We start from the raw sequence: 144,179 nt of genomic DNA, 5'->3' as shown, positions 1-144,179 counted from the left end.
TTTGCTGTTTATGTGGCTCAGTGTCAATGTTTGTTTGATATTCGCTCCTGTGAAGTGCCATTGTATGTTCTATTAACCTTAAAGGTGCTTTATAAACACAGGTTATTCCTTCTTCGAAAGATAGCATTGATACTTTCGTCACCCATGGCACTGGAGGGACCTTAAAACTGGGGAGTTGTGTAGCTTAAGGTGGAAGAGGTTATACATATGTCACAAAAGACCTACTTCTTTCTCCCTTACCTAGTACTGCAGCCTCACAGCTCCAGCAACCCGGGTTCGATTCTGGGTACTGCCTGCACGGAGTTTGCAAGTTCTCCCTGTGACCGCGTGGGTTTTCGCCGGATGCTCTGGTTTCCTCCCACAGCCAAAGACTTTCCGGTTGATAGGTAAATTGGCCATTATAAATTGCCCCTAGTGTAGGTAGGTGGTAGGCGAATGGTGGGGATGTGATAGGGAATATGGGATTAATGTAGGATTAGTTAAATGGGTGGTTGATGGTCGGCACAGACTCGGTGGGCCGAAGGGCCTGTTTCAGTGCTGTATTTCTAAATAAAATTAAATAAAAAAAAAATAAATAAATAAAAATAAATAAATAAATAAGTACATTAAATAAAAATATAATAAAATAAAAAAATAAATATAATAAAAATTTAAAAAATAAATAAAATAAAAAAAGAATAAAATAAAATAAATAAAATTACCACCTGAGACAATGAGAAAAATCATTGTAAGGAAGTATACCCTAAATGTTAAGATGGTTAACAGAGTGTGTGAACATAGAGATCTGAGGGGTGTAGCTATATAGATCTTTAAAGGTGGGAGTGCAGACAGAAAAAGTAATAAAAAGGCATAGCATATACACAGTGGCACTGAATGTAAAAGCACATGTACTGTTGAATTTTCACAAGATATTGGTCAGGCCACAGTTAAAGAGTATCGTGTGCAGTTCTAGACACTTATTACAGAAAGAACATTAGAACAATGGAAAGGTACAGTGAATGATAACTGAGGGGTCACATATATGAAGAAAGGCTTTTTTTAGTTGGAAGAGAGGAGAGACTAGTAGAGGTTTTCAAAATAATGTCAAGTTTTAAGAAGGTAAATATCTACTGGCTGGCAAATCACAAAAAAGAGAGCACAGATTTAGGATTAGCAGAAGAGCAAAATGTATTTTATTTTTATACTCGAATATTTTACCAGTGGCTATTAAGGCAGACACTGCAGAGGGAATTTTAACTTCCTCTGTCTGGCAGGAACTGGGAGGAATAGGAGTTAAAATCAAGCAGATATACTTGCTGCTGCAATCACACCCAATGATTTTGGCTAGAGGCTGAGGCTCCTGTCTGACAATTGGTAAATGATGAAGTAATTGGACCTCAATAGCATTGTACCAGTACTGGTGCCCCTCTCAGTCAAACGTGTTGGGGAAGAAACAGAGGCCTGAAAAGGTACATTTTAAACATAACTTTGCAGAGCCAGCAAGAGTAGAAATAATCCTCCAGGCCCCACAAGGAATGCCTGGGTGCGTGAAGCATCTGGGTCACCTGATCTTCATTTGCTTTATGCCCAATTCAGGCAGGCAAAGCTGAGCATGTGTCAACCAGACAAAAGTACCAGCCAATGTGACATGAACTTTGCCTGGACAAATGATGACATGATACAAGTAGAGCTGTTCCAGGGTCAGGAGCTAACACCATTGGACAACCAAAAAAATATAAAACAAACAATGCATTGTCTTCCAAACTCTCTGAAAACTTTGCAAAATTAAAACTGTAAAAAGGATACAGCTGAAAATAAAACAATCAGTAAAATTGGTGCGATGGTGAACTTATTTTTCCCTGGTAACCTGCAAATAGCAACAGAAGAGAAAGAGCTGAGATGCATTTCCAAAATGAGGGCATTATCCACAAAGACAGTATGGGAAAACCAGATGATAAGTGGCCTCTTTCTGGTGCCAAACTCTGAAGAGGACAGTGTTCCACTGCTTGACTTATATCAATGAGGGCCTATTCATGATGATAATGAACCAAACAAAACCTTGACATTGCTTTCGAAGAAAAAGATTGTAAGAATAATGCATGTCCCGTCCTCACAATTTTTTATGGATAGTGGCTATGTCAATGTGCCTTGGAAGATCCAGTAATCTCAGCAGGAAGGCTTGCAAAGCTTTGCAGAACTGAAGTGAAGTCCTGCTGTGAAACAATGGGGCTCAAAACTTCCAGGAGAGTACCTAGCACACATGGTTGTCACAGAAACTGAGACTTGTTTTGAGGCAACTCATAATGATCTCTGGATACAGTGTTTTGGTGGGTCATCTTGGCTCTTTCGAGAAGTAGTATCCTTAAACAACCCTGAGATCAACTAAAAGAAAATGTGTCCTGACCTCTCCAAGTGCATCATGACACTATATTGAGATATTGTGAAACAAGCCAACCATATCATGATATTGGTTTTCAAGTTCTTAAACTAACATGCCTTTTTAGCTTGACTTGAATTAAAAGGTTGTAAATAAATGGGCATTGTGTTCTAAAATACAAAACAAAAATAGTCCCAAAATAGGTTGCACATAGTGACACCACTATCCCTGGCCAGAATGGAGATGATTGGGAATTCTCCCTGGAGGTCACACTGCTATAAATGACTGGGATTGATTTTACCTGCATAATTTGTATTGCATAAATATCCTCCACTCATTGCATTTTGCTGGAGAAATAATCCTGCTTTTATCAAGAGTCGTTGCTGTAGTTTTGATCATGAGTTCTGTTGGCTGTATTTCGTAGAGATTCTTTTTAACTAGACTTTGTGTACTGTTTGCTGTCGTGCACTGCTAAAATAGACTCTGCTGTACAACAGACAATTTGCTATGAGTCCTCCTGTAAGTCCTGCCCAACCTCCATCTTACTGGCTGACAAAGTGGTGTCGATAGGCCAAGGTATAATTAGACAATTTGGAGGTTTTGTCCAAAAATTGTGTTTTCAAGTATGGCACTTGATGTGGATAGTGCATAATGCAGTTAGTGTGAATCATAACTTTGAACTTTTACTGTAATAAATTATCATGTGTGGTGATACTGACATTATCAATAGAAAATGAAGTGAATTATATTTCAAAACACGATACCAGCACATCAGCTTTGGCCATCAAAAATTAAGTTTTTTTTTTCCCATGCAACGTGGACACTTTGATATAGCTTGATCTGTTACACTACAAAACAGCAGCATCCTTCCCTACTGTTCAATTGTTCTGACATTTAGAAAGATTGCAAATTACTATCAAATTTACTCCAGACTGTCTAACAGAAATAGTCAGCTAGTCTTAGCTGCTTTCTTCCCCCTTTTTATGTGTTTGTAGATAGTTACTTGGCTCATAACATATCTTATGGCATCAGTCTTGCTCAGTAGTTGCAGCCTTACTTGACTTGTATACCCTTGTATTTGGAAGGCTGACATGATATAACTGAGGTGTTTAAAATGATAAAAGGATTCAACAGGGTAGAAAGAGAAGTAATTTCCTCTCTTGGGGGCAATCTAGAACATGGACGCACAAAAGGTGAGGCGAGATTGACTACCCCTGATATCAAGGCAGCATTTGACTGAGTGCGGCACCAAGGAACCCTAATAAACTGAATTCCTTGAGAAGCAGGAAGGGGGGGGGGGGGGGGGAAGCTCTCCAATGGCTGGAGTCATACCTGGCATGAAGGACAGTGGTTATAGCTTTTGGAGGCCAATTATCTCAGCCCCAGGACATTGCTGCAGGAGTTTCTCAGGCAGCGTCCTTGGGAAAACTATCTTTAGTTGCTTCATCAATAACCTTCCCTCTATCATAAGGTCAGAAGTGGGGATGTTCGCTGATGATTGTAGAGCGTTCGGTCCCATTCACAATTTATTAGATAATGAAGCGGTCCACGTCCACATGCAACAAGACCTGGGCAACATTCTGGCTTGGTTTGTGAAATGGCAATTAACATTCGCGCCATAAAAGTATCAGGCAATAACCATCTCCAACAAGAGAGAATCTAACCATCTCCCCACGACATTTAATGGCATTACCATTTTCAAATCTCCTACCATCAACAGGTTGGAAGTTACCATTGAGCAGAGACTCAATTGGAAAAGTCACATAAATGCCTGGCTACAGGAGCCGGTCAGAGGCTGGGAATTCTGCACCTCCTGACTCTCCAAAGCCTATCCACCATTTAAAAGGCACAAGTTAGGAGTGTGATGAAATGCTGTCCAGCTGCTTTAACCAGTGTAGCTGCAACAACAATCAAGAAGCTCAATGTTATCCTAGATGAGCAGTCTGCTTGCTTGGCAACCCATCCATCTGCTGTTTGTGAGATATTGCTGTGAGCAAAATAGGTGGTACAATACAACAGTAATTAGACTTCAAAGTTACTGGGTATGAAGCACTTTGAGTCATGCTGACTTTCTAAAAGGTGCCATATAAATGCAAATTCTTTATTTTTTTTTACTAAACTGCTACATGCAAAAAAGAACAGAGCGGGAAAATTGCGAACATTAATTCAAAGAGGCCCAGTAGAAAAGAACAATCAACACATCATTCAGCACCAAAAATCAGCACCAACCATTAACCACCATCCCTATTGACACTATTCAACAGAAACTCGACGTCTTATATGACTGAGCTGAATGTTGACTTCATGGGCTGAATATTCCTGAGGCCTTTGGGACCCCGACGTCAGGACCAAATGGACATCCTAAGCCTGCACTTGTCGGCAGCGAGACTGGCACATGGATATTCCTGGAGGCGGCCTCCTAATTGACCTTATCCAAGCTCGCCGTCCAATTAAGGACAGCAGGCGGGCTGCCTATGCTGCTGACCCAATCAGAGGGCCAGCAGCTCTGAAGCCTCGGCAGCCCCACCAGGAGAGGTGGACACTGCTGAGGCAGGTAGGAGACCTCGCAGGTGCCTGAAAATCCAGGCATCCTTGGAGGGTAAAATTAGATTAATAAATCAGAGGGGGGGGGAGATGGTAAGGCCCTTGGATCGGAGGGGAAACCCCTCCAGATGCATCATTGGGCCCATGGGTGCTGGCTTTCATGCCCGCAGCCAGCTCTCTGGGGTGTGGAGCCTTCAGCTCCGATGGCCCCTGGCCGGCAACAGCGATCCCCCCCACCCCCCCCTCCATGCTGGTGGTCTTTGTATGTAGCGGAGGTTGGGGGAGGGGGTGCGGCTCCACTGCTGGCAAAATGCCAGCACGTGCTCTAAATCACCCCTAATTGGGGCCTTGAGCATTAAATTGACTGCCTGCCTCCATGTTAGGGACAGCTGATCTCTGGACAGTTGGCCCCCATCTGCCTCGGCAGCAGGAATGTATCAAGGGGCCATCCCGACAGGGTTCCCCGGTATTTTCCCACAACCCTGGGACCAGGAACATTCTGCCCCATGTCTCTCCTTTACAAAGACTGTCTATGTAAAATGGCTATCCTTTACCGCTACCCAAACCTTCCATCAACACCCTCATCAATGACCTTCATCACCTCTAAATTCAACTATTTAAAAGCTCTCCTGGCCGGCCTTCCATCCTTTATAGATTTCAGCTCATCCAAAGTTCGTACTCACAAACTATCCCATATCAGGCCCACTAATCTATCACTCCTGTTCTTGCTAAGCTAAACCCTGATACCCCAAAGCCTTAAATTTAAAATGATCATTCTCATGTTTAAATATGTTCATGGCCTGTCCGTCTCTTTGGAATCTCCTCCAAACCTACAAATTCCTGAAATCTGACTTCCTCCAACTCTGGCCTATTTTGCACTGCCCTCCATCACCCCAGTGAACTCCCCCCACCCCCCAAGCCCAGCCCTTCCACATTGATCGTAGTCTCTCTTTAAATCCACCCTGCCGCCATCCTCACTAGACACCTCCCATACTCCTCAAAATTCAGCTTTTTGACAAAGATTTTGGTCACTTCCCCAACTATCTCCATCTTTGGCTTGATATCCATTTATCAATCACACTGCTGGAGCTTCAGGATGTTTCTCTTAAATAAAAATGCTGTTGTTAAACTCTCATTGTCCAATCCAGGTACCTGGATACCTGGCACTATTCGCGGAAGCCAAGGCAAAATACTAGGCCACGAAATTCACTCCCCTAGCATTGCTGAGTACAAGATCATGATGTTATAGGCCTCAATAGGCTGATGCAACACACAAATAGTAAACCTGGCCAACAAATGTGCAGAGAATGTCTTCTTTATTCAATCCTGAAACAAGAAGTGTTAGGAAGCAAGATGGACCCTATTCTGGGGCTCTTTAAAAGGCCATTCAGCAAGTTGCAGCTGAGGTACTTTGACTTGCTTGTGCTCAGGCAAAGTTGGTGGAAGCATTGTGGTCTGTTGCTGGAAGAGTTTGAAGGTTTCTGCTGACCACTGAAGGGCAGCCCGCTTCTACCTCCTTCCCAAAATCCACAAACAGGACTGTCCTGGCAGACCCATTGTTTCAGCCTGTTCCTGCCCCACTGAACTTATTTCTTCCTATCTTGACTGGATCTTTTCTCCGCTGGTCCAGTCTCTTCCCACCTACATCCGTGACTCTTCTGACGCCGTACGTCATTTTGACAATTTCCAGTTTCCTGGCCCCAACCGCCTCCTCTTCACTATGGACGTCCAATCGCTCTACACCTCCATCCCCCACAAGGATGGTTTGAGGGCTCTCTGCTTCTTCCTTGAACAGAGGCCCAACCAATCCCCATCCACCACCACCCTCCTCCGCCTGGCTGAACTTGTTCTCGCATTGAACAACTTCTCCTTCAACTCCACTCACTTCCTTCAAGTAAAAGGTGTTGCTATGGGTACCTGCATGGGCTCTAGTTATGCCTGTCTTTTTGTGGGATATGTCGAACATTCTTTGTTCCAGTCTTACTCAGGCCCCCTCCCCAACTCTTTTTCCGGTACATTGATGACTGTATCGGTGCCGTTTCCTGCTTCCGCCCCGAACTGGAAAACTTTATCAACTTTGCTTCTGATTTCCACCCTTCTCTCACCTTTACCTGGTCCATCTCCGACACTTCCCTTCCCTTCCTCGACTTCTCTGTTTCCATCTCTGGGGATAGGCTGTCTACTAATATTCATTATAAGCCCACCGATTCCCACAGCTACCTCGACTATACTTCTTCACACTCTGCCTCCTGTAAGGACTCCATTCCATTCTCCCAGTTTCTCCGTCTCCGATGCATCTGCTCTGATGATGCTACCTTCCACAACAGCACTTCTGAGATGACCTCCTTTTTCCTCAACTGAGGATTCCCCCCCACTGTAGTTGACAGGGCCCTAAACCATGTACGACCTATTTCCCTCACCTCTACTCTCACCCCTTCCCCTCCCTCTCAGAACCATGACAGGTTTCCCTTGTCCTCACTTTCCACCCCATCAGCCTCCATATCCAAAGGATCATCCTCCGCCATTTCCACCACCTCCAGCGTGATGCCACTACCAAAGGCATCTTCCCCTCCCTTTCCCTGTCAGCATTCCGAGGGAATCATTCCCTCCGCGACACCCTGGTCCACTCCTCCATTACCCCCACCACCTCATCCCCTTCCCATGGCACTTTCCCCTGTAAGCGCAGGAGGTGTAATACCTGCCCACTTACCTCCTCTCTCCTCACTATCCAAGGCCCCAAACACTCCTTTCAGGTGAAGCAGCGATTTACTTGTACTTCTTTCAATGTAGTATACTGTATTCACTGCTCACAATGTGATCTCCACTACATTGGGGAGACCAAACGGAGACTGGGTGACCACTTCGCGGAACACCTCCGCTCAGTCCGAAAGCATGACCCCGAGCTTCCGGTTGCTTGCCATTTCAACACACACCCGCCTGCTCTCATGCTCACATCTCTGTCCTGGGCTTGCTGCTGTGTTCCAGTGACATCAACACAAGCTTGAGGAACAGCATCTCATTTACTGAATAGGCACACTACAGCCTGCCGGACTGAACATTGAGTTCAATAATTTCAGAGCATGGCAAGCCCCCCATTTTACTTTCATCTTCAGTTATTTTTTCTTTTTTCTTTTATTTTTTGTGTTTATTTTAGTTTAGTTTGTTCTGTTTGTTTCTACTGTGCCTACCCACTTTTTTTCATGCTTGTGCTTGTGCTGAGAGGGTCTTCTGGGAGATTGAGTCCGATGTTGGGATGAGACAGGAGCAATGCCTCTGGAGGTTTTACTTTACTAAGGAGGTAGTGATAGAGCCGTGTCACCTGCTTCACAAAGACCTGGAGCCTCAAATGTGGGTGAGGATGGCCCTCCCAGTGCTAGTGAAGATCACCCTTTCGTACTTCATAACCGGTTCCTTCCAGGTGGCAGCTGGCAACATTAGCAATGTCTCACAGTTCGCCATCCATAGAAATATCAGGGAGGAGACAGAGGAGGACAGGGGATTCCATTCACTTCTCTCCGAGGAGGGAAGATCAGGATGAAAGGGCATATGGGTTCACCAGGATTGTGGCTCTGCAGGACCTCCCATGTCAACAGGGAGCAATTCCACAACCACAGGATTATCACTCTGTCAACGTAGTGTTAGTGTGTCACCACACTAAGAAATACATCACGGTGAAAGCCAGCTATCTTGGCAGTGCACAAGAGCTTTTATCCTGCGACAGTCAGCAATTCGCACTGTCTTCAGGCCTCTGAGACAGGCAACAGGATGGCTGCTTGGCGATAAGGGTCACCCCCGCGCCCCCCACACACACACACAGACACCTGGTTCATGACCCCTTCCACCAACACGAGGTCAGAGGGCCTTCAATGAGAGTCATAGAACAACAAGTAACACTGTGGAGCAAGCTGTCGGGCTCCGAAAGCAACAGGGGGATCTCTGCAGTATATCCCTGATAGGGTGTCTATGTTTGTAGAGGTGTACTCGCAATTATGAGGTCTCAACCACTTATGGAGGAGGAGGAGGAGTCAAACGAGGAAGAGGAAGAAGAGGAGGAGGAAGAGGCACAGAGTAGGAAGGGAGGAGACCCCCATGCACTACATACAACTGGAAGGAGTGTTAAAAGGAACTTCTCCTGTCCCAACATGGACCCAGCATTCCCTAACAGTATATCCATTTCACACTCTCCATCACAAGTTCCCTTGGCCAACATCACTCAATAAAGGCCAACAGCAAACAACTTCACTCAACAATTTTATCCAGCGTTACATCAATAATACAAAAAACAACTGAACTATTCACCCTTGTGCATTCCCTTCGTGCCTGTCTTTCATGTGCCTCTGACTGTCCTAGTGCTCGTACACAGTGCTACTGCAGCAGTTGATGGAAGGGCGCAGACTTTCACTGGCCGAGACTGCAGATGTCCTTGCAGGATGACCTCGGGTAGCTCTGGGCCTTGAGGGCCTGACTTTGGACTGCACCGCCTCAGGATGGCAGCAGCAGTCTGGGCTGTCTGGCTGAGAGGCAACAGCAAGGGCACTGATGGAGCAGCAGTGGTGGGAGCACGAATGCTGTCATCTTGAGAGAGGACTTGCAGGTGGTGGTGTTCCCATGCGCCTGCTGCCCTTGTTCTTCTAGATGTCAGAGGTCATGAGTTTGGAAGGTGCTGTTGAAGGATCCTTGGCGAATTGCTGCAGTGATCAGTGGTGCCATACTCTGGGCATTTACGACCCTTACCACCTACTCCCATTCCCTCAGAGGCTTACTTTTGAGGGCTTCCTGCACCCTACCCCCAACAAACATGGCCCCCTTCCTCTTGTCGACATGGTGTGTCCAGGGAGGCAGTACAAAATCTGGGAGCCCTCTCTTTTCCCTGTTGTGCCATTGCTTCTCCCTGAATTGCAAAAACTATTATCTAGCAGCCTGCAGTGCATTTCTGCAAGTTCACTTTTGTAGCTCGGACAGTGCTGTTAAAAAGGGAAAGCTGTTTGGAGCACGTGGTTTATTGCGAATGCTACTTGTCCCCCTGGAGTGTACAAAGAGAGAGGATGACTGCACTGAAATGGATACTGGGGCTGTGCAGGAGCTGCCCATGACCACATCAATACCAGGGAAAAGAGGTGGGTCGTTGAAATTTGTGTCTTACCCCCTCTTGTTTCCAACGGGCACGGGTACACTACGAATCACAGCCCTCTGCACCCAAATATCGGGGCAAATGAATTTCACATCCCTAATGTTTTCCTAAATGGTCTGTTGTATGGTTTGCTTGCAGTTAGGTACTTGCATTTGTGTATTGTCTTTTACATCCTCAAAGTGTTTTACAGACAATGAATTATTTAGAAGGGCAGTCAATGTTGTTATGTCGACAAAACATTGTCAGGTGATCAAAACTGTTCAAACACTTCCCAAAAAACAACAGTCAATATAACAATAGGAGCATGAGCAGCTTGTTCGGATTCCAAACCTGCTCCGCCAATCACTAAGATCATGGCTGATCATCTTTCTCAACTCCACCTTCCCAAACTAATTCCCAAAGAAGAAAAATGGTGACTTCCATTCTTAATATTTGGATAAAAATGGCAAATAATCCCAGTAGGTTGCACAAGCTGGAGGAGAACTAAGATGTTTATTTGCAAGACAAGGACTTATTTAAGAAAATAAGATGTGAATGAATCCCTAAGAGCTGTATTCTCATCAACTGTAACATTTGAAAGCAGTGGGTTGTATTCATTTATTGTTTCCATGGGAACTATTATGCTTTATTCGAGATGATAATTCTTCAAATTAAAATCCAGAATTCAGAAGTATTTAGCATTAATATTGCAGTAGCAGCAGTGTGCGCCATCTACAAGATGCACTGCAGCAACTTGCCAAGTCTCCTCCGATAGCACCTTCCAAACTCACGGCCTCTACCACCTAGAAGGAGCTGGTAAAAGGAAAAAAAAATTCTTGATCATTCTTTTAAAAGGAAAAAAAAGCATCAGAAAAAGTGCATTTATATAGCGTCTCAGGACATCCCAAACACTTCACAACCAGTCAACAAACATTTCACAACCAGTCAAGTATTTTCTAAGTTTTTTTTTATTCGTTTGTGGGATGTGGGCATCGCTGGCTCGGCCAGCATTTATTGCCCATCCTTAATTGCCCACGAGAAGGTGGTGGTGAACTGTCTTCTTGAACCGCTGCAGTCCTTGGGGTGTAGGTACACCCACAGTGCTGTTAGGAAGGGAGTTCCAGGATTTTGACACAGCAACAGTGAAGGAACGGTGATATAGTTCCAAGTCAGGATGGTGTGTGGCTTGGAGGGGAACTTGCAGGTGGTGGTGTTCCCGTGCATTTGCTGCCCTTGTCCTTCTAGTTGGTAGAGGCCGTGTGTTTGGAAGGTGCTATCGAAGGAGCCTTGGCAAGTTGCTGCAGTGCATCTTGTAGATGGCGCACACTGCTGCCACTGTGTGTCAGTGGTGAAGGGAGTGAATGTTGAATGTTTTGGATGAGGTGCCAATCAAGTGAGTTGCTTTGTCCTGGATGGTGTTGAGTTTCTTGAGTGTTGTTGGAGCTGCACCCATCCAGGCAAGTGAAGAGTATTCCATCACACTCCTGACTTGTGCCTTGTAGATGGTGGACAGGCTTTGGGGAGTCACAAGGTAAATTGTTTGCCGCTGAATTCCCAGCCTCTGACCTGCTCTTGTAGTCACAGTATTTATGTGGTTGGTCCAGCTTCTGGTCAATGGTAGCCCCTCAGAATATTGCTAGTTATTCTTGTCAGTGTTAACCATTGGTGGCACTCTTGCCTCTGAGTTACAAGGTTGTGGGTTTAAGCCCCACTGTAGGATTTAAGCACAAAAATCCAGGTTAATACTCCAATGCAGTAATGAGGAAGTGCTGCACTGTCAGAGGTGCTGTCTCTCAGATGAGATATTAAACTGAGGCCTTATCTGCCCTCTCAGATAGACATAAAGATCCCATAGCATTATTTTCAAGAAGTGCAGGGGAGGTATCCCCAGTGTCCTAGCCAATATTTATCCCTCAGTCAACATCACAAAAACTAGATGATCTGGTCATTATCACATTGCTGTTTGTGGAAGCTTACTGTGCACAAATTGGCTGCAGCTTTTCCTATATTATAACAGAGACTACACTTCAAAAGTACTTCATTTGCTGTCAAGGGCTTTGGGATATCCTGAGGTCATGAAAGGCTCTATTTGTATCTTCCTTAACGTGGGGAATTTGCACACGGCTAAGTCCCACAATCAGCAATGGCATAATGACCATTTAATCTGTTTTTAGTGATGTTGGTTGAGGGATAAATATTGGCCCGGACAGGGAGCACTCCCCTGCTCTTCATATTAGTGCCATCGGAACTTTTTATATCTACCCGAAAGGGTAGGCAGAGCCTCAGTTTAATATTGCATCTGAAAGACAGCACCTCTGACAATGAAGCACTCCCTCACTATTGTACTGGCTAGCCTTGATGATGTGCTCAAGGCTCGGGAGTGGCATTTGAACCCACACCTTTCTGATTCAGCAGCGAGAGTGCTACCTACTGAGCCAAAGCTAACACCTTGGCTTAAGAAGGGTAACAATAATGATCAATCCATGGAACACACTATGAGGAAATATTAAATAAATTAAAGCTCTACAGTTTAAAGCATGGCGGCTAAGGGGGCATCATTGAGGTATATAAAATATGACATGGTATAGATTCGGTGAACTCAGAAGGTAACCTCAAAGTTGATGTGACATTTTGGGATTTTTTGATACTTTTTTTGTTCGCAGGAAGAATTGGATTATGTTTAAGGGATGTCTTTTAAAGCAAAATGAATTCAAATAGCTTCAAAAGATACAGCCATGGGTTGCAGGCATTGCCAAATATGTATCAAAGCCTGAATAGCCATCTTGACGGATATCACAGCATTGATTTCAAACTGATAATACAAGGATCTGTTATCTCATCCTAGACCCATTAGTTAGGCTGACCAGGGATAATAGATATTAGCTATCTCACTCAGATCCATTGTGGTGAGAATGAGGGCAGGGCATAAGGTGCCTTTGGAGAATATCATCTTGAGAGAAGGGGTAGTTGACTTGGTTGAGAGGCCTTCTGTATGTTGACTTTCTTTATAACTCGTAGCCACAGAATTCTGACATGTTGTTCCTTTCATGAATATGAAATTTGAATCATTAAGTGAAAGTGGATCACAGAAATAAACATTTAAGTCATATGACCTCAGAAGCATGGCAGATTAATAGAAAAATGGAAAAGGCAAGTGGATCTCCCATGACACTATTCACGGTGACTTGGTTCGATCGGTGATGGGATGTACATTTGCACATTTTGAAATCACATTTTTAAAAAAGCTGAAATATCAATTGCTTACAATTTCACACAAATCCACAAAAGTGAAACACGTGGGCAGGATTTTTGTATTGGGATCGGGAACCCGACATTGGGATCAAATCTGGGTCATGATCCCACACCATGTCACAATTAGTCACCCAACACGATTTTCCAAGGAGCGGCCAATTATTGGCCAGAGAATGCACCCACCATGCAATTAAGGATGGTGGGCAGGCTCCCGATGCTGCAGGGCCAATAGGAGCTCCTCCAGCACTGAGAGAGCAGCGGCCTGATGTTACAGGCAAGGGAGAGAGAGGGCGTCTCAAGATGGAGGCCTTCTCTCAGCACTTTTAAAAGCTGTGAAAATAACAATGGCCACAGCTGCCAGGCCGCCATTGTGGAGAGGAACCCCCCTCCCCACAGGATGGCATGTGGCCACTTTCAGCACCAGCAGCTAGGGTGGGGGGGTGGGCTTTAAATTATTCTGGAGTGCTAGTTCCCTGGTCAGCCGCCACTGGCTGTGTTTTGGCCACCGCAGTTAGGGTGGGGGTAATGCCTGACAACTGGAAAATTCCAGTTATCATGGGAGAGGGGCTTTAATAGGCCCCTTAGTTGCTTCAATTGGCGACCCGTTGCTTGCTGTCATTGAACCTTCAACCCGGCCTCCTTGAAAATAGCCTGGAGGCATGGAGGTGCCGGCAAACCGGCAGATCGCTCTCCCATGACAATTATTCCGCTCGGCTGCCTCCAGCCTTGCCTCCGCGACCATTGAAAATCCTACCCAATGTCTTTCTCACTACTTTGTGTCCCTTGGAAGAGATTTGAGCTGGTGATGGTGATGCAAACCCTGTAAACATCGTTAAAAAAGAGAGAACCCCAATAAAATTTATACCAGGAAGCTAAAAATGCTGAGGGTCATAAAACTGCTGGGCAGTACGAAAGATAAACCTAATAATCACTACAGTGGGTGAAAGAGAGCAGGGCATGTGTAATGATAGCCTTCAACTTTAAAAAGGAGAGAAATCTTCAACATCAATACAAAAATATGTAAAAAGGTGAAAACATAAAACAAACCACATAAAATCAGAATGGAAAGCTTCAGAGATATGGCAACAACTTGTATTCTTGTAGTGTTGTCAAAACCTCCCAAGATGCTTCACAGGGGCGTGAGCAGACAATTCTGACACCGAAATACATATGAGATATTAGGACAGGAGACCAAAAGCTTGGTCAAAGAGGTAGGCTTTATGGAGCATCTTAAAGAAGGAGGACAATGGAGGACAATGGAGGACAAATTCAATAGGTGCAAAAGAAAATCGGCTCAAATTAGATATGATAGAAAACATACATCAAAAATTAACTATGGGTCAAACTCTATGAACAGATCTTCAAGGCCCCAGCACAGATTGTCAAAGAACTGTGTGGTGCGGAATCAATCAGAAGGCCTGTGGTCACATTGGCCAAGCTGGTTGTTACAGAGCCCAGGTGAGAATCGGCTCCACTTGTCTGTTTTGTATTCTGTTTGTGTGTTCATTACACGCAGACTCTCAGACCTAGACACAGACTGATAGATTATCTGATGACTACTCACTCTTCATGACTTTGATGCATTCATTTTGACATAAGGAGAAACCTAGTCAATATTGACAGCCATTTTCTGTTTCACACTATGGACTTCATACAAAAGACTCAGTATCAAGAATTTCCCCCAAGACTGGAAATAATAGGGTTCAGTGGGACCTGCTTAGATAAAAACACGTAAAACGTTCAACACGGAAACAGGCTGCCTGACCCATCAGGTCTATGTTGTTTATCCTCTATCTCAAATCTCTTTTAACTTTTTCTTAACTTTTTTAACCTGGTGTCAGCTTCAGTCACTAACTGTAGTCATGTATTCCACAGCCTCACAACCCTATGTGTAAAATAGAAGTTTCTTCTGCTCTCTAAACTGTATCTCCTATATTTAATCTTATATCTATAGCAATTGTGATAAACTCCATATGCAACAGATCTAGGACAATAACTACACCATACCCGAAATGTGAAGATATGTTTTCAAGGTGCTTCAGAAATAGGCACAAGAAGTAAGGAAGAGAAATTCTAGGTTGGGTGACTGATAGCTTTGTTAGAGACAGGGATTCTGAGAAGGCTTATAAAAATGGAGAGATGTCAAGACGTTTAGGGAGGGAATACCACAGAAGAGAACCAAGGTGGCTGAAAGGTCTGCCACCAATTGTGGGCAGGAAAAATGGGTAGTATTGTAGGCTGGAGTCAGAGGGAGGGTCTTTAGAAGCAGAGCAGATTACAGAAGTAAGACACATTGAGGCCATGGAGAAGATCACAGAATTGTTACAGTGCAGAAGGAGGCCATTTGGCCCATCATGTCTGCACTGGCTCTCTGAAAGAGCAACTCCCTCAGTTCCATTCTCCTGTCTTCTCCCCATAACCCTGCATATTCTTCCTTTTCATGTAACTGTCTAATTCCCTTTTGAATGCTTCAATTGAACCTGCCTCCACCACGATCTCAGGCAATGCATTCTAGACCTTAACCACTCACTGTGTGAAAAAGTTTTTCCTCATGTCACTTTTGCTTCTCTTACCAAATACTTTAAATCTGTACCCTCTCGTTCTCGATCCTTTCACGAATGGGAACAGTTTCTCTCTATCTACTCTGTCCAGACCCCTCATGATTTTGAATACCTCCATCAAATCACCTCTCAGCCTTCTGTTCTCCAAGGAAAACAGTCCCAAATTCTCCAATCTATCTTCATAACTGAAATTCCTCATCCCTGGAACCATTCTCATGAATCTTTTCTGTACTCTCTCCAATGCCCTCCATTTTTCCTCAAGTGTGGTGCCCAGAATTGGATGCAATAGTCCAGTTGAGGTCAATCATAACTTCCTTGCTCTTGTACACTATGCCCCTATCAATCCTGCCACCTTCAATGACTTAAGCATATATACACCTAAGTCCCTCTGCTCCTGCACCCCCTTTAGAATTGTACCCTTTATTCTATATTGTCTCTCCATGTTCTGCCTACCAAAATGAATCATTTCACATTCTATGCATTGAACTTTATCGGCCACCAGTCCGCCCATTCCACCAACCTGTCTATGTCCTTTTGAAGTTCGACACTATCCTCCCCACAGTTCACAATGCTTCCAAGTTTTGTATCATCTGCAAACTTTGAAATTGTGCCATGTACACCAAGGTCTAGGCCATTAATATATATCAGGAAAAGCAACGGTCCCAACACTGATCCCTGGGGAACTCCACTACAAACCTTCCTCCAGCCCGAAAAACATCCATTAACCTCTACTCTTTGTTTCCTGTCACTCAGCCAATTCCATATCCATGTTGCTAAAGTCCTTTTTATTCCATGACCTACAAGTTTGCTCACAAGTCTGTTGTGTGGCACTGTATCAAATGCCTTTTGAAAGTCCATGTACACCACATCAAAAGCATTGCCCTCATCAACCCTCTCTGTTACCTCCTCAAAAAACTCCAACAAGTCAAACATGATTTTCCCTTAAGAAATCCATGCTGACTTTCCTTAATTAACTCGCCTTTGTCCATGTGAATATTGATTTTGTCCCGAATTATTTTTTCCAAAAGTTTTCCCACCACCGAAGTTAAACTGACTGGCCTGTAGTTGCTGGGCTTATCTTTACACCTTTTTTTGAACAAGAGTGTAACGTTTGCAATTCTCCAGTCCTCTGGCACCACCCCCGAGTCTAAGGAAGACTGAAAAATTATGGTCAGTGCCTCTGCGATTTCCACCCTCACCTCCCTCAGTATCCTTGGATGCATCTCAGCCGGCCCTGGTGCTTTATCCACTTTAAGTACATACAGCCTATCTAATATTTCCTCTTTATCAATTTTAAACCCCGCTAGTGTCTGACTTACCTCCTCTTTCAACATTGCCTAAGTTGCATCTTCTTCCTTGGTAAAGACAGATGCAAAGTATTCATTTAGTACCTCAGCTACGCTCTCTGCCTTCATGTGTAAATCCCCTTTCTGGTCCCTAATTGGCCCCACTCCTCCTTTTACCACCCTTTTGCTATTTATATGCCGATAGAAAACTTTTGGATTTCATTTATTGTTAGCTCCCAGTCTGTTTTCATGCTCTCTCTTTGCTTCTCTGATTTACTTTTTCACTTCCCCTCTGGACCTTATATATTCAGCCTGGTTCCCAATAGTATTTTCGAGCTGGCATCTGTCATAAACACACTTTTTATTCTTTATCTTAATCACGATCTCTTTTTGTCATCCAGGGAGCTCTGGATTTGTTTGTTCTACTTTTCCCCTGCGAGGGAACATACCTTGACTGTGCCCGAACAATCTCTTCATTGAGAATTAATTGACAGGCATTTAGATATGCTTATTAGATGTACTTTCCTTTCTTTCAGATGAATTTGAGCAGAAGAGCTGATGCAATACATGCCAGTAAAGGAGTTTTTAGTGCCATCTTAAAGATCCACTTAGTAGAAACTAAATGGTCATGTAAAAAAGCTTGCTTGTAAATTTTTGGTGACCCAATCTTCAACCACTTTAAACATTATGAGAAAATAAAACAAATTTGAATCAGTACTGGCGTATGGTCTTCCTACTAAGTTCCAATTATGGGAACATATTCCCCTTGTTCGCTGTTTGCCATGCAGGTTTTAAAAGTATGATAATATATGTAGCATTGATGAGTCAAAGAGAAAAACTACTTGCTGTGACAAATTATTAAAATATACTATTTTTGGAGCATTAACTGAGGAGATTGCGAGAACTGAGTGGAGTTAAAATTGAGTCCCAGTCCCCACATCTGAATGAATTATGCAAGTAGGAAGCTCCTAAATTAGAGAAGTGCATTCAACGGCAAATTCCCTCACAAGCAGCATAAACAAATACAACCCACCGGAAGTTGATGTTTCTGCAATCTTGCCTCTAATCAGCCACTCAAATCAGTCCACTTTTTCTTTAATCTTCCCTTGGAAATTGTCACATAATTTTTATTTTAAAAGTGTCATTGAGACTAACATCCATGAGGAGAGACTTGTGCATATTATTCTCTCAGTTTTCTTCACACCATCATTTCAAATGGAAGATCAAATATTTTTACAGTTGAAGAAAAAGTTTTTCTTAGGTTAGGAAGAGACATGTGGACGTGGACACGAAGCAGCATGACCATATGTTCATCAGGTCATTAAACAGGGGAGCCGGTGACGTAATCGTATTGTCATTGGGCTAGTAACCCAGAGGTCGGGGCTAATGCCCTGAGGACATGGGTTCAAATTCCACCACGGCAGCTACTGGAATTTAAATTCAATTAATTAATAAAAATCTGCAATTGTAATGGTGTCATGAACCTATACTCAATTGTCATGAAAACCTATCTGGTGCACTAATGCCCACATCCAATGAAAGAATAAAAATAAATCATACAGCATCGAAGAAGACTCTTCAGCCTATTAAAGCCTCTGCTGGCTTTTTGGAAGAGTGATCATTTTATTCCCACTCCCCTTCTCTCGTCAAATGACCCTGCAAAGGTTTCCCTTTCAAAAGTTACTAATGAATCTGGTACACACTGCTGACAAAGTGCACTATTGGTGGAGGGAGTGAATGTTGAAGGTGGGGTGCCAATCAAGCTTTGTCCTGGATGGTGTCGAGCTTCGTGAGTGTTTTCGATCTGCACTCATCCGGGCAAGTGTAGAGTATTCCATCACACTCCTGACTTGTGCCTTGTGGATGGTGGACATGCTTTAGGGAGTCAGGAGGTGACTTGCTGCAGAATTCCCAGCCTCAGACCTGCTCTTGTAGCCACAGTATTTAGTAGCTGGTCCAGTTAAGCTTTAGGTCAATGGTAACGCCCAGAATGTTGATGGTGGGATGGTGGGGGATGGTAATGCCATTGAATGTCAAGGGGAGATGGTTAGATTCTCGCTTGCTGGAGATGGTCATTACCTGGCACCTGTGGGGCATGAATGTTACTTGCAACTTGACAACCCAAGCCTGCATGTTGTCCAGGTCTTGTTGCCTGCAGGCATGGGCTGCTTCAGTATTGAGTCCCGAATGGTATTGAACATTGTGCAATCATCAGTGAGCATCCCCACTTCCGACCTTATAATTGAGGGATGGTCTTTGATGAAGCAAATGAAGATGTTGGGTCTAGGACACTACCCTGAGGAACACCAATAGCAATATCCTGAAATATTTGCCTTCACCAAACACAGCCATCTTCTTTTATGCGAGGTATGACTCCAACCAGTGGAGAGTATTCCCCCTGATTCTCATTGACCATTTTTGCTAGGGCTCCTTGATGCCATAATCGGTCAAATGGGGCCCTGATATCAAGTGTGGTCACTCTCAACTCACCTCTTGAATTCAGCTCTTTTGTCCATGGTTGGACCAAGGCTGTAATGAGGTCTGGAGTCGAGTGGTCCTTGCAGAACCCAAACTGAGCATCAGTGAGCAGGTCATTGTTCAGTTAGTGCTGCTTGATAGCACTGTCGACAACATCTTCCATCACTTTACTATCAATTGATAGTATACTGATGGGGCGGTAATTGGCTGGATTGGATTTGTCCTGCTTTTTGTGAACAGGACATACGGTGACAATTTTCCACATTGATGGGCAGTTGCCAGTGTTGTAGCTGTACAAGAACAGCTTGGCTAGGGGCACAGATAGTTCTGGAGCACACCTTCAGCACTACAGCTGGGATGTTGTCAGGGTCCATAGGCTTTAATGTATCCAGTGCGCTCATCTGTTTCTTGGTATCACATGGAGTGAATCGAGTTGGCTGAAGAGTGGCATCTGTTGTGGTGGGGACCTCAGGAGGAGTCCAAGATAAATAATTTGCTCAGCACTTATGGCTGAAGGTGGTTGTAAATGCTTCAGCCTCATCTTTTGCACTCGCTTGCTGAGCTCCATCATCTATGAGGATGGGGATGCTTCTGGAGCCTTTTCCACCCATTAGCTGTTTAATTGTTCATCACCATTCATGACTGGATGTAACAGGACGACAGATCTGCAGTCAGCAACTGGCTGCCACCTTTTCATACATTACACTTCTAAAGTACTTCATTGGCTGGAAAATGCTTTGAGACTTCCTGAGGTCATGAAAGGTGCTCCAGAAATTGATTTTTTTTTTTCATTTCTATGCATATCTACTTGCAAAGGCTCTGCTTCTCTTGTGCAACTGTGTGCTGTTTTCTGCCCTGGCCGAGCATCCTTCAGTAATTTGCAATATTTTCTAAATGTTTGGAAATAGCCACATCAAAGCTGTTGCATACATTGTACATGCTTCACCTTGTCGTACTAATGATATCTTGGAAGTGCAATTCTACATCTAAAACTTCATACACAAAAGTGTGCTCACATCAGAACCCGCACAGACAATTAATATCTGCCCAATTTTAATGTTAGGACCCGAGTCTTTTACGCTGGTGCAAGCAATTAAAAGAAATGCTCTGCAAATCCCTCCACACTTCAATGCTAAAAATTACTTTTGACTCTAATCTCCAACATTTTATATTAATATTCATTATTCCAGCAAACACATTTAAATCAGACAAGAAATGAAAGCAATGGTTTGTTTGTGCCATGAAATGTTTACAGATGTCAGAGGTGAGCAATTCAGACTGGGGAGCTGTTACAATAGATTTTTCCTAATAAAGCAGCTGACATGCAGGATAAATAAATGGCAGAATGTTCAGACTCTCAGGGAACTTGGTAACTGTGATAATGTTGTTAAAGATTAGTGGCTGGCCTCTTGACCCAGTAGGAGAGACAACTGCCGAAGGGCAGGTGGATGAAATAGAGATTATGCGGAAGGAATGTGATCATACATGCCAACTGTCAGCAGTCCAGAGGCACTGTGTGCACATCTGTATTTGAAGATGGAAATACACTCCATTTGTAATGCTACTCGAGGACTTACACCTCATCCTGTCACTTGGCTTGGGATCATTGCTGCATGATGTGGAGGGAACTTTCATGGGACCAGGAGCTCCCACCACAGTGTACAGTGCCAATCAAAACTGAAGCAGCAGCAACAACAGGAGCCAATGTCCCAGAGCAGCACCAGTCTCAGAGGGAGGGAGAATGGCACCTGGTTGCGGGGAGGGTGATGGAGGGGGTCAGGCGTTTGGTGTTGGAGAACTGGCACTGCAGCAGGCTGGAAGCAATTTTTTCAGGAACTGACCTTGAGGCACTCCTGGGTTGAATGCAGCAAAGGCGAAATAAGCTGGATGACAAGGGACCCCTAAAGTCAGTGATGTGCACCACTTGTAGTGAGGTGGCAAGGGCTGTCAGTGCTATTTCACTGGCGTCCAGAATGGCAGATATAGGAAGTTCAGTGACCAGATTACAGTATCAAAGGTCAGATGGGCAGCAATTCTGGTTGCAATGAGAAGCACTGCTCACCCTAGGACTTCTTTATGTGTTGCGCAGCCTCTTCACATAGTTCTCCAGGCTTAAATCGGGGAAATAATTAATGAACCCAATGCAAGCGGGCTTCATCCTTCTCCGGTAATATCTTATGAGCTTATCCTTTACCTCATCCTTCTCTGTACAAATGGAGAATATGAGTTTTCTGGAATTATTGTCCCTTAAGTTTCCACAGGAACTCAGAAATTGTTGAATGGTGGTGGGCAGGAGCAACTGATTGATGACGTAGAGGCATAGGAACATAGGAACAGAAGTAGACCATTTAGCCGCTCAAGCCTGTTCCGCCGTCCAATGAGATCATGGCTGATCTGCGACGTAACTTCATATACCCACCTTTTCCTTATTTCCTTAATACCTTTGGTTAACGAAAATCTAGCAATCTCAGATTTAAAATTAACAATTGATTTAGCATCAATACCTGTTTGTTGAAAAGAGTTCCAAACTTCTATTGCCCTTTGTGTGTAGAAGTGTTTACTAATTTCACTCCTGAAAGGTCTGGCTCTAATTTTCAGTCTATGCCCTCTAATCCTAGACTGCCTAACCAGCGAAAATAGTTTCTTTCTATCTACCCCATCTGTTTTCCTGAATTTCTTGAAAGCATCAATCAAATCACCCTTTAACCTTTTAAATTACAAGAAGTACAACTCTAGTTTGTGTAATTTCGCCTTATAATTTAACCTTGGAATCTAGCTGTCATTCTGGCAAATCTACACTGCATTCCCTCCAAAGCCAATAGATCTTTCCTAAGGTGTGGTGCCCAGAACTGTTCACAATACCCTGGGTGTGGTCTAACCAGAGCTTTGTATAGCTGAAGCATGGCTTCTTCCCACTTGTATTCTAACCTCTAAATATAAAGGGCAGCATTCCATAAGCCTTCTTGATTATTTTCTGTACCTGTTCATAACATTTTATTGATCTGGACCTGGACTCCTGAATCTCTTTGGACCTCCACTGTTTCCAGATTTTCACCATTTAGAAAATACCCTATTCGATCCTTTTTAGGTCCAAAGTGGATGATCTCACATTTGCTTATATTGAAATCTGTTTGCCACAGTTTTTCCCATTCATTTAATTTATCATTAACCCTTTGTAATTTTATGCCTTCCCTCTCCAAAGTCCTTGAACATTTTGTCAACTCCCACATCTGTTCCCATCTTTCCCAGAACTCCATGTTTAAGTCCCTCCAATCAGGTTTCTACCCCTGCCACAGTACCAAAACAGTTCTTATCAAATTCACAAATGGCATCCTATGTGATTGTGACAGAGGAAAACCTTCCCTCTTCATCTTTCTCGACCTGTCTGCAGCCTTTGATATGGTTGACCACACCATCCTCACACAACCCCTCTCCACTGTCCATCTGGCTGGGACTGCTCTCACCTGGTTCTATTCTTACCTGTGGAATTGTAGCCAGAGTATCACTTGCAATGGCTGCTCTTCCTGCTCCCGCACTGTTAACTCCAGTGTCCCCCAAGGATCTCTCCTTGGCCCCCTACTATTTCTCATCTACATGCAGTCCCCCACCCTCTCCTACCACCCCCCCCCCCACCCACACCCCCTCCCCCCAACCCCCAGCAATATCATTGGAAAGCACAGCATAAGTTTTCACATGTACACTGATGACACTTAGCTCTACCTCACCACCACCTCTCTCGATTCCTTCACTATTGTGAAATGATCAGACTGCTTATCAGACATCCAGTACTGGATGAGCAAAAACTTACTCCAATAAAATGTCAGGAAGAGTGAAGCCATTGTTTTTGGTCCCCGCTCCAAACTCCATTCCCTAGCTGCCAATTCCATCCCTATCCCGGGCAATAGTCTGAGATTAAGCCAGTCTGTTCACAACCTTAGTGTCACATTTGACCCCAAGGTGAGCTTCCGAACTCATATTCGTGCCATCACTATGGCCGCCTATTTCCACATCTGCAACATAGCCCGACTCCACCCCTGTCTCAGCACATCTGCTGAAACTCTCATTCATGCCTTTGTTACCTCTAGACTTGACTATTCCAACGCACTCCTGGCTGGTCTTCCACATTCTACCATCTATAAACTTGAGGTCATCCAAAACTCTGCAGCCTGTGTCTTAACTCACACCAAAACCCATTCACCAATCACTCCTGTGCTCGCTGTCGTACTTTGGCTCCCAGTCAAGCATTGTCTTGATTTTAAAATTCTCATCCTTGTTTTCAAATCCTTCTGTGGCCTCACCCCTCCCTATCTCTGTAATCTCCTCCAGTCCAGCAGCCCTCCAAGATATCTGCGGTCCTCTAATTCTGGCCTCTTGAGCATCCCAATTCCAATTGCTCCACCGCTGGTAGCCGCGCCTTCATTTGCCTACGCCCCAAGCTCTGGCATTCCCTCTCGAAAACTCTCCACCTCTCTCTCCTCCTTTTAGATGCTCCTTAAAACCTACCTCTTTGATCAAGCTTTTGGCCATCTAACCTAATATCTCCTGATGTGCTCAGTGTCATATTTAGTTTTATAATGCTCCTGTAAAGCACTTTGGGATGTTTTATTACATTAAGGACTCTATATAAATATAAGTTGTTGTTGTTGTTATGCTTCCATCTACACTGCTTATTTTTTTATTTTTTTATTTTTATTTCGAGATACAGCACTGAAACAGGTCCTTCGGCCCACCAAGTCTGTGCCGACCAACAACCACCCATTTATACTAATCCTACATTAATCCTATATTCCCTACTACATCCCCACCATTCTCCTACCACCTACCTACACTAGGGGCAATTTACAATGACCAATTTACCTATCAACCTGCAAGTCTTTGGCTGTCTTTGGTTTATCTTGGTGTCATCAGCAAATTTGGGTAGGTAACTTTTTATCGTATCATCTAAGTCATTAATAAATATGGTAAATAGTTGAGGCCCCAACACAGATCCTTGTGAGACACCATTAGTCTCATCATGTCAACTAGAGTACCTGGCCATTATCCCTATTCTCTATCTCATACCACTCAGTTTCCTAACCAGGTCAATAATTTGCCTTCTATTCCATTAGCTAACAGTCTCTTATGAGGGACTTCACCTTAACGGCTACATGTTGGCTCTGAACTCGCACTATTTCCTCTTTGAATGATTCCCACTGATGTGATGAAGACTATCCTGCAAGTACTTTCCTACCAGTCCACTTTGGCCAGATCCTGTTTTATCATACTGAAATCGGCCTTCCCCCAATTCAGTACCATTATTTCTGGTCCATCTTTGTCCTTTTCCATAACTACCTTAAATCTTAAAGAGTTATGGTCACTATCCCCGAAATGCTCAGGCATAACCTACCCTTTACAAAACCATAATGGCTCTTTCTGATCAGCTGAGAATTTTCAAGGTGTTCAGTCACCCTATCCCTAATTATAGACTCGTAATTTCTCAACAACAGATGTTAATCTAACTGGTCTATTATTCCCTGGTGAGCAGCAGTGCGAAAGACTATTTTGTAAACTCATAGTAAAATACAAGAGCTATAAGGCAAAGTATCGTGAAGAATCACTTTAATCAAGCATTTCCACCTTAGACCATCCTGACAGATAAATGTGATTCATACAGGTGTACTACATGACATAACACTCAGAAAAAAATGGTCTCTCAGATGAGTGACATCTTCTTGTCATATCCTATAAGGTGGGGTTGCAGGGGCGGGAGCTTGTAGAGGCATTACACTTCTCGCACCCATGTCCAACTCCAGCTGAATTTTGGGTGTGGGTAAAACGTAGCAGATTCCTTACCCAAATTTCTCCCTGTCAGCCTAGATTTCCATGTATCTGCAAAGGAGGAATCCAAATCTTGGGTCAATAAGCAACTAACAAGACATGTGTAATGGTAGATAATAGGACTATGAAAAGGCATCAGAATGAGATAGTCCATGCTTCGGAAGGGTAGATTATCCTCATAGATAACGTGAACAGAATAGTGAGCTGCTAACCTAGAGCCAGAGTTGCATGTATAGAAGACAAACTACAGAGGATAGAGGGAGAGGTCCAGAGTTGCATGCACAGAAGACAAGCTATCGAGGATAGAGACAGAGGTCCAGTGTTAGTTGTCTATGTTGAGGGAAAAATATGGAGAGAAGTAACACCAAGACCCCTGTGGGCAAACATGCAGTAAATTGAAATAAATGATATTGTGTCTCAGGCATCTTTTCAGTGCGAAACAAAGGAGATGAGAATAATACGGATTTTTAAAAATATATTCTTTCATGGGATGTGGGCATCGCAGGCAAGGCCAGCATTTGTTACCCATCCCTAATTTCCATTGAGAAGTTGGTGGTGAGCTGCCTTCTTGAACTGCTGCAATCCATTTGGTGCAGGTGGTGTTAGCAAGGGCTTTCCAGTACTTTAACACATCGACAGTGGCGATATAGTTCCAAGTCAGGATGGTATGTGGCTTGGAGGGAAACCTGCAGGTGTTCCCATGCATCTGCTACCCTTGTCCTTCCAGATGGTAGAGGTCGCAGGATTGGAAGGTGCTGTCAAAAAAGGCTTGGTGAGTATACAGTGTATATTGTATATAGTGCTCACCACTGCCACTCTGCGTTGGTGGTGGAGAAAATGAATGTTGAAGGTGGTAGATGGGGTGCTGATCAAGGAGACTACTTTGTCCTGGATGGTGTTGAGCTTCTTGAGTGTTGTTGGAGCTGCACCCATCCAGGTAAGTGGAAAGTATTTCATCATACTCCTGACTTGTGCTTTCGAGATGCACTAGCTTTGGGGAGTCAGGAGGTAAGTTACTTGCTGCAGAATTTCCAACCTCTGACCTGCACCTATAGCCACAGTATTTATGTGGCTGGTCCAGTTCAGTTTCTGGTCAATGGTAACGCCCAGGATGTTGATAGTAGGGAATTCAGCATAGCAATGCCATTGAATGTCAAGGGGAGATGGCTAGATTCTCTCTTGTTGGGGATGGTCATTGCCTGGCACTTTTATGGTACGAATTTTACTTGCCACTTATTAGCCCAAGCCAGGATGTTGTCCAGGTCTTGCTGCATATGTACATAGGCTGTTTCAGTATCTGAGGAGTCACGAATGGTGCTGAACATTGTTCAATCATCAGCAAACATCCCCACTTCTGATCTTGTGATGGAAGGAAGATCATTGATGAAACACCTGAAGATAGTTGGGCCTGGGACACTACTCTGAAGAACTCCTGCAGTGATATCCTGGGACTTAGATATTTGGCCTCCAACAAGCTCAACCATCTTCCTTTGTAACAGGTATGACTCCAACAAGTGAAGAGTTATCCCCCTGATTCTGATTGACTTCAATTTTTCCAGGTCTCCTTGATGCCATCCTCGGTCAAATTCTGCCTTGATGTCAAGGGCTGTCACTCTCAACTCCCCTCTTAAGTTCAGCTCTTTTATCCATCTTTGGACCAAGGCTGTAATGAGGTCAGGAGCCGAGTGGCCCTGGCAGAACCCAAACTGAGCACCAGTGAGCAGGTTATTGCTGTGTAAATGTCGCTTGATAGCATTGCCAATGACACCTTCTATCACTTTGCTGAAGATCAAGAGGAGGTTGATAGGATGGTAACTGAGGACGTTAATAATTGTCTAGCTAAAATATTGCAAGAAGAACAAAGCAAGGTTTATCAAAAATTGATTGTTTTTGGAACAAAGAGAGCTGACAGAACAGGATGGGCTGTATCTAAGTATACTGGTGCTTATGAGAAATACGGGATATAAAGGGCTTAGATAGCCATGATCGGCTTCACCAAAATGCAACAGATCACAGGAGCTTGTCAGGAAGGCACAAAAATTTTTGAGCATCATTTTACAAAGTAGCACAAGGGTACAAAGTACGTACAGCACAGAAAAAGGCCATTTGGCCCAACTGGTCCATGCTGTTGTTTACACTCCACATGAGCCTGTTCCCACCTGACTTCATCTAACCCCATTAATATATGCTTCTATTCCTTTCTTCCTTTCTCCATCATATGACTTCACCATGTGGTAGTCAATTCCAGAGTCTAACCATTTTCTGGGTAAATTCCTCCTGAATTTGCCATTGGGTTTATTATATTTATAGCCCCTAGTTCTAGTCTTGCCCACAAGGGAACATTTCATCCACATCTACCTTATCAAACCTTTTCATAATCTTAAATACCTCTTTCAGGTCACCCCATGTCTTTTTTTATAGAGAAAACAGCCCTAGCCTGTTCGATCTTTCCTGATGGATATAAACGGTCAGTTCTGGTTTCACTCTCAAAAGCATTTTTTTTTGCACTTTCTTCAGTGCCTCTAAGTCCTTTTTACAATGTGGAAACTTGAACTGCTCACAGAACTCCAAGTGTGGTCTAATCAAGGTTTGAAACAAGTTAACATAACTTCTTTGTTTTTCAGTTTTATCAATTTAGAAAGGAACTCCAGTGCCCAGTCTGTTTTTATGGCCTTTGTTATGTAAGTGCTTCTTTTTGTTAATTTTTTTTGACAACACATATTTTAGAATGATGTTCATTTAGAAAACTGGAAAAGATTCCATAGATGTATTTTTTTTTTTACAAGGGTCACTGGGAGGTCTTGTTTAAAAACAAACCTTTACTAGATTTCACATGCTTTAAGCTCAATAAACAACAGAAACCTTGGTGACTTGGAGGAGATGTTTACCGAGAAGTGGCATATCAAGATTTATGGTGGTCAGCAGGTTTCACTTTTGGGATATTTATTTGGTTCAGTTGGGGTGTGGACTGTTTTGAAGGCAATTGGGTTTGTAGTCTGTTGAAAGAAACACCCAGCTCCTCTTTTTCTACCTCTTTGAATAAACCCTGCAAATTCAGTGTGTGAGAGCTAAAATTCCTGATGCTGCATTTCTCCTGAGAAGCTCCTGGAAAGCCTGCCTGATTAATTCTCGGTGATGCCTGAAGAGAACTGCTCCAGAAAAGATCCCAGTGACCCGTCTACGTGTACTCAGATGCCAGACTGTATGTGTTTTTGGAACACAACATATATCATCCTTTTTTTTCAAGAATTAAAAAGCATTTGGCCAAAGACAGCTAGACAGATGAAGTGGCCGAAGGAAAGCTGGACACTGCGTATGCAAAGCAGGTTGATGTGCAGAGCTCATGAAGTTTATGCTATGCTTTCTGAGGAGGCTTCTACAGGTTATGAAATGGCAACAAAGGCTATTCTTTGCTGCTAATGAGTTACTCCCTGCTTATAGGCAGAGATTTCAGAATCTCCGGAAACAGCCTAGGCAGATGTATATAGAATTTGAGAGGGTAAAGCAAATTAATTTTGATTATTGGATGCGGACACTAAAGATAGAGGCCACGTTTGAGGCCCTTAGGGACATAATTCTCCTGGAAGAATTTAAAAATGTACTCCCTCAGTTAGTAAGCACCTATGTAGAGAACCAGAAGGTTTCAATAGCCAGACAGGCAGCTGAGATCACTAATGATAATGAGCTTGTTTACAAGCCCAAACCCTTTGTCCGTCACCCCCACAAACCCAAGAAGGATAGAAGGTGGGAGGGTGAAAGGAAGGCAAGTAGCCGGGGACAAAAGGGACAGCTGAGAATGCCCCGGGATCTCCTCCTCAGGCCAGAAAGGAAGATGCTAAGGGTGCAAGTGAGGTCTGCAAGCCGAAGTGTTTCCATTGCCACAAAGTGGGACACCTTCATGCAGAATGCTGGAAGTTGTGGGGGTAAGCCCATGGAACTTATTGGGGTACACAAGGCCAATGCAGAGAAAGGGGCCCTGACTGAGAGCATGACAGAGCAAGCTGTAGCTCTGATTGCAATTGTAAGGCCAAGTACAAAAACCGCTGTGAGTTTGGGGGACATGAATAAGATACCTGAGAGTTGTAGGGAATTCTTGTCAAAGGGAAATTTAGCTCCTTATCCCTCAAGTGAGGTAAGTAAACCTATAGTTATACTTAGGGATACAGGACCATCCAAACTCTTTTGCTGGGGAAAGGCATAAGTTTTTTCCACCAGAGATCGCATTGAATGCCAAGATTTCAGTGAATGGTGTCGGCGGGGAGTATATACCCATACCTTTGTATCAGGTGCACCTGAAGTCTGTCCTAATGTCTGGAATGGTAACTGTAGGAGTTGTCCATAGTTTTCCTGTAGATGGAGTTGACCTACTCCTGGGGAATGATTTTGCCAAAGCAAAGGTAGTAGCTTCTCCAGTAGTCACAGAAAGACTAAGTGAAGTCAAAGACACAGAACAGTTGTAGGAAAAGGTTCCAGAAATGTTTCCTTCATGTGTTCTGACCCGAGCAATGGCTAAACAAGTTGCATTGTCAGAGGTCAAATTGGCACCACAGACAGATAGCCGAATATCTGAAACTTTCTTTGGGGATTTAGATAATCTGAAGGAAATGTTCAGTAAGTCTTCGCTGATCACGGCTCAGCAAGCCGATCCAGAGTTAAATAAAATGGCACAATTGGTTCTAATGGAAACTGAGGCAAAGAAAGTTCTGGAAGGCTACACTATTAAAAATGGGATTCTGATGAAGAAGTGGAGACGTCCTCACAGACCAGCGGACAAAGAATGGACAGTAGTTCACCAGATAGTGGTACTGCCTGAGTATCTCGGGGAAATATTAAGGATAGCCCATGAAATTCCTATGGCGGGTCATGTGGGAATCCAGTAGACCGAATCATGTATCAGTCAATATTTTTACTGGCCAGGTCTTTCCAAGGAAGGGTGAAGTTTTGTAAAATGTGCCATACGTACCAGATTGTTGGAAAACTGCAACCTACCATAAAACCCAGCACCTCTAATTCCCATACTAGTTTTTGGGGAACCATTTAGTAGGTCTTGGTGGACTGTGTAGGACCTTTACCGAAAACAAAAGCAGGACACCGATATATACTCACTATTTTGGATATGGTTACTCGTTCACAGAGGCCATTCCCTTGACAACAATTTCTGCTAAGGTAGTGGTACAGAAGTTAACCCAGTTCTTCACTAGATATGGATTACCGATTGAGTTTCAGTCAGATCAAGGTTCCAATTTTATGTTAAAATGTTTCCGGAAAGTTATGGGTAATTTGGGTATAACACAGGTAAAGGCTTCAGCATACCACCCACAGACACAAGCGGCTTTAGAAAGGTACCATTAGACCCTCAAAACGATGATCAGGGCATGACTGGGAGAAAGGGCTAGAATTTCTTTTGTTTGCCACTAGGGATTCACCTAATGAGTCTACCGGTTTTAGTCCGTTTGAATTAGTTTATGGACATGAGGTAAGAGGTCCTCAAACACTAATCAATGAAAGTTTTTTAGAATAGAGGAACGAATCTTCTGTGCTAGATTATGTATCCGTGTTCCGGGAGGAGCTCACAGGAGCCTGCAAAGTGGCTCAGGAACACCTTAAAGATTCCCAAACAACCAGGAAGAAATGGGCAGACAAGCATGCCAAGACCTGAACATTTCAACCAGGGGGTGAGGTGTTAGTATTACTGTCTTTACAGGGTGAACCACTGAAAGCACGGTTCACACAGTGGTCCATATAAAGTGGTCAAAAGAATTGGTAAAGTAAATTATTTGATTGCCACCCCGATCGCCAAAAAAAGAATCAGCTTTGTCACATCAATATGTTATCACTGCCAGGTGGAGGATAATCAAGAACAGGTATGTCAGGTAGTAAGGACAGGGAAGGATAAAAAGGATAGTGAGGATGAGGCAGAAAGAGACCTAGATAATTCTCAAATTGAACCTCCTTGATAATACTGAATTGTTAGGGAGATTATACAGTATGCTTTCATATTTAGATGCAGAACAACGAGAAAACTAGGCTATTCATAGCATTTAAAGGAGTCTGTAGGGGCAAATCAGGATATACAATCTTCGTCACACATGATGTGGATGTCGGGAAATCCTTTCCCATAAAACAGCATCTTTATCACTTAAGTCCAGAGAAACAGACACGGGTGAAAGCAAAAATCCAATACGTGTTGGAAAAGCACCTAATAGAACCCAGTCAAAGCAGTTGGCATTCCCCAGTGGTGTTAATGCCTAAACCTGACAGTTCATCTAGATTCTGTAAAGACTACAGAAAGATTAATGCAATAACAAAGGCAGACTCCTCCCAATTCCTCGTTTGGAAGACTGTATTGACAAAGTGGGCAGTGCCACCTGTCTTACAAAGATAGATTTGTTAAAAGAATACTGGCAGGTTCCTTTAACACCCTGAGATAAAGAAATATCAGCCTCTTTCACACCAGATGGTCTTTTCCAATGCAGAGTGATGCCATTCAGGTTAAAAAAATGCCCCAGCAACCTTTCAGAGACTAATAAACCAAGTGGTAGCCAGTGTTCCTAACTGTGCAGTTTACCTTGATGACATGCTGGCATACAGTGACACTTGGAAGGACCACCTGGAACAACTAGAAGCTTTGTTTAGAAAATTACAGTCGGCTGATTTAGTGATAAACCTTGCCAAAAATGAATTTGCAAAAGCAAAGGTAACCTACCTCAGGCATATAGTAGGGCAAGGACAAGTGTTGCCAAGAACAGCAAAAGTACAAGCATTGGTGGAGTTCCCTACCCCTAAGACGAAGGGAGAAATCATGAGGTTTTTGTGGATGTGTGGTTTCTACCACCAGTTTGTACCAAATTTTAGTACTATAGCTACTCTGCTGACAGATTTGCTTCAAAAAAGAAAGCCAGGGTAGTGTGGTCAGGAGAGTGCCAAGCATCTTTTGAGGCTGAAAACCATCTAGATTAATGAACCAGTGTTGGATGCCCTAAATTTCACTAAGCCCTTCAAGGTATCAATTGATGCTCGTGACCTGGGGTCCAGATTCAGTCCTGTTACAAGAATATGAATTGGGCATAGAAAGGCCAGTGGGATACTTTTCCAAAAAGCTAAATCAACACCAAAAGAGATACTCAACAGTGGAAAAAGAAACCCTGGGCTTATTATTAGCTCTTAAGCATTTCGAACTGTATGTCCACCATGACTAAAGAGAGACACTGGTCTATATTGACAATCACTCCCTAGCCTTTGTGGAAAAATTCAAAACCAGGATGCCAGACTATTTTGATGGGGTTTATTATTGCAACCGTATCACTTAGATTATCTACATTGCCTGGAAAAGCAATGTAATTGTTGGTGCTTTGTCTAGAATTTGACTTTTCTTTGAGTTATCTTAGTGAAAAGATGGTACAAAGCAGAATTGTATTAATTACAGGTAAAGAGTAATGAGAATGAGTGTGTAAATTTTTAAAAATATTTTTCATCTTCTGTTTTTTTTTCCATACTTTGTAATGAAATGCATTTAAAAATGATGTTTCATTCCTCGAAAGATAGAGGGGTTATGAAAGTGCTTCTTTTTAAAAAAATATTTTTTGAGGACTCATATTTTAGAATGATGGCCATTGGTTCATTTGGAAAACTGGAAAGGATCCCATGGATTTTTTTTTTACCAGGGTCAGTGGGAGGTCTTGTTTAAAAACTAACCTTTTACTGGATGTCACATGCTGAAAGATAAATAAATACCAGAAAACTTGGTGACTTGGAGATGTTTACAGAGAAGTGACATGTCAAGATTTATGGTGGTCAGGAAGTTTCACTTTTGGGATATTGTTTTGGTGCAGTTGGGGTGTGGACTGTTGGAAAGCCTGCCTGATTAATTCTCGATGCTGGCTACAAAGAACTGCTCCAGAAACGATCTCAGTGACCCATCTACGTGCTCTCGGATGCCAGACTGCATGCCATTTTTGGAACACAACATATCTCATACCTTTTTCCTTTAAGAATTAACAAGTATTTGGCCAAAGTATTCTTTTTTTGTCTTTTTTTTTGTAAAAGACCTCTGCAGGGAAAAATTCTTTTTTTTCTTTATTCAGTGTGTGTGTGTGTGTGTGTGTGTGTGTGTGTTTGTTGGGTATTTAAAAAGGGAACTTTCATATTTCAATCTGTGTGTTAATGCTTTGCTTCTTTACTGGGTAAGTCTCGTTTTATAACAAACTGATAATTTTATTTTTATTAAAGAAACCTGTTTGGTGTATTTTATTCTGGGATAAAGAGTAGAGTTTATGATTGACCGTATCAGTAACTGGGTAAACATTTAAATGTATGTTGTGACCTGTGGAGAAGTGGAACTAGAAAAGACAGTGCACTCCTCATGCCTCGGTCGTAACACCTTACTAACTTGTGTCACTATTTTTAGTTATTTGTGCATCAGTACCAACAGATCCCTTTGTTCTTCTACCCCATTTAGACACTTACTCTCCAGGGAGTATGTGGTCTCCTTATCCTTCCTACCAAAATACATTACCTCACCCTTTTCTACAGTGAGGTTCCTTTGCCAATTACGCCCCCATTCTGCAAGTTAATTTTTTTGCAGTCCTCGTCTGTATTGACAACAGCCCTCAATTTGGCTGCAAATTTTGAAATTGTACTTCCAATACCCAATTCCAAATCATTTATGTAAATAGTGAACAACAGTGATCCCAACATTGATCCTTGTGAAACATTACTTCCCACCGTTTGCCATTTTGAAATAAAAACAGAAAGTGCTGGAAATACTCAGCAGGTCGCAAAGGTCACAGAGCTGAAAAATTAACTGTTTCTCTCTCCACAGATGCTGTCATACCTGCTGAGTATTTCCAGCACTTTCTGTTTTTAATTCAGATTTCCAGCCATCACAGTATTTTGCTTTTATTTTGCCATTTTGATTTTGGGGGCAAAATAGATAAAAGGGTGAATGACAGTAAGAGTTCTGGACTATGTATAAGAACAGAGAAGACAGAGGCAAGGAATGAGCATCACCAAAAGCTTCACATTACTCAGACAGCCAGAACAGACATACATCTAAGGAGATTAATGAGGCCAAAATCAGATTAATATTAAATCCAGAAGGATTAAAAGTAAGTAGTGGAGCGAAACACATTGATGAAAATAAGTAATTAAAATGCCACCTGAGTAGCAGAGTGAGACTAACCTAGAATGATACCAGTGATTAGAAAGAGTTTGGGAAGGATTCAGACAGGAAAGGTGGTGGGATTAACTTGGATACAAGGGCCATCTGGGAGGTTAACGTGCTTGAGCCCGCAATGATAAGAAAAACCATTATTTGAAATTATACCAGATGCGTAGCACAAGAGAAAAGGGCCAGCACTTCGTTTGGGCTCCAGGCCCTGTTCCAGCTGAACTCCCAATTCGGAGTCCTGCACCCCAAACTGCAGCATAACTCAGAATTCACACAGACACAGCGTGTAGGTTTTAACAGGAGAGGGAGAGCTGATAAGCCAAATGCTAATCCTGTCGCTTTTAAACATTCGAGTGAAAGAGCAGCAGAATAAAATAGAATAAATTAAAAGAGACAGTGACAGCATGAATAGGAAATTGGCTGAGTGACAGCAAACAGAGTAGTGGTGAACAGCTGCTTTTTGGACTGGAGGAAGCTGTTTGTTGGAGTTCCACAGGGGTCGGTGTTAGGACCCCTGCTTTTCCTGATCGACATTAATGACCTAAACTTGGGTGTACAGGGCACAATTGCAAAATTTGCACATGGCACAAAACTTGTGAGTATTGTGAACTGTGAGGAGGATAGTGATAAACATAGACAGGCTGGTGGAATGGGCAGGCAAGTGGCCGATGAAATTTAATGGGGAGAAGTATGAAGTGATTCATTTTGGTAGGAAGAATGAGGAGAGGCAATATAAAATAAAGAGTACAATTCTAAAGAGGATGCAGGAGCAGAGGGACCTGGGGGTATATTTGCACAAATCATTGAAGGTGAAAGGGCAGGTTGAGAAAGCAGTTCATAAAGCAGATGGGATCCTGGGCTTTATAAATAGGGGCATAGAGCACAAAAGCAAGGAAGTTTTGATAAACCTGTATAAAACAATGGTTTGGCCTCAACTAGAGTATGAGTCCACTTCTGGGCACCACACTTTAGGAAAAATGTTAAGGCATTCGAGAGGGTGCAGAAAAGATTCACGAGAATGGTTCCAGGGACGAGGAACTTCAGTTACGTGGATGGGTTGGAGAAGCTGGGGCTGTCCTCCTTGATGAAGAGAAGACTGACAGGAGATTTGATAGAGGTATTCAAAATCATGAGGGGCCTGGACAGAGTAGAAAGGGAGTCCTCAGAGAAGTGAGCGAAGGGTATAATGATTTTTGGAAAGGTCTGGGAGAGCCAACCCATTGCAACTGGGAGGAGTTTGGGACTCTTGACAGCAAAGAATTTCACCATCAAAAAGGACTGTTTATTGTATAAGACTGATGTGGAATTTTCAAGCATTTTAATAAGAAAATACCTTTCTTTATAGGTTGTGGTATCAGCTACTTACAATGTACTATTTAGTTAATAAAGAATTGTTTTAGTTTGATTATTATAATAACTGTCTTAAAATGCTAAATCTTGTTGTGTACATAGGAGCACACAAATTAGGAGCAGGAGTTGGCCCCTTGAGCCTGCTCCTCCATTCAATAAAATCATGGTTGATCTGATTGTCACCTCAACTCCACATTCCCGCCTACCCCCGATAACCTTTCACCCCCTTGCTTATCAAGAATCTATCAATCTCTGCCTTAGAAATCTTTAAAGACTTTGATTCCACTGCCTTTTAAGGAAGAGAATTCTGAAGACTCATGACCCTCTGAGAGAAAAAAAAATTCTTCCCATTTCTGTCTTAATTGGGCGACCCCAGATTCTTAAATAGTGACCCCTTGTTCTCGTTTCTCCCACAAGGGGAAACATCCTTTTCACATTCACCCTGTCAAGACCCCTCAGGATCTTATATGTTTCAATCAAGTCACCTGTTACTCTTCTAAACTCCAGCGGATACAAGCCTAGCCTGTCCAACTTTTCCTCATAAGACAACCTTTCAATTCCAGGTATTAGTCTAGTAAACTTTCTGTGAACTGCTTCCAATGCATTTACATCCTTTCTTAAATAAGGAGACCAAAACTGTACACAATACTCCAGATGTGGTCTCACCAATGCCCTGTATAACTGAAGCATAACCTCCCTACTTTTGTATTCAATTCCCCTCACAATAAACAATAACACTATTATTACTTGCTGAACCTGCATGCAAACTTTTTGTGATTAATGCACTCGGATAACCAGCTGCCTCTGCATCTCAGAGCTCTGCAATCTCTCTCCATTAAGATAATATGCTTCTTTTTTATTCTTTCTGCCAAAATGGACAATTTCACATTTTCCCACATTATACTCCATTTGCCAGATCTTTGCCCATTCACTTAACCTAACTATATTCCTTTGTCCTCTTCACAACTTACTTTCCTATCTTTATGTCATCAACAAATTTAGCAAGTATACCTTCAGTCCCTTCATTCAATTCATTTATATAAATTGTAAAAAGTTGAGGCCTCAGCACTGATCGCTGTGGCACACCACTCATTACGTCCTGCCAAACAGAAATTGACACATTTATGCCTACTCTCTGTTTCCTGTTAGTTAGCCAATCTTCTATCCATGCCAATATGTTACTCCCTACACCATGAGCTTTTTTTTCCCCACAATAACCATTGATGTGGTACCTTATCAAATGCCTTCTGGAAATCTAAGTACAATACATCCACCAGTTCCCCTTTATCCACAGCACATGTTACTTCTTCAAAGAACTCCAATAAATTGGTTAAACATGATTTCCCTTTCACAAAACCATGTTCACTCTGCCTGATTATCTTGAATTTTTCTTAGTGCCCTGCTATAACTTTAATAATAGCTTCTAACATTTTCCCTAAGATAGATGTTAAGTCAACAGGCCTGTAGTTTCCTGCTTTCTGTCTCCCTCCCTTTTTGAATTCACTATTTTCCAATCTAATAGAACCTTCCCTGAATCTAGGGAATTTTGGAAAATTAAAACCAACACATCAACTATCTCACTAGCCACTCCTTTTAGGACCCTAGGATGAAGTCCATCAGGACCTGGGGACTTGTCAGCCCCCAGCTCCAACAATTTGCTCAGTACCACTTACTTGGTGATTGTAATTTTTAAAAAGTTCTTCCTCCCTTCCATTTCCTGTTTACAACTATTTCTGGGATGTTACTTGTATCTGCTATAGTGAAGAGCAATGCAAAATACCTGTTCAATTCATCTGCCATCTCCATATTTGCCCTTATTAATTCCCCAGACTCATTTTATACCGGACCACTGCATATTGTGTAATTCTTTAAATTGGTCTGGGTGTTCATATCTCGTATTTTAATGTCAACAGTCTCACTGAGGTCATATCAATAGTTTGCAGGCTCCAGGGAGAAAAAGAATTCCCTGGCTTTTGCATTTAGATTACTTAAAAAACCCACTTGATCACTGGTGTATTCAAACAGCATAGTGAATTCCAAATTACATTCCCTGCACATGGTGTCCATAGTGTCAGTCTGTACAAATCATTATGCCTATTCATAGTTACTGTTCCCTAAGCCAAAGCTCTAGGTTGATGCCAGAAGTACATGAGCTACTTTTGCAATGTAACTAGCGCAATCAATCCAAAAATTCTGTATAGGATCCCAGCAGTAGGGCTTAACAGAATACTTGCACTGATTGGCAATCTCTTTCTCAGATAATATAATAATCTGGAACTCTGCCTCCAGTATGCTGAAGTCCAAAGGTAGAATTAAGCTCATTATGCGCTTTAACTAGAGTTGTTGGACCATGGAATAGGTCATCGGAAAGCTTTGCACAAATGGTGCCCCAGCATAAATTTGCTAGTTTTCTTTGGACCTCGTATCAATTAAGAGGTCATTTCTCTCAATTACAGCTGTTTCCGTGCGCACATACATAGCGATATATTTATATGTATATGTATTTTACATGTATGTAAAACCAATGAAGTGCCCTCTGGTAGCTTATTTGCTTAAGGCAAAAGCTGTGCCAGCCATGGAAGTCTCAGTTTCAATGTTAAGTAGTCAGGCCAGGAAGTGGTGGCTCTTGAGTTGGCCTCAGCTACCCAAGCTGGGAGAGGAAAAGTTGGTCAGTTCTGTGCCTTGAGTAATCAGAGCAGATTTGCCCGCTATTGCAGACACCCTTACAGGCATGTGATTGACTTCACCTGATTTTCCTCCATGCACCTCACCCAGGCAATCAAATAGGTTGTATAACAGTAACAGCAAAATCTGCCTCTCAGTCCATTCCCGGAACCGAGAATATTCTTGTGTTGGCGCACTGTCACCATATGTGTTTCAGTGTAGGTCTGCTAGCTTGACACCTCACAGTATCCTTCCACAATGTCTTGCCATTTTCTCAGTTTCTTTGTTTTGTGTTTTGTTTCAACTGACATGCTGGATGATAGCAACAAATGGAAGTCAGGGTTATTCGAAATGCAGCAAGGAAATACCTTGGTTATGTGAGCTAGATGGGCTAAAAGTCTTCTGTCTGAAACTGTTGCTATGTAACCACTGATCCATTCTATACGTCTTATAATCCCAAACAGAAGCCATTATATTATGACAAATTTACAAAGTATAGCAATCTTAGAAACAAACAACAACAAAAACAACAACAGCCTGCATTTCTATAGCATCTTTAACATCATAAAATGTCCCAAGGTCTTACACAGGAGCAATCATCAAACAAAATTTAACATCGCAATAATGTGAGATCAGTAGACAATATATTGACATCAGTAGGCGATATAATGTGAGATCAATAGATTATATAATGTGAGATCAATAGATTATATAATGTGAGATCAATAGATTATATAGTGTGAGATCAATAGACTATAAGAGTCACAAAGCAGGTTAAATCAGAGGCTGCCAGCCTCATTAAAATGCTTCATTAGTCAACAGTCTCCTGTGAGCCGGTCGGTTGCCTGCCAACACCAAAGCACCTCCGTTAAAACTGGAAGTAGGTGGTTCGGAGAGGGGTTAGGGTCAGGTTTGAGATTTATTTTAGGTTTTACATCTTACATCTTTTATTCAGGATTGTTCAGTAAGTGCTGTCCAATCGCAGAATATTAGACAATTGGACAGCACTTACTGAAAAACCCCAAGTGTGCTAAGAATTATACTAACAACTAATTTAAGATTATCAGTCGGGCTCACAATTTGGCTCACTCATGCTTGCTAGAAGCTACATATATTCATAGGCAGGGACCTGTGTTCTGCCGGCAAAAGGAACATGTCCAGGCGTTGCACCTTTTTTGAATTAAACCAAAGCATGGGGGACAACAGTTCCCTTGTGCATTCTCTATGGCAATGCCTCGAGCAATCAGAGTCGACTTGCCAACCAATCAGCACCCTTTTCTCATGAAGTATAAATTGTTGCTTCCTTTGAAATTTGGCATTCTTGTGTCATTCCTGATGAGTGCAAGATGAAAAGCTTCAACAGAGTGTCTATTTTTCAGCAATACTAATTAGTTTAATCAGTTGTACAAATTGGATACAGTTGTGACAAAAGTTAATGCTTTAAGTAATGCCCAAAAGTGTATACATACAAAAGCGTGTATATATACACGCACACATAATACACACACTCATACATATACACACATACAAATAAAAGACAATTGAAACATTCTAACTATCACAAATGTAACCCCAGTTCAAAGTCTTTTTGAGTAGATTTCAGTTCGGTCACTTACCCAATACTTGACAAGTCGAATTTTAAAGTGAATTTTAATTTAATGCTGCTCTTAATGGAGTGGAAAACAATATGAAGAAGACACTGTACAAGTCCTTGCTATCATAGGGTTGCCTCGCCCAACATCAACTCGGTTTGAAAACTCAGATGTGTCTCACCCATAGGTTTTAAGCACCATGCATCTGAATTTCTAATCTATGCTTCCACCAGACAATAACAACTTGCATTTATATAGCTCCTTTTAGTATAGGCACCAAGACACACAAGGAGATATTAGGACAGGTGATCAATAGCTTGGTCAAAGAGGTAGGTTTTAAGGAGCATCTTAAAGGAGGAGAGAGATGGAGAGAGGTGGAGAGGATCAGCAAGGGAATTCCAGAGCTTAGGGCCTTGGCACTGAAGGCACAGCAAAGAAAATCAGGGAGGCTCAAAAGACCAGAATTGGAGAAACGCAGAGTGATGAGGCTGGAAGAGATTACAGAGATAGGGAGGGGTGAGGCCATGGAGGAATTTGAAAACAAGCATTAGAAGTTTAAAATTGAGGTGTTGCTGGACCGGGAATCAATATAGGTCAGCAAACACAGGGGTGATGGGAGATTGGAATTTGGTGCGAATTAGGATACAGGCAGCAGGTTTTTGGATGAGCTTAAGCTTACGGAGGGTGCAAGATAGGACGGGCTTGTACAATTTCCTTTCTAAAGCCAACCACAAATAACTGATCTGATCTGTGACTGCTCAATGGGGAAATATTGGGATATTACAAATGTTTCAGTAATCCAGCAATGGAAGTAAATTTGTATTTCAAGGCACTTCCTCCAAGAAAGCTATCAAATATTGATTGCTGCAGTATTCAAGCTGCAGTTATACTGTACATTGCTCAGATACCTGGAAACTGTGGAGTCCAAAACATGTCAGGCAACACCCAAATTAAATTACGGGCTGTCTCTTAATGCAGATGGAATCTAACCACCATGAGAGCGCTGATTAAACTTGGTTAGAATGGCTCCAGTCAGTATCATGCAGTGCATTTCCCCACTAACTCACTATGATTTGAATTGCTTGGCTTTATTAATTTCATTTTTTACAATATATAGGCTTGATATAGGCCAACTGTGCAACAGCCCCGACAAACAAATTTCTCTGCAGCACCTGTGGAAGAGCCTGTCACTCTAGAATTGGCCTTTATAGCCACTCCAGGCGCTACTTCACAAACCACTGACCACCTCCAGGCGCGTATCCATTGTCTCTCGAGATAAGGAGGCCCAAAAGAAAAAGGAAAGGCTTGATTTAAATAATTTAGCTCCGCTGAGAACAACATTTCTTCAAATATTCCTGCACGTTAAAAACAAAAGGTATAAAACTGTGTTTACATAAACGACGATATACCGGGGATGTGAGGAAGAACTTGGTAACACAATGATCTCACTGCCTACGAGGATGGTGTAAGCAGAGACGATCAATGATTTCAAAAGGAAAGTGGATGGGTACCTGACGGAAATATATTTGCAGGGCCATGTGGATAGAGCAGGATAAGGGAACTGACTGGTTTGCTCTACAGAGAGCTGGCATGGACTTGATGGGCTGAATGGTGGTAATGACTCTATGACACTGGCTGGGAATGCCCCCTGTATTTACTGATACCTTAGGCAACCATTTTTCTCCTGAAACTCCTTGAAATAAATGCCGAGTCTCATTAAACAGTTGGTGGCGATGGGGATTAAATAATGTCACCTCGTTTGTCATACTGCACACAATAGGTTCCTGTACCTGCTTAGTAGTTCTCCATGTGTCGCAGGAAGCCAAATCTCTGTTTGCTCGTACTACCTTACTTGACAATACGTCAGGAGGTACAACTCATGCCAGTAGATGCATTTCAGGCAGTTCCACTGTAAACTGGATAATAGGCCATTTGTTCACTCAATCTGTTAGACTGGAGCCAACACATTTGTGCACTGTCAGACACTCACTTCAGGTGGTCAATACTGTTGGAAGTCATCTTTGATTTGGTGGCTCTATGCTGGCATTTGAGTACCATATTACTGTGGCTACAATGTAAGTGCAGCGCAATAATTGGAATAAATGCACAAATGCTTAGACATTGAGAATGAAACTCTATAGATAGGTATATGGATAAAGGAGAATGATGGGGTATAGATTAAATTGTCCTTGACAGAGGACAAAGGATCGGCACAACATCGTGGGCTGAAGGGCCTGTTCTGTGCTGTATTTTCTATGTTCTATTTTCTATGGGGGACATTTTGACAGTGCGATGGCATAAAACGGGCAACAGCGAGTCAGCAGCATATTCCACATCTCTCTCGATTGAAGTCACTGGAAACAATAATTGGGAGAACTGTATAATGAGCTGCGACACACTATCACACAAAGAGAATGTTACTCCCACAAAAGCATAATTAATAAACAGAAAATCAGAACAGAGGTTTGATGATTTTCTTTTATCACAGAATACGAAGACATGAAACAGAAGTTTTCATAACAGTGCAAGAGTGAATATACAGAGGAAGATTCAGCACAAGGGTATAGCAGCATTGCCAGGTTGATCTGAGTTGGGCAAGAAAAAGAGAAGTGGGCACAGAAGGCTCCTGAATCCCAGGCAATAGGATTACCTGAACAAATGACTTATCCAAGGATGAAAAAGGAGTAGCGCACAATGAGGCTCAGCCTCAGTAGGGAGGTTATGACTGACGTGTGCCATTAGCATAAGACCTGCAGGGACAGTTAACCATCTGCACTGCACCGCCAGTGACCATAAATGCTTTACTGTGTAAACTGTATTTAAATATGCATCACTGTTTATAATGGCCCCTGCATTTACAGATGCCCCACACTAATAATTTTCATCTTGTTTGGAGTCCTTCAAATGATGCAAAGTGACATTGGACTCCTATTCAACAGTAATATAAAAGCAAAATACTGTAGGTGCTGGAAATCTAAAATAAAAACCAGACATGCTGGAAATACTCAGCAGGTCTGGCAGCATCTGGAGAGAGAAGCAGAGTTAACATTTCAGGTCAGTGACCCTTCTTCAGACCTGGTTCCCATTCAACAGTGATGAGTTCAGTAAATTCGCAAACTACCTCGGCTTCACTCACAGAATGATCGAGAACAGAAAGATCGCAAGAAAGAGCGAAACATGAAATACAGAACTACACCGTTAAAGCCAGGAGACAAAGTGCTTAAAAAACATAATGGTTATGTTGGAAAGCAAACAGCCCCTTTTATGACATCCAACCATTTGTTGTGACCAACACTAAAGGATCACTGATCACTGCTAAGCCTGGTTCGCAAATCATCACACAAAGTATGTCATTCTTCAAAGTTTTGCAAACACCATCCTCAAGCATTGAGTCCGACCCAGATGTCGATACTTCAGATGAAGCATGAGTTAAATGAGACAATACCTGATATCTCACATCGCTATCCTACTCATAAGTGGAAACGTCTGCCATACCTATGCGATTATGTTACAGTCTAAATTAATGTCCAAACACAACAATGCAAGCAAATTATTGAAACTCTCATTTACCAAGAAGGGGAGGGATGTAGTGTATTGTGTATTTATTGTTAATTTGATATGTACTGTACTGTTTATTGGAGGCCACTGTAAATGCTTGGTGTAGTGTGCACAGTGTGCCACTAGAGGGAGTTAATAATAAAGTTTGTTTACAGCAGCAATCCAGAAGATAGTGCCGTGTGTTTCTTCCAGAGATTTACAGTGGCAGATCTACAATGTGAGATCTTACAGACATATCTACAGCCACAGAACTGCGGTTGGCTTTGCCTCCTTAATTTTTTATGAACTACTTATGTTGCTTCTTCTTTTCTTTTTGGGCCTCCTTATCTCGAGAGACAATGGATACGCGCCTGGAGGTGGTCAGTGGTTTGTGAAGCAGCGCCTGGAGTGGCTATAAAGGCCAATTCTGGAGTGACAGGCTCTTCCACAGGTGCTGCAGAGAAATTTGTTTGTTGGGGCTGTTGCACAGTTGGCTCTCCCCTTGCGCCTCTGTCTTTTTTCCTGCCAACTACTAAGTCTCTTCGACTCCCCACAATTTAGCCCTGTCTTTATGGCTGCCCGCCAGCTCTGGCGAATGCTGGCAACTGACTCCCACGACTTGTGATCAATGTCACACGATTTCATGTCACGTTTGCAGACGTCTTTATAACGGAGACATGGACGGCCGGTGGGTCTGATACCAGTGGCGAGCTCGCTGTACAATGTGTCTTTGGGGATCCTGCCATCTTCCATGCGGCTCACATGGCCAAGCCATCTCAAGCGCCGCTGACTCAGTAGTGTGTATAAGCTGGGGGTGTTGGCCGCTTCAAGGACTTCTGTGTTGGAGATATAGTCCTGCCACCTGATGCCAAGTATCTTCCGTGTTGTTTTAGTCGCTGTGAGGCAACTATGGAGTGACCTCTCCATGGCGCATGCCTGGGCAAATTTATGGAGGTTGAGAGTTGCCCAGTCGTCAAAACCCCCCTCTCGGCCTTTCTGGTGGGGTCCAAAGGAGTGCAGGACACGACGTTTGGCACCAGTATGGCTGCAGGAACTGCCGGAAACATGCCAAAGGTGACACATGACCGCCTACGGGGTTCCGCTCCGGATTTTCTGTTAGGGTTTACTCCCTTAGCCTTGGTCTCTCCCGAGACGCCCACAAGGCAGTGGGGTTGTTGGGGCCCCTACACAGGTGTAGGATGGTGCCGGTGGGAGGAGGGGATGCAAGGGGGAGGGGTAGAGGGAGGGGGTGGGGGGGGGTGCAGGGGAAGGGGGTGCGGGGTGAAGATGGTGCGAGGGGGGGGCGGGCTGGGACGGGGTTGTGAGGGGGTGAGCTGAGAGGGTGGAGCAGGGAAGGGGACGGGGGTGGGGGGGGGGGTGGAAGGGGGGTAAAGGGGGGGGAGGGGGGGTGGAATCTGGTGCAGGTAATAAGCCATTTCCTCAGTGCCCACCATCGACGTCCGGAAAGCTCATCCACGTCCTTCGGGAGGTGAAGCATCATTTGGCAGACTTAGAGGTGATTACATTTGCTAAGGGTTTTTTTTTTTGCAGTGGTTTAAATAAAGGCATGCAGCATTGCCGACAGTGCGCTGCAGATGCTCTCCGAGCCATCTCCCGCGGGCGCTTTGAAGTTGCGGCCGGGGGGGGCCGTTCGTGAATTTTTTGGGTGTTCGGGGCATCTTTTCTCAGGACTTCTCTCGGGTCCCGCAGCTCCTTCTTCACCTCAATGGACTTACCGCATGCCGTGGCTGCAGACACTCTGGACTGTGAAGACAGCAGGATCGGAGATTGAAGTATCGGCAGCTGTGCTCGTCAGTTTCATCCGGATCAATTTCATTGAGAAAACAAAGAGCAGGTGTGGCTGGGGGAGGGAAGTGGGCCCAGGTAACATACACTAAACTAACTGTTAACTTTTAGATAGGGCTAAAATGAACTGATTTAAAGAGCCAGGGGAATTTAAACAGTTTAAGAGGGCAGATTGGGGGAGAAAACGTTAGGGATGGGAGCAGATGGCCATGGATAGAGTTGAACAGCAAGGGAGCTTCCTAGGGAGCTTCCAGCCCAGGAGCCATCTTGGAAAAAATGTTGCTTACTTTTCAATAATCCACACTTTCAGTTCTGCAGAATATAAGAATGACAGACTGCAAAATATAGTGCAAGCAAGTTGATGCCATTAAGTTCTATAGTGGTAATCATGCACATGGTTAATGTGCCTTGTAGTTCAGTGATAAGATCATCAATCTGCATTTAAACGCAATATGGAGTTCAAAGAGACAAGCTACTGCCCATGCTTTAGATATTAAATAAGACACATAATGTGTTCAAAGAGGGTATCCTAGTAAGGGCTTTCAAATGTGCACTTACTAAATTTTGGAAAAGTCTTCCAGAGCAACAACTAACCATGCATCTACTCAGTGCAGGATTTATCTATTAGAAGTAATCTACATTTCATTTATTATTGTAAAACTGACAGAGTTGTTCAGATAACCTCACTATATGTTAATTCATAGGTCATATTAATGTCAAGCCCAGCACTGTATAATCTAATCCATCATCAACTTCAGTTTTGCTGAATTCTATTAAAGCTAGATCATATTTTCAAAACCATCAGTTACTGCCCAACCTCCTCTGCCTCCATGGTGTGATTTGAATAATAGATGTGGTTTCAGGTGATGTAAGTACATTACCTTTATATTGAAATTTCTAAAAGTATTGAAATGAAATATAACAGATGATAATACTCCTGTATGAAGTTCAGATCCATGTCCTCCCCTAGTGCCAGCTTAGCTTAGTTGGTGAAAAAAAAATGAAAGACTTGCATTTCAATAGCACCTTTCATGACCTCAGGACATCACAAACCGCTTTACAGCCAATTAAGTACTTTTGAAGTGTAGTCACTGTTATCATGAAGGAAATGCAGCAGCCAAATTGCACACAGCAAGCTCCCACTTTCAGCAATGTGCTAAAGGGTATATAATTTGTTTTAGCAATGTTGGTTGAGAGATAAACATTGGTCAGGAGATCGGGGAGAGCTCTCCTGCTCTTCTTCGAATAGTGCCGTAGAATCTTTTACATCCACCTGAGAAAGCCGATGGGGCCTCCATTTAAAATCCTAAAGACAGAACGTTTGACCAGGGAGAATTCCATCAATGCTAGCTGGGGCTAATGTGTTCAAGTCTCTGGAATGGGACTTGAACACACAATAGTCTAACCCTGACGTGAGAGTGCAGCAATTGAGCCACAGTTGACACCAGCATGCTTAGCTGCGCCAACCCTGAGTATGTACATAGATTGTAAAGAAACACTTAAAATGGATGCACCGCGAATGGAATGAAGGGCGTAAAGCTTTGATGAAGCCATGGTCGAATGGCTTTGACAGTTCAAACTTCCAAACATAGTTTCTTATAGTATGGATGATTTTTTTTCTACTTCTGCATTCATGTCTTCTTTTCTTGCTCTCCTGTATTTCGCCGTTTATGTCCTAGTGAACTGCAGAATGATTGACCACAAGAAGTCTTCAAGTGTCAGGCGGCTGAGTTTTACTGGAATTGACTGAGACAACTTAGCGTGGTCATAATTCCAGAAGCAGCATGTCAAAAATATGAGACGGTACAGCCCCATTCATCTTTACGAGAGTATTAAATACCAATTACATTCTGTAATAAGTTTTCTACAAGTATTATTGAATCTGACATAATTAATGCCTGAGCAAAATCAATGAATATGTCCTCGCCTTACTAGCTGCAAAGTTGATTGCTCTGATCCATTGATTTGGCCTTTGGCGTTCCTCTGATATCATCCCCCAATGTACCAACTTTGTTTTTTTCCCTTTAAGTGATGAAACATGTGATTAAAACATATTAAAGGAGCCAGCACTACAAGAATATGTGAATGTAGTGGTTTCATGTTCATTAATTCAAGTTCTAATTGATCATGGTATGTTCTAAATATCTTAATGAAAAGAACTTGCACTTCTTGTTATCATCACTAAAATGTGGCATAGACCACAATAATTCTGGATCCACAGAAATAATTTATATTCTGAACTCATTCAAGAAGAGAGTTCTCAAGTCATCACCCAGCACGAGGGACTGATGTTGAAATCCTCCAATCAATTGAGCGCTTGTTGAGAATATGCTCAGGATTGGCTCACAATATTGTACGATGATCCATCACATGGAATATTATGATGGAAAATTAATAGGTTTCTGAATTCCTGTCTGCAGTAAATGTATTAAATTTAGCTCTGTTCCTGACATATTTGAAACCAAGCCCAGGGGAAGGCAGTGTTATCAGAGGTCAGAGGTTAAGTTACGCCTCAGTCTGATCTCCAATGGACACAACAGTACAACAACAATTACAGCATTCATTGAGTAAAATATCAGGTCAAACAACTGTAATAGATGGAGTGCAGCTAGGAATGATTCATCTCACTGAAGTCATGTTAGATCTCCTGGGAAACATTTGTGTCTGCCTTTGACTTTTGCACATTTTCCCCATATAATCCATTTTACCTCATGCAAGATGCAAGCGACTTTTCTTAGTTTCTGGAGGCAACAAATGCCCAGACCCTGGCCAAGGTGAGTTCATATTGTGAATCTGAGAAAGAGGAGTGAGCTGAATGGTGTTAGAACATTGGGCTCTTATCTCGTGAACTGGGTTTGATCCCAGATCAAGTTTTTAAAAGAAATTTCTTTCATGGGATGTGGGCATCACTGGCTAGGCCAGCATTTGTTACCCAACCCTAATTGCCCTTGAGAATGAGGTGGTGAGCTGCCTTCTTGAACCACAGCAATGCATCTAGTGCGGGTACACCCACAGTGCTGTTAGAGATGGAGTTCTGAAAGTGTCCTCACTCCAATGATTGAGGTCATATCAGATTTTTCCAACGTGGAAATTAATATCCATCTCTATTAGAAAATAGTAAGTGTGGGACTAGTGTCTGTGGTAGTGCCTCTCTATGCTATATAAAGTGGGTTTAACTCAATGTAAATGCTCTCCATCAGAGTAAAGACATAATTTAAGCCAATTATTAAGTGAGGTGCCAGTGTTTGGCATTATTACCCATTCTGACAGCAGTGCTCTTTGATACACGTGGACCAAGCCTTAATACCACTCATACTTTTGCGTCAATAAGTTTAATGATTTTTATCACCAGAAAGAGCTTTCCTTGTAAATGATAATGCATCAGGAAACAATACTAATGAGCTTTAGCAGCAACGCTGGCAGATGTGACATTTCCAACAAATCTATTTGCACTTTGTTGCAGTTCTGATGCAGTGTTAATGAGCACTGAGGAAATGTGACCATTTTCAAAAATGTAGCACCCAAAAAAAAAATTGGTTTTGATGTGGTCAACTGCAAACTAACCTTTGCAATTAGATCATTTGTGTAAACAGGAACTGGCGGATCTACAGTGTCAAAGGGCCTTGGACGTGTGACTAAATATTTCAGAAGAGACATGAGAAGACAAGAGGCATGATGCTAAATACGTCCAATCTGCATGCAAAATCAGGATGAAATAGTGGCTTGGTGAAGAAAAACACACTAGGTCAAAAAACAACAGCAACTTACATTTCTGTCATGCCTTTAACATTAAAATAAAAATGTCCCTGGCACTTCACAAACAGAAGTGCGATAAATGGATGTTGAGACAGAAAGGGAGAAATTAGGACTTTTGGTTAAACAGGTTTGTTTGAAGAAGGCTTGAAAACTGAAGCAAGGTGGAGGGCTTTAGGGAGGAAGTTCCAAACAGTAGGGTCCGAAGTACCTGAAGGCCCTGCCAACAAAAACAGCATAAATAAGCTGTAGAACAAATAATAAGACACAGTAAACTGACACACGTGTTACTCCACGCACTCAAAAATACATTTTCTTGCAATTTTCTCCCTTCTTCTTCTGAACTCTCCGTGGGGTACAATTCCAAGGATGTTAGCAGCCCTTTCTATATCTCACTTCAGTGGCCACCATGATGTGTGAGCTTACACAGTCATAGTGGTTTCCCTTCATCAATGCTGCCCGAGATGGAAGTGGAGAAAATCTGACCCTATAATTTTAGAATATTCACATTGAGATAATCCTTTCAGTCATAAATCAGTGGGCAGCACTCTTGCCTCTGAGTCAGAGGACTTAAGGCTCAAGTCACACTCCAGAGACTTGAGCGCATAATCTCGGCTGACAATCCCAGCTCAGTACCGATGGAGTGCTCTACTGTCAAAGGCACCCTCTTTCAGATGAGACATTAAACCAAGGCCCTATCTGCCCTCTCAGGTGGATGTAAAAGATTCCATGGCACTATTTCGAACAGCAGGGAAGTTCCGCTTGATGTCTTGGTCAATATTTATCCCTCAACCAACACCCCTAAAAAAACAGATTATCTGGTCATTATCACATCGCTGTTTGTGGGAGTTTGCTGTGCACAAATTGGCTGCTGCATTTCCAACAATGCAACAGTGACTACACTTCAAAAGTACCTCAGAGGCTTCAAAGCGTTTTGGGACACACTGCAGTTGTGAAAGGCGCTATATAAATTCAAGCCTTTCTTTTCTTTCCTTAATTCTATTTAAGTATTTTCAAATCAACTTTAGCCAAGAAACAATGAATTTTAGCATCAATTGTGTTGAATATAGGGGCGAGATTTAGTGTTCCTGTCACAGTTCCAGCGGCAGACCCAGAAGTGGGCACCGTGCCACTCATCATGTGCGCAGTGGGCCCACTTCAAGCACGTGGCGGGTGGCCAATTATAATAATTGAGGCTCGGGGCCCGTTCAATCATGTGACGGAGGCAGGCTTCGAGGTACCGAATGCAGCATCAGATGACTCCGGAGTAGGTCTGATGCCATATTTAAATCCCTGCCAGCCTTGCTTTAATCGCTGCCTTTGAGGCATTAGCTATTTGTTGGTCACTGCTGAACCCAAAGTTGGAGTGACTCCTGGAACCCACCCCCACAACGCCCCCCCCCCCCACCCATGCAGATCACCCAGCAGTATGGCCACCTAGTAATGCCAGCCAGCAATGGGCCCACTCAGTAATAACACCCGGCAACACGCCCATCTGTGCAGTGCCCACAGCACTGCAGGCCAACAATGTCCTCCGCTACTCCCTGTTCCCCTAAACAGTGCTGGACACGGCTGCCTTCCCACCACGGCACTGAGGCCGTGATTCGGCACTGCCACCTTTCAATGGCCAGGAATATGAAGGCACATGAGGGCCACCCATCGCCCACTTAATTCCAAGCCTCCCATTGAATTGCTTTCAATTGCACACAAAAGCATTCTAAGTATCTGTTCAGCAATTTAAATTACACTCCTGTCCCATTGGCTATGCCGCCTTAGAGCTTTCCCACTGATGAATAAATTGGAACCGACTTCACAACGTTGGATTTCCAGGCGGACTTGTCCAGCGCTATTCTATGGCCCCGCCATGCCTCAATTCCCACTCCAAATTCAGCCCAATGCGTGCAATATATATTGACCTAGATTTTGCAGTCAGCAGCAAAGGGACAGAGTTTGCTGTTCAATATGTTTACAGCTGACCACAGACTTTGCATGGGCTTTTCAGCAACAACTTAAGGTGCGAGAAATTCTTATGCCGCAATTTATGGATGCGGGGATCATGATTCACAATGTGCCAAGCCTGTTCAGATCGTGGTGGGAAACACACAGAATTGTGGCACGAGCTAGTGCACCTCGGCACTGCTCTCTCCCTCTTAGCATTGGCAGCAAGTTCTGCATGCAGCAGGAGGCCCTACCAATGTTGTTTGCCAATTAAAGGCAGGCTGTTTCTTACAGGCAAGCTCGACAAAAAGATTGCTGCAATGGAAATTCTTGGCAACTGAATACTAGGCCAGACAGAGGGATCCAAACTGATGATGCGCTGCCGAAGACATTTGTCATGCGGGTGGACGTGATGGGCCGGATTTTACAAGCTCGCTGCTGATCTTAGCAGCAAGCTTTAAAAATGACGGTCTGCCTGCACAGAGCCACCGCGATATCGTGGAGCCACCGCGATATTCAGCATGGTGGCTCATTTAAATGGCTGGGGCGGACCGCCCCCCCAACCCTCCCCACCCCTGCTGAGGACGTGGAGGGGGTGGGCGGTCCATCCTCAACAACGGCGTCAGGTGCCACTGCGCAGGCACCAATGCCATTTTTAAAGGGCTTTGAGCCCTACATTACAATTTCAAGTTATGAAGTGATAGTGCATTAAAGTTTATCTTAAAAAATTAAATTCGTGTTTCTGGTCCCTCTCCCACCCTCCCCCCACCCCCCACCCAATAACCATACACTCATTCCTTGCCCTCTCCCCACCCCCAAAATACTTACCTTGTGCACCTGACCTTCCCCCCCCACAAAGTTCACAAACCTTTAACTTCACCCCTTCCCACCATTCTCTCCATCATTCCCTGCTCCCCCCCTCACGCACTGAAATGCTTATCTGCTCCCCGCTCCCCACCAGTGTTCCGCATCGGATCTCCAAACGGCTATCCGACTGCACAGGAGTGCCAGCCACTGGCAGCAATATTGTCCCAGAATGGAAGGCGGGAGTGGGTAAGTCATTAATTCATTTATTTTAATAGATTTGTGTATGTATATTTTGGTTCCCTCGCTGAGCGACAGTGGGGCCGCTACGAGGCCTTGCCACTGCTGAAAATATTGGGCTGGGGCTTCCCGGCGTCGAGGCCATGGTGGGCCTCTCCCGGAGGCATTTTTCGGCCCTCCCCACCACGACCCTCGGTCAGGGGGCTGTAAAATCCAGCCCAATGTCACGGTCCCACCTGGAGACTCTCAAGGCCCACTCTCAGAAGGCAGTGGGAGCAGGAGGCCAAGAAGATCAAGTTCTGCAATCTGAACACAAGGACCTAGCAGCAGTGTCACTGGACGTCGAATGACCTCATGTGAGTGGGCAACATCATTGAATATACCCTCACATGACATTTCCTACCCAGTACACCACCAACCTCTCACGCTTTTCAATGCACCACACCCCCATCACTCACCCAGTGGCACTCAGGACTCTCACCTAACATCCAGATAAGCCACCTCACACCTACCAGTACTGCCACCTCACACCCAACTCTCATTGCCTCTGCATACATGAAGCTATTCAGCTATGGAAGGCATATCACCCAAATGAAGTGCCAAGGTTCCTTCGACAGCATCTTCCAAACCTGCAACCTCTACCACCCAGAACAACAAGAGGAGCAGGTGCATGGGAAAACCACCACCTACAAACTCCCCTTCACATCACACACAATTCTTACTTGGAACCACCAACTAGCTCAGAAATTGGCACTGCAGGTACGTTGGAGGAGAGTATAAAGTTGGGAGCAGAACATTGTGAGCATGGGGTATGAGCGGACTGCAACCAGGCCAGGGGTAAAGGATGGCTCACTTGCCAGATCACCGGACGATGAGGTGGCAAATAAATACTGCTGCGGAGGACTCAGAAGAGAACCCCTATGGGGTGGCTTGCAGCAGAGCATGATGGGCATGCCTACTGAGATGTTGGGTGTGATGGCTGATCTGCTCTCTCACTGTTAAGGAGCGTGGAGAAGCTCAACTGCAACTTGGCAGAGGGCATCGTGCAGAGCTTGCCCTCTCCACAGCCCCTATTCTATCTCCCATCGTGCTCCAGACCCAGAGGCACTGCCACTGGTGCCCCCATTCCTGTTGCAGCCTTTGTGTGGACAGGTCACCTACTCCTCTGCCCTCCTTGTGAGGATGCACAACACACCCAGCCAAATTCAGGAACTCACCACAACACCTCCAAAAACACGCCTGAGTACTTCCAGACACTTTCCAACAAAAAAAGTTCCAAAAATTTAATTTACTTGCCCTTTAAATAACACCACTGCAGGGCCCATATTGATGCTTCCCCTTTTTTTTTCAGGAGTAGAAATCACAGGTTTTGCCAGGACTTGTGTTGACCAGATTTGGGATCTAGGGCTATGTGACATCAGGATAGTGCCAATTCAATGTACTTGGGTATATGCAGGGACGCAGCTTTGTGCACCCATATTCTTGGAGGACGCCGCGTGGGCCATACAGGTAGCGGTTGACAGCGCAGTCCTCCCCCGGGAAACCCAGTTAGGTCTTTGCAGCACAATGCATATGAATTGCAGCACGCCCATGATATTTAAAGAGCCTTTTCAGCCCGGCGCCCTCTACAGGGTAAGCAACAGCATGTCCTCTCAGACAAACAGATTGAAGAACCCTCACAGAGATTTGCAGGCCAACAGGGAAAAGGTAGGGGAGTGGGGCGAGCTGACTTGCTCTTGCAGAGGGCCGGCACTGACACGCTGGGCCAAATGGCCTCCTTGTATGATTCCTCCTCCTCCTCTTCCTCATGTTTGCTTGCCTGCTTGTCTCTGGAAAGAGGGATGAGATGAAGGGGGAGAAGGAGGGGTTAGCACCGCAGCCTCACAGCTCCAGCGACTCGGGTTCAGTTCTGGGTACTGTCTGTGCAGAGTTTGCAAGTTCTCCCCATGACTGTGTGGGTTTCTGCCGGGTGCTCTGGTTTCCTCCCACATCCAAAGACTTGCAGGTGGATAGGTAAATTGGCCATTGTAAATTTCCCCTTGTGTAGGTAGGTAGATGGTGGGGATATGGTAGGGAATATGGGATTAATGTAGAATTAGTATAAATGGGTGGTTGTTGGTCAGCACAGACTCGGTGGGCCGAAGGGTCCATTTCAGTGCTGTATGACTCTAAATTGGGCATTTTTTGCAGGCTTTAATCAGCCTTCTAAAGGCCAGAAATTGTGTTGTATATGCATCAGGCAATACATTGGACAGCATCTTAGTACTGTAGTTTATGTGTGCACATCCACCTAACAATTGCCAGTAGCATGCAGAGCAGGTAGATTGTGGTGTCAGTCAATGTACAAGTGATTTGACATCAGCATTGTCATTTCAAATGCCACAGTCCAGCTAACTCGCTCTCTTAACCTCCCACAGTTGAACACGCATTCAACAGCATGAAGGACACCCCACCCCCTACCCAAACAGCACTACTTAAAGGGATCATGAATGTCATCCAGGTTAGTTGCTGGATTATTTCTCCTGGCTGCTGGAGCAATCTTACCCATTTTTGGAGTTTTCCTATACTTGTGCATAGATTCAATAGTTTACAGGGAGTAGTCTAACTGGTGTTGAAGTACTTTCTGGTGGTATAAAGGCTTTTGCTAAAACCAGCTGCTTCCGGACATGGGTGGTCTGGTAGATCTGCCTCTTGGAATGGAGTGTGACTGGAGAATGAAGAGAGGTCACACAGAGCACGACAAGCTGCTAGAAAAGGGAGAGGAGGAGCAAGGGGAGATAGGCTCTCAGTAGGGGGCTTTATCTACCCAAAGTCTTTAGGGAGCAATTCGCTAACCTGAACTTCAGTGAGGACCAATGCTTGAGATATCTTCACTTCAATAAAGAGGTTGTAACTGAAATCTGCTGATTGCTGCAGCAAAAACTGCAACCTCAAAGCAGGGCTAGGATATCATTCCCAGTATCTGTGAAAGTGACTGCCTCTTTTTTATTATGCATCTGGTTCCTTCAAGACTGAAGCAATATCTCACAGTTTGAAATCCAAAGCTGCATAAGAGAAGTCGCTGAGGCTGTCTATACAAAGAGAGACAGCTTCATCTCATTCCATCTTGCCAGAGACAAGCAGGTGCAGTAAACACGAGAAGGAGGTAGAATCATAGAATGTTTACAGCACAGTCGAGGCCATTTGGTCCATTGTGTCTATGCTGGCTCTGTGCAAGAGCAACTCACCTAGTCCCACTCCCCTGTATTTTCCCAGTACTCCTGCAAATCTTTTCTCTTCAGATAATTATCCAATTCCCTCTTGAAAGCCACAATTGAATCCACACTCTCAGGCAACTACTAACTACTAACTGCATAAAAAAGATTTTCCTGATGTCGCATCTGATTCTTCTGCCATATACCTTAAATCGGTGTCCTCTGGTTCTTGATTCTTCCAACAATAGGAACAGTTTCTCTCTATCTACTCTCTCTAGACCCCTCATGATTTTGAACACCTCCATCAAATCTCCTGTCAACCTTCTCTTCTCTAAGGAGAACAACCTCAGCTTCTCCAATCCATTCTTGTAACTGAAGTTCCTCATAGCTGGAACCATTCTTGTAAATCTTTTCTGCACCCTCTCCAAAGGCTTCACATCCTTCCTGAAGTGTGGTGTCCAGAATTGGACACATAATTCCAGTTGTGGCCAACAGTCCCACACTTGTTACGACCATGTAGTAAGGGTGTGGGTGGTTCCCACAGTTCAACTCCCACCTGACCACAGCAAGTGCTTTTGTTATTAGGCTATATCCTGGATGATCAATTAATTATCAACAGAAACAAACCCCAGCAGTCAGAATGAACATGGTTCAGTCCTGGATGTGGTCAACTGGAGCAATAACAGCAGAATCCAACCTCTGCTGCCAGTTGTGAGTTCGCTGGTGTCTCAACAGGTGGGATGACCGAGTGATTCCCTTCCCACACACGGTGCAGATGAATGGCTTCTTCCCTGTATGAACTCGCTGGTGTGGCAGAAGGTTGAACAATTGATTAAATTCATACCCACACACATAGCGGATGAACAGCCTCTCCCCTGTGTGAATGCACTGGTGATTTATTTGCCAAATAAACAGACAGCAACAGGCTTTCTTGTAGGTTTAAAACAGAAGATTATTTATTGAGCAATAAGTCACATTCCAAAATTGTCGCAACTGCACCCACTCACACATTCACTCGCGCGCACGCACACCCACGCACACACAAACACACAGGAGACAGAGCGGAAACAGGATACGTGGTTTGAAAGTGAGGTAGGGTTTCGGGGTTCCTAGTAAAGTTGTTGAATCTTCTCGGAGGTCAATTTCTCTGTAGTTGCAGGCCTGGGGTGTTTGTAGATTTCTCCGTTGGTTCAAATTTCAGTTTGAAGACAGGGGATCACTTCCAGTTCTCTACTGCACAAGCTGAAATGTAGAATTCACACCAAGGCACATTCCTTTTGGCTTGCTGGATTTTCTCCCACCTCTCAGCTGGACACAGTTTTGTGATGCTTTGTCCTGAACTCCCTCTCTCTTTCTCTCTCCAGATAGCTATCTTTTAAGCTCTAAGTCTCTCATATCTTCCCTCTGTTGGGAGACACAGATATTCCTCCCTATGGTGACCTACAGTGGCCCAGAATGTGGCTATTTCACACCTTCTTTGTTTCAGAAGATCCCATTCAAGTCAAAAATGTCCCTTGTTGGGTTCAAGATAGGTGTAATTGACACCTCTTAACTTTGGAATATATCCTTCTGTCCTTGCCAGACAGTAGACAGTTTGAATGTACGTGGCTGGGTCTTTTGACCTTCGGTAGCTATTTTGAAACACATTGGTCCACTTCTTTTTTGAAAGAAAAGTCCATATTTATAACTCTTCAGGCTGAGTTCTTGTATTTTCAATCACTGCACTTTACATAAGCGCAACGCACCCTTTATTTTTTTCTCTGTCACAACCATCACATCACCCTCTTTCCAACAACACAAAAAAAGCCACCAGAAAATGCGCATTGCAATTCAAATTTATGATTTCAATCATGACATTGTGTCTACAAAAATAAACTAATCAATCATGACATAGTGTATACAAAAATAAACTAATTCCCTCAATGCCTTTTCCATGCGCCTTTGCTCTTCCAGTGCTTCTACAAGATGCTTTCCCAGTGGCTGCAGTATTGGTGAAGGTTGCTGACCTTCAACTGAGGATACTGGAAGACGACCTTGAGCAGCTTTGGAGCTAGAAGGCCTGATTTCAAACTGCACCGTCTTGGCCTGTGCTGCAGCAGTCTGGGCTGGCTGACAGACAACAGCAAGGTCACTCATGGAGTGGCTGTGCTAGGAGCACAATTGCTGTCATCCTGAGAGAGGACAGCAAGATCATACTCCATGGAGCCACAACCATTCCCTGGTAATCCTAATAATTGGCCAGACCAGTCAACTGTGAATTACATCCCTGTTTTTCTGTAGGGGACCACCTGCCCTGTAAGGCACAGAGTATATTCTATCTTTGATTTTCACCCATTGTTTCTTTCACCCCAAAAAAACCTTAAGCTCCCCCGATTATGCATCTGAATTATGACTAGTGATAAGTTACAACCAAATGGTGCTTAAATGAGTTGTAATTGCTTCACAGTAGTGGCATATAATTACAACAATAAAGCCTATAAAGTGCCCTAATGCCCAACATTTGGAAAATAGCTCACTTTTAATTTGTTTGATTAAGTCAAAACAAAGCATATGCATTCAATATTGTTCTTCCATCTCCATAAATAGATCAACTGGAATGTATTACAGCCCTAACTGAATTTCAACATTGAACCATAGAACCAGAGTGGTTTACAGCACAGAAGGAGGTAATTCATCTCATTGTACCTGTGCTGGTTCTTTGCTAGAGTAATCTAAAACTAATGCCACTAGTTGATCTCTCATCATAGCCTGTATCTTCATCTGTTTCAAATACGTATCCAATTTACCCTTGAAAGAAACAGTGGTCTCAACCACTCCCTGTGGAAAAGACTTCCAATCTCCAACAATGCTCTGTATAAAGAAATTTCTTCTAGCCTCTCTCTTTGCTTGACAATTATATCAATAACCTCAACCCTGACTGCTCAAACAAAGCAAACAGTCTTTCCAGTTTGATCCATCAAAATTTTTCACAAATTTAAAAACCTCAATTAAATCTTTTTTAGTTGTCTCCGCTCAGAAGGAAACAGAGAAAACTATTGAGATAACTATAGTTCCCAACATTGGCACCATCCTCGTGAATGCTATCTATAGATTTGAGATCCTCTTTATAAACGGACACCAAAAAGTTCACCGAGTACTTTTAACTGTGGGTGAACCAATGTTTTGTACTAATCTACTCTTGTACACTATGTCCCTATTTATAAAACCTAAAATGCTGTTGGCCATTCTTATGGCTTTATTTCCACATTCACATTCAACGTGTTATACATTTCATCCACCAAGTTTCTCTGCTCACACTCTTCATCATGTTTTCACTGAGTGTATTCCATGGTTTCTTACCATAGTATATTACTTCACACTTATCCACATTAAATTACATCTTCTCTCCTGCAAATCTGTGTCTTCCTGAAGACTTTTATGGTCTTCTTTGTTGTTTGCCGAATGCCTTACAGTGATTATTTTCTTTATGCCCAAGTCTAAATCATCTGAATAAATCAAGAATGAAAGTAAACTCTGCAATGACCCCTAGCATACATCCGTTTTCCAATCTGAGCAATAGTTACTTACTGTAACTCTTCATTTACTCTCTGTTGATCAAGTTCCTTTCCATGCTGCTACATTTCCTCTTGCAGCGAATTTTATGATAAAATCCTTGACAAGCAACTTATTGAATGCCTTCTGAAAATTTGTATACATTGCATGTACTGCATTTCCTTTATTTATCGAATTGGTCATCTCTTCAGAAAACCCATGGCCTTGGAGACATTTATTTGGAGAAGATTCAAAATTTCTCAAGTAACTGTCCAATGCAGCTGAAGCTTTATTTTTACCAAGGTTCCCCAAACAGTAATATCCATACATTCTACTACATTACATTACAGAATTGTTAACTTTTACTTGCTAATCTACCCCAGAACTTATCGTTAGTCATACTTGCAAACCTGGAGGTACATAATGGAAGAATGATTGGAAGTTGAATAAATATAAAATGCAAGAGGTCATGACTAAAATGCCATGTGGAAAACATTCAGTGATTTTTTCTATGTAGTCAGTGGGAAAGATGTAGTTTATGTCATTGACTATGACTGGAGAATTGATTTTAGATTTGTTTTCCTCCACATGCTTTCCATATAACTTCTCAGTTGCAGCAGCATCTCATCTGTCACCTAGTTCACTGCCTAATATGACATGTGTTGAACTAAATGAGACATGTTACATATGAGGGTGAGAAAACTGTTCTATTTTGTGGACCAGCTTTATCACTTAGCTTTGTCATATTCTCCATTGTCCAATTATCCCACTGCTTCCTGTTGACTAGTTCAGTTATTTAGTTCTATCAAATAGTTGTGTCAACAAGTTTACATGGTTCTCTCCACACTCTGACAGCTAGAACTGTCAGCTCATTTTTACTCAGTTTCCTTATCTTCTTCACTCAACTTTTGTCACTTGCCTAGATCTGTCACATAGTTCTATCTTCTAGTTCAATGATATGCTTCTTTTATCTCATGTTGTCAACTAGTTGTGATATAGTTCAATCATGTTTTAATGCCAGTTCTTACTTTGCTATTTGTGGCTTATCAACAAGGTGTACATAGTGGGAATCAACTGCAATCGATAATAATGACACTCTATTTTTGTCTGTCCAGACTGTTTTAATTAATCAGTTTCAGGGGCGTGTCTGTTGGTGGCTTTATTTGGTGGGCAGTGCCTAGCATATGGGCAGGCACATGGAGGACTGCAGCGCATGACACATGTGTGGCTGCCAACAGTTGTTGGAGCTGGCAGCTGGATGGGGAGGGGGAGGGGGTGGTTGGTGGAGAACAAAAACAGAGGAAGGTAAGGGGAGCCCAATAACAAAGTTACCCTGGCTGGACAGATTGTTTCCATGAGGGCTGGGATGGGATTCGTATATAGTCCTTCAATAACATTGATCCTTTTAGATGTAAACCTGCCTTTTCAACTCAGGAGAAAACAGTTCACAATTAGACTTTCATATTCCACAACTACAAACAAGTCACAAGGCCAGACTCTTGACAAAACTTGTATTTATATTCCTAGGCCTGATTGTACACATGGACAGCTTTATGTAACTTTTTTCCAGAGTTAGAGTTTTGATTTGGTTAGTCTTCGGTGAAAGAATAACTAGAACTCCTGTACTTAAAGGAAGTACTGTTGCAATAAAGATACTAATTTCACCACAATTATTTTGTGGGTTTCTGCTAGTAAGAACTAACGTCTCACAAAATTGACTCTGCTTTTTGTTGTGGCCATGAGAAGGCTTGGGAAAAATGCACCAGCCACCAATAAGGAATGGCACAGTTTCTGCAACCTAATCCATATTTAACAACAATCGATGGTGAACTCCGTCCATAAGCTCCAGAATGCAAGTTTGAGATCCTAACGCCATTGAAGAGATCATTTCACAAATAGGAGGAGCAGCTGGCGAAGCTTTATCATTGGTATCCCATGCAAACATGTTTACACACAATGTTTAAGTCCAGAGGGACCAGCAGCTCTTTCGCTATCACCTGAACAATTGGTCTGACTGACACACCATCAATTTTATTGGTGTCTCCTTCATCACAATTTTCTCATAATCTGAATCTTGTCATCTTGACGATCTGCCTGCCTTCTTTCAGGGGGTGAAGGCTGCCAGGGAGAAATCTGTTGTCATAAAGTCCACTAATCTACGAGGATCTGGATTATTAAGTGCCCAGAAGCAAGAGAAGGGTTTCTCTATAAGCTAGCAAATGGTCCTACAACCGTTAAGCTTTCCATCCCTACACTTTGTAGAATACTTATGCTGCTGACGGTGACAAGTTGAGCTGAGATTTATTGAGACTTCTTAGACCTGGGTATTCTGACTTTGTGCTTGTCCGTTCACTTTTCTATCACATTTTCATCCAATTTCTCATTAAGATAGAATACGTGAACACATCAATATTTATGTTACGGCTTTCACATTCTCAGACTGTCCAAAATTGCTTCATAGCCAATGAAGTTATTTTGAAATGTAAGCACGGTTTTAATGTACAACATGCATTTCTATAGTGCCTTCAATGCAGCAAACCATCTCAAGGCACTTCACAAGAGTGTTGTCAAACAAAATTTGACACTGAGCCACATAAGGAGATATTAGGACAGGTGACCAAAAACTTGGTCAAAGAGATAGATTTCAAGGACCATCTAAAAATAGGGAAGACTGGCAGCCAATTTGTGCACAGCAAGGTCCCAAAACCAACCATGAGAGCAACAACCAGACCAGATAATCTGTATTGACTGTGTTGTTTCAGGGATAAATGTTGCTCAGGACACTGATCTCTTCTTCCAATAGTGCCATGGAATCATTTATGTCCACCCTCGGTTCAAAATCTCATCTAAAACAGATGGTCTCTGCCAATGCCTTCCCTCCATACTGCACTATGGTGTCTGACTAGATGATGTGCTCAAGTCTTTGATTCATGGTCTTCTGATTCAGAGACAACAATGCTACTACTGAGTGTACGGGCTGGTGTAATAGTAGCTATTCAACAAGGCAGGAAAACACTGCTCAGTGGAAATTCTTTGTGGTCTTAAATTCATTAGAACAGTTTAAGATTAAAATAAAAACTTTGAGTAGATTTGGTAATGAAACTGATGAAAGAAGAATGGACTAATTGTCAACTCTTCACTTTTTATTTTAAAGCACTGTCTGTGGAAAGTCATCACTCGAAAATGGGACTTCATTACAGGATTGCATGTTACTTAAAGGAGCAGGAATTAGATTCACGTGGAGCATAAAGACTGGCACAGACCTGTTCGGCCAAATGACCTGTTTCTATGCTGCAAATACCAGGTAATATGCAATGTAAGGAAAGTCTACAGAGAGTAAATACTGGCCCATTGGATATAAAAGAATATGGAGCCAAGGCAGGTGGATGGAGTTACGATACAGATCAGCTATGATCTCACTGAATAGTGGAACAGGCTTGAGGGGCTGAATGGCCTACTCCTGTTCCTATGTTTCATTGTACACTGGGGGTAAAGATGTTATAAAAATGAGTGCCTCGGAGTCCAATCAAAAGTCATACCTTGTGCTGCTTAGCTACTCCAGCAGCATCACTGAGGTGGAGAAATGTGCGTATCCTAGATCAGACCTGTTCATCGCAAAAGGGAATATGATTTTAAACCACCTTGACTGCAAGGCAGTTAGAACATAAAGGAGGGAAGTTATGTAAAGATTCAGTAAGAACACATTTAGTGTACTGTGCTCAGTTTTAGGACACACATCGGAAAGGATATATTGGCCTTGGACAGAGTGCAGCAGAGATTCACCCCAATGACACCAGGGCTAAAAGGGTTAAATTATGAGGACAAGTGGCATAGACTAGGCTTGTATTCCCATGAGTATAGAAGAATAAGGGATGATCTAATCCAAGTGTTTTAAGATGATTAAAGGATTTGATAGGGTAGATAGAAACTATTTACTCTTGTGGGAGAATCCAAACAAGGGAGAATATAATCTTAAAATTAGAGATAGGGGTGATGTCAGAAAGGACTTCTTCACACAAAGTGTAGTGGAAATCTGGAACTCTCTCCAAAAAAAAGTTATGAGGTTGGGACTTAATTGAAAATTTCAAAATGCAGATTGATAATTTTTTGTTGGACAAGGAGATGAAGCAGTTCGATGCACTTAAAACATAAATCAGTCATGATCTAATTGAATAGTGGAACAGGTTTGAGGGGCTGAATGACATCTTCCTGTTTCTATGTTACGAGATCCAGAGCCGCAATGTCTCGAATGGCTGGCAAAAGGGGAGAAGAGGCTTCTGAGTCCACTCCCAAACTGGAAAACACTTTACCAGTTGAATATTTTAACACTATTACATTCACTGTTCCTTTTCATTATTCTGCTGGTCTCTCCTCAGCTTTCATGAAATATATGCCTTTGTAAGTTACGTTCTGACTAGATGAACCACTTTTGCACACTGGCAGTTATTATCTTGTTCTGTAGATTAGTTTTCACGGTCCTGCCTTGTTCTTTTGATTAGTTCTCTTGTTCTGTCTGATGGTTAATTTGTTGATTAGGTCTGTGGTCTTGTCTACTTTGAGGATCAAAATTTGCTTTCTATTGTGAACTCGTTTTCTTTGTGATTCCCTACTTCTTTTGATGTTTCACTGAAACTTACCAATATTTAATGTAGATTTCTTGGCAGTTTGCCTCAGATACTTATTCATTTGTGTTTGAAAATGAGATTTTTACTGGTATGTTGCACGATTGTAATGCTTTCCTTTTACATTTGGTACTTCTTAGGCAACATAACCAGATTCTTGTTACATCTTTCATTGTAAACCAAAACAATCTCTCACTCCTATTATTCTTCGAAAACTAAACTAAAATATTAGGGAAACAAGGAGCTGCTGCAACCTGTACTCCAGACGTTAAATTCTTAACTGTACAATCTGGATTAGCTGCAGAACCAGAATATTTCCTATTCAGACCTGTGACCATCTTGCATTGGGTTATAAAGTATGACACAATAGGAATGATTAACTGCTCCATCCATGAAAGGTGAAATTGGACATGGGAGGGGATGTAAAACAGACAGACCCTTATACGACATGCCCAATATTCAGTTTAACAGATATCAAAGGAATTGAATATCAGGCCGAGCGTAGAACAGGCAAGCAATGTGCTACCGCCTGTTTATTGTCCCTGCTCATTTCCAATTTCACCCCAGAGACTGTACAGTGCTGAACTAAAAGCTTCATTTGTAGATGGTACATATAGGAACATTTGCAAAATAATTAAGGCTCTGGCAAGGTGCCAGACCAATGTCACTGTGCCCATTAAAGTGATGATCACTAGTGCAAAGTTCGATTTGATGGAATTAGCATATTCTCATAATGTTGGTGTTTATAGCTAGAATGGCTCAGGCTTGTGTTTCTTTTGTGCATTGTGAATCATTACAATCAATGGGATCCATTCCACACTTTTGTGGCTATTGGTTGTGGACTAGCAACACAGAGGTCATGAGTTCAAATCCCATCATAGCAAGTTGATTTCAATAAACCTTGCAAGATGTAGACTAACATCAGAAAATTGATCATGAAAGCTGCTGGATTATCATTAAAAACCTATCAGGTTCACTAATGCCCTTTAGAGAAGGAAATTTGTCACATTTGCCCAGCCTAGCCTACACATAAGTCTATACTACACTACACAGTTGATTCTGAAGTGGCCCAGCAAGTCACCAAGTTTCCGTACCATTTATATTTCAAGAAAGAAGTCCACTAACACTTTCTCTGGGCAACTAGGGATAACTAGGCAATAAATACAGCTTTGACAGTGTCTTTCACATCCTGCAAACAAATAAACCAAATATCATTTTCTTCTATTTTTATTCTTTATGAAGTTGATAGTGCTTACCAGTCCTGGAAAATAAAGGACTTCTACTTACTGTTACAGAAATAAAAACACGGCATTTTTAATGCACCTATCATATCCTTGTAATGTTCCAAAACACCTCACAGCCAATTAAGTCCTTTTGAAGTGTGATCATGTAGGGCCATTGAGCAGCCAATTTATGTACAGCAAGTTCCCACAAACTGTAAACAATAAGTGACAAGGTGATCTCTTTTTCTGGTGCTGGTTGAGGAATAAATGTTGGTCAGGACACTAGCAGAACTCTCCTGTTCCTTCTTGAATAGTACCACAGGACTTTTTATGTATATTTGAGAGGGCAGTCAGGTGTTAAGCCCCACCTCCATTGCAAATAGAATACTGGACAGTTTAGCACTCTCTCAGCACTGCAATGAAGTGCTAACGTAGAGTACGTACTGAAGTCTCTGGAGTGAGATTTGAGCATCAATTACTCTCACAGCAGGTGTAGCAAAGAGTAAGACAGAATTAGAGTGCACTTTGCATTTCACAATTATACATTTTGGCCAGAGCCTGAGGAGAAGTTCCTCCACTGCACTCCTCTTCCTGCAGAAACCATTCTTTGGGAATCTTGGAGAGATGGAGTCACTTAGAACTAATGTCAAATGGTTGCTGATTTGTGCCACGAACATGTGACCATTAAAAACCAAGGTTGTAAGTTCAGCAGACTGATTATATTTCTTGCCAAGGTTTGAAAGGATCAGGTGCTAACTAACTTTATTGCTGCATTTTATATCAAGTAATACTCTAGGATTTACAAGATTACCAATGTTTCCTTTTATTCGCAAAGCTAAACCTTTCATTTTCATAAAATGTGTGGATCCTGAAAATGAAATTATTTAATTGAGGCTACAAATATATAGCATTCTTTCATTTTAGATTAATTTACATAATGTAGGCATTGTTGTGTGGCCAGTATTTATAGCCTTCCCTTTTTGCCTTTGAGAAGGTGGTGGTGGCTTCTTGAACCTCTGCAGTTCATCTGATGAAGGTACATCCAGTGTGCTTGTTAGTGTTGGAATTCCAGCTTTCTGAAGCTGTAGTGAAGAAGGATCAGCGATGGTACACACTGCTGCCATATTGCACTGGTTATGGAGGGAGTGAATGTTTAAGGTGGTGAATTGGTTGCCAATCAAGCGGGCTGCTTTGTCCTGGATAGTGTTGAGCTTCTTGAGTGTTGTTGGAGCTGCACTCATCCAGGAAAATGGAAAGTATTCCATCACACTCTTGACTTGTGCCTTGTAGATGGCAAAAACCCTTTGGGGAGTCAGGAGGTGAGTCACTTGCAGCAGAATTGCCAGCCTCTGACCTGCTCTGGTAGCCACAGAATTTATGTGGTTGCTCCAGTTAAGTTTCAGATTAATGGTGGGGGATTTGATTTGGTGATAAATTTACATGAGGAAAGATGGGAGGAGGCTCGAGTGGAGCCTAAATGCCGGCATGGACTGGTTGGGCTGAATGGTCTGTTTCGGTGTCATTTATCCTGCGTAATCCTATGTAATTTGATGATGGTAATGCTGTTTAATGTCAAGGGGAGGTGGTTAGATTCCTATTGGAAATAGACATAGGCTGGCACTTGTATGGCACACGTTACTTGCCAATTATTAGCACAAGCCTGAATGCTGACCAGATCTTGCTGCATGTGGACACAGACTGGTTCAGTATCTGAAGAAATACGAATGGAACTGAACACTGTGCAATCATCAGTGAACATCCCCATGTCTGACCTTATGGTGGAGGAAAGGTCATTATGAAGCAGCTGAAGATGGTTTTGCCTAGGACACTACTCTGAGGAACTCCTGCAGTGATGTCCTGGGAATGAGATGATTGGCCTCCAACAACCACAACCATCTTCTAACCAGTGGAGAGTTTTACACCCAATTCCAATTGACTTCAATTTTACCAGGGATCCTTGATGCCATACTCGGTCAAATGCTGCCTTGATGTCAAGGGCAGTCACTCTTACCTCACCTCTGGAATTCAGCTCTTTTGTTTATGTTTGGACCAAGGCTGTAATGAAGTTTGGGGCTGAGTGGCTCTGGCAGAACCCAAACTGTGCATCAGTGAGCAGCATATTGGTGAGTACATGGCGCTTGATAGCACTGTCAACGACCCCTTCCATCATTGAGAATAGGCTGATGGGGCGGTAATTGACTGAATTGGATTTGTCCTGCTTTTTGTGGACAGGACATACCTGCACAATTTTCCACATTGTCGGGTAGAAGTCAGTGTTGTAGCTGTATTGGAACTGCTTGGCTAGTTCTGCAGCACAATTTTTTTATTCTTTCATGGGATGAGGGTGTTGCTGGCAAGGCCTGCACTTGTTGCCCATCCCTTATAGCCCTTGACAACTGAGTGGCTTGCTAGATCATTTCAGAGGGTAGTTAAGAGTCAACCACATTGCTGTGGGTCTGGAGTCACATGTAGGCTAGACCAGGTAAGGACAACAGATTTCCTTCCCTAAAGGACCTTACTGAACCAGATGGGTTTTTATGACAATCGATGATAGTTTCATGGCAACATTACTGAGTGCAAAAATCAATTGCAGATATCATAAATTAATTTGTTGTATTTATTAATTAAATTTAAATGCCACCGGCTGCCATTTGAACCCATGCCCCCAGGGCATAAGCCTGGTCTCTGGATTACTAGCTCAGTGATAGTACCACTATACTACCAATTCCCCTTTTAAAAAAGCTCTGAAACAGATAATCTGTATATAGAGACCAAGCAAAAACTGTGACCAACTAAGCAAAGGACCATGGGCCATTTTCCAATTGTCAATATGTCAAGGAGAAAATTGATGTTATAGTCAATTTACGTGGCAATGATGCCATCCTCCATGTTTATATGAGTTCCAACACAGCCACAAGTGGACTTAGGATGCTAATTAACCTAATTACTAGGAAACGTGTCCAATTTAGTTCAGACAGCAGGCATTCCTGACTATTAAAAACACAATTAATGGGACTGACCTATACTATACATTTTAGTGGAACACGGACTTAATAGTAGACTCACCATTATTGATGGACAGAAACTCGCTTAAGCGGAGTGGTTATGTCAGAGGGTGACACTGGAACTGAAGGGGTCTACAGTGACTCCAACTACTCTGCTGAGTCTGGGTCTGTTAAAATCAAGGTAATAATCAACTTTGAAGCCGTAGATTCATCCTGGGCCTCAAAAGGTGCTTTTGCTCGTGTTAGCCATCCTCGGTGTCCAGCTGAATTGAGGAGATGAGTAATGCACTGCTCTGGAAGGCTGGCAGGTGTATTCATTGCTCAGCTGACCACATATGGATAAATGAATGCTATCAGTCAATCTGATAGCATCTTATCAAATCTAAGGCAGGCTGTTCCTTTAGCTTACCTTCAGTGCACAAAAAACGATTCTGCTAATGACTGCCAAACCCACATGGCTCATTTATCCCCAGAATGTGTTGCTGGTTATTTTGGCAAGTCAACCAACTGCAAAAATCATTTTGGGGGACCATAGATTCCCATTAAACTTATGATTCATCATGTCTTTAAATGAATCACAACTGACAGTCAAGAATTAGGCTGACAGGTAAGGTAAACTACTCATTCAATGAAAGAGCAAATCTTTGATTTCAAGGAAACTTTAGGTCCAGGATTACCCGACAGAATCATTTATTCCAAGTCTGTAATGTTAGCACAATCTTTCCAGCACAACTGAGATGCATCAAAAGGAATAATTGCTGCATGAATAATACTCTCAATAAAAGAGGCAGCTCCAACAGCCTGTGCTGGGGAGAGTGCACTTGGTCAGGAAAAAGAGATGGGCCGCAAAATTGGGCTCCATAGCATTACCTGTGTCGGTGCTAGGGGAGCCTGGAGAAGCTGAAAATAGCGGCCATTCTGCTTCTGACCACTTCCTGCGTGGATCGCCATGCTTGGTAGGGCAATAGCGCGAGTGTGTCATGCGTGCATTGGAAGCATGCAGCGTGGGCAGATTGTGATGTCACTCAGCATCTATCCTGATCTGCAATTTCAGATCTCACAGGTCCTGCTAATGTCCTCTGTTAAACATGCACAACTGAACATGCGTTCATCTGCACAAGCAATCCCCCCACCTCTGACAACGAACACTATTTAAAGGCATCAGCATGGGACTTTTAGGTGAGATGCTTTTAACTTTCTTTTGCTGTAGAATTAGTGGAAGTGTGTTCAGTGCTGTTGAAGGAGCTGTCAAAGTTGTTCGAGTCAGAGGGGAGTGGTGCTGGACTTTGACAAGGAGTTCAGTGGAGTTTGAAGGCCTTTTTTTTATTCATTCATGGGATGTGGGCATCGCTGGCCAGGCCAGCATTTATTGCCCATCCCTAATTGCCCTTGAGAATGTTGTCGTGAGCTGCTGTCTTGAACCGCTGCAGTCCATGTGAGGTAGGCACACCTACAGTGCTGTTAGGAAGGGAGTTCCAGGATTTTGACCCAGCGACAGTGAAGGAACGGCGATATAGTTCCAAGTCAGGATGGTGTGTGACTTGGAGGGGAACTTGCAGGTGGTGATGTTCCCATGCATTTGCTGCCCTTGTCCTTCTAGTTGGAGAGGTCGCAGGTTTGGAAGGTGCAGTCTAAGGAGCCTTGGTTCATTGCTGCAGTGTATCTTGTAGATGGTACACACTGCTGCCACTGTGCATCGGTGGTGGAGGGAGTGAATGTTTATGCATGGGATGTCAATCAAGTGGGCTGCTTTGTCCTAGATGGTGTCGAGCTTCTTGAGTGTAGTTGGAGCTGCACCCATCCAGGCAAGTGGAGAGTATTCCATCACACTCCTGACTTGTGCCTTGTGCCTGCTATCATTCATGGGGGCTATCGTTACAGTTCCTCTTAGGTGGCGGTATGACTGTGTTAGGGCCACGTGGTGAGGGGTTTGGGTGGTTCCCACTGTTCAACTCTCACCTGACCACAGCAAGTGTTTTCTGTTATTGGGGATTAATCACTTTTTGTTTTATTTGTCAAATAAACCGGCAGCATCAGGTTTCTTGGAGGTTTAAAACGGAAGATCAATTATTTATTGATCAATAAGCATTAACCCAAAATTGGCGCAACCACATCCACTTACGCATTCATTCTCATACACACACAAACGGATGAAGAGACAGAGAGGGAAAGGGGTAAGCGATGGTAAGTGGAGGGTAGGTTTCGGTGGTGGGTGGGTGGGGGGGGGAGGTTGGTGGTGTTGGTGGGTAGTCACAATAAACCTCTTGACCTCTCTCAGAAGTCAAGTTCTCATTGGTTGCAGGCCTGAGCTGTTTGTAAGTTTATCTCTTGGTTGAAAGTTCAGTTGAAGACAGTGGATCATTTCTAATTCACTACTGTGTAAGTATAGATGTACAATTCTACAGCAGTAAGCATTCCTTCTGGCTGGCTGGAGTTTCTCAATCCCTTCAGCTGGAAAGAAGCTTTTCGGATGCTTCTTTCTAGCTGTTTCCTTCTCTCCCTCTCTCTAAGGCTGCCTTTTAAGGTAAAAATTTCTTACATCTCACCTCTGCTGGTGACTGGCAATGGGCTAGGATATGGCTACTTCACACCTTGGTTTCAGAAGAACTCATTCAATTTGGGAATATTTTAGGATGGGTGTAGAATGGGTGCAATTGACACCTCTTTGCTTTGAAGAAATTCCTCTGTCCCTGTCAGACAGCTTGAATATAAAAAGGCCAAGTCTTTTAACCTTTAGCAGTCATTTGGGAGCACATTGTTCACTTTTTAAAAGAAAGGCCCATTTTTTAAAAGACAAAGCCAATTTTTATAATTCTTCAGTTTTAGTCTGCAATTTTTCACATCACACTTCTTGTACGCGTGACAACAAGGATGTCGAACACAGACAGCAAAGAGGGATAGCTGTACGCAGAGGAAGGAGAAGGAGGGCTCTCAATAGAAGGCAGTACTCACCTGGGGTCTTCAGAGAGCACTTCTCTTACCTCCACCTCAGCCAGGAGCAGTGTCTGTGCTGGCGATGATTCACCAAGAGGTGGTCACTGAACTGTGAACTTGGGTCTGCAGCCACAGAGCAGGGTGAGGACGGCACTGCCAGTGAAGTTCATCATGACCCTCAACTTCCACGGATCCTTCCAGACTGGAGCTGGCGACATCGCCAACATTTCACAGTTCACCGTGCATCACTGCATCAGGGAGGTCACCAAGGCCCTCTTGACAAGGAGAGAGAATGTCATAGTCATATCTCTAAGCAGAGGGAAGCAAGAGAAGTGAGCACAGGGCTTTGCACAACTCCCAATGGTGCAGGGTGCCATCAAGTGCACGCACATGGCTCTGCAGGTGCCACATCTCAAAGGGGAGATGTACTGAAACGTGCAGTTAGTGTGCTACCCTGCACAGGACATTATGTCAGTGAATGCCCACTATCCTGGCAGCAGCCACAATACTTTTATCCAGTGCCAATCAGCTGTTCCTGACATAGTAAAGCCCCCAAGATGAACCAGAGGGTGGCTGCTTGGTGACAAGGGCTACCCTCTCTGCACATGGCTCATGACCCTCCTCCACAACGCAACCACATGTAGACATAGCCTGTACAATAACAGTCATACAGTGACCAGGAACGCCTGGAGCAAAACATCTGCATTCTCAAACAACGGTTCCACTGCCTGGACTGCTCAGAGGCAGTCCCACATTACTCGCCGGAATGTGTCTCCAAATTTGTGGTTGTCTGCAGCATTCTACACAACATGTCTCTCTTGAAGGTGCAGCCCTTTCCACCTTCAGCAAGGGTCTTGGAAGGAGGAGGAAGAGGAGGCGGTGGCATCTGGGACACCATCCGTCTGGTCTGACCATTCCTGAGCAGCTCATCAGACTGTGCTTCCCCTCAGATCTCATCCCCACATCACAGTTGCTTCACAATTCCCCACTTTTCTGTGCCTTTTCGATAGACCATCACAGCGTCCCCGCCCACAATCCTGAAATAAAGGACACCTCAAAAACCATTCCAGAACAACTTTATACTACTCTCCAGTAATACATACAAAACTAAATTATTCACCCTTGTGCATTGCCTTCGTGCCTGTTTTGCAGGTGCCTTTGTCTGTCCTAGTGCTCCTGTGCAGTGCTACCTCAGTGACTGCAGCATGGCTAGTGGAAGGATTTCACTGACTTTCACTGGGGGAGACTGTAGATGGCCTTACAGGATGACCTCGAGCAGCTCTGGCCCAGACTGCACCTTTGCAGCATGGCGGCAGAAATCTGGGTAGGCTGGCTGAGAAGTATCAGCAGGAGCACTGATGTAGTGGTAGCAGTGGCAGCACAAATGCTGTCATCCTGAGAGCAGATGGCAGGATCATGCTGCATGGAGCCACTGCCACTTTCCCAGTGGTGCCTCAGCAATCCTATAATCTGCTGGTGGACAGACTGCTGGACTGCTGTGAGAGCCTGCATGGCTCTTTGAGCCATGGTGACAGCAGTCTGAGCCTGCATGGCAGCAAGCATGGACCTAATGACTTCAGTCTGAGCTTCCACTGCAGCACTGAGATGTTGGGTGGTTTCTGCCTGTGCTGCAGTGGAAGCTGAGGCATCAGCCACCAGATGCTGCATCACAGCCGGATCTGCAAGTGTTGTCATGGAGTTATCCACAGGACAGGCTCCAAGCTCTGCATAATGCCCTGTGTTAAGTTGGAGCTGGATTCCTGCATGCTCCTTGACCGTGACAAGAGACTCTGTGGCAGGCCTGCCAATGTATCAAGCATCTCAGTGTGCATGTTCATCAGCGTTCTCCTGTACAGTGCCCCATCGAAGTTTTCATCTGAGTCCTCTGTAACAGAACTCACAAGAGAGCTGACACACACACTATCCTTTCTCCCTGGCATGGCTGGAGCCCACTCAGTCCCACTGACTCTGGCCGGAATTTTGTTGGCGTGGTGGGTGCCCCAATGACAGGCCCGCATGCCGGGGGCAATCCCAGCTGCATTCTTCAGCCATCTAGCAACTAATTAGTTGCCATCGGGGCTCTGGTTCCTTTAAATGATAGGCACCTGCCTTCAGGAGCTGCTGGCCAATCAGAGGGCCGGCAGCTCAGCTGTTAGAGCAGCACCACTGGGCATTGTGGCCACAGCTGACACTGCGCCTAGAGGACAGGATGGCATGGGAGCAGGCTGCCCTCCCATTCAGGTAAATGGGGTCTGGGAGCTCCGGGGCCAGTCGGGCAGGCACCGGTTAGGGTGGGGGAGGCGCAGTTGGCAATGGGGGGGTGGGCGTTGCCGCAGGGGAAAGCCATTGCTGCCAGGGGGCCCATCCATGGGCCACAGAGTACCCAAATAAGAAGGCCTCCTCCACCCCAAGGCCGCCAGGGTTCACCAGGCAGATTGAGGGCCCACCCTCCACTGTTAAAATGCCAGCAAGGCCAATAAGAGGCCCTTAATTGGCTACTTAAAGTGGCTCATCTGGCTTCTGGGCAGGAGGGCCATCCTCCACCTTCCCCGCTGCTGGGAAAATGCCATGGTGACAGGAGGACGACGCCAGTCCACCTCCTGCTTTCCCTCACCATTTTATGGCCCACCCCATCACAGCTCGTCCCCAGAGGGCTGGTAAAATCCAACTTCTAAGGTACATGCATCTGAGGCGGTGGCTGAGAATGTCAGATCTACCAATGGTGCTTCTTCATCAGACATCTACTCCTGTTCACACCCTTCATGGTGAGGCTATGCTGGCTGGCCAGACTGCAGGTCCTTGGTATCTGAAAGCAGAAATGCAGAAGGGCAGGTTGGAGTGAGGTAAGCGATGGAGATGGATGGAAGACAAAAAGGTCCATGGAACACTAACTACAGCTTGTACTTCAAGCCAGGATGAGGCCGAAGTGGGATTTGAAGAGGTGCATAAGGCAGGAACATATGATCATCCTGAATGTTCTCAGTGACACCAGTTTCAATGGCCTTAGTCACTGCCATGACAATAATTCACAGCACTGTCTCCTCCAAGGGGCTCAGTTGCTGCTACATCCTGTTATGTGCCACCTTGTCCTGCAAGAGAGGGAAATTGTCAGTGAGTTTCTTGCAAAGTATTTGGATGATGTGCTTGTCATAGCTGAAGGTATGTGGAAGCTGCGAGAGGCGGGCGTGAGGCTGACAGCAGTGGTAAATATGTGAGGGTGAGGTGGAGCATCCGAATGTTAGGCATGAGTCCTGATTAATAGAGGTTGCTGTTGGTGAGTGATGGGGATGTGGTGCATCGAGCAGTGTGAGAGGGTGGTGCTGCAGTGGATAGGAGATGGCATTTCAAGATGCATTCACTGACCTTGACCACTTGTGTGAGGTTATTGAACTTATTGCAGCACTGCAGCAAGGTGTTTGGGGCCAGACTCCAGGAATTGACCTCCTTGGCTATCAGCTCCCATTGCTTTCTAAGTGTGTGCCTGGAGGGCATCCTGGCTCCCTACAGAAACATAACACCTCTCCTCCTTTCTACCTCCTGGACTAAGGCCTTCGGCACTGCATCAGGGAACCTGGGACCCCTCTCTCGGGCCTGCTGCTGCGCTGGTAATCTTATCCCTTGTGAGAAAGACTTTTTGAGACAGCTCCGACACCTACTGCAGCCAGAATGCATTTTCCTTTGAAGGGGTGCAGGCTGGCTTTAAGAAGTGCTGGCTAGCTTTAACTTGTGCTAGTCACACGGCCACAAACTGACCCGATTTAATTTTTAGCCCATTGAGTTAACTCTTTGATAAAAGAACTGAGCCTACCTATTCATCCTCTATTAAATATATTGCATGTCAATGGTTAGGTTCAGTTAATAACTCACAGATAACATAAGATTACCAGCTCTCGGTATATCTGCAAAAAGATCAGATATACTGCCACTAAGTCAGTATGTGACCATCTCGTCTCAAACACCAACTCCCCCATATTGTGGGTCAAAATGTGTTCTTGTTAATACCAATTAAATGAAAAAACATGGCAAAAAATTGGGTTATTTGCATGTGTTTGTACTTAATGTACTTGTGAGGTTTGCCCAGTGAGATCCTTATACTTTCAACTGGATTCACAGATGTCCCCAATAGTTCCTCTTAATGCGATGACAGTACCACTAGGATGATGGACGTGTAATGAGGATGTGGGGAAATGCAGAGATTGACAGCACTCTCTGGTATTGTGGCAGCGGAGTACTAAATGGCTTAAGTTGTCACAGTGAAGTGCTTAATGTTTTCTGGAGTGGGTCTGTGGATATATCTGTGAGGCTTTATGCTATTATATTCAGATCACTAACCTAAGTCTGTCCTATTGTTTTGCAGAAGCTGGAGGCTGGCATTCATCTGACCAACATCAGAGTGACAGCCATTAGTTCTGCCAAACCTTCCCTTTGCAATGCCCCCAGTCCCTTGCCACTAGCGGGAGGGCTAGACAGTTGAACCAGAGTCAGAGCTCTGTACAATTCAACCACTTTGTCATTGAGTTATTGGCACCAATATTTACTGGGGCAGCATATCCAAGCAGGGGGAGGAGCTCTGGTAGGGAGGTCTACCAGAAGAGGCCGCAGCCCAGGAGCAGGTAGGTATCCTACTCCATGTGGTAGAGATTGCGAGGGGCAGGGAGGATGTGGGTACAGCATGGCTTGGAGGGTCAGGGGTGATCGCAGGTTGGAGAGGGTGTGTCAGGCAGAGACTGGGGGCATCTCTGTTCCATGCAGCAGTCATTGCCTCCCTTTAGCTGCCAGGTTTCCCGAAGCTCGGAAAATCTGGCCGGCCAGCATTAAAGCTGGAAGAGAGATAATATCTGAGGCACACAATATTAAAATATTTAAATAAACATCCTGCCTCCTGAATGCGTGAGAGTTTGCGGCGACTTGGATTCGGGTTTGAAATTTTTAATGTTTTTACATCCTACCCTACCTAAACCCACACATCTGAAGGTTAAAATTACCCAATGTCACTGAAGATTTGACTGCATCCATTAAGCTGGATGACAATCCTCCATGGTGAAATCTAGCTCAATCATTCTATAGTCCAGCTTGGCAGAAGTTGAGCCTTGTTGAAGCTTGGATCATTCCACTGTGAAACCAAACACTACATGACATATATTCTGCTGCTGTAATACTTACTCGTTGATCTCTTCACCCGCCCACCTGCTCCTAAACATAATCAAGTCCTGCAACCCCCTTGACTGGACAGATTTTGCCAAGTTTGCTTCCCTGCATTGGTAGTGCTATATTCTAGGTATCATCAGAACAAAGGCAGCATTTATTGAAAGAAGGCTATTGTATTAATGTTGAAATTATATGTAAGGTTTAATATTTACATCAATATTTTGCAACCTTATAAACTACATACATGTTGTATGTAATAACGCCATACTTTGGGATAAAACTTGCCACACAGATGGTTGTGGCTCCCAGTTTGATGTTTGAGATATCCTCCAGGCAACCTGCTGAAGCAATGTTTATTTCTGGCAGTGGTAACTCCTTCAAGGATACAGCTTCTATAATTTTCTGATTTGGGATTGATTGTCATGTTTGGCCATCCCCTTGCTATATAATATTTTTTCCTACCCTCATGTTAAGTCTTCCTATTTCTAAAGAGAGCCTTCAACAACAAGCACCCTTGTCCTAGACCTTTTTCCTGATGCATGGATTTAGTGGATTCCCCACAATGGTACGCATTATACCAGTCCTGGTCGCAGTCTCTAAATTTCCAACCAAATCCAGCAACAGAAATACTTGATGATCACTTGTCCAAAGTTACCTATGCACAGCCATGTGAAGCAAATAGTGAAAACAAAGAGTAGTGGAAATCTGGAATGCTCTCCTCCAAAAAGCTCTCGAGACTGAGGGTCAATTGAAAATTTCAAAACTGAGATTGATAGATCTTTGTTAGGTAAGGGTATTAAGGGTCATGGAATCAAGGCGAGTAGATGGAATTAAGATGCAGATCATCCACAATCTAAATGAATGGAACAGGCTCGGGAGAGCTAAATGGCCTCCTCCTACAATCAAATCCATCCACAGTGCAGACATGATTTACAACATTACAACAGCATCTACACTTCAAAAGTACTTTCATTGGCTGCAAGGCGCTTTACAAAATCTTGAGATCATGAAAGGCACTATATAAATGCAAGTCTTTTTATGAATATAACCCATGGATGTATTTCTAGCTATATAACCTGAAGAGGTCAAATTCCCAACCAAAGTGGGTGGAGGGAAGGAAGGGGGGAGGGGGGGAGGGAGACAGACCTGTGTAAATGTTCACCAACATAAAACTTATTCTCAAATTGCACTGCACATTCCTCAAATACATTCAATAAAGGTTTTGTTATTTGTAAGTACAACTCATTTCAATAAACTGTCACAGCTAGATTTTAATCACGTGACATACAGGATGCATATTAAATTGAGTGCAAGAGGCAATTTTCATAATAGTGGATTCAACCTTTATGTTCAAATCCATCACTCCCACATTATATAAACACAGCGCCAAATAATATGTCTCAGTAAATTATGAAAAAAAATACAGGCGTTAAAAGCAAATTTTTTTCCTGATGCTTCGAGAGGTCAAACCACAGAGTAATCGATTGTGGTAAATGTGATTTTCCTGGAATGGACCTGAATAATTGGCACTCTACTTAGTACATACTTTCTAACTCTTTTTGTGAACATCCTTTGGTTGCATTAATCATTGTGTTTATTATAGTAATCTCAAAATTAATAATGATCTTTCTTTAATATCAATGCTAAACTAAAGTGCAGTGATATGGCCGGTGCCCAAAAGAAATCTTCAACTCAAGTGGAAGAATTACTCTTAAAAAATGCACAATGTTAACAATTAAATTAACCACAGCTAAATTATAGAGCATAAACCAACATTATCACAGGGTGTGATACATCATGAGTGGAACTTCTTTTCTCTCAAGTTAATACTATAAATCTGTTGTGTTCAGTCACCTAATGGAAATATTGCCATAGTTACAATCTGGTAGATGGAAGATTAGTGGCAAAAGTGACATTCTGTCACAGATTGAGGAAATTATGGTGCCATATTTTCATACAAAACCATTTCTCATGCATGAAATAAACTACCTTTGAGAATGAATTGTCTACGTGCTCTTAACACTTTATCCTTCCAAATCAGGAAGAGGGGAAGGATCATAAGATCATAAGAAATTATGTCTGAAATAAGGACAACAGAAAGGTCAGATGATGCTATAAAGTATTAATGTAATTTAATGGATTGCAATCTTCATTTAACCCTTTTTGAAAATGTATTCTCCAGTCCTATAAAGTCTATATAGCACAGCTTCTCCTTGCAAAGGCAACTTCCATGACTCACATGTTATTCATTAAATCTTTTTCAATCACAGAAATAAACAAGTTATTCAATATTCCTTTCTGAATTTCCTCTAGGTAACCATTTCTAATATCGTGCGCACAGGAGGGAAGCTAATTCTCTCATGGCAAAGTCAGATAAACAAAAGCAAAATAGGGCATCACTGGTGGACTAGTTCAAAACAAGAACATTGAGAACTTAAACTTAATGAGTTCAGGTCTTTTGGGGAAAGAAAACAGGACATAGAAGAGTACAATGAGGTTTGAAAACTTAGTATTTAGTTTTTATTTTAGTATTTTAGTTTATGCAAGTCAATGGAACATTGAGTGTAATTATCTGATTAATGATTGAAACAAGCTCCTTCACATTTTGCGCTGTTTCTTTGAACCTTTTCTCCTTACATACAGAATTGCCTTGAGAAGGTGAAAAATTCAGATCTTAAAGCCAGTTAATCAATAAATGAAAACTAATGCAGATGTCTGCAATTAATCTTTCATGTAACCAAACAGCAGACACTAATTTCAGGATGCAAAAATAGTATCAAGGCTTAAACTTGTCTGTGATCTTGTCTCAAAACATTGATTCTAACACTGTAATATTGTCCTATATCACAGTGATTCTAACGCTGTATCTTTGTCCTGTATTGCAATGATTTTAACATTATAGTATTGCCCAATATTAGTGATTCTAACACAGTAGTATTGTTCTATATTACAGTGATTCTCACACACAGTATTGTCCTGTATTAGTGATTCTCACACTATAGTATTGTCCTGTATTGGTGATTCTCACACTGTAGCATCATCCTGTATTACAGGGATTCTAACATTGTACTATAGTCCTGCATTACATTAATATGAACACTGTAGAATTGTCCTGTATTACATGCTGAGGAAAGCAGTAAGTGCAAGGATGGAATCATCTTTTTCAAAACATCCACTATCAACATCCTAGGGGCTACCATTGACCAGAAACTGAACTGGAGTAGCCATATAAATACCGTGGCTACAAGAGCAAGTCAGAGGCTAGGAATCCTGAGGCGAGTAACTCACCTCCTGACTCCCCAAAGCCTGTCCACCATCTTCAAGGCACAAGTCAGGAGTGTGATGGAATACTCTCCACTTGCCTGGATGGGTGCAGCTCCAACAACACTCAAGAAGCTCGACACCATCCAGGACAAAGCAGCCCACTTGATTGGCACCCCATCTACAAACATTCACTCCCTCCACCACCGACGCACAGTGGCAGCAGTGTGTACCGTCTACAAGATGCACTGCAGCAATGAACCAAGGCTCCTTAGACAGCACCTTCCAAACCCGCGACCTCTACCAACTAGAAGGACAAGAGCAGCAAATACATGGGAACACCACCACCTGCAAGTTCCCATCCAAGTCACACACCATCCTGACTTGGAACTATATCGCTGTTCCTTCACTGTCGCTGGGTCAAAATCCTGGAACTCCCTTCCTAACAGCACTGTTGATGTACCTACCCCAAATGGACTGCAGCAGTTCAGGAAGGCAGCTCACCACCACCTTCTCAAGGGCAATTAGGGATGGGCAATAAATGCTGGCCTGGCCAGTGACACCCACATCCCATGAATGAATTTAAAAAAAAATTAGTTCTCAGTAGATTGCTTAAGCATTTATTGAAATAAAATACAACCATCATTTTACTTCAGGATTATTCACAGCTTTCAATATTTTTCAGCTTCTGAAAATAGTTAACCTGTGCACGATGTATTTTCAAAGTTTTTAAGCCGAATAAGACACCATTGTGTTTATTCAGTAGCAGAGCTAGTCGGGAAGATCAACGGGGTCAGGCCTCTCTCAATCAGTTTTAGGTGGGTTAATTTGGATGCTACCTAAATTTTGCTTGCAGGAATCTCTGTCACCTGACCTTAGCATCCATGTGCGATCTACGAGTCTACACGGTTCCCAGCTTCACCTTCAGACTAGGTTTGACAGCATTCCCCAGTTCCTAGCTCTATCTCTTTCCTGCCAAGTCCTGAGTTCACACCCAACCTCAATTCAACCAACCTTAATTTTGCCACTGGGTTTACTCATCTGGCAGCTGCCAGTTTGTAGTGGTCACTGATGAGTTTTCTCGGCTGCAAGCAGTCCATGTTTTGGTGCAAATGTTGAACCACAGATTGACCTGGCTACACTCACTGATGCAACCAGATCTATCTTTGTAAAAAACCTACCTGCAGTATTCAGGATTAATTTGGTTTCCTTGGTGCTTTAGTTTTCCACCTAAATGCACTCAGTCCTTTGGAATATAATCACATCCCTTGTTTTCTACCACATCGTCTTCTTTAAGCAGCATTACCCTTTCCAAAGCCTATTTTTCCTGTCCTTTCCAAGCATTTTAAATTCCAATGTAACAAACTCAGATCTATCCTCAGGCTTTAAGCATGTGTCTGTTAAACCGATTATATCTTCCATCTTCCAAACACAACCTTCAAGCTTCAATGCCTTGTTCTACCTGCTCCTTGGGTTGCTATAGCATTTATGCTTGTCAATATTGTAATGATCCCTGCTATTAAGTTCTTGTCTATTGATTTTTACCTTCTGATTCCTTAACGCCTCACCACCTCATCGTGACTTCTTTCCCTGTGGTTATATTTATTCTGATCATTCTCCATTTATTGTTTTTCCACTTCGTTCAAATATTTTCCAATTTAAGTAAATAAGCTCTTTCCAACCAAACATTAATGTCAATAATCTTGTTCATGCATCCCACGATAGCAATGATCTGCGGGAGAAAATAGAGAACATAAATGTTGCATGGCCAATTTATTTTCCTCTTTTTCTATCAACATTTCATTGTGGTGACAAGCTGAGCAAAGGAATGTTGTTTCCTTCAGGGAGGAAGGTGGATAGAGAAATTGAGAGAGAGGGTCACTCCTCCACTATTCTCACCTCTCAATGTCAGCAGTGGCTCAGTTGGTGGCACTCTAGCTTCTAGATCAGAGGTTATGGGTTCAAGTCCTGGATACCTTAGCATAAAATCTAAGCTGATATGCCACTGCTGCACTGTTAGAGGCTTGGTTTTTCAGATGAGACATTAAACAGTGGCCCTGTTTATCCTTTCAGGTGGATGACAAACAATCCACTGGCACTATTTGTAGAACAGCAGGGGATTTTTCCCTGGTGCTCTCAGAGTTATTATGATGGCACAGATGGAGGCTGTCTGTAGAGCAATCCAGTCAGTTCCAATTTTCCATTCTATCCCCGTAGCCTTCAAGTGCAACATCCAAATTCCAATATGTGTCCCTCAACCAACATCACTAAAAACATATACAAGAAATGCTGGATTCACTCAGCAGGTCTGGCAGCATCTGTGGAAAGAGAAGCAGAGTTAACGTTTCGGGTCAGTGACCCTTCTTCGGAACTGGGTCACTGACCCGAAACGTTAACTCTGCTTCTCTTTCCACAGATGCTGCCAGACCTGCTGAGTGAATCCAGCATTTCTTGTATTTGTTTCAGATTTCCAGCATCCGCAGTATTTTGCTTTCACTAAAAACATATCTGGTCATTGCTGTTTGTGGGACCCAGGTATCATTACAACATTGACTGTACTTCAAAAGTACTCCATTGGCTGTGAAGCATTTTGGAACATCCAAATGTTAGGCAAAGGAGCTCGATAAATGCAAGTTCTTCTGCTGCTTCTCAAAATAGTCCATTTTAGTATGTCTGTGTTTAGAATGGGGAATCTGACAGCGGTGGTGATGGTTACAAAAGGAAAAAAAAGGATGATATCACACACATTAAAAAAAACATGTTACAACACATTGAAATCATGGGCTGGAGTTTACTGTGGGTTTCAGAACCCCTGACTTCATGAGGAAGTGGGGGCCCCGAGCCCACACTTGCCAGAAGCAAGACTGGCGGAGAAATCTCCCAATCTTCTCCTAATTGGACACTTCCGGGCTCACTGTTCTATTAATGAAGGCAGGCGGGCTCGTGATGCTGTCGGCCCAATCAGAGGGCTGGCAGTCCTGGAGCCTCAGCAGCTCCACTGGAAAAGGTGGGCACTGCTGAGGCAGGTTGACGATCACAAGGGCATCTTAACACGGAGGCGCGCTTGCTGGGTTGCACAGTCTGGAATAAAATACCAGGACTTAGGCCGATATCAAGCGGTATGGAGGGGAAATCCCTCCGATGTATTGATCACAGTCGCAACTGGGGCCTTGTATAAGCACGTCCCCCTCTTAGCAGCATGGAGTCTCCAGCTCTGACAGCCCCCTGCACTCACCACCCAACCCCTCCCCACCCCCACCACACTGGCATGCCACAGGGAGGCCAACTCCATTGTGCTGGCAGTTCCCACATGTGACAGGGGGACGCTCCACCACCGGCAAAATGGTGAAGCGGCTGCAAAAATCACCCCTACTCGGGGCCTTCACATTATAAATTGGCTGCTCACTGTCATGTAGCGGTCAACTGACCCGCCTCCTGGCTCACCCTGGGATAGCTCCCCGGTGGCCGGAATGCATCGGGGAGTCATCCTGATGTGCTTCCCCACTACTTTCCAAGTCTCCACCAACAAAACTGCTGGAAAAATTTAGCCCAAGTACCATTTAGTGTAGGGGGTGAGGGCTGTATGATGTCTTCTAAACATCACAGATTGGATTATTCATCACTGTAGAAATGACTGGTGGTAGGGAAACTGGTGTAAAAACTAATGTGGTCACATTATTGTAAAGAGGCTGCTATAATTTAAAAAAGTAATGGTAAGACAGTAGTTCATTATTTAAATACTTTTACTCATTTTGACAGTGTTCTTCCAAAGTTAATGTTCCATAATACTGAATTGTTGGAAAATGTAATGTGTACAAAATACACGTTATGCACATTAAAACAAGCTTCCCACAGAATAAGGATTTATAACACTGATCAGCTATTGAAAATTCTGCCAGTCTTTTCCTGATCAGACCCAAGCAGCTTAGGCCTAGACTGGTGATGCTAGCTCACGAGGGTCACTTGGGAGTGGTTGGTGCTAAGAAAAATTTATGAACTAAAGTATGGTGGCCAGGGATAGAGAAAGATGTGGAACAGTTTGTTAAAACACATCATGGATGTCAACTTGTCAGCAGACCCAATCCACCAGAAGCAGGGTGCAGCACACTGTTACTGGCTAGACCATGGGAGGATGTAGCAGTTGACTTCTCAGGCTTCTTGGACTTCTAGTGGTGATTGACTATTCTTCTTTGGCCTCCTTATCTCGAGAGACAATGGGTAAGCTCCTGGAGGTGATTGACTATTATCGGCATTATTATGAGTATGTGGTAATAAGTCTACAAACGGCAAAGAAAACGGTGTTTGCATTGAATGAAATATTTGCAAGGCACGGTCTACCAGTCACTCTGTATTCAGTCAATGGGCCACAATTCATTTCAGAGACCTTTGCAGATTACCTGCAAGTTACAGGCATTCACCGTCACAGGCTAACACAGGCAAATGGGGAAGTGGAAAGACAAAACCAATCCTAATGAGAAAGGGATGAGGATTGCTCGGGCTGAGGGCAAAGACTGGAAGGAGATGTTGTTATCATATGTGACCATGCAAGGATCAACTACACACACAACGATGGGAAAGGGCCCAGCTGAGTTGTTATTTGGATGCAAAATATGCAGCAAGATACCAGAGCTGAGGGACATAAGAGTTGATCAGGAGGTTCGAGATCACGATGCTGAGAAAAAGGGTGCTGCAAAGTTTTAAGCAGACAACAGAGGGAGGGCGAGACAGTCTGATGTGATGCCTGATGAAGTATTGCTGAGATGGGAGAGTCCGAGTAAGATGGATACACCATATTACCCCAAACCGTACACTGTCATTGCCAAGAAGGGAAACAGTGTGACTGTGCAGTCGCAAGGAGTACAAGATGACAGAAATTCTTCATGAGTCAAAAAGTATCATGGTGACAAAAACACAGTTGCAGGTGAAGCAGATGTAGGAGCTGAGGAGAAGCTGATATCCAGCAATTCAGATGTCTAAGCCAGTGATGCTGTTGTCAGGCAGACAGTTTGCTATCCAGAGGGAAAAACATCAGTTCCAGAGGGGCCGACAACATTTCCTAACCCTGATGTGGCGACCAGAGTTCCTGAGACAACAGGAAGACCACAACACAAGGGGAGATCACCAAACTGATGTGAAGATTTTGTGTTGCGATTATGTTCAAAACAAAAAGGGTGTATGCTGAACGCTGCCCTTGAAAGCAAATGTAATTGGAGAAATTCATTTACTCTGTGAGTTAGGAAAATAATGACTTTTTAAGTTTGTTTGCAAAATTTATTACAGTCTGTTTGGTAAGGGTTGGAGTTTAAGCCACATACAGCAAGCAGAAAAATCATGGACATGTTTTAGTCTGATAAGGGAGGGACGTCATGATGGCTGACTGTACGTGTGGGCTTGAGTATTAGAGACTATATGGTAGTTGGAAGTGAAACTGAAGGGAACTCTGTACAATGGGAAGTCACCTGACCTGGGGGGTCACTGTAAGGTGAGATAGCACTAGTAAGAAGGATCCTCCATTAAAAGCTTGTTAAATCTTTGTTAAAGTTAAATCTGTGGCTTCCTTAGACAGTACCTTCCAAAACCGTGACCTCTACCATCTAGAAGGACAAGGGCAGCAGATGCATGGGGACACCACCACCTGCAAGTTCCCCTCCAAGCCACACACCATCCTGACTGGGAACTATATCGTCGTTCCTTCACTGTCGCTGGGTCAAAATCCTGGAACTCCCTTCCTAACAGCACTGTTGGTGTACCTTCACCACATGGACTGCAGTGGTTCAAGAAGGCAGCTCACCATTACCTTCTCAAGAGCAATTAGGGATGGGCAATAAATGCTGGCCTAGTCAGGGATGCCCACATCCCATGAAAGAATTTTTAAAAATTAAAAAGTGTGATTCTTTCATTCTGAGATGTGACACTAACAGTCCTTAAAAAAAATTCTCCTCATCTCGGTCTTAAATGGGAGATGTCTTATTTTAAACTGCGTCTCCTAGTTTTAGTCTTTCTCATCCTTTCAGCAACCCCCTGTCAAGTCTCCTCAGGATCTTATATTTTCAACAAGATCACCTTTCATTCTTCTAAACTCCAATGGATACAGGCTTTTCCTCATAAGATAACCCCTGCATCCCAGGAATCAGTTGAGTGAACCTTCTCTGAACTACTGCTCATGAAATTCTTTCTTTTTTTTTAAGGACTGAAACTGGACACACTACTCCAAATGTGGTCTCACCAACGCCTTCTACAACTGTAGCAAAAATCCCTACCTTTATATTCCATTCCCCTTGCAATAAACAACAATATTTCATTGCCAGAGATTCGACCTTGGCAGTCACATCACCCAAAAATATTGCACAGCAATCACTGATGGACTTCTTTCTCTCTTGCTGAACAAGGTGACACACAAACAGAGACAGCAAGAGCTAAATAGAAGGGGAGAGGTGTACTTACATTTCCCAACTAGCAGAATAGATAAGGGGGAACCAGTGGATATGGTGTATTTGGATTTTCAGAAGGCTTTCAATAAGGCCCCACACAGGAAGGTAGTTAGGAAAATTAGAGCACATGGGATTGGGGGTAATATACTGACATGGATTGAGAATTAGTTAACGGACAGAAAACAGAGAGTAGAAATAAATGGGTCATTCTCAGGTTGGCAGGCTGTGACTAGTGGGATACTCAAGGATCAGTGCTGGGGCTTCAGCTGTTCACGATCTATATCAATGATTTAGATGTGGGGACCAAATGTAATGTTTCCAAGTTTGCTGATGACCCAAAAGTAGGTGGGAATGTGAGTTGGGAATTAGACAGGCTAAGTGAATGGGCAAGAACATGGCAAATGGAATAGAATGTGGAAAAATGCAAAGTTATCCACCGTGGTAGGAAAAACAGAAATGCAGAGTATTTATTTAATGGTGAGAGATTAAGAAGTGTTGATGTCCAAAGGGATCTGATTGTCCTTATTCAAAAGTTAACATGTAGGTGCAACAAGCAATTAGGAAGGCAACTGGTATGTTGGCCTTTATTGCAAGAGGATTTGAGTGCAAGAGTAAAGAAGTCTTACCCTTGCAACCTTACCCTTGTGGCTTTCTCCTTTCAGATAATAAAGAAACGTAACCTGTCCAGGCAGTGGAGGAACAGCAGGAAGACAGTGATGGTGAAGACACACCATCACTCGATTTCACACTCGCAGCCACCAGCTCAAATACTGACACTGCGTGCAATTTAGAGGATAGCTTGGAAGCCCGTGGTGAGATATAGGGCATGAATGCCCTGCAGCCAGGATATGGGGCAAGAACAGCACAGGTGCCAGCTGGTGGGAGGGTGAGGTCGCACACGGGTTCTGTGCAGAGGTCTCAGATGAGCAATTTGATGGGGCAACTGACAGAAGGCAGCTGATGGGTATGCTCAATGAAAAACTTGATGCATTAGGAAGCCTGCAAGAAAGCCTACGGTCAATGTCAAGGAGCATGGAGGAGTGCAGCACTAACTTGTCACAGGGGGGCAAATTTGATTTCAGTGACAGGGATGCCAGTGGTGGGCTGGAAATCGAGGAGAGACCCCCAATGAGCCCTCTGTCAGATCCCCTTCCTATCACACAGCGGGTTGCCAAGTAACTGCCCGTCGGGGACGCCATCCATAAGGGACAAGCTCCCGGCCAATCGGAGGGTCGGCAGCTCGCTTGACCTGGCAGTGGGCCCGTCCTCCATCACATTAGAGTGGAGGCAGAAAGAGACCCTTAAGGGCCTCAATTGGCCTGGGGATGCAACGTCATCCTTGGCTTTCCCCGCCTCAGACAAAATGGCAGGGGACCCGAGCAACATTAGGATCGGGGCACCCTGCCATTTTGTTTGCCCCCTTGCCTCCGTGCCAGTCTCGAAGGGTAGCACAAAATCCTGCTCAGGGCTTTGCAGAAAGCCTGGAGCCCATCCTTTCCAGCACAGTACTCGTGACCAACTCTGTTCACACACTCTTGTGGGCTCATGATGCAGCGTCTGACAGCCAATGTCGCAGCTTCCACTCGACATCTGAATGCTGCAGTGGAAGCTCAGACAGAAGGCAAGCGATTTCAGACTGCTGTCAACATGGCTGTGTATTACAGGAAAACCCAAAGATGTTTTCTCAGTACAATAAGAGCAAGAGGATAACTAAGGAAAGGGTAGGGCCTATCAGAGATGTACAAGGTAACTTATGCCTGGACGCAGAAGATGTGGACAGGGTTCTTAATGAGTTTTTCTCTCTGTCTTCACAAAGGAGAGGGATGATGCAGACATTGCAGTAAAAGAGGAGGAGTGTGAAATATTAGATACAATAAGCATAATGAGAGAGGAAGTACTAGAGGGTCTGACATCCTTGAAAGTAGATAAATCAACAGGGCCGGATGGATTGTATCCCAGGTTGTTAAAGGAAGCCAGGGAGGAAATAACGGATGCTCTGAGGATCATTTTCAAATCCTCACTAGATACAGGCAAGGTACCAGAGGATTGGAGGTCAGCGAACATTGTACCATTGTTTAAAAAGGGTGTGAGGGATAGGCCAAATAATTATAGGCCAGTCAGTTTGACCTCGGTGGGGGGCAAATTACCAGAATCAATTCTGAGAGATAGGGTAAACTGTCACTTAGAAAGGCACGTATCAGAGATAGTCAGCATGGATTTGTTAAGGGAAGGTCATGTCTTACTAACTTCATTGAATTTTTTGAGGAAGTAACAAGGAGGATTTATGAGGGTAGTGCAGTGGATGTTGTCTACATGGATTTTTGTAAGGCATTTGACAAGGTCGCGCATGGCAGACTGGTCAGTAAAATGAAAGCCCATGAAATACAGGGGAATGTGGCAGGTTGGATCCAAAATTGGCTCAGTGACAGGAAACAAAGAGTAGTAGTTGACGGATGTTTTTGTGAATGAAAAGCTGTTTCCAGTGGTGTTCCACAGGGCTCAGTGCTGGGTCCCTTGCTGTATATGGTATATATTAATGATTTGGACTTAAATGTGGGAGGCATAATTGGGAAATTTGCAGATGACACAAAAGTTGCCGTGTAGTTGATAGTGAAGCGGATAGCCAAAGACTCCAGAATGATATCAATGGTTTGGTTAAGTGGGCGGAAAAGTGACAAATGGAATTCAATCTGGAGAAGTGTGAGGTAATGCATTTGGGGAGGGCAAACAAAGCAAGGGAATACACAATAAACAGGAGGATATTGAGAGAGGTAGAGGAAGTGAGAGACCTTGGAGTGTATGTCCACAGGTCCCTGAAGGTGGCAGGACAGGTAGATAGAGTGATGAAGAAGGCATATGGAATGCTTTCCTTTATTGGCTGAGGTATAGAATACAAAAGCAGGGACGTAATGCTGGAACTGTATAAAATGCTGGTTAGGCCACAGCTGGAGTATTGTGTACAGTTCTGGTCACCACATTATAGGAAGGATATAATTGCTCTGGAGAGAATACAGAGGAGATTTATACGAATGTTGCCAGGGCTTGAAAGTTGCAGATATGAGGAAAGATTGGATAGGCTAGGGTCATTTTCCTTCGAACAGAGGAGGCTGAGGGGTGACTTAATTGAGGTGTACAAAATTATAAGGGGCCTAAATAGCACAGGCAGAAAGGACCTGTTTCCCTTAGTGGAGAGGTCAGTGGCATAGATTTAAGAAGGATTAGAAGGGACATGAGGAAAATCTTTTTCACCCAGAGAGTGGTGAGTGTCTGGAATTCGCTGCCCAGATTGGTGGTAGAGGCAGAAATCCTCAACTTATTTAAAAGGTAACTGTATATGCACCTGAGGTACTGTAACCTGCAAGGCTACGGACCAGGTGTTGGAAGATGGGGTTAGAATGAGCTGCTAGTTTTGTTCAGCCAGCACAAACACGATGGGCTGAATGGCCTTTTCTGTGCTGTAATTTTTTCTATAGTTCTATGGTTCAAAAAGGCATATAGGCTCTGACAGCAGTCCAGCAATCTATCATCCAGCAGATTAGTTGGATTGCTGAGGCACGGCCCTTGGGGAGCTTGCTCCATGGAGCACAAACCTGTTCTTGTCTCTCAGGAATCTCTAAAGGTACAAATTATCCTAATTTTTCACCCAACCTGCTTAAAGAAAGCTGCCTGGATGAGGTTTTATTAATGGTTTCAATATCCTATCTTAAACTTTAGGAAGTAAATCAGTTTCTCTTCAAAATGGAGGTGTGAAAAGTAGATGCGAGAAAACCATTAATATGAAAAGCAGAGGTCATGTGGTGAAGTTTTAAAAATGGCATCAGGTAAAGTTTGGATCCAGGATACACGCAACCAAAGCCAAGCAGTAAATCTGAAAATTTATCAAAATTATACACCAAGTTGTAAACATTAGCAGGAAGCCAATAATGGCAGAAAGCATTACAACAACAACAACTTGCATTTATATAGCATCTTTAACATTGCTAATAAGTCTCATGACACTTCACAGGAATGTTATCAAACAAAATTTGATATCGAGCCACATAGAGATGTTCAGAACAGGTGACCAAAAGTTTGGTCAAAGGTAAGTTTTAAGGATGTCTTAAAGGAGAGAGAGAGAGAGAGAGAGGTTGGGTGGGGGGGGGGGGGGGTGGTGGTGGGGGAGGTATTGTGGGGGGGAGACAGAGAGGTGGACAAATTTAGGAAGGGAATTCCAAAGCTTAGGAACTAGGGAGCTAAAGGCACATCCTCCTATGGTGAAGCAATGGAAATCAGGGATGTGCACAAGGTCAGAGTTTGAATGCAGAGATCTCATAGAGTCATAGAATGGTTACAGCACAGAAGGAGGCCATGTGGCCCATCATGTCCATGCCAGCTCTCTGCAAGAGCATCTCAGGTAGTCACACACCCCTGCCCTTTCCTCATAGCCCTGCAAATTCTCTCTCTTCAGTTGCTTATCCAATTCCCTTTTAATAGCCACAATTGAATGGGCCTTCACCGTACTCTCAGGCAGTGCATTCCAGATCCTAACCACTCGTTGCAGAAAAAAGTTTTTCATGTTATTGTTGCTTCTTTTGCCATACATCTTGTATCAGTGTTCTCTAGTTATTGGCCCTGCTGCCAATGGGAACAGCTTCTCCCTATCTACGCTGTCTGGACCCCTCATGATTTTGAACACCTCTATTAAATCTCCTCTCAACATTCTCTTCTTGAAGAAGAATAACCCCAGCTTCTCCAATCTGTCCATGTAACTGAAGTCGGTCATCCCTGGACCATTCTCATAAATCTTTTCCACACCCTCTCTAAAGCCTTCACATCCTTCCTAAAGTGCGGTGCCCAGAATTGTACACAATACTCAAGTTGAGGACGAACCAGTGTTTTACAAAGGTTCTTCATAACTTCCTTGCTTTTGTATTCCACACTTCTATTTATAAAGCCCAGGATCCCATATGCCTTTTTAACCACTTTCTCAACCAGCTCTGCCACCTTCAACAATTTGTATACTCCCAGATCTCTGTGTCCTTTATTTGATATTGCCTCTCCTCATTCTGGCTCCCAATATGCACCATTTCACACTTCTCTGCATTAACTTTCATCGGCCACATATCTGCCCATTCTACCAGCATGTATTTGTCTTCTTGAAGTCTATCATTATCCTCATCACAATTTTACAATTCTTCCAAGTTTAGTGTCCTCTGCAGTTTTTGAAATTGTGTCCTGCACAGCCAAGTCTACGTCATTAATATATATCAGGAAAATCTGTGGTCCTTATACCATACCCAGGGAACCCCATTGTATACTTTCCTCCATTCAGAAAAACAACTGTTCACCACTACTCTGTCAACTTTGCATCGATCACATTACCCCTTCTGTTACCTCATCAAAAAACCCAATCAACTTTGTTAAACACGATTTGACTTTAATAAATTCATGCTGACTTTCCTTAATTAATCCACACTTGTCCAAGTCATTATTAATTTGTCCCAGATTATCATTTCTTAAAGTTTTCCCACCACCGAGATTAAACTGACTGGCCTGTAGTTGTTGAGTTCATCCTTTCACCCTTTTGTGAATGAAAGTGTAACATTTGCAATTCTCTAGTCCTCTGGCACCACTCCCACCTCCCCCCACCTTGTATCTAAGGAGAATTGGAAGAATATAGCCAGTGCCTCTGCAATTTCGACCCTGACTTTCCTCAGTATGCTCAGATACATCTCAGGGAGTTGTAGGGCAGAATGAGGTTACAGAAATCGGCAGAGGCAAGGCCCTGGAGGGATCTGAATTCAAGGATGAGAATTTTAAAATGGAAGGTATTGCCGGAACTGGAACTAATGTAAGTCAGCGAGCAAAAGGTTATGAGGCGAATGGGATTTGGTGTGAAAGTTAAGAAATGGGCAGCTCAAGATTATGGAAGGTGGCAAGTGGGTAGCCAGCCACTTTGGTAAAGGGATCAGCAAGACCTATGTCACCTGTATCTAGGAAGTAAGCATAACTGATTCCTTCCTCTTCCCTGCTATCCCAATCCAGCAATTCTAGCACCCCAAAATCATTGCCTTGGTTAACTTCACCACATGACCTCTGCTTTTCATATTAATGGTTTTCTCGCATCTATTGTTCACACTTCCATTTTGAAGAGAAACTGATTAAACTTGGTTAAGATCGGTTAATATCGCACAAATTGAAGACTGAATCTTTATCCTACTAGTCTGTATGAAACAACAATATTTTGTATTTATATAGCTTCTTTAATGTAGTATAACATCCCAAGGTACTTCACAACAGCGTTATCCAACAAAATGTGACACCGAGCAACATGGGGAGATATTAGACCAGATAAACAAATGCTTGGTCAAAGAGTTGGATTTTAAGGAGCATCTTAAAGGAGCAAAGAGAAGTAGAGAGAGGCGCAGAGAGGTTTTGGGAGGGAATTCGAGAGATTAGGGCCTCAGCAGCTGATGGTACAGCCTCTAATGTGAAGTGATTAAAATTGGGGATGAGCAAGAGGCCAGAATTGGAAGAATGTAGATATTTTGGATGGTTTAAGGCTAGAGGAGGTTACAAAGATAGGGAGGGCCATAGCCATGGAGGAAATTGAAAATGAGGATCAGAATTGTGAAAGAGTGATTGTTGAATCAGGAGCCAGTGTAGGTCAGCGAGCACAGGGGTGATGGCTGGACAGGAATTGGTATGAGTTAAGATGCAGGCAACAGGGTTTTGGATAGCTTCAATTTTATGGAGTGAATTAGAATAGTCAAGTCGACAGGTAACAAACACATAGCAGGAAATCATCAGCTGATGCAGTTACCTCCCAAGCTGTCAGGAAATAATACTTTCAAAAAGTAACTCAAATAAATTACATCTAATCCATAGTTTTATTCTATAAGAAACTGTCAGTACCTATAATTTTAACTATTTTCTCGCTCCTTTTTAGAATTGAATGGTTATATAATGAAATGTTTAAATAGGAGTCCTGGGTCATAAGAGTTGTCATAAATATTGCAGTCCTGGCTAGTCAAATATGATAGTAGTTTCCTAACCTAAAGACTGGATAAGATAATTGCATTTAGCAAGCAAGTCATGTTGAAATGGTTAAATGGAAATCTGGTAGGAACTGCATCACCAATCCGTGAAATGGCACTGATGATTCAAGGAAAGCGAAACTGCCATCTGGCTTTAGATGTCAAAAGTGGTCTTGAGTATGCAAGTCACAAGTTGATAAGCTTGATACTGTACAAACTAATTTACTGCAGTGTTCTTGGCAGGCAGCCTACAAAAGGTTAATGAGTACAAACAGCTAAACTTTGTCTTCATAAACATACTGTGTCATAAGACACATTGAGGAAATTTAGGAAAGGTCATATTCACTAATCAAAACAAGATGTCTTGACATTCATGTGATGCTGTTGTCCTTACAATAGGACTGTACTGGAGTTGATATCTAGTAAGTTTACAAACATTAGCAGCTAAATGGGCAAAAAAGTCACAAAGAAAACTATCTGGCTGTGCCAAAGCATAATTTCTAATAGCAATCCATTAATGAAAGCATGTGTGCAGTATTCCTAAATATAAGATATAGGGACTAAATGTCTTTCACTGTGACTTCAATAAAGAGCAATTGTTAACACATGGACAGATGTGTGGATGCTTGCTATTGAGTCTCCCTAATTTACCAGAAGCATTAATAGGCTGCTTGGTTAAGGACTCACACTGAAGTTAAATGTCACTATGTTGGCAAGTATCTTACATTTTTTGAATAATTTATTTGAATAACTCATTAATTTCATACCAGTGCAGCAGATTGAACACTTTCTACATCTGTATTAAGGTCTGACTGCTGTGAAGACATTGGAAGAGGCTCCTGAAATCACTTTGTCTCATCAATGGTTACATAGATTACACTATGATAGAAATAAAACTATTATATTTCTTTCCAAATGATCTAAAATGTAAAGATAAAACAATAATGAGTAATCGTGTGCATGCATCTTACCCAGAAGACCATCAGTTTGAGTCTTTGGGCTACATGTCACTCAAGTCTGCCAGCCTCTGTCAGATTGAAATCAAAGCAGTTCATCGCAGAAGCAAAAAAGTGTTTGAACTGAAGACTTTGAGCACACATGGATTCCAAATCCGACAGGTAAATTGCAAAGGCCCACAAATGCCAATATGCAGAGATATACAACATCGGCCATATTGTCCTACCTGGTGGATGATTTGTCAGGAGTATGTCCGGTATATGCTGCAGAAGCCTCACCAGCAGCAAAGAAGAGAGTGAGAGAAGCAGACTGTTGTAGAATTCAGTAGGGAATTCACCCGGCTCCAGGATTTTTCCAGGCTTCAATGGTTGAGATTTGTTATTTTTGTAGAGTGCCCTTTGCAAGGCAGCTGCGTCTGTTAGGAACCAGCTCAATTCCTGTCATGTGGCCTGCACCTATGAGGTGCAGAGGGATACATGATGCCTGATGAATCTTTGCAAACTTAGATTAGCCTTTAGGTAACACCATAAGTGAGTGTTGTGTAATTTGCATCCATGTGAAAAATTTATTTTTTTTGTTTTGCACAGTGCTTTGTAATGATCAGCAGAGACAACAAAATTAGCATCGGTGATCCATTCAGTTGATCTGGCTGTAGAATAAAGAGAAGTTGCAATATCCTTCAGAAAAAAAACAAATCTTGAAATGTATTATTTGAAGCAAGGCCATTAAAGTCTGTCTCCAGGGGCAAAAGGGTTGTTAAGCAGAGGACACAGATTTAAGGTAATTGGCAAAATAATCAGATGCGAGATAAGGAGAATTTTTTTTTTTTACACAGCAGTTTGTTGTGATTTGGAAGGCACTGCCCAAAAGAGTGGTGGTAGCAGATTCACCCGTAACTTTCAAAAGGGAATTGGATATATACTGGAAAGGGAACATTTTTCGGGGCTCTGGGAAAAGGGACCAATTGGATAAGTCTTCCAAAAGGCCAGCACATGGGCCAAATGATCGCCTTCGGTGTTATATAATTCTATGGTTCATTCTGTTTTTTTAAGTAATCACTGAAATGTCAAGATAAAAAAAATGGGGCTTTGTGTGAGGAAAACACAATCTGAACAGTTGTTACCGATAAAAATCACACGGCATTTATTCACAAGTAGCAACAATAGTGTCAACATTTTTACTGGTATAAAGTAAGAAGGGCACTTTTAATTAATCGATACTTGCAAGATCAGCAGAATTCTTTGACGAGAAACAAGAAATCATGTGGCTAGTAAGAATTAACTTGACAATGTCTCATAAGATTTGTATAAACTTTCTATCACAATTTAGAACAAAATGTAACATGCGTACACAAAACAATGCACAAGAGACAAGGTTATATTGGATAAACTGCATCTCTCAGATTGAAGCAATTACGTTATTGATTTTAAGAAACATCTCATTAATAACCAGCTCCTGAGCCATCACAGCTGTTCACCCTACAGTGTATTTCTACAGCTACACTCAGTTAGAAAGAAAAGTTTGCGATTGCACCACGTATAGTTCAGACTACATTTTATTTTTAATTTTTTCTTATAAATAAATAACCTGAAGCGTTTTGATAAAGAAGAGAGGGAGAAATGGATTTCACTGGCAGGATGGTTCATAACCAGAGGGCACAGATTTAAGATAATTGGCAAAGGAACAACAGGGGAGGGGGGGGAGAGAGACGAGGAGAATATTTTTTAACAGCGTGTTGTTGTGATCTGAAAAGGTGGTCGAAGCAGATTCAGAATTAACTTTCAAGAGGGAGTTGGATATATATTGGGACAGGAGACATCTGCAGTACCATGAGGAAACAAATTGGACTAATTGGCTATCTCTTTCAATGAGCTGGCAAAGGGACAAAGAGCCAGCAAAGGCATGATGGGCCAAACGGTCTTCTTCTGTGCTGTAAGACCTTGCCAGTTACCTCAATGCTATTTCTGCAACCTTACTCAGCACAAAATTGCCTATACAACAGGAGCCACTGCAATTCAAAGAAATGAACGGTATGTCAAATGCTTTAAGATATTTATGAGATTAGATAAGGCCCAACATAAATCACAAGATTTTTTTTCCTCTTTATCTTCTCTGTTTCAAAAATAAATTTATAGAGCGTCTTTCACAACTGCGGGGTTATGAAATAAAGAATCAAAGTACCATTGGCTCACAACAAGCTCCCACAAACAGCAATGTTATAATCTGCTTTAGTGAGCCTTGGTTTAATATCTCACTGAAAAGAAATCACCTCCAACAACGCAGAACTGCCTTAGGACTGCACTGAGTGTTCAAGTCTCTTGAGTAGGGCTTGAACACGTGACCTTTCAACTAAAAATGTGAGAGTGCTACCACTGCATCAAGACTGACATGCGGATTGAGTAGATTTCCTTTTCACTCCAGCAGTGAAAACTTATGATAAAGCAGCTGTTAAGACTTTGGCCAGAATTTTACATCCCCCCAAAAAACGGCTGTTAGTGGGCGGGGCCGTAAAATTGAGTGGGAGGCAGAGGGGGCAGTTATTGACCTGCTTCTGCCCCCGTTGCAATTTCATGTGGGGCGGCGGCAGCGAGAAATGGCCCTGGCCAATTAAAGCCCTTAATGTGACCAATTAACTGGCACTTCAGGGCCTCCGCCCGCCACCGCGGGTATTTTACCCTCGGTGGCCGGATAGCAGAAGCCTCAAAAACCCCACCTGATGAAACCAGGCAGCCTTCTTGTGGGCTGGTGGGGGGGCCCTCCTGATCGGGTACCCTGTGCTCCACAGGGGGCCGCCTCTGAAGCCCCAACCATCCCAACGCACCACACTCCGCCGCCTCCCCCCCCACCCCAACCAACGCCCCTTGCCTTGCTGGGGCATGATCGATCCCCAGTGAGGCCCTAAAAACTTTGCTTTTTTCTGGGACCGTCCTTCACCTTCCTTGCAATGGCTGGGTGTAGTCCCTGCAGTGGCCACCGCTCCCGGTGGTGGTGCTGGGACTAAGAGCTGCTGGGCCGGCCCACTGATTGGCCGGCAGCTCCATTAGGCGGGACTTACTGCCTCAAGGAGGTGGAAATTCCACCCGAGATCAATTAAAGTCCTGGGGAGCATGAAATCCCAGTCTGGCTCCCCAGGCCCGGTGGAGGCGAGCTCGCCCACTGACCTTTCGGCCGATGGACGGGTCCTCCCGCCCAACGAAAAATTCCAGCCTTTGTATTCTTTCCACCATTAGGGGTTTTGATCAATTTAATTGAACATTGCACGGTCACGAGGAAAGCTATAAGTAACCTTGAAATTTAAAAAAGCATGATATTTTAAATTAGCTTAATCTCTGCTTTGTAAATATTTTTGATTCGTGGGTGAAATGCAGAGGTAGAGATCTCAGAGAACACACAAAAATAATGAATGAAACCAACTGTACAATACAACTGTCATGAAGCCAAAGCAGCGTTATGTCACGCTGGGTCCACAGTTTGTTTAAATAACAGGTCATAGCTTGTGGTATTCAATTTATATGATGAGTAATTAATTCTAGTATTTAAATCCTGAAAAAACCATTGTTATATATATAATGAATGGAGGATGTGGCTCAATGCAGTGCCAAGTAAGAACATTGAATTTGCTTGGTGTAGCGGCAGACAGGAGCGTGCTTTGATGGTATGTGAACATGTCACAAACTGTATTTTTTTAAATTAAATTGGAGTTACCATTTCTATATCACTATATTTATCCATTTTTTCCCATAACTTTGGAGAGAGACCACAGCGACGGCAGCTAGTCACACAATGCAATTTGCAACTGTCAGAAATAGTCACGTCAAAGTGGTGCTGCATAGGCCTTGCCACACTGTTTTAAATGCCCAGCCATCATTTAGATGAAAACATGTTGGGTATAAAACACAATGCTGTATAGTTACCAGAGAAGGAACAGTTTTAAGCAGCACTAAACATACCACAGGCACAATGGCAATGTCAACTGAACTACCAGCTCACAGCACCACAGTGCGAGGGGTTGCTGATTTCATTCCGATTCTACTTTGCTCCTGATAAGGATTCTTCCGGGATATTCAGGTGGAATATCCTCCCTATATCACTGCCATGTGCATCCAGATGGCCAATCAAAAAAGGACTGGAAAACCTTGCTAAGAGATCTTAGCTGCCTGCTCAATGACAGAAGAGCTTGCACTGAAAAATCTGAAGAGGCATGCCCTCCATTTGAGGGGCAACAAAAGCAATGGAAATAAATGCAAATTGTAACTTGTAAATTAGTACAATGAAGGAGGATAAATGCAAAATGCAGAAGCAAGTTGATGCATGCAGAGGGGTGGAAATTACCGAGTCTGGGAAGGTGCTTCTGAAGGGCAATATGAATGAAAGGGATAGTGCCTGGTTCCACCAAGTCTCTGCTTCTATTTCACATGATGTGAAATTCATTGATGCTCATACTTTCAGCTGCCTAGGTCCTCAGCTCTGAACTTCCCTAATTCTCTCTATCTCTCTGTTCTTGTTTAAGATGCACCTAAAAGCTATCTATTTGACCAAGCTTTTGGCCATCTGTTCCAATAACTCCTTACGTGGCTCAGTGTTAAGTTTTGTTTGCTAATGCTCCAGTGAAGTGCCTTGGAACATTTTACTATGTTGAGGGTGCTTTACAAATGCAAATTGGTGTTGTTGTTGTTGTTGTTGGAGGTAAGGCCGGATACTGGGCAGGCCATCATTGTGACAGAAACGATGCCCACAAAGCAAGTTTCCTAACGACAACTGAGCTTCAGAGCAATAGATTGCCACTCGGAAAATGGAAAGAGCAAAATGGAACATGTTTCATAATAAAATAATAGCTTGGGGTTTTGACACTTTTTTTTAAGGGGGGGGAAGGGAGGGTAGAAAACAAGGTGCTGCTCCAGAATTGCCACCCCTCCCCCACCCAGACGCAAGATAGAAAGCCAGGGAATACCAGAATCGAGGCACTGTCACCCCCTTCAACGCAAAAGATTACAATCCCGGGGATTTCAGTCAGGATCAGGAATGACTACTGCACTTTGGACCGGGGAGTTTAGCTTAGGCTTTTCACACTTTGGTTGGACACTCACTGGAGATAAGGTGCTGGTAAGTCTTAAAGTGGACATCCCGATATAATAAATCAACAAGTCAACCCTTTTCAAAGTGCACAAACTGTAGCTTTTTTCTTTTGTATTTTTATGTGTTTTTTTCAGTGACATATATACCCAGGGCTGATTTTTTTTCAAAGGTACTAGAGTTGTCAACTTTTCGCATTCCCTCACTAGGAATTTGAATGATGTACTCAATATGCAAAAAAGGGTTTTATCCCCCATTCCAGTTTTTAAAACTCTTGTTTCCCAACTACAATGTCCCTTCACAAAAAGCATTCGTCCCTGCCGTGACTGCATTCTAATCAGCAGGGAAACCACCCATCTGCACCTGAAAATGGTAGTTTTTTCTGTAAAATGCAACTGTCCCCTGTACTTCCATGCATAAATACACATTAGAAAAATCGGGTTTATATACACAGATCTATGAAATAAATCATGGGGCACTCTCAATTGCAATAGACTCCAGCATCATTAATCATATTAGTATTGGACACTAATAAATGTGTGCTGACTACAATAGTTGGTGAATTCACATTGAGTTAACAAATTTGAGGGCTGGTTCATTTAAGGAACAGCAACAACTGCATTTATATAAACTGGTGTGCTGTTCGATTATATCTGAAAGATAAAGAGGACGACATAACCTCCTCACATCCTGGAGTGAGTCATCATTAGTTGACGTTTCAACTGTGGGGCAGGTCCCGTTGCCTCAGAGCAAGGGCCAACTCCAGTGCCTGTGATCGACAACTCCACTGAAACCTAAGTGATGCACAAAAGTGTTATGGCAGGAAGAGGAGAACAGCTGAGGGAGAGACTACATCCATGAAGGAGACTGGCAATCAGTTTAACATTTCATGAGATATGTTTCCTGCTGCTGGATCAAAAGCCAGAATCCCATCACACAAATGTAGACTAGTCAGTTCAGATATTAAGGTGAAGTAGACATGATATACTTTACTATGTGTAAAATTCCAGCTGATACAATGGCTGTGGAATAGCAGGTGTTGCCTGTTAGCAGATGAGTTCCTGTATACAACATGAATAAGCCAGGCATGCTTAAAATAGCCCTATAGAAATCTGAGTCCTCATACTGATCACACAGTACCGTCTGTCTCACCATTTGCATGTAGATTATAGACACTTACAAAATAGGCAACAGAATTGGAACTGTGGGTTCAAAATGATCAGACTCTAGCTAGCTTAATAAGCGTCTCTACTCTTTTGAACAACAGGCACTTTTTACCATTGAGATCTTTATATTTGCTCATTATAGGCAAATCCATTTATGTTTTGTTCATGTATTCAAATTTTGACCAGGAAAAGCTACATCAGAAAAAAAAAATTATTTTTTGAAAACCTACAAAACATTCCATTCTCCCAATGTTTAGGTAGCCTAATCTAATGAATAAAATTCAGCAAATGGACCATTTTAAGTAAAATGTATTTATGCATTTAAGGAGAAGCTAGGTAAGTATATGAGGGAGAAAGAAATGCAAGGATTTGTTTATTGGATTAGACGAAGAGGGGTGGAAGGAGGCTTGTGCAGAGCATAACAACAGGCATGGATCCCTTATGTCAAACAGCCTGTTTCTGAGATGTAAGCACTGCTTTTTTTTAAATTCATTCTTGGGATGTGAGCATCACTGGGAAAGTCAGCATTTATTGTCCATCCCTAATTGCCCTTGAGAAGGTGGTGGTAAGCTGCCTTCCTGAACTGCTGCACTCTTTGTAGTGTAGGTATACCAACAGTGCTGTTTGGAAGGGAGTTCCAGGATTTTGACCCAGCGACAGTGAAGGGACGATGATATAGTTCCAAGTCAGGATGGTGTGTGGCTCGGAGGAGAACTTACAGGTTGTGGTGTTCCCAGGCACCTATGTAATACTACTCACCCCTGACATTCATAATGTTACAGGACGAGTTTGCAGCATCAATAGTGATGACTCTGTGAGTTAACTACATGAAACTATTTTGAAAGCTCAAGCCATTGCCTTTGAATATTATAGCTGTAGATGGCCTCGTACCACTTTGTCAAATGTTGTTACTGAAATGTCCAATGTCAATAGCACATGAAAGAAAATTCAGATAGTTTAAACCTTTTCCAGGCTGTTGGTTTCAATATTTAGGCTTTGTCCTTCATTGTATTTGGATGTTTCTCAACAACAAAAGGTCAGGAGTATGAAGGACCCCAGTGAGACACCAGCAAAGAGATCCCTAACCCCAACCCACACTGCAACAGGAAACTACAGGAAGGTGAGCAATCAGCAAATTAGCAGCAATAAATTGTAGGATGAGATTAAAAGCAATAGCGAGAAATCACGGGACAAGCGAATCACCCACAATTCATGGCAAAACTCAAAAAGCTGAACTTGAATGATTATCATGAGAAATCACAAGATATAGATCAATATGGGCTCAATAGGCTGAAAGCACAGGTTTAGCAGTGAGAAGCTGTGGGGTGATAAACAAAAACCTGAGGGAAGCTCACATAAATCACACAATGGCTGCAAAGGCGATAACATTACCTGAATCAATCACGTAGTGGATACAGCACTTTACAAAACCAGAGAAGGATGGGATCTTTCAAGTGCACTACCAAAGCCAGATTCAATTTAAGCCTGCATGAATGTCTCAGGTAGCAGGAGATGGGCTTGAATACATTCACAACTACATTTAGTACATTCAGCACACCAGTCTGCAGGCTTGCTAGATGGGAACACAGGTCAGAGAATTGAGGCTCGAGAGTTGGACCCTAGTGAGTTTCCACTTTGGGAGTGAACTAAAATTTGTTCAGTTTGCAATCTTACAATTTTTTCTGATTAAATTGTAGTGAATGTTAACGTGTTTTTTCCCCTCCAAATTAACATTTTCAGCATTCCCCCTTGGGGTACAAACATTAACACAGTCTGCAAGCAATTGTAGGTACAGTAGTTTAATTATTTATTCCGTTGATTGTTATTTTCTTTAGTGGACTCCACAATAAGAAATGCAGTCACATATGTCCACTGAGTAAAATAGTTAATATATGAACTAATTTAACACAAGAATGAGGCACTATTCACTTTTCAATAGAGCTTAACTTGTTTCACCCAATTCATCAAATGTGACAACACAGACCTGGACTACAGCCAGAACAGCTACTGCATTGATCTGAATGGGACACATTTAGAGCATTTTTTCAAAAACACCTTACAAATTCAGTAGAATTGGAAATCACACCTAATGGAACATGAGCACCATATAAGCAAAGGAAGGTTGCTCAAAATAGTACATGAATGGTGTATAAGTTCTGGTCATTTTAACTACATAGGTGCATGGGAACACCACCACCTGCAAGTTCCCCTCCAAGTCATACACCATCCTGACTTGGAACTATGTCGCTATTCCTTCACTGTCATCTCCATTTTCAGCCTCCTATCAGTCAATAACCAACCCATCAACTTGAAGCTGAATAGGGCTGGAGTCACAATTTCTTCCTTGAACAAGAAGTCTCTATTCTTAATCTACTGCGTCTAAACTTCAAAGAAGCAGTCATTTTGAGAGCTAGGGTTAGAGTGGTCAGAATAGCTCTATAATTGTCAACTCAGTCTGTTGTCCAATGTGTCTTTGGGAAGTACATCCATGAATGGACTTTTAACCAGGGGCAAGGGCTGAGTGTGAGGCAATTGTTAGGCCTGTCCCATCTTGATGAAGTGAGGCCGGGCCTTGCTTCAGTTGTTAATCCCGACTCCCACCCACACACGACACGGCCAGGGGTTTGCAAGAAAAATTTTGGGTAAATTTAAAGTTGGCAGGCAGGCAGTGGTGAGGAGATTACAGAGGAGGAGGGTTGGGAGTTGTGGAATATGAGCACTTGGAGGCCCAAAGGTTCCTTGTGAAACAAAAGGAATAAGAGTGCACAAGGAAATCCAAGAAAACATCTTTACACATCTTCTTGGCTTTGTATCTGGGCCTGCTACACCTTGCCTGCAAGACCAGCACAAGGTTGAAATAGTGTTGGGATCTGATTAAACATAGAAACATAGAAAAATAGGAGCAGGAGTAGGCCATTTGACCCTTCGAGCCTGCACCGGCATTCAATACGATCATGGCTGATCATCCAAACTCAGTAACCTGCTCCCGCTTTCTCTCCGTATCCCTTGATCCCTTTAGCTCTAAGAACTATATCTAACTCTTGAATATTCTTAATGATTTGGCCTCAACTTCTTTCCGTGGTAGAGAATTCCACAGGTTCACCACTCTCTGGGTGAAGAAATCCCTCCTCATCTCAGTCCTAAATGGCTTACCTCTTATCCTTAGACTGTGACCCCTGGTCCTGGACTCCCCCACTATTGGGAACATCCTTCCTGCATCTAGTCTGTTCAGTCCTGTTAGAATTTCGTAGGTTTCTATGAGATCCCCTCACATTCTTCTAAACTCTAACAAATACAAGCCTAATCAACCCAAACGCTCTTCATACGTCAGTCCTGCCATCCCAGGAGTCAGTCTGGTGAACCTTCGCTGCACTCCCTCCATAGCAAGAACATCCTTCCTCAGATAAAGAGACCAAAACTGCACACAATACTCTAGATGTAGTCTCACCAAGGCCTTGTATAATTGCAGCAAGACATCCTTGCTCCTGTACCCGAATCCTTTCGCTATGAAAGCCAACATACCATTTGCCTTCTTAACTGCCTGCTGCACCTGCATGCTTACTTTCAGCAACTGGTGCACAAGGACACCCGGATCTCGCTACACCTCCCCCTATCCAAATCTATCACCATTCAGATAATAATCTGCCTTTCTGTTTTTTCCACCAAAGTGGATAACCTCACATTTATCCACATTATACTGCATCTGTCATGTATTTTCCCACTCACTCAACCTGTCCAAATCATCAGACCTCCATTTTAGAATCTCACTGAGGTCCTTGCCTGGCTCATTGACTGGTGAAAACCACCTGCACATAATTGACATAGACCCAGTGAGTTGCATGCAACTGTGATTTAAATCCATGCCAACCCTTCCCATTGGGTTTTGAGGATTGAAATTGCATTAAAGGTCCTAATATTTGACTAGTCAGCCCTCCATAATATTGCACTAAGGGATTCAAGATGTGTGTAATCATCAGATGAAGTGGCGTTAAAGGCGCAGAGGGAAGTTTCACTGGGGTAAGAATGTACAGTCATAATTTCATCCCAATTTTAAAGTCATACATTTTGCCCTCATTTTTCCGATGTCCACATTTCTAATGGAAGTCACCTATGTAAACTTGTCATGCTGTAATTACACCCTTCCACCAGTGGCGACACCACAGTTCCACTGGACAGCGGATGTAAATACAGTATGATGCGTTAACAGACATTATAAATGTGAATATAGAGACTGGAAGAAGTTGACAGGACTGGTACACGGTAGAAATACGTTAAAAACCATATAAATCAATCTCTCATGTTCATTGTAACTGGTCGTGATTTCTGTTTTTATCCCTTTCTTCTCTTCCCTTAGCTCTTCATTTTGTTTTTCTCTTTACCTTTTTCTTTCCTTTCAGATGCATGCCATACATGATGTGGTGTGGTGTGAAAAAGAGCTACCAACAGCTCCAGGTTACATTTGGGGCGGGAGCTGCAGGAAAAATGTGGCCCAGGGGTCCCTTCCCATCCGTACTTTTTTTTTATATTCCTTCATGAGATGTGTGCATCACTGGCTAGGCCAGCATTTATTTCCCATCCCTAATTGCCCTTGAGAAGGTGATGGTGAGCTGCCTTCTTGAACCACTGTGGTCCTTGGGATGTAGATACACCTGTTAGGAAGGGAGTTTCAGGATTTTGACCAGTGACAGTGAATAAAGGGCGATATAGTTCCAAGTCAGGGTGGTGTGTGGCTTGGAGGGGAACTTGCAGGTGGTGGTGTTCCAATGCATCTGCTGCCTTGTTCTTCTAGGTGGTAGAGGTCGGGAGTTTGGAAGGTGCTGTTTAAGAAGCCCTGGTGAGTTGCTGCAGTGCATTTGTAGATGGTACACACTTCTGCCACTATGCATTGGTGGTGGAGGGAGTGAATGTTGAAGGTGGTGGATGAGGTGCCAGTCAAGCAGACTGCTTTGTCCTAGATGGTGTCAAGCTTTTTGAGTGTTGTTGAAGCTGCACCCATCCAGGCAAGTGGAGAGTATTCCATCACACTCCTGACTTGTGCCTTGTAGATGGTGGACAGGCTTTGGGAGTCAGGAAGTGAGTTACTCGCCGCAGAATTCCCAGCCTCTGACCTGCTCTTGTAGCCACATTATTATTGCGGCTGATCCAGTTCAGTTTCTGGTCAATGGTAACCCCCCCCCCCCCCCCCCGGATGTTGATAGTGGGGGATTTAGCGATCATAATGCCATGGAATATCAAGGGGAGATGGTTAGATTCACTTTTGTTTGAGATGGTCATTGCCTGGCACTTATGTGGTGCGAATGTTACTTGCCACTTACCAGCCCAAGCCTGAATGTTGTCCAGGTCATGTTGAACACAGGTTGCTTCAGGATTTGAGGAGTTGCGAATGGTGCTGAACATTGTGCAATCATCAGCGAACATCCCCATTTCTGACCTTATGATGGACAGAAGGTCATTGATGAAGCAGCTGAAGATGGTTGGGCCTAGGACACTGCCCTGAGGAACTCCTGCAGTGATGTCCTGCAACTGAGATGATTAACCTCCAACAACCACAACCGTCATTCTTTGTGCTAGGTATGACTCCAACTAGCAGAGAGTTTTCCCCTGATTCCCATTGACTTCAGTTTTGCTAGGGCTCTTTGATGCTATACTCGGTCAAATGCTGACTTGATGTCAAGGGCAGTCACTCTTACCTCACCTCTGAAATTCAACTCTTTTGTCCATGTTTGGACAAAGGCTGTAATGAGGTCAGGAGCTGAGTGGGCCTGGGGGAACCCAAACTAAGCATCAAACTTACTCCAACTCCCCTCAATCTCATTATGTCCCCTGCCCGATTACCTTCCACTGCCTATTCCCCTTTGCCTTGCTCCCACCCCCTCACTCCCCAGCATGACCACCTCAACTATTGTATCTTCCTTTCTGCTGTGAGTCACCTAATTTTTAATTGTCCAGCTGCTTCCTCATTTCGACTTGTCTCTCCTGATTCTCCCTGGTCAGAAGCTCCCTGACCTTCAGCTGAAGTGGAGTTAAAGAGGCAGAGGGTGATTTGACTGGGCTGATATGCCCTTCTGATTTGTTACCCTCAAATAGACTTGTGGTCGCTTTCAAAATTCACTTTATTTTTGTTTAAGAAGAAATCAAATTAGAATGAGTAAAGAAACTAGCCACCTGCCTTTCTCTCCTATTTGTGTTTGTCTTTTCTGTGTCTCATAAATGTTGGGACTAAGAATCTATTTCATAGATCTAAGTGACCTCTGACTTTTTCTGACAACCTACAAAACACAGGCAAGTTTATTAGTTGGCTTCAGGACTCAATTGTATTTGTTTGAAAAATTAACATTAAATTAAGGCTCGCTCTCTGACCCCAGTTCTCTTTCCCTAACTGTGGTGAACTTTCTAAAGTTTATAGATCACAAGACTACTAAGGACACAAAATCGAAACAAAACAGGGTAGAAAATCATCTCAGGCTGTGGCATAAAACAGGTGGTCTCAGATAGGCCACCCATTCTATGCAGAGCCTGATATTTAATCCCAATTGACTGCAATGCAACCTTGTACATCGGGTAGCCGATCTGATACCGTCTTTTTTGCACCACAGCCTGAGACGGATTTCTACTCCACCATCTCGCTCTCTCTATCTGTCTCACATACACACAGCATCTCTGTTTTAAACACACTAAAAATTCACCTCAATAAAGTGTTCAACAGTTCTTTTCATGCTTTTTGAGGATACTTGAAGAAAAGCTACTGAGCACAAAGTACTTTTTTGGAGAAGGTGAAATCAGCATTCCCATATTATCGGGACTTCGTGCATTCATGCACCATTAAAATGCAAACTGCAACCACTTGATGCTGACAAAACCACAGGACAGTATTCTTTCAAGTAGATAAGAAGAGTATTTTAGAGGTTACTGCATAAGCCAACTTAATTGGCTTATTGCACTAGCAATACTTAGAATTATTCACCAAAAGCACAGCGGACACTTTGAAGCTTTAAATGATCAAATTAATAGTGTTGCTTGGAAACAGAATAGTTCCAGGTCAGCTGAAACCACACAGATATCATCTGTGAATGCAACAGGTTTCACAAAATAGATTTATTTTCTTCAATTACATTTATAATCAGAAATATCTCTTGCAAGTTTTGGCTTTTGCCGTTTACTTTGGAAATGTACTAAGTAGGGAAAATCCAGGGCGGACCAAGCTAGACATGAGTTTTATAGGATCAATGGGCCAAAGGCCCTTTCGTTGCTCTTACAAGTGAGTTAGATTCCACGGAGGAGAGAGAATATTTCATTCCTCTGCAAAAATTCAATAAGGAGCTTCTCATTTTGTTTGCAAATCAGTTTAAATTGACAAGTTGTCACTCAGTTGTCAGTCTTCCTATAAACTTAATATATTTCAAGGATGGTGATGCGGTTTAGAAATGTTTTACTTGGTGAATGTCAAAGACTTCAACTGTGGCTCGAGATCCTAGATTTTGGAAATTATAAAGCACCATCTATTTTCAGAAAATAATGTTTAACTGCCGCTTATGTTCACAGTAAAACATGTCCACTGCTAAAAACCGCTGAGCTTGAATGCCTTCTCATCTTACCACCACCAAAAGGCCCCCTTTCTGATAAGGGCCTCTTAAATTTCCACTTCTCACTGTCTTTTAACAACACCTTGTATTTATAGAGCACCTTTAATGTAGTAAAACATCCCAAGGTGCTTCCCAGGAGCATTATAAAACAAAATTTGACAGTGCGACATCAGGAAATTCTTGGACAGATGACCAAAAGCTTGGTCAAAGAGGTAGATTTTAAGGAGCATCTTAAAAAGAGGAATGCAAGGTAGAGAGATGAAGATAAAAGCAAAATACTGTAGATGCTGGAAATCATAAATGAAAACAAAGTGCTGGAAATACTCAGCAGGTCTGGCAGCACCTGTGGAGAAAGAAGCAGAGTTAACGTTTCAGGTCTGTGACCTTTCATCAGAACAGTTCTTCTCCAGCACTTTTTATTTCAGATTTCCAGCATCTGCAGTATTTTATTTTTATTTTAGTGTCTAATTCACTGCCACTTCTCTTCCAGGAATTCCTACCTTGAAAAAGTTCTGCTCTTCTCTGAGACGGGATTTCCGTTTGTTTCCTTTACCTTGTCCACCTTCATTGCTTTCTATTTCCCTCCTGGTGTTTTCACAGCCACATCTCCTTCCTCAGTGACTGTCTCCGGCTCCGACTTATACTACATGGATTCCAACTGAAGTTCCATCCTTCATGTTTTGAATCCGCCCAGGATTACAAGTATCTCTGAGAAATGCAACGTTCCTTGGACTGCTGTTCTCACCGCATCCTGAGATCCACACTCAGTGCTATGTTCTGCCACATGTACACACTGGAGCTCTCTCTCCAGAAGCACCGCCTCACCTTATCTCAAAGCTGTTCTGCTCCGCAGTTCCATTTCATCCTTCGTCATATCCGATGTGTTACTATACCAGTTCTGATGAAAGGTCACAGACTTGAATCGTTAACTCTGTTTCTCTCTCTCCACAGACGCTGCCTGATCTGCTGAGTATTTCCAGCACTTTCAGTTTTTATAGAGATCATGATGTTTAGGGAGGGAATTCGAGAGCTTAGGGCCTAGGCAGCTGAAGGTACAGCCACCAATGGGACAGCGATTAAAATCAGGGATAAGCAAGAGGCCAGTATTAGGAGTGCAGAGATCTTGAAGGATTTTAGGGCTAAAAGAGGTTACAGAGTTATGATGGGGTGAGATCATGGAGGGATTTGTAAACAAGTATGAAAATTTTTAAAATCCAGACCTTAAATGAACCGGGGCCAATGTAACACAGGATGACCATGACTTGGTGTGATTTGGACATGGGTAACAAAGTTTTGGATGAGCTCAGGCTTATTAACCCTCATCCCTGCATCATTTCTGACAATAGGAAAGTAACCAGAACTAAAGGCTGCACCTAGCAATCAGGATATGGGGAGGCTTCCTTTTGGGGCTTTTGAGCAGCAGCTAACTCCCACCCAGTACATTAAATCATGGAGATCGTAGAAGATGATGAAGCAAAAGGGTAGGTGCCAAGGCTCCTTTCAGAAACTTGCTGTGAGTGGGATGCTGAGGGTCAGTTTGCAGAACTGAAGACTTTCTCAGAGAGAGCAGCAAGTCCAGGCCTTTCAGCAGTGCAACCAGTGAGGCTGCGAAACAGTTTAAACAGCTTAGTTATGTTAAACTTGTATAGAATCCTGGTTAGGCCACAATTGGAGTACTATGCACAGTTCTGGTCTCCATACTATAAAAGAAAAGAGGCCCTGGAGAAGGTGCAAAAAAGACTTATAAGGTTGATATTAGAAGACAGAGGTTGTAACCATCAGGAAAGAGTGAACAAGCTGGGGCTCTTTTCTCTGACAAAGAGATGGTGAGGGGATCCCTAACTGAGGTCTTTAAAATTATGAGGAGGTTTGAAGACAAGATGTAGAGAATTTGTTTCAACTGTGAGCGAGGCCCAAATTAGGACTGTATCTCAACACAAGATAGTCGCTGATAAATCCATTAAAGATTTCAGGAGAAACTTCTTTGCCCAGAGAGTAGTTAGAATGTGGAATTTGCTATCATATGAAATAGTTGAGGTGAAAAACATGGATAAATTTAAGGGGAAGCTATATAAATAAATGACAGAAAGGAATAGAAAGATATGCTAATAGTGTGAGATGAAAAGTTGGAGAAGCAGAGCATTAACACTGGCATGGAGCTGTTGGGCTGAATGGCCTCTTTCCATGATGTAAATTCTATGTCGTTCTATGTAAACTGCTACCATACAGGCCTTGGCTGCACTAACACATCATGGGGTAAGGCTACTGATAAGTTTCTTCACACGAGGTATCGGATGGGGAGGCCTTCCTTTGTCACTGAAGTCCTCAGGTCTGTGCAGCTGCAGGTCAGATGGCACGGTGACGTGGATGCTACATGTAGGGTTGGGATGGATAGGGCCAAGGACGTTGTACTTCCACCATACTTCTCCAGCAATCACTTCTGCCTGTCCAAGAGCCAGAGCCAAGGAGAGTTCACAGTCTTTAATGGGTCAGAGGGGAATTTTCCAAGAGTGATCTTTCCTTTACTGGCCCTGGGCTTTGTCGGATTTTTTCTCACCACTGCTGGGAGAGTACATGGCTGCAGGGGTGGGCAGGAAATGTCTAGGCATGTTGCTCCAGCCATCAGAGGTAGATCTGATGGGCTGTTGTTCTTTGCCTGTCTGTGCTTGTATTGGAACAGTCCAAGGAGATCAAAGGGATGAAATTTGCATCGCGTGCATATTGCTGTGCCTTCTTCACACAAAGTTAGGCACAACCTGAAAAGGCTTACAGGAAACTCAGCTGCAGTGCTTTTGAGGCTCAGATCGGGAGTGAAAGTCATTCTCTCTCTCACACATAGTTCCTAATTTTCAGGCACTATTTTGACAAAAACATAGCATTTAGAGAGTAAAACGTTCGGAGACCAAGTATTTTTATTCAGGATAGAACGTGCTGAAAGTACACAATTGATTGAGCAGTATATGATTGGAAAAATATTGTCTGTTATTTCTCAGCAGGTGTGAATACTAACATTGGCAATGTTAACCACCTTATTCTCTCAGATGCTGCTTGACCTGCCATGTTATTTCCAGAATTTTCTCTTTAAAATTTCCAGTTAGCGTGTTTTTTTTGTCTTTGTTTTCCCCTCCCTGCTATCTGTAAATGAAGGAAAATGAGATGATACTTAGAGGTTATGGTGTGTCTAATGTTCAGAGAGCGTGCACTGCACTCCAAGCAAGTTTCTGCTACTAGAAACATTAATTAACACAGGGAGATGAAATGCTGGCTATTCATTAGACAAGAATAGTGACTGAAACAATAATCTTTTGTGCTAAGGCAACACAGACCCAGTCAGAAACTTGATCGAAACAACTGCAGCAAAATAACACATTTCAAGCTCGAATGAAATCACATGTTCCAGCTCTTCCACCAAATATAGATCCAGTGATGTTGCAGAGTTGAAGGGCATCACCGTATGTGCTATGCCCAAGCAATTATGTCTTGTGTCTCTATTTAAAAGCAATACATGATTAGAGGTGGCAAAAATCTGAAGAGATTCGAGACTCAATTTAAAAAAAACAGCTGCAGCAATAAGATATCAACAGATGCACGAAACAAATTTTCCCAAGATTATGCCACATATTTCATGCTGCTACACAAGTGCCACAAACTATAAATTAAGCAAGTCTCCCAATAATTACAGCACAATAGAAACCTAACTCAAAAAGAAACACATTTGGAACTTCCTGGCTTATGAACCGCTTGCACTAATAAATGCAGTCAATCTTTAACTTACATAGAAATTTGTTTTTTTATATGTGCAGCTCACGAATTACATGAACAAAAAAGCCGAAAACACAATAAAATGTCATTGTTAAAATGGTTAAAGACATAATTACGGTGTGTAACTGGGAGTTAAGATAACTTTAGACTATTAAACATAAATGTCAATGCTGGGCTGCAATGAAGAGTACACACACCAAATTTCCTGACTTGTTATTTCCACATAGAATTTAAAGCACAAAACCATTCAGTCCAAATGTTGTATGCCAGTGTGTATATGCTCCACATGAGCCTCCTCCCACTGTAATTATCTCTTCCCACACTGGCCCTATCTTCCTTTTCCAGACTGGGATACACAGACCTGTAGAGACTTTCTGGAGGGTCCACCAACTAAACTGTCTGTGTCACAAGTTTCATATGAAACCTATTGACGTAAAGAGTTTCTGACTGTAGACTGCTTCAATAATGATAAATTAAATGTTTTTTAACGCTAATAATAACCTTCTCCCTGCCAGCAAACTCAATAAGCACCACCTCCCTATTCACTGATTGGTTCTTTGACATGTCAAACAACATGCTCGTGTCCAGTTGAGGACAGGACTGGATGGAATTGTACTTTAAAAACTGGGCTTATGTTTTAACCAATGGGAACAACTCTGGAGTGCATCTATCTATATTTTTTTTTAATTACTAGAATATACAACCTTCAACACATACATATATAAACCATTAACACACTTATAAAAAATCTATAAAATGATCTATAAAATGGCGGCACAGTGGTTAGCACCACAGCCTCACAGCTCCAGTGACCTGGGTTCAGTTCTAGGTACAGCCTGTGCAGAGTTTGCAAGTTCTCCCTGTGACTGCATGGATTTCCTCTCGGTGCTCAGGTTTCCTCCCACACGCCAAAGACTTGCAGGTTTATAGGTAAATTGGCCATTGTAAAAAAAAAATTGCCCCGAGTGTCGGTAGGTGGGAGGAGAATTGAGGGAAGGTGGGAATATGAGAGGGAAAAAAGAGATTAATGTAGGATTAGTGCAAATGGGTGGTTGATGGCCAGCATGGACTCAGTGGGTCAAAGGCCTGTTTCAGTACTCTATGATCCTAGCCCTTTCTCTGATTGGTGAGAGGCCAGTTGTTGAAGAAATAAAAACAAGAAATGCAGGAACCACTCAGCAGGTCTGGCAGCATCTGTGGAAAGAGAAGCAGAGTTAATGTTTCGGGTCAGTGACCCTTCATCGGAACTGACAAATATTAGAAAAGTCACAGGTTAGAAGCAAGTGAGGTGGGGGTGGGGCAAGAGATAACAAAGGAGAAGGTCTAGATTGGACCAGGCCACATAGCTGACCAAAAGGTCATGGAGCAAAGGCAAACAATATGTTAATGGTGTGTTGAAAGACAAAGCATTAGTACAGATTAGCTGTTAATACACTGAATATTGAACAGCAGCAAGTGCAAACCTGAAAAAAACAGTGGGTAAGCAAACTGAACAAACTAAGATGAAATGAACTAAATGCAAAAAAAAAAGATTGCAAAAAATGTGAAAAAGAATGTAAAAAAAAGGAAGAAAAAAATAACTAAAAATGAAAGTAAAATGGGGGGCTGTCATGCTCTGAAATTATTGAACTCAATGTTCAGTCCAGCAGGCTGTAGTGTGCCTAATCGGTAGATGAGATGCTGTTCCTCGAGCTTGCGTTGGTGTTCACTGGAACACTGCAGCAATCCCAGGACAGAGATGTGAGCATGAGAGCAGGGGGGAGTGTTGAAATGGCAAGCAACCGGAAGCTCAGGGTCCTGCTTGCGGACTGAGCGGAGATGTTCCGCAAAGCGGTCACCCAGTCTGCGCTTGGTCTCCCCAATGTAGAGGAGACCACACTGTGAGCAGCGAATACAGTATACTACATTGAAAGAAGTACAAGTAAATCGCTGCTTCACCTGAAAGGAGTGTTTGGGGCCTGGGATAGTGAGGAGAGAGGAGGTAAATGGGCAGGTATTACACCTCCTGCGATTGCAGGGGAAGGTGCCATGGGACGGGGACGAGGTGGTGGGGGTAGTGGAGGAGTGGACCAGGGTGTCGGGGAGGGAATGATCCCTTCGGAATGCTGACAGGAGAAGGGAGGGGAAGATGCGACTGGTAGTGGCATCACGCTGGAGGTGGCGGAAATGGCGGAGGATGATCCTTTGGATCTGGAAGCTGGTGGGGTGAAAAGTGAGGACAAGGGGAACCCTGTCACGGTTCTGGGAGGGAGGGGAAGGGGTGAGGGTAGAGGTGCGGGGAATGGGCTGGACACGGTTGAGGGCCCTGTCAACCACAGTGGGGGGAAATCCTCGGTTGAGGAAAAAGGTCATATCAGAAGCACCGTCATGGAAGGTAGCATCATCAGAGCAGATGCATCGGAGACGGAGAAACTGGGAGAATGGAATGGAGTCCTTACAGGAGGTAGGGTATGAAGAAGTGTAGTCGAGGTAGCTGTGGGAGTCGGTGGGCTTATAATGGATATTAGTAGACAACCTATCCCCAGAGATGGAGACAGAGAAGTCGAGGAAGGGAAGGGAAGTGTCAGAGATGGACCATGTAAAGGTGAGAGAAGGGTGGAAATTGGAAGCAAAGTTGATGAACTTTTCCAGTTCGGGGCGGGAGCAGGAAACAGTACCGATACAGTCATCGATGTACCGGAAAAAGAGTTGGGGTAGGGGGCCTGAGTAGGACTGGAACAAAGAATGCTCGACATATCCCACAAAAAGACAGGCATAACTAGGACCCATGCGGGTACCCATAGCAACACCTTTTACTTGAAGGAAGTGCGTGGAGTTGAAGGAGAAGTTGTTCAATGTGAGAACAAGTTTAGCCAGGCGGAGGAGGGTGGTGGTGGATGGGGACTGGTTGGGCCTCTGTTCCAGGAAGAAGCAGAGAGCCCTCAAACCATCCTGGTGGGGGATGGAGGTGTAGAGCAATTGGACGTCCATAGTGAAGAGGAGGCGGTTGGGACCAGGAAACTGGAAATTGTCAAAATGACGTAGGGTGTCTGAAGAGTCACGGATGTAGGTGGGAAGAGACTGGACCAGCGGAGAAAAGATAGAGTCTAGATAGGAAGAAATAAGTTCAGTGGGGCAGGAGCAGGCTGACACAATGGGTCTGCCGGGACACTGTGGTTGACAGGGCCCTCAACCATGTCCGGCCCATTCCCCGCACCTCTACCCTCACCCCTTTCCCTCCCTCCCAGAACCGTGACAGGGTTCCCCTTGTCCTCACTTTTCACCCCACCAGCTTCCAGATCTAAAGGATCATCCTCCGCCATTTCCGCCACCTCCAGCGTGATGCCACTACCAGTCGCATCTTCCCCTCCCTTCCTCTGTCAGCATTCCGAAGGGATCGTTCCCTCCGCGACACCCTGGTCCACTCCTCCATTACCCCCACCACCTCGTCCCCGTCCCATGGCACCTTCCCCTGCAATCGCAGGAGGTGTAATACCTGCCCATTTACCTCCTCTCTCCTCACTATCCCAGGCCCCAAACACTCCTTTCAGGTGAAGCAGCAATTTACTTGTACTTCTTTCAATGTAGTATACTGTATTCGCTGCTCACAGTGTGGTCTCCTCTACATTGGGGAGACCAAGCGCAGACTGGGTGACCGCTTTGCGGAACATCTCAGCTCAGTCCGCAAGCAGGACCCTGAGCTTCCGGTTGCTTGCCATTTCAACACTCCCCCCTGCTCTCATGCTCACATCTCTGTCCTGGGATTGCTGCAGTGTTCCAGTGAACACCAACGCAAGCTCGAGGAACAGCATCTCATCTACCGATTAGGCACACTACAGCCTGCTGGACTGAACATTGAGTTCAATAATTTCAGAGCATGACAGCCCCCCATTTTACTTTCATTTTTAGTTATTTTTTTCTTCCTTTTTTTTAACATTCTTTTTCACATTTTTTACAATCTTTTTTTTTTGCATTTAGTTCATTTCATCTTAGTTTGTTCAGTTTGCTTACCCACTGTTTTTTTTCAGGTTTGCACTTGCTGCTGTTCAATATTCAGTGTATTAACAGCTAATCTGTACTAATGCTTTGTCTTTCAACACACCATTAACATATTGTTTGCCTTTGCTCCGTGACCTTTTGGTCAGCTATGTGGCCTGGTCCAACCTAGACCTCCTTTGTTATCTCTTGCCCCACCCCCACCTCACTTGTTTATAACCTGTGACTTTTCTAATATTTGTCAGTTCCGATGAAGGGTCACTGACCCGAAACGTTAACTCTGCTTCTCTTTCCACAGATGCTGCCAGACCTGCTGAGTGGTTCCAGCATTTCTTGTTTTAATGTCAGATTTCCAGCATCCGCAGTATTTTGCTTTTATTTCAGCTGTTGAAGAATGTTGACTGGATAAAGTGGCTGCCGATCAGTTACTCAATCTCAAACATCTCACCAAGGATAGACAGACAGCAATGATAAGCAGGCATACCCATCTCACTGACATCTTAAAAATATTCTGAAAATACTCTTTTCATGCAGCACTTTCATATTACGAGTGTTGCCATTCTGTAATTAAATCCATTTGAAAAGGGGTCGCTCGACCAAAATGCTTGAAAACCACTAGACTATTCCCCTCTCTCTCGTGTACGTGTCATTGCTACCTTCTTTGACCATGTGGCAGTCCATTCTCTGTGTAAAGAAATTATTCCCAAGTTCTTTATCTGATCTATTAGTAGCTTTCTTATACTTATGGGCCCTAGTATTGGATCCCCCCACAAGTGGAAACATCTTCTCTATGTCTTTACTACTGAACCCCTTGTTGCGACGTCACTCACAGAGACATTTCAATGACACTGCACATGAGTGGGTAGTGTACCAACTTTTGTTCTTTTGTCAACAAACGCAGCCTTTATGTGTCCGTATTCCCAGATCACTTTGCTCCGACATCCCATTTTGTTTCTTATCTTCTAAGGAATGAGTGGCCTCCTTATTGAGCCCACCAAAGCAAATCACCTCACACTTTGATTGCTGGATTTCAACAACAACATCTTATATTTATATAGTACCTTTAATGAAATAAAATGTCCCAAGATGCTTCACAGAAACACTATGAAACAAAGCATGACACCGAGCCACATAAAGAGATATTAGGTCAGATGACCAAACGCTTGGTCAAAGGAGTAGGTTTTAGGCAGTGTCTTCAAGGAGGTAGCGATTTCTTATGTTATTCATCCGTTCACTCTGTCAGGCTGTTTTTGTCTTTGGTGCAGTCCTTCCCATCATGAACTACACCAGTTTGGTATTATTTTCAAATTGCAACACAATGGGCTGGCATATCCAGTCCTTGGAGACAGGCTGGGAGGTGGGGGAGTAAGGGTGGGGGTGCAAATAAAAAAAGGTGTGGGATAGCATCAGGTGGGGTGCCTGGCATTGTGCTTCCCCCTTGTCATTTTGTCCGCAATGGGCACCGTGGCAGACAGGAGGTCCACTGGGAGGTCAATTAAGCTATTAAGGGCCATTTAATGGCTACTGTCTGCCTCCGCTGGCATTTAGCCAATATCGGTGCAAACACCACCGTATGAGACCTGGTGGCCTCCTAATGGGCTCAAGGCAGGGTTTCCTTCTCTATGGGCAATCCATGGCCCACAGAGGGCCTCCCTCGTAGTGGTGGCTGCCTCTGTGGAAAGACTCCTCCACCCTCAACAACACCACCCTCCCAACACCCTTCTCGCTGGGGCCTGCCTGACTCCTGCAGTACCAGCAGTGGCCTCACATCCCAGTGCTGCTGCAGCTCAGTTGATAGCATTCTTGTCTCTGTCTCATAAGGTTCTGGATTCAAGCCCAATTCTAGGGCTTGAGCACAAAAATCTAGGATGACACTCCAGACACCATTGAGGGGATGCTGCACTGTCAGCAATGCTGTTGTTCTGGTAAGATGTTAAACTGAGGCCCCATCTGCTTGCTTGGATGGATGTAAATGATCACATGGTGCTACTTTAAAGAAGAGCAGGGGAGTTATCCCTGCTATCCTGGCTAATATTTATCCTTCGATCAACATCACAAAAACAGATTATCTGGTCATTCTCACATTGCTGTTTGTGGGAGTTTGCTGTGTGCACAGTTGGCTGCCGCGTTTTCTACATTACAACGGTGACTACACTTCAAAAAGTACTTCAGTGGCTGTGAAGCACTTTGAGATGTCCAGTGGTTATGAAAGGCGGAATATAAATGCAACTTTTTCTTTCAATCCATCCTCTATCTTGCCCTTGACTCCACACACCCTGACCTTGGGCATGACTTGCTCATACAGCACCTTATTGAAACCCTTTTGCAAGTCCATGTTCACCCACCCATTGCATGGCCCTTGGACACTTTTTCTGTTACTTCTTTGGTTACATATAGACTGCCAGCATTGTACCGCTGTTTAACAAGGGAGGAAGGGATCGACCAAGCAATTACAAGCCAGTCAGCCCAACCTCAGTGGTGAACAAATTATTGGAAAATATTCTGAGAGACAGTATAAATCATCATTTACAAAGGCACAAGTTAATCACAGACAGCATGGATTTGTTAAGGGAAGGTCATGTCTGACGAAATTAATTGAAATTTTTGAGTTGGTAACAAGGAGGATTGATGACGGTAGCACATTTGATTTACTCTAAATGAATTTTAGCAAGGCTTTTGATTCGGTCCCACATGGAAGACTGGTCAGAAAAGTAAAGGCCCATGGGATCCAAGGGAAAGTGGCAAATTGGATCCAAAATTGGCTCAGTGGGCAGGAGGCAAAGGGCAATGGTGGATGAATGTTTTTGTGACTGGAAGGCTGTTTCCAGTGGGGTTGCACAGGGCTCAGTACTAGGTCCCTTATTTTTCTTGGTGTATATCCATGTTTTAGACTTAATGGTAGAGGGGATGATTAACAAGTTTGCAGATGGTCCAAAATTGGCCATGTGGTTGATAGTGAGCAAGAAAGACTGATGGACTGATCAGGTGGGCAGAAAGGTGACAAATGGAATTCAATCCAGAGAAGTCTGAAATAGTGCATTTGGGGAGGGCAAACAAGACAAGGAAATACACAATTCAATGGTAGGATACTGAGAAGTGTAGACGAACAGAGGGACATGGAGTGCATTCTCAAATGTTCCTCAAGTAGCAGAACAATTAGATCAGATGGTTAGAAAGACATACGGGATACTTTCCTTTATTATCTGAGACATCTAATATAAGAGCAGGAAGGTTATGCCGGAACTGTACAAAACACTAGCTAGGCCACAGCTGGAGTACTGTGTACAGTTCTGGTCACCAGATGTGATCACATTAGAGATGGTGCAGAGAATATTTACAAGGATGTTGCCAGGAATGGAAAATTTTAGCTATCAGGCAAGATTGGATAGACTGGGGTTGTTTTCTCTGGGACACAGGAAGCTGAGAAGAGTTTTAATTGAGGTGTACAAAATTATGAGGTGCCTAGATAGAGTGGATAGGACGGACCTATTTCCCTCAGCAGAGAGGTCAATAAACAGGGTGTATAGATTTAAAGAAATTTGCAGAAGGATTAGAAGAGAGTTGAGGAGTAAATTTTCTCCCAGAGGGTGGTGGGAGCCTGAAACTCACTGCCTGAAAGAGTAGCCGAAGGAGAAATCCTCAGCGCATTTAAAGAAATCCTTGGATATGCACTTGAAGTGCCGAAACCTACAGGGAAATGGACCAACAGCTGGAAAGTGGGATTATGCTGGATATCTTGTTTTGCTCAGCACAGACATGATAGGCCAAAAAGCCTCCTTTTGTGCTTTAAATTTTCAAGGTTTCTATGACCTTCCTTTTATAAATCTATGCTGATAATCGAATCATAATCTCTCTCTGTAGATGATTTGTCATCTGTTTCTTTGCAAAGATTCAAGCATCTTTCCTGCCATTGATTATAAATGAACTGGGCTATAGTTCCAAAGGGTTGGTTACATCTCCCTTTTTGGAAACAGGAAACACAATTTGCTCTAATGAAAGGCTATCAACCTGAAACATTGGATTGAATTTTAACTTTCAGACTTGCTCGCAGCAGGGGAGCCGAACAGCATGTCGGGAACCTGGACGTTTCTGCAGTGCATTTGTCAGTGATTGTTTAATGCATCCACTGCATTTAAGAACATAAGAACACAAGAAATAGGAGCGGGAGTAGACCATACAGCCCCTCGAGCCTGCTCCGCCATTCAATACTGTTATAGATGTGTATATTATACTATCTGTAAAGTGTTAGGAACTAATTAGCTAGGAACTAGTTGTTATGTGTAAGTGTTCCAGTGGGGGGCCTCATTCATGGCTGCACTGGGGAGTCATGTTATATGTAACACAAGAACTAGTTCAACCAGTTTCTACAGTACAAAGCATGGTGCTGTAATAAACCAGACTGACTCCACCCTTTTCCCAGATTAAAATGTGATTCTTTCCAACATCTGGGAACCAGAAACAACATAAAGATGAAACATGGTGGCAGTGAGTGTCTGTGAGTAAACCTAGAAGATTTTTAAAAGTATCAGATTGAGAAAAGTGACACAAATTACTGCCAGAGAGAGAGACAGAAAAACTGAGTGACTCGTGCGAAAACTCTAAAAATAAAAGATCGAAATGTCAGCTGGGACAGGAATGAATGCACTGCGACAGCCCATAATGAATTGGGAAGCTGATGATGTCATAGAGGTATTTGAGAAGTTTAAACAAAAGTGCAATTTGGCATTCTTTAGTTTCCTAAAAGGCACTAGTGAAGAGGAGAGGGTAAGCTATATCCTTCTGTGGGCTGGAGATAAAGGATTACATTTATTTAACAGCTGGGACCTAAATGAAGAGGACAACAGAAACCCAGACAAAATTTTTGAAACATTCGGCACCCATCTCCAGCCAAAATCAAATCATCAGATATATCGATATGAATTTCAAGGCCTCAGACAGGAACTATTGACAATTTTGTAGCAAGATTGAAAAATGCTGCCAGAAAATGTAAATCTAAGGACACAGATGAACGGCTGATAGATCAGCTCATTTGCGGTTCTGCACATCCTGAAGTACAGCAAGCTCGAATCAGACAGGACAAGTTCACAATATCACGGGCTGTAGATCCAAATCCAAATAGGGCGGCACAGTGGTTAGCATCACAGCCTCACAGCTCCAGGGACCCGGGTTCGATTCTGGGTACTGCCTGTGTGGAGTTTGCAAGTTCTCCCTGTGACCGCGTGGGTTTTCGCCGGGTGCTCCGGTTTCCTCCCACAGCCAAAGACTTGCAGGTGATAGGTAAATTGGCCATTGTAAATTGCCCGTAGTGTAGGTAGGTGGTAGGGAATATGGGATTACTGTAGGGTTAGTATAAATGGGTGGTTGTTGGTCGGCACAGACTCGGTGGGCCAAAGGGCCTGTTTCAGTGCTGTATCTCTAAAATAAAAAAATAAAATAGATACTGCCAGAGCACATGAAGCCACGAGCAGACAGATGAAGACTCTGATCTCCCAAATGGCGAGCCTTCAGTTAAGCCAAGAGACAGGCAGCAGGCTCGATGCAATGAAACAACAACTAAAGAATGTACACCAAACAGAGAGAAAGATGTGCAGGAGCTGTGGAAGACCACATGAATTGACAGATAGAAGGAAATGTCCCGCATATGGATCAATCTGCAGAGCTTGCGGAAAGACCAATCACTGGGAAAAGATGTGCAGAACAAGGCAAGAAGGTGGTAGATGAGTTATCAGAGCCAGAGTAACAGGGCGAAGGAATAGTGAAAGAAACCAAAACATCCATACCCTGGAAGATGGCAATGGGTTTGAGAACATGATAAACATAGGAACCATAGAATTGCACAAAATGTCTGGATGTGACAGTTCACAGACAAAAGAAATTCACACAACCATTCAGATCAGGAAGAGGCTGAGAAATAAGCTCACAATGATAAATCTGAATGTAATGATTGATACTGGAGCGCAGAGTAACATCATCCCGCTCAGACTATATCAGCAGATCTTTCCTGAAAATTTGGAGAAAAATGGTTATCCAAGGGAAGGTGCTCTGAAACCAAACAATGTCATGCTAACAATATACGGGGGAACTGAGATTCGACAGCTAGGAACAACCCAAATCAGAGGGACATACAAAGAAAAAGATGTTAACCGTATGTTCTACGTCACAGAAACAGATGGTCCAGCTATCCTGGGGTTGAGCAGTTGTGAAGATTATCTTAGTAAACCATGGGGTGAAGGAGGTGACACTGAGGGTTGAAGATTGTACACCTGTTGAAAAGCGCTCTCCGATAAGAAGCAAAGAAGATCTCGGCATAAAGGTTCATCACCTAGTAACACCAACGAAACTGAGTCAAATTAGATATGAGACCAGCAAAGATGAGGAGTTACAGGTGCTGTCTCAGCAAGTGATCCAGGGATGGTCTGATAAGATAAAGCACACACAGCCAGCAACACAACAGTACCAGTCTATCAGAGATGACATCTCACTAGAAGATGGTGTTCTGCTGGCTAGATCCAGAATAATCATCCCCAAAACAATGAGGAAGAACTTCTCCAAAAGATACACGAAGGTCATATGGGAATGGAGAAGTGTAAGCTCAGAGCCAGATCAGCTGTGTACTGGATAGGCATTTACAAAGATATTGAAAATATGGTGTCTACATGCAATGAATGACATGGGTAGAGCAGGGGCAGGAATGGATGTTGCAGGTTCCGGGATTTAGATGTTTCAGTAAGAACAGAGAAGATGGTAAAAGAGGTGGGAGTGTGGCTTTGTTAATCAAGGAGGTTATTACAGCGGCAGAAAGGACGTTTGAGGACTCGTCTACTGAGGTAGTATGGGCCGAGGTTAGAAACAGGAGAGGAGAGGTCACCCTGTTGGGAGTTTTCTATAGACCTCCGAATAGTTCCAGAGATGTAGAGGAAAGGAGAGCGAAGATGATTCTCGACAGGAGCGAGAGTAACAGGGTAGTTGTTATGGGGGACTTTAACTTTCCAAATATTGACTGGAAATACTATAGTTCAAGTACTTTAGATGGGTCAGCTTTTGTCCAGTGTGTGCAGGAGGGTTTTCTGACACAGTATGTAGACAGGCCAACCAGGGGCGATGCCACATTGGATTTGGTACTGGGTAATAAACACGGCCAGGTGTTAGATTTAGATGTAGGTGAGCACTTTGGTGATAGTAATCACAATTCGGTTAGGTTTACCTTAGCGATGGGCAGGGACAGGTATATACCGCAGGGCAAGAATTATAGCTGGGGGAAAGGAAATTATGATGCAATTAGGCAAGATTTAGGATGCGTAGGATGGGGAAGGAAACTGCAGGGGATGGGAACAATCGAAATGTGGAGCTTATTCAAGCAGCAGCTACTGCGTGTCCTTGATAAGTATGTACCTGTCAGGCAGGGAGGAAGCTGTTGAGTGAGGGAACCGTGGTTTACTAAAGAAGTTGAAGCGCTTGTCAAGAGGAAGAAGAAGGCTTATGTTAGGATGAGACGTGAAGGCTCAGTTAGGACGCTTGAGAGTTACAAGCTAGCCAGGAAGGATCTAAAGGGAGAGCTAAGAAGAGCAAGGAGAGGACACGAGAAGTCATTGGCGGATAGGATCAAGGAAAACCCTAAGGCTTTCTATAGGTATATCAGGAATAAAAGAATGACTAGAGTTAGATTAGGGCCAATCAAGGATAGTAGTGGGAAGTTGTGTGTGGAATCAGAGGAGATAGGGGAAGCGTTAAATGAATATTTTTCATCAGTATTTACAGTAGAGAAAGAAAATGTTGTCGAGGAGAATACTGAGATACAGACTACTAGGCTAGATGGGATTGAGGTTCACAAGGAGGAGGCGTTAGCAATTTTGGAAAGTGTGAAAATAGATAAGTCCCCTGGGCCAGATGGGATTTATCCTAGGATTCTCTGGGAAGCCAGGGAGGAGATTGCAGAGCCTTTGTCCTTGCTCTTTATGTCGTCATTGTCGACAGGAATAGTGCCGGAAGACTGGAGGTTAGCAAATGTTGTCCCCTTGTTCAAGAAGGGGAGTAGAGACAGCCCTGGTAATTATAGACCTGTGAGCCTTACTTCGGTTGTGGGTAAAATGTTGGAAAAGGTTATAAGAGATAGGATTTATAATCATCTTGAAAAGAATAAGTTCATTAGCGATAGTTAGCATGGTTTTGTGAAGGGTAGGTCGTGCCTCACAAACCTTATTGAGTTTTTTGAGAAGGTGACCAAACAGGTGGATGAGGGTAAAGCCGTGGATGTGGTGTCTATGGATTTCAGTAAGGCGTTTGATAAGGTTCCCCACGGTAGGCTATTGCAGAAAATACGGAAGTATGGGATTGAAGGTGATTTAGAGCTTTGGATCAGAAATTGGCTAGCTGAAAGAAGACAGAGGCTGGTGGTTGATGGCAAATGTTCATCCTGGAGTTTAGTTACTAGTGGTGTACCGCAAGGATCTGTTTTGGGGCCACTGCTGTTTGTCATTTTTATAAATGACCTGGATGAGGGTGTAGAAGGGTGGGTTAGTAAATTTGCGGATGACACAAAGGTCAGTGGAGTTGTGGATAGTGCCGAAGGATGTTGTAGGTTACAGAGGGACATAGATAGGCTGCAGAGCTGGGCTGAGAGATGGCAAATGGAGTTTAATGCGGAAAAGTGTGAGGTGATTCACTTTGGAAGGAGTAACAGGAATGCAGAGTACTGGGCTAATGGGAAGATTCTTGGTAGTGTAGATGAGCAGAAAGATCTTGGTGTCCAGGTACATCAATCCCTGAAAGTTGCCACCCAGGTTAATAGGGCTGTTAAGAAGGCATATGGTGTGTTAGCTTTTATTAGTAGGGGGATCGGGTTTTGGAGCCACGAGGTCATGCTGCAGCTGTACAAAACTCTGGTGCGGCCGCACCTAGAGTATTGCGTGCAGTTCTGGTCACCGCATTATAGGAAGGATGTGGAAGCTTTGGAAAGGGTGCAGAGGAGATTTACTAGGATGTTGCCTGGTATGGAGGGAAGGTCTTACGAGGAAAGGCTGAGGGACTTGAGGTTGTTTTCGTTGGAGAGAAGGAGGAGGAGAGGTGACTTAATAGAGACATATAAGATAATCAGAGTGTTAGATAGGGTGGATAGTGAGAGTCTTTTTCCTCGGATGGTGATGGCAAACACGAGGGGACATAGCTTTAAGTTGAGGGGTGAGAGATATAGGACAGATGTCAGAGGTAGTTTCTTTACTCAGAGAGTAGTAGGGGCGTGGAATGCCCTGCCTGCAACAGTAGTAGACTCGCCAACTTTAAGGGCATTTAAGTGGTCATTGGATAGACATATGGATGAAAATGGAATAGTGTAGGTCAGATGGTTTCACAGGTCGGCGCAACATCAAGGGCCGAAGGGCCTGTACTGCGCTGTAATGTTCTATGTTCTATGTTCTATATGAATGCCAGAAGTACAGAAACTCACAACAGAAAGAGGAGATGATAGCTACTGAAGTACCACTCAGACCATGGCATACTGCAGGAGTCGATTTATTCATACATAATCAAGAATGGTATCTCATAGTCGCAAACAACTACTCAAAATTCCCTTTTATCCAGAAGATAAAAGACTTGAGAGCCACAACAATAATTTCAATGGTATGAGCTCTGTTCACTGAGCAAGGGATTCTTGCTGAAAGGTTAATGTGTGACAATGGCACCCAATTTACATCCAGAGAATTTAAGGAATTCACTGACCAGTATGGGTTCAACACCATCACCTCATCACCACACTACTCAAGAGGACATGGATTTATAGAAAGATATGTCCAGACGGTCAAAAGAACACTTGTGAAATGCCAAGAGCCAAAGGAAGACCCAAACCTGGCCTTATTGTCACTCAGATCCACACCTCTCAAGACTGATACGAAATCACCTGCAGAGCTGTTAAATGGAAAAAAATATAAGACAACTCTGCCAAGCAAAATACATCCTTCAAGTGACCAGGAGGAAGTGAGAAAATAACTCACTGAAGCACAGGTAAGAGGAGAGCAACACTTCAACAAATATGCTAAATCCCTACCCAAGCTGTTGAAAGGACAAACTGTACACGTACAGGATCCAATCATGAAAACCTGGAGCCCAGCAAAAGTTGTTCGTGAAGCTGAGACTCCAAGGTCATATATCATTGAGACCGAAACCGGTAACAAAATGAGAAGGAACAGAATCCATATTCAACCTACACCTGAGCTGGAACAACAGAAAAGACCATCAACAACACCGGAAACATCACTATCCAGCAAGACAGCATTAACAATATCACCAGCAAGTGACAGAACATCGCCTGTACAGCATGCCAATTCACCACTAAGAGCAACAAATGCCAAATCTATAAGATGGAAGCACAACATCTTACCACCCAAGCAATACCATGAATAATATTTTTTTTCAAAAGAATACATGCTATAAAAGACTCTAAAAAGGGGTTCAGATTATTTTCACAAGTCGGATGTTAACCTTTATTTGTATTGACAGTTATATTGATATAGGGGCATTATGTTTTAAAAAAAGAGGGATGTTATATATGTATATATCGTTATACTATCTGTAAAGTGTTAGGAACTAATTAGTTAGGAACTAGTTGTTCTGTGTAAGTGTTCCAGTGGGGGGCCTCATTCACGGCTGCACTGGCGAGTCATGTTATATGTAACACAAGAACCTGTTCAACCAGGTTCTACAGCACAAGCATGGTGCTGAATAAACAAGACTGACTCCAGCTTTTTCCAAGATTAAAGTGTGATTCTTTCCAATGTCTAGGAACCAGAAACAACATAAAGACGAAACAAATATGATCATGGCTTATCTTCTGTCTCAGCTCCTCTTTCCTGCCGCTCTTCATATCCCTTGATTCCTTGAGGGACCAAGAATCTGTCTATCTCAGCCTTAAATATATTCAATTATGGAGCATTCACAACCTTCTAGGGTAGACAATTCAAAAGATTCACAACCCTTTGAGTGAAGACGTTTCTCCTCATCTCAGTCCTGAATGATTGGCCCCTTATCCTGAGACTGTGCTTCTGTTTTCTAGATTCCTCAGCCAGCAGAAACAACCTTTCAGTATCTATCCTGTCAACCCCCTTCAGAATCTTTGTACGTTTCAATGAGGTCACCTCTTATTCTTCTAAACTCCAGAGAGTATTGGCCCAATTTACTCAGCCTCTTGTCATAGGCCAACCTCCTCATCCCAGGAGCCAATCTAGTGAACTTTTGCTGTACTGTCTGCAATGCAAGTTTATCCTTCCTTAAATATGGAGATCAAAAACTGCACATAGTATTCCAGGTGTGGTCTCAGCAAAACCATGGACAACTATAGCAAGACTTCCTTATTCTTGTGCTCTCACCCCCTTGCAATAAAAGCCAACATGCCATTTGCCTTCCTAATTCCTTGCTGTACCTGAATGCTAACTTTAGTTGTCCCTTGAACATGTAAACCCAAATCTCTCTGAGGATCAACATTTAAAAGTTTCATGCCTTTTAAAAAAAAAATCTGCATTTCTATTCTTACTACCAAAGTGAATAACCTCATACCTACATTATACTCCATCTGCCACCTTGTTGCCCACTCACTTAACCTGTCTATCTTTCTTTGCAACCTCTTTGCATCCTCCTCACAGCTTACATTCCCACCTACCATTAGCAAACTTAGACATTTTACTCTCAGTCTCTTTATCTAAGTCATTAGTATAGATTCTAATTAACCGAGGGCTCAGCACTGATCCTTGCTGCACTCCACTAGTTACAGCCTGCCAACCTGAAAATGCTCTGTTTATTCCTAATCTTTTCTTCCTGCCCATTAACCAATCCTCTATCCATGCTAATATATTACCCCCAACTCCATGAGCTCTTATCTTGCATATTAATCTATTCTGTGGCCTTTTGGAATGCTTTTTGTAAATCCACCTACTGGGTCTCCTTTATCTACCAGACTAGTTAACATCCACAAACACTAATAAATTTGTCAAACACAATTTCCCTTTGCTAAAGCCACGTTGATGCTGTCTGATCATACTATGATTGGTATCTAACTTTGGGTTTCCTGACCAATTAGAGCTGGCAGACATGATGATGCTCCACATCAGTCTATTTCAGCTTAACGACTAAAAGGGACAATGCTAGGGTGAGATTTCAAGCATCAAAGCTGAGTCAGAAGCTGGAGCAATGGGCACACAACATTGAAAGGCAGCACCATACTTCAGCAATGCTTCTCTAGAGATGATGCTGTGGGCTGTAAGGGCCCCCTGGTTCTGTTCCCTGCTGACAGAGGAAGTAGCCTGCAGTATAGAACAAGGTTGGAAGTCGCTGAGAAGCTCAGTAGCAGGACTGTGGTAGAACACTCCTGGATACAACGCTGGAAGAGATTTAATGACCTAATCAGGGGAAGAAAGATGATTGGTATGGCACATTTTAGTATATCCATAAGGATCTTACCCCAATGCTCCTCAAATCTGTCTTCCCATGACTACTCTTGTTGAATTCTCACATAGTGACTCACAAAACAGAAGTGAGCAGGAGCCAGGCGGTGAGACAGGGACAGTAGAGAGCCCTGTCTGTGGATGCAGGAGCCTCTAAGCACTTGTTGCTGGACACAGATGCTAAGCCTCGGGGCAAGGAAGTAGATGTGAGGTCTCAGTATTTAAAGCATTGCTTACCTGTCACTTATTCACAATCCTCAAATCTTGCCTTCATTCCCCTGGCGAGTTCCCTGGAGTCTGGGAAACACAAGCACACACAGTTAAATTCAGAAATCCTAGTTAAAGCAGCTATTAATGAGGTCCTTGCATATTACAATTGCTAATACTCCTGTCCCACAGGGGTTTCCCACATGCAGCTGATAGCGCTGAGGTTAAAGGTGGAAGTCAGTGAGCTGCTGTCAGCTTCCCAATGCATAGTGAATTTCAGCCCTTTTAACCAGCCACCCGCTCACAAACCCGCAAACCTTGTCCAATTAAAAGTCCCCCCTCACCCCAGTAACTCTGTTTTTTTCTCTGCACAGATGCTGCCTGACCTGCTGAGTGTTTCCAGTATTTATTGTTTCTAATTACATTTGATGTTAGCAGTCCTCTGGCACTATTCCATTTTCGATTGAGTTTCTTTATAAGTGGATTTGAGTGCCTCTGTGATATCCTCATTAGTTTCTTTGAGTATCTAGGGGTGTGATCTATCTGGGTTGAAAGCTTTGTCCACATTAAGTTTGGCTAGTTGTATAGTATTTCCTTTATCTAATATCTAATACTGGTCAACTTCTTTCACTGTTGTCATTTCTCTTTGTTTGCCTCTTCAGTAATATGTCTCTGTTTAGTCACCATTCCATTTCAGTAGCATCCCTTAATGGTCCTAACCCTACTTTAATTCTCCTTGTGTTACTTACGTGCCTATAGAATACTTCCCTATTTACTTTTTTTATATTCTTTGATATTTGCCTTTCATATTTCCTCCACTTTCCCAATTGCCATTTTCATCGCTTTTCTAAGCTCATGATATTATTGCAGATACTGAATAACCTGCTGCATTTTTTCCAGCATTTTTATTTGTCTCTTATTCCCTTCTTCCCTCTTTCTCATCTGTATTCATTCTGGTGAGCAGTGACAAAGGATGAATTTGCAAGAACAGACTTAAGTTGCAGCTTGGACAGTGATATGTCGGCAACTCTTAAGTTACTTAAGTTATTAAATGTTGGGGAGTTTCAACCTTGTGTCAATTTTTGGCTGCAACATAAATATTGTCAATTTAATTCAACCTCATTTCTTTCTATTTCTAAATCTGTTCTATTTTCTCTCTGACACATTTTTCTGAGTCTTGCTTCTTATTCTTTGACAGAGGATTTTTGTTGAGAGAGGTCATGAGTAAAATAAACATGTCTGTCATATTTTCACCAACACCTACCGATGATTTACAAGTGCTTTATTGGCTTTTCGTTGAGGCCTATCAGAGTCAATTAGAGTGCAACGCTACATAACATGGTGAAAGTACTCAAGAGGGGTGATTCCATGTCCAAGCGTTGCCAGCAAGGAGCAGCCCTCTCAGAGACAGCTTGCTGGACAATCATGGCCTAGGTATTGCTGGAGTGGGGCATCTCATGGCGTACCCTGCTAGTTAGATTTTTTTCTGCACCCTTCAGATCAAATAAATCTTGTGCTGCAACTTGTTGGAAGTGAGAGCTGATAACAGCAATGCATTGGTGCATGATAGGACCAACAGTTTATCTCCTTCGCCAATGGGATTTAAGGATTGAGAAAGAAGCAAAGGAACGACAGAGAAGGAAATAGGGCGAATGAGAGTCAAATTTTATGCTCTGAATTACTGGACTTTGCTTCCTGTGATGAGCTTAATGGGAAATAAATGTGGAAATCCAGCAAATTCTTCAAAATAACGTGGAGGCTAAGACTGAGATGTTGTTTGTGCCGAGCCAAAGGCAGATTGTAGCGATTCACTATTCACTGGATATCTCTTCCTTACCACACAAAATTTACACATTACTAATGCTGAGCACCAATAAATTCATTGTTATTTTGGCAGCAAATTCTGCAGTCTACGGATTCCTTCCTATTGAACTGATAAGTGACAATTGTGGGCTACAGAGCCACAGGGCCCTTGGATATGGGCAGGATGGTGGGGTGGGGAGGAGCAGACAAAATGGTGTTGCACAGCGTGCCCAATGTTGTCCTGCTCCCATGCCATTTTGTCAGCAGCAGGCACTGTGGAGGAGGAAAGTCCACTGGGAGGCCAATTTAGCTGGAATTTAGCCAACGTTGGAGATGCACGCCACCACGTAGAGACACCACCAGGTAAAACATGGCTGCCTCATAGCGAGCACATGGAGACCCCCCTTGTGGAAAGGGCCTACCCCACTGAAAAACCACCTGCCCTCAGTAACGACACCCCAACCCCCTCCCCTCAGTAGGGCCTACCACTACAATTGTAGAATTTCAGACCATTGCGTTACAGGTTTTCTTGTTTGGCATCCGATTGTTTATATTATGGGCCTTGATCTCTGTTCTGCAACTGTTTTAGAATCAGACAGGTACTAAAGACAATTAAAAAAAAGAAAGCTTAATCAAATGCCATATTTATTACAGCAGAAAATATGTTGTGCTTTTAACTGCAATGAATTGAAAAATAATCCAGATAAATAGTGCAAAATGTCAGAAAGGACACTTCTCATCACCTTTTTCACCCATTCTGAATCAATCTGCCTCTTTAAACAAACTGATATATGACACACTATTTGCATGCAAGGAAATTAGATCACTTTTTCTTATTATTCATTTATAAAACTTCCCAAATTGTTCTCGATATCACAAGAACATATGAAATAGGAGCAGGAGTCAAACAAATATAGCCCATGATTTGATTAGATAATGGCTGAACTTTTGCCTGAACTCCACTTTCCTGCCTGATCCCCATATCCCTTGAATTCCTTAGCATCCAAAATTCACATAGCATCACAACTAATATCACACTGTTCAATGCACCAGTAGTGTTATCTGACAACATATTTGTTTGCTTGAATGGATCAGGCAATGATGTCCTCCCATGCAGACACTAAAATCTATACAGAACATCTTGTTAACTTTGCATGACCCATTGAGAGTGCAATTTGAGGCGAAGGATTTGCAAGTCCCCAGGCTACATTACGTTTTGAGGATGTTCAAGCTTCTATTCTCTCACAATCTAGTGGGAGGAAGAGTGTTGTGAGAGATATTTTGCGAACTCCCACAAAAGCATTTGGTAAGTTGCTCTCTGAGTGTGCATGTCAATGGTATCTGACGTCTCAGGCAAGGATTCATTCTGCATCTATAGTACAGATTGCGTGCTTTGGTGAGGCTGAACACCCCAGAAAGAGGTAACGGAAGCCTGGATTGATTTTTTGTGTTGCATCCAATGGTATAATACTCTTAACTAGATTTAAAAAGTCAGGGTTGTAAATACATTTGCACTTTTCAAGTCGTATTCAGGCTTTCTTCTTTCCAATGTAGCTCAACGCTATCACATCCCGTCACTCCATCAAACTCTGGTGCCAGATAGACATGTTTATTAGCTATCATATGTAGTCCACCTTTCTTCCACAACAATCCCAAACCACAAATTATGAGTAGAATATCACTGAGAGGAAACAAGTATATGTGTAGCCCTACAAGCTATGTATCTGGAAATATTATAAGCACGATCACAATAATGACAAGCCAGCAATTACTCCAGTGCTTCCAAATCTAGTTTCAAACAAAATAAAAACAATTCAAGAAAACCACCAGCAATGAGTAGCTGCTGAGATCTGCTGTAGTTGTGGTCTAAATGAAGAACAGCAGGGTTTGCTTTGTTGATACGATAATGGATGTGATTTAAGCATTGGGTGCTGGTATACATGGTCCATGAATTTGTGTTCCAAAGGCCTGCATCCTAGAATATTCAATCCGCCTTCTTTGTCATAGTGATTGAAGACTACTTTACTTCTTCCACATGCTTGGGCACTTAATATAGTGATGCACGCTTTCTGTAAGCTCACCAAACGTCTTGGCAATGCCGCTTAACACCTGGATAAAGATAAAAGCTGTTGCTGGAAAAGCAACTTTAAATTCAACATCCTTTGGTAACTCTCTCAGCAGAGCTCATCAGGAAGCATACGCAGGTGGCCTATTTTGTGGGTCCAAGAAGCAACAATTAGATGCCCAAACAGCTCTCTGCATTAGTAGGCTTTATTTTTGACTAGGGTTGTCAGATGCTCGCTCATTTGTGTTAACATTTCTATTTTCATCTTGTGTAAAGCGTTGAAAAAAACCAACAATATTTATTTTTAGTTTGCACTTTACAAAAGCTTATGTGGCAACTTTGCCAAAGTTCTAATGTACCAAAAGGGAATCTGGTAATTCTGAAATAACAGTGACAAAAGAGGTGAGTTTAAGGAGAGAATCTCCATTGGTTTCATTTAGCAAGCGCGATGGGTTTTTAATGCATTAGCTGGGTGATTGCTGTTTAAGCATGGCACCCATCTGTTTTCTTCCACGTCTACCCTGCCTTTATTGAAGGAAAATGTCTGAGGATGCTTTACAGCAGTGTAATCAGTATAATCAACACTGGACAGACAGAGGTGGAGATCCATGGCAGTCAACCTTCTGGGAAGGAGATGACACCAACGAATGAATGAATGAAATCAGGCAAAAAATAACACTAAGCCAAAGGATGGGTGACTAAAAACTTGGTTAAAGAGACATGTTTCAAAGAGGGTTGAAAAGGACTCAAAAGAAAACTTGGATATGATGATGTTTCTACACCATCATCATACCTTAACCGTTTTTCAATTCAAGAAAAAAGATCCTAAATCTAGCAAGTCTTCATTTGGCAATCGTAGTCAACTTGAGCTCAATCTGTGGAAAGAAAATGTATCCACTCCTCCATAATTGATGGAGATATTCGAAAATTAAGTATCTGACTGAAATACTGAGCTACAATACCCTTCCCAGTGCATTTTTTTGTAGTAGAACAGGCAGAGTATTGTTTTGTGCCAATTTTCTTTGAGGCACACCACCAAACAGATTGTTTCTGTAAAAGGGAAGTGTTACAACTTAATTTATTTACACGTTGGCTCCTTGACTACAAAATATGAGTGAAACTGAGGAAACAGATGGAGTACATATTATAACGTATAATGTATTGAGCGCAATGGAATAAAAGTTGATCCTACAAATTTTCATGCCAAACAGCCATAGAATTTTGAGTTGACTCATTGCCTAGAAGCTTCACTAATTTATTCAGAATTTCAACAAAGGATCATAATTTGTATTTACACATGCCTGTCAAAATGTTCTGAAGGGGGTGTTGGTTTACATTGACAGCAGTAATGAATTTTTCAACACTGACAAAAATTATGAGTGATATGACAATGTCTTTCAAGATAGGTATAGTTAGCATTCCTCATTTTAAAGTCATTAGAGAATTTGTGGGAAATCCAAAATTGTCAACATTTGCTGGCATATCTCAATAAAAATACATAGTAAAAAACACATAATCCTGCACCATTATTTCAAAAAACAATGAAATCAAGCAATTTCATGTAAATCACTGAGTGTTTATTGAAGCCTAACTAAATATATCAATTATATTAAGTCATGATGTTCAAATGTGCTGTGGGTTATTTTGGTTAGCAAGCTCATGTTAAAATTCCTTGGTGTACTAAATATAGCACAGGGTGGAATTTGAGCTATGCTATTTCAAATTCTCAATGAATAATTCACCCCCTTATGCACTGAGAAATGAAGAACAGGGTAAGGACATCAGCTTATTATTTTAAAGTACTTGCTGCAAGATTCTTTTCCAATTACATCATTGGTGACATCAATCCCATAACCTGCGCATGACTTAAGCTTCAGTTTTGCCTAGAACCTAACGCAGTTTTGTCATGCAGGCCCCCACCTGCCAAAAATGAGGCATATTAGTTTTGCCATATGGGCATTAAATTTCAAATTGTTGCTGGGAGGAAGAGAGGGCCTGTGACAAGGGGTTGCCAGGCCCCTAGCTGGAAAAACATTTTTGCATATTAACAGACTGTGTTTGGAACAAAGCAGCTATCCCCTGCTCCAATACAATCCACAAACAGACATGGTCAAACCAGTTAGTCACATGACAACTTACTTGGCAGTCTTTTTTTAAATTTCTGAATTGCAGAGTTCTGAACAAGAAAGCTGTTTGCTCCTGGATTGAAAAGACCTCTCCTAGCTGGCTCACCACAGCCTCCTGTCTGCTCCCATCTCTTTCTCACGGAATCCAAAACCCTCTGAAGACACATGTACCCCAAAAGAGAAAAGTCTCCTACAATGAACAAAGTTTAAGAAGAATACTGGGCCCCTCGAAAAGCAAGATCTACCAACAATCAAGGACTCTGCAGTGAGCTCGAAGAACCATAACAAAAAACCCTCTTCAGAGATTGTCTCAAACTTTTCCACTTTATTTTTCTTCTGCTCTTTCTGTCCCTATCTGCAGGTGTGTATCGCGTATGCATGCTAGCGTGGGGCGTGGCGTGTATCTGTAGGCGTTGACCGAATTAGAGTTTAATTTTAATAAATTTCAACTTTTCTTCTTTAATCCTGAGAAAGCCTGTTTGTGCTGGTTTCTTTGCCTTATAATTGGAAAGCAGTGAACAAGGATTCACCAAGGGGGAGCTAGAAACACGGTGTGTTTCAAATTAAACCCTGTTACAGTAAGACCAGGTGAAGGCTGAAAGAGAACCCTAGACCTCTTTCTCACCTGGTCGTAACAACTATACATTGAGACAAGCCGATGCTCCATCATCCTTCATTGGCCAGCCTTTTACAATTTCTTTGGAACACATACAACCACATAATTCTTGTTGTGTGTGTACATCTGTAAGAGGTCTGGCTACAAGATCATGTAGGTGCTATGATGTAACACATCACGTGATTCTGAGTGTTAGGCAGTCTTGAAGATACACTTATACAGTTACCATCTCAATGTTTTAGTTTAGTTTAGAGATACAGCACTGAAACAGGCCCTTCGGCCCACCGAGTCTGTGCCGACCATCAACCACCCATTAAAACTAATCCTACACTAATCCCATATTCCTACCACATCCCCACCTGTCCCTATATTTCCCTACCACCTACCAAAACTAGGGGCAATTTATAATGGCCAATTTACCTACTAACCTGCAAGTCTTTTGGCTTGTGGGAGGAAACCGGAGCACCCGGAGAAAACCCACGCAAACACAGGGAGAACTTGCAAACTCCACACAGGCAGGACCCAGAATTGAACCCGGGTCGCTGGAGCTGTGAGGCTGCAGTGCTAACCACTGCGCCATTGTGCCGCCCATGAATGTAATTGCCGCTGTCTCGGTAATCAATAAAGAACCCACATATTGCATACTGATCCCATCTTGAGTGATCAGTCTTTGTGTACAGTTTATGCAAACACAGATATTCAAGAAACATGCAGCAATTTCAACAAATTCTACCCGAATAAATAGAACAATGTTTTCTAAAATATATTTTCTGCTAAGGTGGGAGCCTTGTAAATTTGCGCTTTTTTTGGGGGGCGTGCAAAAGTGAAAGCTCCTGTTTTGTTTTAAGTTATAATTGTCAACATATTCTGGTTTCCTCAGCTGGATGCCAGCTGTGTCTGGGAGCGTGGACTATTTCTCCTGGTTGAGTGCTCAATCTATTCTTAACCTCATCTCAGGAAACATTTGAGTCCTGTTCTGATGATGCAACCTTCCGTACAAGTGCTTCTGATATGTCTTCCTTTTTCATCAACTGCAGACTCCCTCCCACCGTAGTTGACAGGGCTCTCGACCGTGTCCACTGGATTTCTCGCATTTTTGCTGTCACCCCTTCCCCTGTCTCCCAGAACCACAATAGGGTTGCCCTTGTCCTCACCTACCACCCTAACAGTCTTCACATTCAACGAATCATCCTCCGCCACTTCTGCCACCTCCTGTGTGATGCTGCCATCTTCCCCTCCCCTTCCCTTTCAGCATTCCGAAGTTCCTTCCGTGGTCCACTCCTCAATCACCCCCAACAACCCCTCTCCTTCCCACGGCACCTTTCCACGCAGGATATGCAACACCTCCCATTTTACCTCCTTCCTCCTCACTGTCCAAGGCCCTAACCATTCCTTCCCGGTAAAACAACAATTTACATGTACTTCTTTAAAGTTAGTATGCTGTATTCGCTGCTCACAATGCGGTCTGCTCCGCACTGGGGTGACCAAATGCAGATTCGGTGACTACTTTGCGGAACACCTCTGTTTAGTCCACAAGCGTGACCCCAAGCTTCCAGTTGCCTGTCATTTTAATTCTCCACCTTGCTCCCAGGTTAACCTCTCAGTCCTTGGCCTCCTGCTCTGTTCCAATGAGGCTCAATGCAAGATCATTGAACAGCACCTCATCTTCTGATTAGACACTTCACAGCCTTCTGGACTCAAAATTGATTTCAACAATTTCAGACCATTATCACTGCCCTCATTTTGTTTCCTTTTTCTTAGCTGATTTTGGTTTTACACTCTTGCTTTTCCCTTTTCTTTTGCATTTGAACAGCAACTTTTCCCAATTCTGATGATGATCTATCCGACTGTCCATCCGACTGCTCACCACCTCTGGCCCATTACACCTACTCAGCATCTATGCTCCAACACTCTGCTCCCCACCTGAAGCTAAAGATCAGTTCTACGAGGAACTCCATAACATCATTAGCAGCATCCCCAACTCCAAACACCTGTTCCTGCTGGGGGACTTTAATGCCAGGGTTGGGGCCGACCATGACTCATGGCCCTCCTGCCTTGAGTGCTATGACGTTGGAAGGATGAATGAGAACGGGCAGAGACTGCTTGAGTTGTGTACCTATCATAACCTCTGCATCACCAACTCGTTCTTTCACACTAAACCCTGTCACCAGGTTTCATGGAGGCACCCAAAATCGCGTCGTTGGCACCAGCTAGACCTCATCATCACAAGGCGAGCCTCCTCAAACAGAGCTCAAATCACACGCAGCTTCCACAGTGCGGACTGTGACACCGACCACTCCCTGGTGTGCAGCAAGGTTAGACTCAGACCAAAGAAGTTGCATCATTCCAAGCAGAAGGGCCACCCGCGCATCAGCACGAGCAGAATTTCTCATCCACAGCTGTTACAAAAATTTCTAAATTTACTTGTAACAGCCCTTCAAAACACTCCCACAGGGGATGCTGAGACCAAGTGGGCCCACATCAGAGACGCCATCTATGAGTCAGCTTTGACCACCTACGGCAAACGTGCGAAGAGAAATGCAGACTGGTTTCAATCTCACTTTGAAGAGCTAGAACCTGTCATAGCTGCTAAGTGCACTGCACTGTTGAACTACAAGAAAGCCCCCAGCGAGTTAACATCGGTAGCACTTAAAGCAGCCAGAAGCGTTGCACAAAGAACAGCCAGGCGCTGCGCAAATGACTACTGGCAACACCTATGCAGTCATATTCAGCTGGCCTCAGACACCGGAAACATCAGAGGAATGTATGATGGCATTAAGAGAGCTTTTGGGCCAACCATCAAGAAGATCGCCCCCCTCAAATCTAAATCGGGGGACATAATCACTGACCAACACAAACAAATGGACCGCTGGGTTGAGCACTACTTAGAACTGCACTCCAGGGAGAATGTTGTCACTGAGACTGCCCTCAATGCAGCCCAGCCTCTACCAGTCATGGATGAGCTGGACATACAGCCAACAAAATCGGAACTCAGTGATGCCATTGATTCTCTAACCAGCGGAAAAGCCCCTGGGAAGGACAGCATTACCCCTGAAATAATCAAGAGTGCCAAGCCTGCTATACTCTCAGCACTACATGAATTGCTATGCCTGTGCTAGGACGAGGGAGCAGTACCACAGGACATGCGCGATGCCAATATCATCACCCTCTATAAAAACAAAGGTGACCACGGTGACTGCAACAACTACCGTGGAATCTCCCTGCTCACCATAGTGGGGAAAGTCTTTGCTCGAGTCAGTCTAAACAGGCTCCAGAAGCTGGCCGAGCGCGTCTACCCTGAGGCACAGTGTGGCTTCCGTGCAAAGAGATCGACCGTTGACATGCTGTTCTCCCTTCATCAGATACAGGAGAAATGCCGCGAACAACAGATGCTCCTCTACGTTGCTTTCATTGACCTCACCAAAGCCTTTGACCTCATCAGCAGACGTGGTCTCTTCAGACTACTAGAAAAGATTGGATGTCCACCAAAGCTACTAAGTATCATCACCTCATTCCATGACAATATGAAAGGCACAATTCAACATGGCGGCACCTCATCAGACGCCTTTCCTATCCTGAGTGGCGTGAAACAGGGCTGTGTTCTCGCACCCATACGTTTTGGGATTTTCTTCTCCCTGCTGCTTTCACATGCGTTCAAGTCTTCTGAAGAAGGAGATTTCCTCCACACAAGATCTGGGGGCAGGTTGTTCAACCTTGCACGTCTAAGAGCGAAGTCCAAAGTACGGAAAGTCCTCATCAGGGAACTCCTCTTTGCTGACGATGCTGCTTTAACATCTCACACTGAAGAGCGCCTGCAGAGTCTCATCGACAGGTTTGCGGCTGCCTGCAATGAATTTGGCCTAACCATCAGCCTCAAGAAAATGAACATCATGGGGCAGGACGTCAGAAATGCTCCATCCATCAATATTGGTGACCATGCTCTGTAAGTGGTTCAAGAGTTCACCTACCTAGGCTCAACTATCACCAGTAACCTGTCTCTCGATACAGAAATTAACAAGCGCATGGGAAAGGCTTCCACTGCTATGTCCAGCCTGGCCAAGAGAGTGTGGGAAAATGGCGCACTGACACGGAACACAAAGGTCCGAGTTGATCAAGCCTGTGTCCTCAGTACCTTGCTCTTTGGCAGCGAGGCCTGGACAATGTATGTCAGCCAAGAGCGATGTCTCAATTCATTCCATCTTCACTGCCTCCGGAGAATACTTGGCATCAGGTGGCAGGAATGTATCTCCAACACAGAAGTCCTCGAGGCGGCCAACATCCCCAGCTTATGCACACTACTGAGTCAGCGGCGCTTGAGATGGCTTGGCCATGTGAGCCGCATGGAAGATGGCAGGATCCCCAAAGATACATTGTACAGCGAGCTCGCCACTGGTATCAGACCCACCGGCCGTCCTTGTCTCTGCTTCAAAGACGTCTGCAAACGCAACATGACGTCCTGTGACATTGATCACAAGTCGTGGGAGTCAGTTGCCAGCGCTCGCCAGAGCTGGCGGGCAGTCATTAAGGCAGGGCTAAAGTGTGGCGAGTCGAAGAGACTTAGCAGTTGGCAGGAAAAAAGACAAAAGCGCAAGGGGAGAGCCAACTGTGTAACAGCCCCGACAATCAAATTTTTCTGCAGCACCTGTGGAAGAGCCTGTCACTCTAGAATTGGCCTTTATAGCCACTCCAGGTGCTGCTCCACAAACCACTGACCACCTCCAGGCACTTACCCATTGTGTCCCGAGACAAGGAGGCCAAAGAAGATGAAGGGTAATCAACCAGAAATGTTAATTCTGTTTCTCCACAGATACTGCCTGAACTGTTGAGTATTTCCAGCATTTTCTGTTTTTATTTCAGATTTCCAGCATCTGTTGTATTTTGCTTTTGTATTAGTTTTTGAGTCCAGCTTTATGACAGCTCTCCCCCAAACTTTGCTCTTCTTCCTGTTTGAAGGAGTTTTGCCTCCACTTGGAGCAGCAGAAATCAAATAATCACCACGAAAGGATATGACAAGAGCACCCACAAAAAATGAATTCATGCAGGAGCATACAGCAATTTAGCTAAGAAACAGATCTGTGTTAAATTTCTTAACAAGTGTGATTTTGAAGCAGGCATCTTATATCAGCCTAAAGTGTTCTTTTTGAATGTGTTTCCATGGTGTCTGCATATCGTTACATAGAAATGTACCATCACAATACAAGTACATTGTCAAAGAATTGGCTCACAGATTTATCATTTTGTTCTCTGCATAATTTGTCCAAATGTAGCTTTAGTACGATTTCACTATTGTTACAGACAGGTGAACAATGTGTCTAGGGGTCTGTTACTGTCTTCACCTGGTCTTATTGTAACAGGGTTTAATTTTACCACACTCTGTTTTGAGATCCTCCTTTGTGAATTCTTGTTACAGCTTTCCAATTATAAAGCCAAGAAATGAGCACACCAGGTTTTCTCAGGTTTAAAGAAGAAAAATGAAATTTATTAAACCTTAAACTCCAACTCTAATACGGTTAAGGCTCACGCTAGCATGCACATGCGATACGCACATGCAAATAGGGACGGAAAAGAGCAGGAGAAAAGATAAGTAGAACAATTTGAGGCAATCTCTTGTCACTGTGCTTCGAGCTTGCTGTAGTCCTTGATTGAAGATATGGTCTTGCATTTCATTGGGATCGAGCGTTCCTTTTAAACCTTGTTCACGTAGGAGACTTTTTCTCTCTTTGAGTTTACGTGTCTTCAATGGTTTCCGAAGCTGGTGAGAGTGAGATGAGGGCAGACAGGAGAGAGGTCTTATCAAACCAGGAGCCAGGAGCTTTCTGATTTCAAAATTTGCTTTTCCAGTTTAAAACTCCCCTAGTTGGCCAGCAGGTGGTCATGTGTCTGACTGGTTTGACCCGGTCTCTTTTGTGTATTGGGGGCAGGGACTGGTTCCATTTGTTTCCACACTGTCTGGTACTATGTAAATGTCTTTCCATTCAAGGGCTTGCAATTTTTAAGTTTTAATGTTCGTGTGGCAAAATAATGTGTTACTCAGTCTTGGCAGGTGGTGGTGGTGGGGGGGTGGGGGTGGGGTTTGCCTGTCACTATATATATCTAGAAATAAGCATGCCCTGTGGTAATTCATAGCCTCTCATAAGTCACAGCATTATGACCAAGAACTATGGATAGATTTTACAACTTTGGGCTCCTGGCGCAAGTCTTCACTCAGCAGGTGTGGATTTAGAAGTTTGCTTGAATGAGAGGAAAATCCCATGGGATGCACTGACCTCCTGCCAAGTGCCTGATATAGTCTCCCAATGGGATGCACTGACCTCCTGCCAAGTGCCTGATATAGTCTCCCAATGGGATGCACTGACCTCCTGCCAAGTGCCTGATATAGTCTCCCAATGGACAAAGCTTTGTGGTGTAAGGTGATGGAACCAATGACATTTACAGCACAGAAGTAGGACATTTGGCTCATTAATTCTATGCTGGCTCTTTATTGAAGAAATCTAAAACTAATCCTATTGGTCTGCTCACTTCTGATAGCCCTGTGTCTTCCTCGGTTTCAAACATTTATCCATTTTTCCCTGAAAAGATACGGTGATCTTTGACTCAACCATTCCCTGTAATAAAGCATTCCATGTCTCAAAACCTTCTGACTGAAAACATTTCCCCTGACCTCTCCTCTCACTCTCAGTAATGATTTCAAATTGTTAACACCTTATTATTGACTCCCCAGTCAGAGGAATAAAAGAAATATCTTCCCTTTTCACTCTATCAAGATTCCTCAAAATTTTAAAAATCTTTATAAAATTTCCCCTTAACTAGTGGCCTCCTTTTACAGAAAAGGACCTCATCTCTCTCCTCACAACTAGAGTTTCCTATTTCAGAGAGCATGTAGTGAATCTACACTGTATGTTCTCAATGGCTTTAATATCCCTTGTACAAGAGGATGCCCAAAGCTGTACACAATACTCTTCACTGTAGTGCAACCAAACTTTTGTACAACTTCATCATTACTTCTTTACTCTGATACTGCATACCCTAGTAATCAAAAGCAAACATACTGTTAGCCTGTGATACCATTTTATTTGCTCGGTCTTTCAGGGAATTTGGTCTCTTAGTTCATGGACGCGAAAAAGTGCACAACCATTATTGAATATATTCTTTTTACTTGCTTTACTTCTTAAAATGCACCACCTCACATACTTCCACATTATAATCTAATTGCATATTCCATTAACCAATTAACATTTTCTTGAAGTTTTTTAAAACCTGCTTTGCTGCTTGTCAAATCTCCTAAATTTGCCTCTTGAGAACATTTTGAGATTGGGTTCTGCATGCCAAAGTCCAAATCATCGCTATATCCAGAGAACAAAAATGGACCCAGCATTGATCCCTGGGCTACACCACTTCCAATCCTTTTCCAACCTGAGCACAATCTATGTACTGTATCTAAATGTTTCCTCTTACACCATACATCTAAATGTTTCTAATGTGCCTCCTATAAGGCACCTTATCACATGCCTTCTGAAAATCCACTTGACATTACATCTACATTATTCACCTTTACCTGCCCAGGTACTTCTTCAGTCATTTGTCTAACATGGCTTGCACTTAACAGATCCTTGTTGGTTGTTCTTGATTAACCAATGGATTTCTAAATGCTCATTAATTGTATCCTGAGTTATGGATTCAAAGAATGTGTCCATATCTGATGTAAGACAAATGATTTATTAATGGTTACACAGCTCATATTTTCCTACCTTCTTGAACAACAGTACTACATTGATTACACTCCAGTCCAAAGGCACAATATGTGTATTTACAGGGAATTAAAAAATTGTGCACAGAACCTTTGTTATCAGACTTCAACAGTGTACAGTGCCTGGTGATTGATCTTCCTTGAGTTCAGCTCATTTTTGCAGATACTATTCCCTTTCTACTGCTATATTCAATAATTCTGTATAAAACTTTGAAAGAACATGTGGATTAAGAGTGTCATGGAGTGGTTGAGTTTCAAGCACAATCCTCTAAGCAGCCTGGTTTCTAATCAGACCAAGGGAGCATTGAGCAGAGACAAAGTAGCTATCTATAGGAAAAGGAAACCAATTGGGTAATTTTGTAGGGATAGCTATAATATTCTTTCATTGACAGCTGGATAAGGTCTTAAGTCCTTTGTGTTTGAGGTTAAGTGCATGGCCCGAAAAGGCATAGAAAATCAATACAGGGAAATAAGAATGCATGAAAGAAAGGCAAAGGCGCGAAAATTCAATAACCATTTACGTGAGAACAGGGTTTATGTATAATTAGGCCATTGCATGCAAGGTTTGCTCATTTACTAATAAATCAGTGATTCCTATACGTGGAGTGTCACAAGACTCGGGGCTGAATTTTGTTCGGGCGCATCGCTCCACGGCATCATCCTTTAAACTCGGCACGGTGCCTGCATTCAGCGACCGCCGCAGACCCCCCGCAATATTTTGCGAGGGGGCTCATTTAAACAGTGGGCGCAGAACGCCTGCCCCTGATAATGTGTAGGGGAGGTGTCCACGCCCCCGGCAGCGGTGTCCGGCACCACCGCGCAGAATCTGGTGCCATTTTTAAAGGGCTTTAAGCCCTTAGAGTTACTTTTAATTTTTTATGGGCAGCTGTATGAAATTTTTATGAAACAATAAAAAATTTGCGGATGGCCCTTCCCCAACCCCCCAGTGGTCATTTCAATGCCCGAAGTGACCAACACATTCCTTTACTCTACCCGAACTTTACCCCCTAAACTTATAACATTTGGCCTATAATCCCTTCCCATCATCTCCACATCCAATAAAAATTGATTTCTGTACTCCTCCACCCCTCCCGCCCTGAAATTTTATTACTCCCCCCTCCCCACCAGGTTTTCACCGCAGAGCTCCGTGCGGAGTTCCGAAGGCACGCGATGGCGGAACGGAGGCTGTAAAATCAGCGTGGAACTGCAGGTAAGTTAATTTGAATATAATTACTGTCAACTTAAATATGCAGATGAAGGACCCGCTGCCAGATGGCGGGGTGGGGGGGTGAGGGTGGGGGCCACACTGAGGTCCCGCTGCTGCCAATAATACGCAGCGGGCCCTTCCCGACCTCGCAGGTCAAAGCGGGCCTGTCCCCGCAACATTTTACCGGCCCCCACACCGTGACCTGCAATGTCGAGGGGCCGGTAAAATTCAGCCCTTAGAGTGAAATTAGAGAACAAAAAGACAGTTAAAAAAGAGAAATAAGACAAAAGAATAATGCAAGAGATTTACAGAAACATGAAACAAAAAGAGTGAAAAACTCTCAAAATGAAAAAAAAAGAGTGGCGGCACAGTGGCGCAGTGGTTAGCACCGCAGCCTCACAGCTCCAGCGACCCAGGTTCAATTCTGGGTACTGCCTGTGTGGAGTTTGCAAGTTCTCCCTGTGTCTGCGTGGGTTTTCTCCGGGTGCTCCGGTTTCCTCCCACAAGCCTAAAGACTTGCAGGTTGGTAGGTAAATTGGTCATTATAAATTGCCCCTAGTATAGGTAGGTGGTAGGGAAATATATAGGGACAGGTGGGGATTTGGTAGGAATATGGGATTAGTGTAGGATTAGTATAAATGGGTGGTTGATGGTCGGCACAGACTCGGTGGGCCCAAGGGCCTGTTGCAGTGCTGGATCTCGAATCTAAACTAAACTAAAAGAAGCTTAAGGAAAGCAGCAATACCTTTTAAGGCAAGTTCCTGTTTCTGTTGCAGGTTAGAAAGGTCGTGGCCATCCATCCAGTTCCGAATCATTATCCCTGGAATTACCTGTATCCACAT

Source organism: Heterodontus francisci, chromosome 3 (genome assembly GCF_036365525.1).
Source record: "Heterodontus francisci isolate sHetFra1 chromosome 3, sHetFra1.hap1, whole genome shotgun sequence".
Lineage (NCBI taxonomy): Eukaryota > Metazoa > Chordata > Chondrichthyes > Heterodontiformes > Heterodontidae > Heterodontus > Heterodontus francisci.
Note: the sequence above shows the minus strand (reverse complement) of the source record.